This window comes from Glandiceps talaboti, chromosome 18 (genome assembly GCF_964340395.1).
Source record: "Glandiceps talaboti chromosome 18, keGlaTala1.1, whole genome shotgun sequence".
Lineage (NCBI taxonomy): Eukaryota > Metazoa > Hemichordata > Enteropneusta > Spengelidae > Glandiceps > Glandiceps talaboti.
The window spans coordinates 4,651,627-4,754,862 of NC_135566.1; the positions used below are offsets into that span (position 1 = coordinate 4,651,627).

At 35.9% G+C, this 103,236-nt stretch overlaps 4 protein-coding genes and 1 long non-coding RNA gene across 17 annotated transcripts; 2 read left to right on the forward strand and 3 right to left on the reverse strand.

The window, feature by feature from the left end:
* Positions 1–14,163: 14,163 nt before the first annotated feature.
* LOC144449000 (uncharacterized) lies at positions 14,164–32,272 on the reverse strand. The gene is made up of 35 exons (XM_078139397.1): positions 32,158–32,272; positions 31,513–31,635; positions 31,099–31,212; positions 30,464–30,583; positions 30,240–30,359; positions 29,806–29,928; positions 29,492–29,614; positions 28,665–28,787; positions 28,327–28,449; positions 28,037–28,156; positions 27,166–27,288; positions 26,826–26,939; positions 26,226–26,342; positions 26,007–26,126; positions 25,598–25,720; positions 25,252–25,374; positions 24,890–25,015; positions 24,116–24,223; positions 23,269–23,388; positions 22,813–22,935; positions 22,472–22,585; positions 21,940–22,059; positions 21,720–21,839; positions 21,256–21,378; positions 20,724–20,846; positions 20,368–20,496; positions 19,668–19,796; positions 19,173–19,295; positions 18,465–18,590; positions 17,817–17,939; positions 17,213–17,335; positions 16,514–16,645; positions 15,849–15,962; positions 15,094–15,207; positions 14,164–14,932 (listed from the first exon to the last, which is right to left on the reverse strand). The coding sequence occupies exons 7-35, from the start codon at positions 29,544–29,546 to the stop codon at positions 14,847–14,849; spliced, it is 3,417 nt and encodes a 1,138-aa protein (XP_077995523.1). The 5' UTR covers positions 29,547–29,614; positions 29,806–29,928; positions 30,240–30,359; positions 30,464–30,583; positions 31,099–31,212; positions 31,513–31,635; positions 32,158–32,272; the 3' UTR covers positions 14,164–14,846.
* Positions 32,273–35,262: 2,990 nt separating this feature from the next.
* On the reverse strand, positions 35,263–72,140 carry LOC144449097 (uncharacterized). Of its 13 annotated transcripts, XM_078139538.1 has the most exons (40): positions 71,936–72,140; positions 68,199–68,415; positions 67,398–67,462; positions 66,866–66,988; positions 66,122–66,241; positions 64,803–64,913; positions 64,051–64,161; positions 62,505–62,615; positions 61,171–61,290; positions 59,618–59,725; positions 58,845–58,961; positions 58,501–58,611; positions 57,149–57,256; positions 56,790–56,903; positions 56,086–56,193; positions 55,583–55,696; positions 54,720–54,827; positions 53,745–53,852; positions 53,034–53,141; positions 52,823–52,939; positions 51,778–51,885; positions 51,277–51,387; positions 50,404–50,514; positions 49,851–49,961; positions 49,168–49,278; positions 48,880–48,990; positions 47,911–48,021; positions 47,082–47,192; positions 45,651–45,761; positions 44,865–44,990; positions 44,246–44,356; positions 43,480–43,593; positions 43,199–43,312; positions 42,633–42,746; positions 41,357–41,479; positions 40,973–41,092; positions 40,324–40,452; positions 39,647–39,760; positions 39,139–39,249; positions 35,263–37,874 (listed from the first exon to the last, which is right to left on the reverse strand). In XM_078139538.1, exons 1-40 carry the CDS (start codon positions 72,030–72,032, stop codon positions 37,792–37,794), a joined length of 4,551 nt encoding a protein of 1,516 aa, XP_077995664.1. In that variant the 5' UTR covers positions 72,033–72,140; the 3' UTR covers positions 35,263–37,791. The 13 variants fall into 13 exon arrangements, with proteins under 13 accessions (XP_077995664.1, XP_077995654.1, XP_077995653.1 ...); XM_078139528.1 differs by lacking the exon at positions 35,263–37,874 and having other exon boundaries at positions 38,635–39,249; positions 52,829–52,939; XM_078139527.1 differs by lacking the exon at positions 35,263–37,874 and having other exon boundaries at positions 38,635–39,249.
* A 3,596-nt stretch (positions 72,141–75,736) lies between these two features.
* Positions 75,737–77,109, forward strand: LOC144448849 (uncharacterized). Its single transcript, XR_013482139.1, has 3 exons — positions 75,737–75,859; positions 76,534–76,616; positions 77,006–77,109. It is a non-coding gene; the product is annotated as an uncharacterized LOC144448849 (long non-coding RNA).
* Positions 77,110–78,201: 1,092 nt separating this feature from the next.
* LOC144449266 (uncharacterized) lies at positions 78,202–81,965 on the forward strand. Its single transcript, XM_078139780.1, has 5 exons — positions 78,202–78,313; positions 79,246–79,362; positions 79,792–79,881; positions 80,836–80,920; positions 81,404–81,965. Exons 1-5 carry the CDS (start codon positions 78,202–78,204, stop codon positions 81,861–81,863), a joined length of 864 nt encoding a protein of 287 aa, XP_077995906.1. The 3' UTR covers positions 81,864–81,965.
* A 2,366-nt stretch (positions 81,966–84,331) lies between these two features.
* On the reverse strand, positions 84,332–96,867 carry LOC144449267 (synaptic vesicle 2-related protein-like). Its single transcript, XM_078139781.1, has 12 exons — positions 96,825–96,867; positions 96,027–96,175; positions 93,712–93,810; positions 92,503–92,561; positions 91,094–91,244; positions 90,746–90,871; positions 89,870–90,007; positions 88,074–88,077; positions 87,306–87,417; positions 85,853–86,024; positions 85,360–85,473; positions 84,332–84,436 (listed from the first exon to the last, which is right to left on the reverse strand). The coding sequence occupies exons 1-12, from the start codon at positions 96,865–96,867 to the stop codon at positions 84,332–84,334; spliced, it is 1,272 nt and encodes a 423-aa protein (XP_077995907.1).
* Between the last annotated feature and the right edge of the window lie 6,369 nt (positions 96,868–103,236).

Consider the following 103,236-nt stretch of genomic DNA (forward strand, 5'->3'; position numbering starts at 1 on the left):
TTGTCTATGACAAAAAACCAAATCGTAATAAACGCTGAACACATTTACACTGTCACAACAACTTTATTGGTGTTGATTGGTGGTAAACGGGAGTGAACAGTTTCTTTTGTTGATACAGGGATGTTTGCGCCTATGGTTACTTTGGTGGGGCTGGCTTGGGACCTGGTACTAATAATTAGAGAGACGGCAAGAGTGTGTGGGCGGTACAAAGCGGGAAACCATCGAACCTAGTAGAAACTAGTAGCGTCAACTCTATGATATAAAGTTAAGACATCGGCAACAAATACTGCTCCATAGTTTACCACACTCCCGGAGTCAATGGTTACCCTCATATCGTGCTTCCGCTTACACACAGACGAGGAAGAAATCTTCATTGGCAATATCGCCTATGGGTGTACGTACGAGTACAATTACAGATGCAAATTAGTTGTATGATTGTCTTTGAAAGCTTTACTAAAGGAATCAAAGGAACTCGGACACGCAAGGTACAAACGTGCATGATTCGTCCAACAAACTTAAAGCTATGCATATATGCATTAGCCTCAGTTCCACTACTTACAGAAGGTGTGGTCAGTTTTCTGGGGTGAAGTATAGGCCCATCAACTACAGACGGTGACGTACACTAGAAGGTAAGAGAAATTGTTTTTATCGCCATTTCACAAGCAAATCTTAAAATGAAAATATATGATTTGCTAATTCTGACTGCATAACAGAAATGTAACTTTAACTAGGTAGAAACCGGTACTAATGTATATGGTAAACACAGGACATCATAGTTATTGTAATTGTTAGATACGACTGAGAGCTTATATGTATATCATCATATGCCGGTTAAACTTCTATATTCAGACTTATTTTAATTTTTATGATGGTGGGTTGGGTAAAATATACGTCGTTTTAAGTTTAATATGCAATTGATTTCAGTAATAGCAAGGTACAGTATAATCCATCCAGGTTTCTCATATCCAGCGGGCACATCACTCTTGCAAGTTGGTAGCTCGGTAAACAGAACTGGTAATTAACGAACACATAGTCTCATACAGATACACTTAACGTGGCATCGTAAATAGGTTGCAATAATTATCGGAGTTTAATTCCGGAGACCGGAGACACACAGGTAGAACTATCATAGATTGTTACCGCCATTACTTGTAAATCTGTTACATTCACAGTTGTTATTTTCGTATAAAACATAACAGCTATGGTGACGTATTGCTACATTGTAATTCTATATACCGAGTACTACTGCTAACTTTAATTGCGTTTATGATCAAGTCTTCTTATGAAAATTCCTGGCAAATAAATTTATATCAGTCTTGAAATTTGGAAAGTTGTGTTCAATACCGAAAAAAACAGTACCTCGGGACTTTGGGTCTATAAATAATCTGACGCATCGACTAGTTCTCAAAGTTTCTTTGGTTGCTCCTTGTATAAATTATACAGATGAACTTTGCATTGTAGTTCTACTTATTTGTTATTTGCGAAATCCAGAAATTCTTGTAAACTGTCATGTCAGTGCTGTTGAATGTGCTCACAAGCCGAGTTGAATTCTTGATTCCCTAAATACCAATGGATTTGTAAGCTCGATTCAGAGCAAAGCAACTGTGGTAAACCTACCGCTTAAAACGATGACTTTACATGATAATGCCTCCTGTCCACACACCAGGATTTACTACATTGTATTGTCGCAGTTCAAAGTCGGTGAAGATTTGGTTTCCATACGCTTACGTAATACTTTGTGCATATCCAAGATACTCCCTAATGAGCATAATAGTTAGGACATGCGTTGTTGAAAACAGAAAAGCCTGCCAGCAAAGAATTCATTAACATGCACGAATTGTACATGGCCAATTTTAAAACCATTTGGTGGGTGTTGTTCTACTTCCGCCGTGGTACCTGACAACACACAGCAATGACTACAATAGGGAAGAGTATAATAAAGGCAACATTAACATTCCCTTCTTTTTAAACACGTTGCGTCACAATTTTAGATATCTAGTAAACAATTGACAGAATGACGAAGGAATTTTGGTGTTATAGTTGCTCAAATCTTGTTACAATTAGAAAAGTCTAAACAATCGAAACTTTACAAACGGCCACTAACGCAAGACACAGTGTAGTGGAAAACATTGTCTGAGTAATCATATACTTGTGAATAGCTACCGAAATATTCAACAGAAAAGTACATTCAAAAGCACAGGGTAGAAAATGAAGAAAGTACACAGAGCCCAAAACGAGAGAAATGAAACCTGGAAATCATAGGTAAATGATTTAGTCCAGTCAAAATAAGGTTTGACCCGGACATAATTGCAACAGAAATTATGTTTAGAGCATCTTACTCTGAATTTTGTGCTGAACAACATAACAGACATCAAGGCAATATATTTTAGTAGTTGCATCTTGCCTGAAATAAAAACTCTATAGGCATAATGATAATTATGCATCTAACCAACAATGTTGCAAAAGTCATTATTTAGATCATTGTGTACTTCTAATTCCAATGTATCGCTGTGTACAATATGTACATATTGTTCTCAATCTTAGGAAATTACTAGTTAAAGCCAAAATCAATCAGACCACTAACCTTTCTACTACCGGACAATGTACACCATGTAATAGGTGCAAACAGTGCAAGTTCATGTTCTTCCCAGAAAACGGAATTATCATCAACAAACTAACTGATAAATCCCGTCCTATCACAGGTAATATGACAATGTTCTACACGGAACTTGATCTATGTCATCGCATGCGAGAAATATAATCAACTCTATATTGGAGAAACTAAGCGAGAACTACGCAAACGTATACACGAACTCTTGTCGTGTATATAGTATTGGGTCACATAAAGACACTTTGGTTGTTGAACACTTTAAGTTAATAGTACAGGTCACTCGTTAAGCCATTTTCAATTCACTGCTCCATACAAAGTATTTTCCAAGAAAGACTCTAATAGAAAACAAAATAATTAAACAGCTTAACACTCTCCCAACGACATCAATAAAAGAGATTGGTGATCTGTTTGCCATCTCCCCTTTCATCCTTCTTACCTTTACATTTCTAGGGAGTCTTTCCATGTAGTATTTTGCTTGTCATAAGGAGCACTTTTTACATATTATGTGTCATTCGCCCTTTGTTACCATCTGAGCGACCAGGCTTTTCTGCCCCATCAGATTTTGTAAGTTTTATTTTTTTACCGGCATCATTTTACCTTCATCTGATACATTTTTCGAAATCATCTCTTGTTTATTATGGGTTGTCATCTTATCTCATTTATCTCTTCAATTTTATGCTTTCTGCCATTATTACTAGGTTCACCTTTATTTACTTTTTACTCATACTATGTACTGCATTTTCCACTTTGATTGTAGTAGTTTTTAGCTGTTTTATCGTTCTATTTTGTACTATCACTTTGTATCCGTTTATGTTTATTTTAGACCCTGAAGAAGACCTCCTGTGTGGGGTCGAAACGTTGGGGGTTTAAAGTTTTTTAAACGTTAAAGTTTTTTAAACGTAGACAACCGGACTTGTACTTTTATCAAACCCAACCTGTTTTATTTGGTTCAAATCATGAGCAAAATATTTCGAGGCCCCCTTTCAGACCATCAGAATTTTCATGCCCCCCCCTCCATTTGAACCCTCAATTTTGTTCATGCCCCCTCCCCATTTTCTCCCCAGCCTCCCCCACCCCACCCACCCTTCTGACTCCAGCCTTTGATCAAACTTACCACTAACTGGGTTGAAATTCTATCCCTAGATACTCATAGCTATATGCGATCTCGATATCCAATTGATGTTTTAATAATCTATCTTTTCTATTAAATATTAATACCTTTGTTTTCTCTATATTGTTTAATATGCATATTTATCTAGGGAGGTATTTGATGATGAAAGGGATGTATTCAAGTACTCAAATACCTATTGACAGACATACCACTTACAGTGATATTCAAAAAAATGTATACCTATTGTACGTTACGTGTGATCTGCATTACTATTGTTTAGCTTACTTTGGAGTGGTTTGATGATCGACAAGTTCACTCAAAAGCGAGCGTCAATAACTATTTATGAACAGAAAATATGTAGGCTTACTATTATATTGCTTTACATGTTAATTTACACTGATTAACATTTGTTTAACATGCACGTTTATCTAACAAGGGAAATATTTAATGATGAAAGGAAGGTATTCAAGTACTCCAATATCTAATGATAGACATACTACTCACATGGGCGTTCACAAAAATGTATACTTATTGTACATTACATGTAATCTGTAACCTTAACTAAAGTGATTAAATTACACACATTAAGTCTGTTTAAATTCAATAGGAATGTTTTCACAGTCATATAGTGACTGAAAAGTAATTCATGACCTTCAGACCTACCCATAGACATATGTTACTTGCATTGGTTTTTGAACAAATGATATTTCGTGAATATCATTTTTTTTACGATGTTCCACCACTTAATTTTTTCTAGACTTTTGATATGTTATTCAGCATAAAATTCTGAGCAAGATGCACTACAAATTATTTCTGTTGCAATTATTTCGAGGTTCGGTCTAAATTTCCGCTAGACTGGCTGGACCTGTTCTCGAATACAGTGTTGCATGTACAATGAAAAATCATACATCTGTTTACAAGAAAACCAGTTGTAATGTGTGAATTGAACCAAACGGCAGGACTATCAATAAAGCAGTATCTATCAAAATACGAAACTGTGAAATACAGGTATAATTATTATACAAAATAACGAAAATTTCTGCATATGCATAACAGATGAGGGGTAATGCTAGATCGCTGGAAGCTCGTATTATTTTGCACAGAATACAGGTATTTGTGCAATACTTTCTTCCTATTGGCCAACGACTACGTTATACGAAAACAATAAATTGTTTTGCTTTGCAGAGAATCGTGGACAATTGTATTTATCATATATGTGATGGATTCGACCCTTGTGAGGACAAGGATTGTCATTTAGGGAAGGAATATTCGAAAAATATCATTCCAGCTACGCATTTTAATTTCGTTCTGAAATATAGATAAACGAGAACATAGAAATATAGATAAACGGAGACGACTGTCCTAACAACTCATTTTTATTTTTTTTCAGAATTCAAGATGAATCTCAGTTTACTTTTATCCACGATCACACTTTGTGTAATATTCGTAACAAGTGTAGATGCTGCTATTCAAAAACGTAAGTATTTAACAAGTGTAGTTTTTTCACGCTGACCCTAAACTTTTTTTTACGTCTTCGAGAAAAATAATAATCAAATCGCAAAAATCATAAAGTCTCGCAAGAAATAGTGGGTGCAGTAACTGACATCAACTTAAAAAGACAATATAAAACTATTCTTCCAATCTGTAATGGTTGTACATCTGATAGGAAGAAATAAACAACACAGAGACCATTTGGAAAACAATGGAAAAACTGAACTAGACACTCACACATGAAAAAAAAAATATAATAAAATAATATTTTAAAATTGATTGTAATCGGAACCACACAATTTTTACGCCTTAGTATTCACTCACTCCGTTTAATACAACAACGCAGAAGCCAATAAGAAACTGCACATTCTACACTTATTGATAGCCAGATAGAATGAACACAATTTCTTGCTACATTTTGTCGAGAATGAAATGAAGTAACATGCCATCACGCAGACATCAAAACCTTAGCATCTGCGTGTGAGTTTAGTTACAGTAGGTTTATGTGTTTTTTTTTATCAGACGAAATATACCCAGAAATTGTGATCTCGTTAGAATATATAATTTCTGATTGGTTTCTACGTCTCTATCAAATAGTGAGTGATCAATAACCTGCAACACATTATCACACACACCCACAAAAAAATGTACACTGTTGAATAAAAGCTATAGAATTCTGACATACTCGAAACCTGCACATTACAACTGATTGTCTTATTATGCTTTTGTTTGTTTGTTATTTCTTTTGTTTCTATTATTGTACTTATGGTTGGGTTTTGAATTTGTTTTCCTAGCAGCAAATGCTACTCTCTTTGTATTTTTTACCACCCACTGACCCTAAAAATCTGGAATAGAGCTGATGTATGACGTAATGACTCAACGGTGGATGTATTTATCAAACAACATAAATGAACGACTTATATATCCAAAATCTATTCTAATCAATACTTTCATATTTTCTCATAATTTTTATTTTTTATGTTACAAATTCGGAAATGTTCGTTGTCGACCAGTTTTTGTTTCTACTACTTACATGTAGTTACGTCACACTATGAGGTTATTTTTTTTTCTAAACTCCATTAGGTTATGGCTGTTGGCGCTACCAATGTGCAACTGGTGAAGTTTGTATGGAAAATCACTTTGGAACTGCATACTGTATGACTAGTAGAGGTAGGTTAACTGTACATCAAAGAAAATTGTCCCTGCGTTTATAGATTTACAGATTCAGCTAACACGAGTTTGTACACCTTGATCAATGCTTCATAATTTTATTGTCACAAAATCGGAGCAGGAAGAGAATTAAACACGCCCATTGTGTTTTATTGTCATCGAAAACAAAATAGAAAACAGTCATACATACATACATACATACATACATACATACATACATACATACAGACAGACAGACAGACAGACAGACAGACAGACAGACAGACAGACAGACAGACAGACAGACAGACAGACATACATACATACATACATACATACATACAGACAGACAGACAGACAGACAGACAGACAGACAGACATACATACATACATACATACATACATACATACATACATACATACATACATACATACATACATACATACATACATACATACATACATACATACATAGTAAATAGTATCAAACTCGTAGAATAGAGTGCTCGATGCTTGGGTAAGCAGGGCGGGAATAATCAAAGTAGGTTGGTTGGAACTTGAGGTGCTTGGTTGTAACTCCGAGTTTCACGCTCAATGCGTTCATCAGACAACTGGCAGCTACTCGTTGTGTTACTGTATTTATATGTGTAAGGTGTGAAAGAATTTATTGACAGTTAATTGTGTATTGTTTCTATGCATACAAGGGGTCCTCAGATTTGTCAGGTGATGTTACTTTTGAAGTTCGCTATGTAGAACATACATATATACATACATACATACATACATACATACATACATACATACATACATACATACATACATACATACATACATACATACATACATACATACATACACACACACATACATACACACATACATACATACATACATACATACATACATACATACATACATACATACATACATACATACATACATATATACATACATACATACATACACACATACACATACACACATACATACATACATACATACATACATACATACATACATACATACATACATACATACATACTGTTCATAAAACATACTCTTCATAACTATGACAATGGACTTTCCTTCCCCCTTCTACAGAACTTGAACTTCATGTGCTGGAAAGAACATTAGGCGCTCATGATCAGCTTTACCACCAGAAACGTAAGTTGTTCTTATTTTTCAGTAACTTACAACATCTTTTAGGATGACAGGACAGATGATTTTCTGGAGAAGGCTAATGTAGTATTACAGAGGAAACGTGATGAAAAATAAGTGCCTTCCCTAAGAATAAAGCCTTTCGATGTTTTCTCTTACATACATTAATTGTTGGAATGGAAAATTCTGAGCTAAAGCTATCATATAGATGGTAACTTTGAAGCTTGCATACTGTAGATATCGCCTAATTACCGAAAATCATTAACTGCAATTTGTCATGTGGAATGTGAAGTGTGCATTCTTGATATATAGCCTAATTACTTAAAATAAGTAATTATGCAAATGATACACCCAATATGCATTTGAAATATGACTTTCCATTTTACGGAAGGTAAAAGGACATTCAACACTAACAACATGATAAAAGCTTCTGAAAATGCAACGTTTTTGTACAGAAAGTCGGCCTACTAGTAAGTAGAAGAAATTTAGGGTTTTGATCACTCAAATATATCTAGTTGAAAGATAAGAGAATTACATGGATGCAAATCATAGGAATTATTATCATCTTTACTTCAAACAGGGTTTGGATGCGCTCGATATCACTGCCCAGGTGATCTGGTGTGTAAAGAGAACCGATGGGGAGATGCCTACTGCATGGAAGGTAAATATATTTTTATATTTTAGTTTGTAAATACACTATAGGTATTTCGCTGGCAACGACAGAAATACCCAGCTATAATAATTTGATAACTGTATATTTTAGAAATATTTGGTGTTTTTTCAAATCTGAACTGAAATGAAGTCCATCACACCCAGAGCAGTTTGACTGATTAAATCTATACATTGAAAAACAGAGTCGACAAGACAATGCCAATATGTCTGATCTGAGCTGAATATATTTCTTAAAATCTTTTCATATAGCTGAACCTGCTCGTGATATGGCATCACCTGAAGACCGTATTGCTGAGAAGGGTAGGTTTACATATTCCTTGTGTGTGTAAAATTATCATATTAGTTGATTATGACATTGTTACAATCGCAAAGTGAGATGTTCTTAGAACCAATTCACTTAATATGAAGTTCGATCGGGTATATTCATATTTTCTGATAGAACCTTCTTGCATTTTTGTTGGATATTTTTCGGATAAAAATGCAATATTTCGAACACCTTCGATAACACGTTTGATTTCAGTATTTGAAAAAAGATAACCAAAATTGTAAGATTATGATGTCAAATTTATTACATTTACTAAGCAAATAAAAACCTGGACTAGATTATCAGGTGTTCTATAAAAACACCCATCACTGAACCAGTGACGTAGATCTGATCTTACATACATACATACATACATACATACATACATACATACATACATACATACATACATACATACATACATACATACTTACTTACATTCATACTTACTTACATATACGTACATATAACATTAATGAAGCACATATGAACATAGGCAAGCATACTCTTCATAACTATGACAATGGACTTTCCTTCCCCCTTCTACAGAACTTGGACTTGATGTGCTAGGCGTTCATGATCAGCTTTACCACCAGAAACGTAAGTTGTTCTTATTTTTCTGTAACTTACAATATCTTTTAGGGTTACAGGACAGAGGATTTTCTGGAGAAGGCTAATGTAGTATTACAGAGGAAACGTGATGAAAAATAAGTGCCTTCCCTAAGAATAAAGCCTTTCGATGTTTTCTCTTACATACATTAATTGTTGGAATGGAAAATTCTGAGCTAAAGCTATCATATAGATGGTAACTTTGAAACTTGCATACTGTAGATATCGCCTAATTACCGAAAGTCATTAACTGCAATTTGTCACGTGGAATTTGAAGTGTGCATTCTTGATATATAGCCTAATTACTTAAAATAATTAATTATGCAAATGATACACCTAAAATATGACTTTCCATTTTACGGAAATTAAAAGGACATTCAACACTAACAACATGATAAAAGCTTCTGAAAATGCAACGTTTTTGTACAGAAAGTCGGCCTACTAGTAAGTAGAAGAAATTTAGGGTTTTGATCACTCAAATATATCTAGTTGAAAGATACGAGAATTACATGGATGCAAATCATAGGAACTATTATCATCTTTACTTCAAACAGGGTTTGGATGCGCTCGATATCACTGCCCAGGTGATCTGGTGTGTAAAGAGAACCGATGGGGAGATGCCTACTGCATGGAAGGTAAATATATTTTTATATGTTATTTTGTAAATACACTATTGGTATTTCGCTGGCAACGACAGAAATACCCAGCTGTAATAATTTGATAACTGTATATTTTAGAAATATTTGGTGTTTTTTCGAATCTGAACTGAAATGAAGTCCATCACACCCATAACAGTTTGACTGATTAAATCTATACATTGAAAAACAGAGTCGACAGGACAATGCCAACATGTCTGATCTGAGCTGAATATATTTCTTAAAATTTTCTCATATAGCTGAATCTACTCGTGATATGGCATCACCTGAAGATCGTATTGCTGAGAAGGGTAGGTTTACATATTCTCTGTGTGTGTAAAATTATCATATTAGTTGATTATGACATTGTTACAATCGCAAAGTGAGATATTCTTAAAACCAGTTCACTTAATATGAAGTTCGATCGGGTATATTCATATTTTCTAATAGAACCTTCTTGCATTTTTGTTGGATATTTTTCGGATAAAAATGCAACATTTCGAACACCTTCGATAACACGTTTGATTTCAGTATTTGAAAAAAGATAACCAAAATTGTAAGATTACGATGTCAAATTTATTACATTTACTAAGCAAATAAAAACCTGGACTAGATTATCAGGTGTTCTATAAAAACACCCATCACTGAACCAGTGACGTAGATCTGATCTTACATACATACATACATACATACATACATACATACATACATACATACATACATACATACATACATACATACATACATACATACATACATACATACAGACATACTTACTTACATACATACTTACTTACATATACGTACATATAACATTAATGAAGCACATATGAACATAGGCAAGCATACTCTTCATAACTATGACAATGGACTTTCCTTCCCCCTTCTACAGAACTTGGACTTGATGTGCTAGGCGTTCATGATCAGCTTTACCACCAGAAACGTAAGTTGTTCTTATTTTTCTGTAACTTACAACATCTTTTAGGATGACAGGACAGATGATTTTCTGGAGAAGGCTAATGTAGTATTACAGAGGAAACGTGATGAATATTGAGTGCCTTCCCTAAGAATAAAGCCTTTCGATGTTTTCTCTTACATACATTAATTGTTGGAATGGAAAATTCTGAGCTAAAGCTATCATATAGATGGTAACTTTGAAGCTTGCATACTGTAGATATCGCCTAATTACCGAAAGTCATTAACTGCAATTTGTCATGTGGAATGTGAAGTGTGCATTCTTGATATATAGCCTAATTACTTAAAATAAGTAATTATGCAAATGATACACCCAATATGCATTTGAAATATGACTTTCCATTTTACGGAAGGTAAAAGGACATTCAACACTAACAACATGATAAAAGCTTCTGAAAATGCAACGTTTTTGTACAGAAAGTCGGCCTACTAGTAAGTAGAAGAAATTTAGGGTTTTGATCACTCAAATATATCTAGTTGAAAGATAAGAGAATCGCATGGATGCAAATCATAGGAATTATTATCATCTTTACTTCAAACAGGGTTTGGATGCGCTCGATATCACTGCCCAGGTGATCTGGTGTGTAAAGAGAACCGATGGGGAGATGCCTACTGCATGGAAGGTAAATATATTTTTATATGTTAGTTTGTAAATACACTATTGGTATTTCGCTGGCAACGACAGAAATACCCAGATATAATAATTTGATACCTATATATTGTACAAATATTTTGGTGTTTTTTCGAATCTGAACTGAAATGAAGTCCATCACACCCAGAGCAGTTTGACTGATTAAATCTATACATTGAAAAACAGAGTCGACAAGACAATGCCAACATGTCTGATCTGAGCTGAATATATTTCTTTAAAATTTCTCATATAGCTGAATCTACTCGTGATATGGCATCACCTGAAGATCGTATTGCTGAGAAGAGTAAGTTTATATATTCCTTGTGTGTGTAAAATTATCATATTAGTTGATAATGACATTGTTACAATCGCAAAGTGAGATGTTCTGAAAACCAATTCACTTAATATGAAGTTCGATCGGGTATATTCATACTTTCTAATAGAACCTTCTGGCACTTTTTTGATATTTTGTGGATAAAAATACAACTTTTCGAACACCTTGGATAAGAGGTTTGATTTCAGTATTTTCACTTGTAAAGTGTAAGTTTCGAAAGAAATAACCAAAATTGTAAGATTATGATGTCAAATTTATTACATTTACTAAGAAATAAAAACTTGGACTAGAGTATCAGGTGTTCTATAAAAAACATTCATCACTGAACCAGTGACGTAGATGAGCGATATTGTGACGTATTACAACCAAAAAATGAATTCTGTGTTTTCTGTTCAAATGTGTACAACTTGGCTTGTGTGTGATGTTATTGTATCATCTTATGAACTGTTTCATTTTCAGGTCAAACCAAAAACCCAATTGTGAAGAGTATTTTGGAAGCACTTTATGCACAGAGACGTTTGAATGAAATGTGAAATACGTCCCAAAGAATGAACGAAGAAAATGCATGTCAAAATGTTTACCTCTAGAGTATGATTGGCAATGGCCAACTGGGTACATATTACAAATTTCAGGCTATGGTTAGGGTTAGGATGGGGGTTGGTGCTAGTAGAACGTGACACTGGCTGACTGCTTTACTTGTGTACACATTCATAAATATATGGTTACCAATTATTAATATTCATCAGTATCTTCTAGACCGTCTAATGCTTGAAAACCAGATATAGTAATTACTCCTAGATAATAACTACCCTTTTCCAATACTGTGATCCAAAATATTAAATTATTGAAGGCGTTTCAAGATCTACTAAATTTACCATTGTGATTTGAGAAATCCTGTACGAAAGTTATTATTTTTTACTTTGGTCCTCTATCGTGGCCATCTCATGCTTTCTGTGAATTACTAGTATAATGAAAATAAACAATTATCACGCATGTTTTTAGTAATTAGTTTTAATTTGTGTTGTTAGTGTGTCCTTGTATTTACATATCAGAGAGATGTGATGTCTTGTGACAAAAATGTCAAACGTCCTTGTTAGAGGGACCCTGTGTATTTGTTTCTGATTACTCTTTCATCGCAACTATGAGTTGGTTGGTCGGTTGATTTTAAAAAAAGTTTTAAAAATCACCTTCTTCATGTTTATTTGCCTCTCCTTTTCCTACTGTCTATCTTCTTTTTATTGGATTCCTTCCTCTGCTTCTCTACACAATTGGCATGTTTTCAGCTCAACTTTAATCGACGTATTTGAAAAACTTCCGTCATGAAAGAAATGCTCTGTTCGTGAACCGCCATGACTGTAGATGATGTCGACAGTCCTGACACTTGCTCATTCTTGCCAGAGAGGGTACCGTTTCAAAAAATAGGCGGGCGAAAAAAATGACGTTGGAGCCAGAAAATTTTGGTCAGTCTGATAATTAGAAACAGAAAAAATAGGACCACCCTTACCATTATAATGGTCATGAAAAAAAGTGTGGTTGAGAGGTGAACTGCTAATCTAATTAAATTCATGCTATATTCCAATAGTGTGAAAAACAAAAGAATGCATATTTTTACCATCTAATACACTTCGTTCTCCTGCTAATATCAGCACATTAAAATCCGACTGGCACTTAGATGTAAACTGATGATGCTATCATTTCTTCAAATATCATATCACTCACATAGTCCATTGCGAAATAACGATACTGACCTTTTGACGACGTGACAATTCATTCCCTTTCAAAAATTTGCCACTACCAGATTTTAGCATCTTGACAACTTGGTACTAAAATGGCCGACGCACAAATATATTGTTGTCAGTCGGGGGGGGGGGGGGGTTACGTATGCGCAACGGAATTCGGCGTACTTAACCTGAAGGGCGCCGTCATTATTGTAGACACGGGGGGGGGATCGACAAATAGTCATCAAAAATGTAAGTACGCCATCCTGCCTTGCTCACAAAAGTTTAGTCAAAAGTGAGTGCATCCCTCTCCCCGCCGAAACTCTCACATTTGTGATTAGACTTGGCATTCACTATCATGCTGCCATCAACGTCAAGAATCTGCCAATCCTTCCTACTGTGTATGTAATCCATCACATATTAACAGGTACTTCATTCAACTGGTTACTTCCTTATATGGACAGGGAATACGTTATTGTCTTCTGTATTCGTGTCATTAGCACTCGCAAGATCCACCAAGATCTTCCTTGTAAAATAGTGAACTCACATAGGCTATCAGTGTAAAACAATGGGATTTGGGGGTTTTTTTGTTTGTTATATATATTTATTTATTTTTAGTTCAGAAGAAGGAGAAGGGATAAACAAAACTTAATAGTCTATTATTTTTGGCCAAAATTGACTTTTTATTACTAAATGAAGAGACATCTAAATTGAATATAGACATCCTATGTAAAAGAAAAAAGAGAAATGTTTCTACACTCGGCAAAATATTGAATTCATGGTTACTGTTTACTAATTAGAAATTTTAGATAAAAAATTATGTGTGTAAATATTTCTGTTAGATATGGGTTGGAGAAATGTCATAACCTTTGTAAACTTTCAAATCTCACTCAAAAATTGTTTTTCTTTCTCTTAAATTTGATTATTAATTGCGTAGGATTCTTTCCTCGTTCTCTTACATATATGTAATAACTATTTTACCACCCCCCTCGAAAAAGTGTATGTAAATAAGTGTGTTTAAGCCAGGGCCAACATACAGAAAGTTCAACGGCATCAATTTGAGGGCGCTGTTACAACTGATAATGTAGTTAACGAACCAGTAACAAACAAACTCGATTGGTTACTACGTCGGTTGTAACAGGTGTCATGTCTGAAATTTACAGGTGTTCAAAGGTGTATAAATAAAGTCATTGCATGGTTCCCAACTTTGTGTTATATTAATCTACAATTATAAGTATTATTCCTAGCAATTTATAGTACTGTATTTCTGATTTGCTTATGTTATATAAATGAATCGAATCAGATATGTCTTACAAAAATAGTATGATAATATCAAAAGTGTTAAAAAATCAACGTAAATACAAATCTGAAAGAATTCCTGATCCAAATACTTTGATTTTTTGTCGATAATTAATTACTATATAATTTCAATATCCAGTACACCAAAACTAAAGAAATCTAAAAAGTTGAAACAAAAAGCTAAGAAGCAGAACTGTTACTGTAGCAACTGGACGGCTGCTGTCTGCAATGAGATCTGAAAGATAAAAAAAAATATCAAATAGAATAAATAAAGTCTTAATGATATTCATAACATTAAATACTATGCCATGCACAAGCCAAGTTATTGTTTTTGAACATAAAATATGGATTATATACCCTGGATATATGGATTATAAAACCAGTTTTTTTACTCACATTCTCCACAAAACTGGCCTTCATATCCATTTCTACATACACAGACTTCCGCATCCTGAACCACGATACATATGGCACCATTTAGACATGGACCAGGGTTACAAAGATCTAGCTCTACAAAGAACAAAATTATGACATAGACTTTTAATAACACTGCTTGCATTGTCACTGTAACTTTTCTTTACAGTGGCAGCAGGCGTCCAATCCATACACGCCGGCCTAGGGTTCCCTTACTACGAAAACCTAGCCAGTAACTAAGGACGCCCAAAGAAAATTAAATAGAAATACTGACTGACGTCATTCAAATAAGCCAAATTAAATGCAGTTATTGGAACTCTGGGTGGGTAAGTGTACAACAGGCTTGTCAACAAATATGAATTGCTACATCCAGATATTGATACTTGTAGAAATATTACGAAATAAGGTTAAAACAGTGTCAGTGACAGATGGGAATCTGGACAAAATGTATTAAAATTAGACTGATCCACCCGGGTAAGAGTCCAATGGCCCCACAACAAACATTAACAATCTAGCTAGGAGCTAGGGTAATAGTTCCACTCTCGTCTCTATGTTGGCGTACGGCGATATTGGGATTGAAATCTATTATTTTAATCGTATGTTGACTCACAGACAAATCTGTGGTTGATTGTGTGTCGTGAGTATTAAACTTATACCTCATGACATATTACCCCAACAGGAATTAACATTTCCTTTAGAAAAAATACCGAGTTTATTGAACTGCCATATATACATACTCTGTTGACAATTTTCACCGATCCAACCGTCTGGACATACGCATATGGGTCCTGTTGGCGTTTTACGACAGCTACCTCGTTCGCAGGGACCACCAGCTTCACACATATTTAGGTCTATGTAACGAGACATGATGGTTGCAGGTATCAATTCAAGTAGTAAAATATAGCTTTGTTTGAACATTTCTTAATTCTCTAAGAAACCAATGTTAAATTGATGACTTTGCAATGAAAGTAAACAATGTAATAACACATTTCCAAGGCAATTTAGCACGCTGAGACATTTGTAAACGTAAACGCCATCTTTGAGTTTTTGCAAAGTTAGAACATCTTGAATTTGGAATAATTTTACATAGGAAATGTCACATTTCCCTTTTTTCTTGTCATTTGTTATGGAACGTATTGGTACTAATAAACGTCACTGGTAGGTGTAAACAAATTGTCTGGCAGAGCTATTGGAATAAATTGGGGGAAAGGATGATCGTAATGCTGCGATTTTGTGCAATCCTTGTGGCCCCACTCGATAACACAACACTAAATTCGAAAACATGAGAATGAAACCCTGGCCTTTAGGTACAATGGCACAAGATCATTGCAATAAAACATTGTTAGAGAAAATCGTTTTAAGAAATTCAAGTTTTCAATTGAAATGACGTTGACAATCTTACCCATTCCACAGTTGACACCATCGAAGCCTTTTGGACAGGTGCACACATAACCCGGTTCGATGTTTTCATTCAGGAAACATATGCCTCCATTTTCACAGAGGTGTTTATAGATCTCTGGACAGGTTGTAGATTCTTGAAAAAATAAATAACTTGATTGTGATGAAGTATACATGGAGCTTTTACTTAGGCATTTTACAAGTGACACACAAACCGATTACGGTTTATGGATACAATGAGATTATTTTCCCTTTACATTTACTGTTATAAAGTTAGATACTTAATTTATGGTAATTACATGCTACATACAATCCTCGTGACTAGATACATAGCAGCAATTCTTTTACTCAAAGAGCTGTCACCGCATTATTCCACATGAAGTTATGAATGCTATTACTAAGAAATTAGAAAAAAACAACCCCCAGACCCACACACACATCAAAAAACAAAACCCCAGACAAACACACAGACACACACACACCCACAGAACAGACAGACAGACAGACAGACAGACAGACAGACAGACAGACAGACAGACAGACACGCAGGGTACACTTACGGTACATAAATATCGATCATTGTCAACGTTAGCTATATCAATACAAATTTGTTAGACAATTGAAAAAACAGCTTACACGTCTACCATGCATAGTGGCCTATATATTAACTTAAAAGGAAATGAATAAATGAAACCACGTTTACCACGTTCACAGTTTATGCCTTCATATCCCTGCTTACAGGAACATACATATCCATTCTCTGCATCAGTATCACCTGTGCACATACCACCATTTTGGCATGGCTGTCCGAGCTCACATGGATTAACTGGAGATGTGCAAAAATTGTTATTTGTGAGCAATCATGTTTGGTTGGCCTTAAACAATTTAGTCATACCTTTCATGAAGTTCAACGTCACACAATAGAAACATGGCATTCATTGTTGATGTCACCTGTTACGCTGGTTTATGATGAATCAAGTCCATACTACGTCAACCTGAACATTCCCCGCCAGTTTGACATGGCAGACTATAACTGAGATGATTGTCATTCAAACCAACTTTTTTACGCAATTACGGTGAATTTGTATCTTAAAAAGGACAGGAATAGTTATATCAATTATTGTACGGTACGGTGGACAATTTAGAAATGTAGTTTTTGAATCTTCAGAGCTAACAGTTTTGCTTGGAAAACGCAAATTTTGAAATGAAGTCACGCTCTGGTTTATATTATAATAAATCAAACATGGATGGATGGATGGATGGATGGATGGATGGATGGAAGAATGGATGGATGAAGAGAAACCTACCTGTGTCACAAGTTTTCCCGGTATATCCTTGTATGCAATAGCACACGAAGCCGCCAGGCTGACTTCGATCAAGAGAACAAGTACCGTCATTTTGACAGGGGCTATTGATAACACACGTGTTTGCTGTGGATTTGAATATTGGACATTGTTAATGATCGTTGATCTTAGGCGATGCATACTTCTAATTTGCATAATTTGCCATTTCTGTACGGAGTTCGATTTCATTGTAAATTCAGACATCTTTATAACCAAATCATTTACACATCATTTGCAACAAAAAATTCATTTTTTAAAAAGATAACTGGTTCTCAATTCTATAAATAACTAAATGGAATAGACGAGAGACTAGAAATATAAGATGTCATGTATTGGCCATTCAGCAGACAAAAGTTCACTGTGTGCTTGCAGTGATAGCTTAAATCAAAATATTAGCATGTATGGAATGGGTAACCTGACACTTTCATGGAAATGACAGTGAGGACTGTACATCGATGAATGTATTCAATGACGAGATAAGTCACAGAAACTATCGATTGACTGCTGGTACCTCTGTCTATCTGTGATGGATGGACTGGGAATTACTAGAGCTTGTAGTGTAGCCCACTCGATTTTGTGTCACACCTAAATCAAACAGTAACTATTACGTACCTTGTTCACAATTCTGACCAGTGTATCCCCGTGTACATGCACATCTGTAGCCTGCAGCTATGCTAGAATCAGGATAACAGTTTCCACCATTTTGACATGGAAAACTTGGGATGATGCAGGAATTTACTGAAAATGAAATAGTTATTGAAAGGATGCTGAAAGTTCTTCAGACAACATAACCACTGTATACGTATTTTTCTCGAACTCTCATAGAGTACAATATTATTATTTTCCCCATTTTCAGTTCAGTGCAGCTTTTACGGAAAATGGGAAAATATCACGTTTCTAGTATCAAATAGGACAATGCAGCCTCTAATATTTTGATAGTATTCAAAACAATATTCAAAGTATGTCGTACATATTTCCTATAAAAAGACTACTAAAGTTTAAATGTTACATTTTACCTTGAGCTGAACAATAGTCCCGTGTTAAAGAACTGGTTGAATTTCCTATGTGAACCGTCCCTGTGACAGGGATCGTGTTCTATATTTACTGTTGTTGATGGTGATTCAAGAAGATGGTTGGCTTGAAAAAGATATTGTACACAAAGATAGATTAAAGAGAAATTGTTTTGCAATGTAGTCTAAGTCTTTCTTAGAATCAATTCTTCGAATTATTATTTGATTGTACTTCGATGGTTATTCTATCGAATTTCAGAAGTTCTGTAAGATTGCTTGGAATCGAGCAAACCTCATATTTCTTACTTACCTTGATCACAGTTCTGGCCTAGGAATCCCTGATTACAGACACAGGTATATCCACTAGATTGAGACGGATCATAGGAGCATGTACCGCCATTTTTGCATGGTTGGTTGATGACACACTTGTTGACTGAAAATGTATGGAGAGGACAAGAATATTCAAAATGTGTAATTTTCATATTCATTGTTATCTCTTTATGAAATAGTGGATGGGGAACATACACATAGCCATGTAGTGTAGTTGAAATACAATGTTGTGAGTGGGCCACGAATGTGAGCAAGCCACCTTATGAAAATTCATCTATGTAGTCATAGTATTTACAATCGTATTTTTGTGTGGTAAAACTGCTTAAAGTGTGAGAAAGAATTATTTCAGAAGACGTCGGTGTATACAAATCGCTTGTCTCCAGTTTCGCAAGAAAGTATACAAATCAAAAGAGCCGCCTCGCTGCGACTCATTTCGCTATTTCTGAGATTTTTTTGAGAGGAAAGTGATTTGTACCTTGTTCGCAGTTTTGACCAGTAAATTCTTCACTGCATGCACATCGATATCCAGTCGTCCGACTGATGTCTGGTGAGCAAGTCCCACCATTCTGACATGGGCCAGGAACCGTTATCACACATGGATTCACTGAAATATAAACAAGATATGTCAAACATTTACAAATATGTCTTGTACATATGGGTATATGGCTTTCGAACAACTGCCACGGAATTCAATATTTTCAAACAGGATACTTTAAATGTTTCTTGACAATTCAATAATCTTGTGAAAATTTGTCTCAGGAATTAAAAAAATACTTCTCTAGTTATTATACGATAATATATGACTGTGTATCAACCCATCACCCCTTACCATTTTTTCATGAAAATTCTGGATATGACTAGCACAAATTGTTTTGAATAGATGATGAATAGTCCCTGTCACAGTGTTATCTATTAGCCATGACTTACTGAATTACATGAAGCTTATTGTGTATGAGTAGAAATTCTGTATTTCAAATGATTTGATGGGAGAGCTTTTTACAGTAATGCATGCAAGTACTTATAAGTTTTCCGTTAATGTGACTCCAGATAACCATGAAGGTCATTCTTGCCCACCCGGCATAGTTGTTCCCCATATATGGGATATTTTCAAATCTGTAGTTATAGCTTCGAGTTACGGAAACGTTGCCCTGTAACACTATAAATATATGCTGTACCTTGTTCACAGTTTTGTCCCTGGAATCCTTGGTAACACGAACACCTATAACCAGAGGCTTGGCTAGAGTCACGATTGCACGTCCCTCCATTTTGACAGGGTTGAGGTTGGACTATAAGGCATGGATTAGCTGTGAAGTAGGAGATTGATACATTAATTTACACTAAAAAGGTTTACATGTGTCTAATTGGGAATTACACATCGTCGTCTTGAAGTAGAGCTAGGAGAAAGCAGGTAACAGTCAAATATGTAGAATAGTTGAACAACTTCTCAAGATGTTACTAGTATTTGAATTCATTTGAATCCCCAAATTTCGTTTTATAAGCTCATGGAACAAAATATTCCTTTTTTACATACCCTGCTCACAGTTTTGACCAGTAAATCCTTGGGAACAGGTACATCGATATCCTGTAGTTTGACTAGAATCTGGATAGCAGGTTCCGCCATTTTGACAAGGATTAGTGGCGAGGCATGGGTTTGCTGTATGGGTGAATGAAACAAATGGTGTCACTTTAACTTTAGCTCTTACTGTCCAGGTCCTTTTTTTATAAGCAGAGCCAACACCATTAGGCGTTGGTGGAGTGTCATGGAATCGACAAGATACGAGCCATGTTAACTTTAAATCTAGTGAACACATCCAAGCATGCAATTGGGCATTGAGTAGTCGATGGCAATCGTCCAGGTTAAACGTTTGAGGGCAACTCTGAAATAAATATTTCAAGGGGAGAGATGAATTGTAGTTAAATTGAAACTTCTTGATTAGGCAAGATGGGTTCCAAGAAGTGCGGGTATCTTTATAGATTTGGTGCATTATATTCAGTTCATAATAAGTGATGAAAATGCTTCATCTGTTTTGATTCGCTTTTACAAGTTTGTTATATATATATACCTTCTGCACAGTTTTGCCCGGTATATCCTTCAGAACAGGAACAAATGTAACCACTGGGTTGTTGGGAATCACGTGAACAAGTTCCGCCATTTTGACATAGTTGAGTCAGAAGACACGGGTTTACTGCGAAGAGAAAACAACAATACATACATGGAGCTATCGTATTTCGCGTGAATTGATAGGTCTAAATAAGATGTTCGTCGTTAATAGTTTGGTCAACTGATAGACTGCAACTGTCAATGAGTCAGAAAGGTTACCCGTACATTTGACTGTTTATCATGTCACTGTTAGAAACCGAAGGGGCATAGCGTTCGTGACGTCATGTCCTTGGATGTCTCATGTTGTCATAAACATTACACTCATTTGTCACAAACTGAAATCAACATTTTACGATTGATAATTTCCTTGTTCAAACAGTAGTGACCATTCTAGCCAGTGTGTTAAGAATGCTTATAAAACCTTACCCTCCACACAGTTACTTCCAATAAATCCAAGGGCACACGAACAAACATATCCGCGCGATTGTGATTGGTCTCGCAAACATGTCCCGCCATTTTGACAAGGATGTGTGAAGCATGGATCGACTAAAATACAAACAACAAACGGAAGATTTAAGACTTCTTGAAAATTAAGTTCATCCAAAATAAAAATTAGCAACCGACTACAGAATTGTAGAAACCTCACCTGCATCACAAATGTCTCCTATAAACCACTGCAAGCATGCACACCGGTAGCCTCTAGGAAGAGCGATATCAGTGGTGCAAGTTCCTCCATTTTCGCAAGGTTGGCTGCGACAGGGGTTGTCTGTAAATATAAAATTAACATTAAGGTCCAGGGTAATAATGAAACTATAGTCATCAAAGTGAACGTTTCCAATGAAATTATAGATAACAGCGACAATATGAAAAAACAACCAGTCGGTCAGTCCACAAGTCAAGGGGCAGCTAAGACGGTTACACACATCCAATTTTCTATTAATGGCAAGACGTCTGTCGCGTAGTATACATCAACAAGTGTTTTCTAAACACATCACCTGGTGCATCAGTACCATAATCTGAATTCCCATATAAACCAACAAACGTACGCACGTCGACAGTTTGGTTCAAGTAATATGCATACAGTACCTAATTTAACAACTATCATATGTCATGAGCATTATAAAATCAATGTCGTACTTTTTCGTACATATCACATGAGTTGGCCGTTTCGTACTTACAGTTTTCACATAGATCTCCTTCGTAAGGTCCATTACATGCACATATTTCATAACCTCCTGATATGACACACTGCCCGCCATTTAGGCAAAGGTTTGTGGTACATAGTTCTTCACCTATTGTAACGGGACAAGAAAATGTCACTACCGAAATATAATAACTATCGTCAAGGAGTTGGTAAATCAGTTTGTATCAGATATCTTATAGGGGTAATTTTCATGCCACATACATCTACATGGAAATAGTTACAGCAAGCAACGAAGCAGCGTTTGTCATTTTCAGTATACTCGTATATCTATCTGACAAAAGTACAGTAGGACAACTACAAGTCCATAGTACCTACCTTGTTCACAATTTGTACCAGTGAAGCCTTGAACACATGAACAGGTATACTGCACCAGTGGATTTTGAACATGACTTTGACAGGTTCCTCCATTCTGACATGGGTGACTGAAGCAGGCATCGACTGTGAGCAAATTGCAGTATGATGTTATAGGGCATGCCCGTGGGGTGTGGGTGTGTGTATGTGTGCAGTCTGTTTGTCTGTCTTTCTGTGTCCAAAACCATTATGTAACTTGTCCAGATGTGCGGATAACCACATACTTGGTGACCGTGATTCTTGATCATTTTTAAAATTCAAATGCGAAAGTTTGCGTGTGAGAGGATAGTGTGGGTAGTGTGTAGGCTTTATCAAATTGTACTGAAAGTACAAACCCACTGTTTACATGTCAAAGTAATGCATTAAATATATACCCTACATACAGATACGATTTTACTTTTAACGAACTGTGAAACTGACCTTGGTCACAAGTGTCCCCAGTAAACCATTGTAAACATGTACATGTATATCCAATTTGAACGCTGGTTTCTTGGTGACACGATCCACCATTTTTACATGGTAGAGTACGACATGGGTTATCTGGAGAGAGAAAAAAACGACCATGATATTGATATATATGTCGTGATATAAGTTGGAACGGTACAGATTGCATGGCAAGTGCCAGACATGATTCAATCTCGGGCCACTACAACTTAACCCAGGTTTGTTTTGTCTTCACAACATCATTGACTCAACTGCCCATTCCTCCCTCTGAAAACACGACTCGGTATTATGGCAATTGCGCGAATGTACCTACAATATTATTTCACTAAAATGTTAACCAATCAAGGTAACCAGACACACCTCTTTCAACACCAGAAACTTTGGCTTTACCTCAGACAACAAACACAATTTCTTATATTAGGCATTATACAAAACAGTGTCCTCGGTAAACAAAACATGTATTACGTTGTCGGAGAAAACATTCATATTTTGAATTATAATTTGAACGACAAAACCCATAAAGGCAAAGGGGGCTATAAAACAACAATAATCATTGAAACATCTGTGAGTTCATTTTATGTATGTATGTATGTATGTATGTATGTATGTATGTATGTATGTATGTATGTATGTATGTATGTAATATGTATGTATGTATGTCTAGATATAAAAATTGTGGAAATCCCCAACGCAACCACACCCTCTTTTTGCCAGCCCTGTTACCATGTCTGAAGCCTGTGGACCTCCACCATCTTCGTTAATTTGTCTTTTGGTCACGTTATTTTGTTTGTGCAAATAGTAAGTTACTTCATTTGGTACTTACAGTTTTCACAGCGTAAACCTTCATACGGCCCCTGGCATATGCAGGTAGGTACGCCACCTGATACGTCACAGCCACCATTATTTTGACATGGATTGGGATTACAAAGACCTTCATAACGAAAATGGCTTGTGTTAATGACACAGGAAAGATCTTAAAAGTTTACCAGTTTTGACAAAACTGAAACTTTCCTTCCGTTTGTTTTAGAAACCTCATCTTGCACAAATAATGATGTGCACAAATGTTAAACCTGAACATAACCATTTAATCAACCTCAGATGTATCTTTGTAATTTTTTTAACATACAGTTCGCAATTTGGATATGTACGAAATGATCAACAGCCAAATGAAATTACTAGTATAACACCTTGCCAGAGACTGTACAAAGACAGAAATTACTAGTATAACACCTTGCCAGAGACTGTACAAAGACAGAAATTACTAGTATAACACCTTGCCAGAGACTGTACAAAGACAGAACTAAGACAGGGGATGTACATATAAATCATAACTATTTATTTCGAAATTAAGATGATTCGTCATTAACCAAAGCTTCGAGTGATGTTTTTGGACACCAATCGTTCATTACACTCCATTTCCTGTAGTATCCTTACACGATAATGATAAAACCAAAATATGCATGTTGATATAGTGAATAGTGCAATTCTGAAAAAAAACTTCACATTGAAGATCTATAACAAAAACAGCCAGTGTATTTATAAGTTTTTTATCTTTACATTCTGTAAACAAAAAACAAAAGTTTTCATTTGCACATACCTTGGTCACAGTTTTGACCGGTAAATCCTTGGGAACAGGAACATCGATATCCTGTAGTTTGACTAGAATCTTGATAGCAAGTTCCTCCATTTTGACAAGGAGGATTAGAGATGAGACACGGGTTTACTGGAATGAATTGTATAAAGTAATAAACCAAAACGATTTCATCTTATATACAAGTTTCGTTATTTATTAAAATATGTCTTTTTGAACTCATTTCTATTGACATTACCTAGTTCGTATCATAATAATGTTGAATTCAAACGATTCGTCAACTCCTTATACATAATTTGCACAGGACGGCTTGGGTTTATATAATGCATGTTATATCACCATTGAGCATGGTATACATTGTTACATACCTTGGTCACAGTTTTGACCGAAAAATCCCTGAGAACAGGTACATCGATATCCTCCTGTTTGACTAGAATCTGGATAGCAGGTTCCTCCATTTAAGCATGGATTAGAGATGAGGCATGGGTTTACTGTAAGAAGGAATGAGATTAATCTTAATATCAGATATTAATTTTCTCATCGCCAGATCTCAATTCACAAACAAATATGTTCTCTCCCTTTTCATATTACTAATACAATTGCTCACTTATTCACCTAAGAATGCCTGGCTATTTATTTCATCTAAACAATCACCAATATAGACCCTAGGTTTGCATTTATGGAATTTAACAAGTTACTTTATACTATCCGTACCTTCTGCACAGTTTTGACCAGTGAAACCAAGAGGACAAGTACATCTGTAACCACCAGGTTGTTGGGAGTCAAGTGAACATGTTCCGCTATTTTGACATGGCTGCGCCGTGAGACATGTGTGTACTGCAACGATAAATGCATGGTGTGGCATTTAGTTTTTACCCTTCAAATAAGTGTGTGTTGTTGGTGTGTAACCTTGAATCAGGAAAATCTAACAAGTTGATGATAGATTTGAAGTCACAGGACATTGTCACTTGTAATTCACCTGTCGTTTGTAACAAATGTCTTTGTACTTGAGGTAGTGATGTGAAATTTATGATGGTAGATGTATCATTCATCTTCATTCGTGTCTAAAATCTAATGACATTGTTTGTCTCTGTTACAACTTTGGTATCAATTAACCACCTACCATCTTCGCAGTCACTTCCAATGAATCCTACAACGCACGAACAAACATACCCTCGCGCTTGGGTCTGGTCTCGTCGACATGTGCCGCCATTTTGACAAGGCTGTGTGAAACATTGATTAACTAGAAACGAAATGGAGAATTTTGAATACTTTAATTTAGAAAAATGTTTTTGAACGTATATGAAAAATGTAATAACTGAATTAGAGAGTGAATACTCACCTTCCTCACAATTGTCTCCTGTGTACCACATTAAGCATGTACAACTATATCCACTGGTGGTAGTATCAGTCCTACAAGTTCCGCCATTTGTGCAAGGTTTGCTGCTGCATGGGTTGTCTGTAAAACAATTACATTTTGTGAACATACAACTATAAAGACTAGATAATCAAAGACGAGGCTGACAGAGCATGATTTCAAAATGTGCTCTTGTGACGCCGTTGATGTATAACTGTTCGCTAAAAGAGACAGATATATCGATAGACATACTACAACATTTTCAAAAGCGTCTCTCAGTCTGTGAAAGTCAACCTGATAAAATCATAAGCAATTGTTTCAATTACGAAAATCTCTATCTTAAAATAAAATGCATTCACATCGAATGTTTTCTGGTTCAAAGAATAAGAGAAAGACAACCCCAATGGGACTAACTAGATTCAAAGGGTTACCCCTCCATTGACCAATGTCATAAATTTTCACTAAATGTAAGTCAAACATAAATACGCTTATTTATCTTCACTTTGAGCTGCTGGAATTGTACTCAACTCATTGCTGCCAAATCATTCATGTTCAGCAACTCATCTATTTTATACTTATACTTACAATTTTCACATCGGTCTCCTTCATATGGCCCATTACATACACATATTTCGTTGCTGCCGGATATGATGCACTGTCCGCCATTTTGGCAAAGGTTTGTGGTACATTGTTGCTCACCTACAAGGATAATATAAATTATTCATGCCAGAAAGAATTAGAGTAGCCACGTGGTAGTGAATTAATGACAACGAGTGCTAGAATTACAGATAATTTTTTTATCTTCTGATTGCAAGTCTTTTTTCAAGTCACGAATGCATCAAACAACTCCCACGTTATCAAATTCACATACACGTTATAAGCCGACACATGCATGTATGCATGAGTAAATATTGGAATTACCTACCATGTTCACAATTTGTCCCAGTGAAGCCTTCAACACACGAACAAACATACGCTATTACCGGATCTTGATCATTGCTCTGACATGTTCCTCGGTTTAGACATGGCTGACTGAAGCAGGCATTTACTAAAAGGAAACATACGACATACAAATGTATTAGAGTTGGCATAGGTTTGACTGACTGACTGTCTGTCTGACTGTCTGTCCGTCTGCAGTTCTGAGTAATGTTTCCCCTTTTCAATTTGACAATCTCATGGGCCTGAATTGTATAACAAGAACTATATGTATTCATTTATTTATTCATAAATCCTGTATATGTATCTCTTTCTCTGTCTCAACCTCTTCATCCTTTTTCATATTTCAGCGATTGACAAATCAGTTTTGGAGAATGCTTGAGATATGGCATTCTATAATGGAGTGTGGTGCATGCAGATGAAGAGTATCAAACGATTTTAAATTTGGTCGATATGTAACAAATGTTGCGTCACAGATATAGATTCGATTCTACAGACAACAGACAGGGCATTCTAAAAAACAGGTCAGTTGCCTTGAATTTATAAGATTCAAATGAAATCAATTTCAATATCAGCTAAATCATTATTAAAAGAATTTTCAATGTTTTATCTGAAAAAGATGCCATACTGTTATTGTAAGCTTACTTCTCCAGTTGTTACAGAAAGTTGTATGTTTTCTTGCGATTCATGAAGAACCAATGGGGGCCTGTTGACTGGATAAATTGCATTTCCGATGTGTTGCATGGTTTCTATAAAATTTACTTGCATAGATTTAAAATACGTTGGATATAGTTCTGCATTTGAAACTATGACTATACTCGTCACGACTGAGAGATATTATACAGAGAACAGTTTCCTACCGACATCGCAAACATATCCAGTAAACCATTGCAAACATGAACACGTGTACCCAGTCTGTACAGAGCTGTCTCCTACACATGTTCCGCCATTTTGGCATGGTTTGGTACCACATGGGTTAGCTGAAATACAATGTGCGACAAAATAAAACAGTTCTACAAAAACTAGAATTGATCAGCGGTGGTGTAATTGTGTATATGACGAGGAGAAGAAGTGTGTGACTCGTATTCGATTGCTCTTCAGCTCGGAACTTGTTTGATACTTTTGCTACATAGTATTTATTGTCACATACTCTGTTCACAGTTTTGACCGGTAAATCCTTGGGTACAGGTACATCGATATCCTGTAGTCTGACTAGAATCTGGATAGCAGGTTCCTCCATTTTGACATGGACTAAAGATGAGGCATGGGTTTACTGAAAGTATCAAATGACAACAAGTTCACCTTACGTACACGTTTCATTATTGATGAAAATTCTGTCTTTTGATCTAATTTCTATTCACATTACCTAGTTCGTATCATAATAATATGTTAAATTCAAACTTCATCAACTTCTTATACATATTTTGCAGAAGCCACAACCATAATGCATTTCTATCATCCGAATGTATAGTGTTCATTTTTACATACCCTGTTCACAGTTTATACCAGCGAATCCTTGGGAACAGGAACATCGATATCCTGTAGTTTGACTAGAATCTGGATAGCAAGTTCCTCCATTTTGACATGGATCAGAGATGAGGCATGGGTTTACTGAAAGTATCAAATGATAACAAGTTCACCTTAAGTTATACGTACAGGTTTCATTATTGATGAAAATCTGTCTTTTTGCTCTAATTTCTATTCACACTACCTAGTTCATATCATAACAATGTTGAATTCAAACGATTCCTCAACTCCTTATACATATGTATTTATTGTCACATACTCTGTTCACAGTTTTGACCGGTAAATCCTTGGGTACAAGTACATCGATATCCTGTAGTCTGAGTAGAATCTGTGTAGCAGTTCCCTCCATTTTGGCATGGGTTAGTGATGAGACACGGGTTCTCTGTTTGAGCGAATGATATTAAGTTAAGCCACTGGTTTACTCTTTTATAATCAATATGGAATATATCCTTTGATGTTTTTCCAAGTTTGAATGATAGCGTTGTATTCAAGGGTTCCATCAACCCCTTACACACATTTTGTATAATTAGGACGAAGGTTTTGCATTATGTCACCCAATAAGCACTAGATTTATTTCCATATATATCCCTGTCACATCATCTATTTCATATGATAATTCTGTACGTTCAATCAAGAAAACATCATATGTTTTTTTCCCATTTTAATTGCCAAAATGGGGCGTGTATATAACTTCACTTTAGATGGATTGCAATAGTTACTGTCGCACGATAAACTATGTCGTTTCATAGCACGTCTTTCAAAAATGAGAAACCTTCATTTTCACATACCCTGGTCACAGTTTTGACCGGTAAATCCTTGAGTACATGTACATCGATATCCCATTATTTGACTAGAATCTGGATAGCAGGTTCCTCCATTATGGCATTCATTGGCGATTAGACATGGGTTTTCTGCATAAATGAAATCAATCAAACTGATAAACATGATTTTTTTTGTCATTCATCATCCAAATATAGACTAGTGCCTTCTATATGTTTCTACTTAACAAATAATTGTCTCTTCAAAAAGTGCTTCTTCCCTCAATAATTTCATATCCCATAATAAAAGAGCTCATTGTCTTTCGATTTATTATAACCTGTACCTTCTGCACAATTTTGTCCTGTGAAGCCGAGAGAACAAGTACAACGGTATCCACCGGGCTGCTGGGAGTCAGGTGAACAAGTTCCGCTATTTTGGCATGGCTGCGCTAAAAGACACGGGTTTACTGCAATAGATCCAACAGTTGCGTTTTAGTGTTCATTTTCCTTTAAATCGTTGTGTGTTTCAGACGAAATAGATAACATTATATGCGAGAAATAGTCCAACAATGAAGTCTTGAAAGAGTTACGTCATTTTGCTATCTTTAACATATTACTGGTAGACACAAGTAAAGTTAAATTCATCAGCTATATTGATATCTGCGCTAAATGGATAAGACGATTTTGAAGATAAAAAAACATCATTTTCTTCTTTTCAAACACTCAAGAAAACATTCCTGGTCCTTCATGTTTACAACAACACAAGTTATCTGCCTACCCTCTTCGCAGTAATTTCCACTGTATCCTAGAATGCACGAACATACATATCCGCGAGACTGAGACTGATCTTGTGTACACGTTCCGCCATTTTGACAAGGCCGTGTGAAGCATGGATCCACTAGAAAACACAGACAGAAACGATGATGAACGATTTATCTGTTAGATTTCTGAACATCTATTTACATTTGTACTTAATAGAGAAATACCTGAAGAATATCTCACCTTCCGCACATGTGTCTCCTGTAAACAAAATCAAGCATGTACAACGATATCCTCGGGTAAGAGTGAGATCAGTCGTGCAAGTTCCACCATTTGTGCATGGATGGCTGCCACATGGATTGTCTGTAGCACAAGTACATAATATGAACGAATTAGAATCACAGTATATGAACAGGAAAACACAGGCAGGCCAACAGGCAGACAGACAACGGCAGATAAATATATAGACAAGGCTGGCTGTACCTAGTATGACTAAGCTTTTACGAATCTGTTAAAAAATACAACGTCTCGAGGACAACAAAAAAAGAAAATTGCTGATTGACAAGTAAATACATAAAGGAACAACAAACAAACAAACAAACAAACAAACAAACAAACAAACAAAACAATCTCAAAACTGGAAAAATATAATTTGATTTAATTAATTGTCTACTTCAAGAAAATGATGATTGACACAATAGATTTGATTGACACAATAGATTTGATTGACACAATATATTTGATTGACACAATATATTTGATTGACACAATAGATTTCAGGTTGTACTTTGGAAGAAATATCAAAGTAATTGTCGACAGCACTGATTGCCTCGAAGGACACCTACACTTAAAATCGATAGCCTGCTATTTCTACTTACAAGTTTCACAAAGGTCTCCTTCATATGGTCCGTCACATACACAAATGTTGTCATTTCCTGATCTGACACACTGTCCACCATTTTGGCAAAAGTTTGTAGAACAAAATACCGCGCCTGCAGATTTGTTTTAAGATATATAGTTAATATAACGTAATTGTCGTAAATGTAAATGGATAAGTGATAGCCAAAGCTGTGTAACATCATAATATCAAATAATTGTTGAAGGGGTCATGGCAAATGTCCCTATCTGTTTTATGCAATGTCTGTCAAATCTTCTCGACTGTCATGTTTGTAAGACGCCGCCCTGACTGTATTTTCAAAATAACGCCATTCTTTGGATCCTTCTTAAATTGCTTTATATTTTATTAGCGAATCTAACTTTGACCTTTATACATGCATAAGGTTAATTTCTACCTTGTTCACAATTTGTTCCAGTGAATCCATCAATACACAAACACACATACGGTGTTGCTGGATTTGGGCTATTACTTTGGCACGTTCCTCCATTCTGGCATGGACGACTGAAGCAAGCATTCACTGAAAGGAAAGAAACACAACGTATACAGCCTTACACGTACTCAGTGATCTTACCTACACTGCGGTGTACATGTATACGTGCTTGTCTTTGTGATCGTTCCCAAACTACCTTGCACTATTTCCCATGATAATGGATTAAATAGTACAGAAAAGAGACAGCGATGTGCCAATTAACATATGTCGATATCTAAGGAATTACTTACAGATGGATGGTAAGATGCTAAGACAATTAATATCTGCATTAAGAAATGGATCAAAATTGTAGCACAGCTGTCTCTCATGTACTTGATCAGTCTGTACCAAACAGTTTGTAATTTTGATTTGCGAAAATAAATAGTGATTTGTCCGTGCTACATAATTAAATATCGGCTAGGCATAACATTTTTCGGTAATTTGACAAAATAGCACTAAATCAGGCTTAGATAGAAAACATGTTTATAGCTTAAGAAAGCATTGATCAGTATCCTACTAAAGATACATGTAAGTATCTGAACAGAATGATATTTATACTTTGACTCTAACCTTCCCCACAAGTATCACCAGTAAACCATTGTAAACATGAACACGTGTATCCTGTCTGTACGGTACTGTCTTGATGACATGTTCCGCCATTTTCACATGGTTGAACACCACATGGGTTATCTGAAATACAATGCACATATAATCAATATAAACCAGACTGTGTGTTATTGGAAACGTTTGAACTGCATTGGAAGATCTTTAACCAATACAAATAAAATGTTTACGAATTAATATGTATGAATTAATCACTGTAACAATGAATGTGACGTCAGAGTAATGACGTCAAGTTTACTCATATGAACATTAAGATAAAATTTGATAAACACAGTATGTTTCATTAAACACATGGCCTGCCATATGAAAGTGAAACGTGATCTTGAACGAACTATATTTCTGGAAGTCAGGTATATCTTGCTCAAAACCTCAGAATAATACTGATGGCATTTGCAAAAATGGTTACCGAAATAAATCTGTGACAATTTGCTTCTAACAGTTCTGCAACTGTAATACTACACAAGTCATAAGCCAACATATCCCTTTATGCCTTTCAGTGTTGTGGTTGTGAAGATTTCTAGTGAAACTAAATAATAAGTTTTCTTACCAACAATGTGCCACTGAAGCAGACATCCCTCGTGCACGAGAAAGTTCTAACTTCTAACGCATATCTACTGAACACTCTACAGCAAAGGTTACCATTTGATCCATTAAGTAGTACGGACGCATAACGGTAGGCAAAGCAGGGACAGCAACACTCAGTGATTATATTGTGAAGCGCTTTGTTGATGCATATTACTGGTTCTACAGTGAATATTTTATCCACATAATTTTGAGAGCACTGCGAGATATACGTTATACATGTTATAAGGACTTTCTTTGATTAACAATAGCAAATCACTTTGAATATGTGAATTTATTGCTGATGGTTTTAAAACGGTTATCATTTGTAAAGTCAGGCAGTTACGACAAGCCTTATATTTAACATTTTGTCGGTGCAAGAAAACGTTCCAATTTGTGAAAATTAGGAAGTGAGCAACGTATAGTTGGTCTATTCTATACGCATATGCACTTAGAGACTAATTGTTCACTTCATTACTTTATAATTGGGTTGCTTAGTGACAAGAAAGACTTCTACAAAGTGGAAGGTGCAAAATAGCATTATATAACTAATGGGTTTACATATAGTTATTCTGCAGTGCATTTATTTGTCTTGATCACTTTGGCCATTTAGACTAGGAACATTTGCAAACCTTCTTTGGCAATTGTTATAGGTAAGTAAGGATGTTATACTTATTAATGTCATTTTTGTATATATAACTTAATCAAATTATGAGGTTAGAAATAAAATATACAATCAAAATGTAACATGCAAATACTTAATAATTTGTTAACAATAGCATTAGTTAATGACAATGTTGATTATTGTTATTACATTGTTACGATTTCATGCATTAGAATGTTATTACAGTACAATACAGATCAGTATAATACAATACATCACAGCACAGAACAGTACAGTGAAGTACAGCACAATGCAATACAATACATCACAGCACAGAGCAGTACAGTGAAGTACAGGACAATGCAATACAATACATCACAGCACAACAGTACAGTGAAGTACAGGACAATGCAATACAATACATCACAGCACAACAGTACAGTGAAGTACAGGACAATACAAGACAACTCAAGGGAACAGAACAGTGAAGTACAGTACAGTACAGTACTGTAACAGTACAGTACAATTTAGTACAGCAGAATAGTACAGTACAGTACAGTACAGAATAGTACAGTACTAACAGTACAGTATAATACAGTACAATACAATACACTACAGTACAATACAAAACAACACAACACAACACAACACAACACAACACAACATAACATAACACAACACAAATACAGTATAGTACAGTACAATCAGTACAGTACATGTACAATGCATTATATTTTATATATAGAGATCCTCATATTCCTCACATTGGTATGTCGTCCAAATATATGTACAGTAATATGAAATGGATACATTTCATCAATTGGCTTGGAGGGATACGGCCGACATGAGAGGAATCACTCCTCCTCGATGACGTCGTACTCATTCAAAATACTGAGAAGTTAGTATATTTAAGTCTTGATTCCCTGTGCAATAGGTACATATAGTAAGTCAGAGTAATTTTCACTGTCTTGAAACAAGTAACATGTTCGATAGTTGTCTTTGATTATCAACATGTAACACGATCCTTAAAAGTCGGAAATAAAGGTTTTGTCCAGGTTTTGTAATAATAGCCGTTTGTACTCATTTGATTGATTGATTGATTGATTGATTGATTGATTGATTGATTGATTGATTGATTGATTGATAAGGAAGCTCAAGATGTTGTGGGAGTTCAAAGGTTATATATTTGGCTTGCTGTGGGTTTCTGTTTGGATTAAGTATTATATTATATGATAAAATATGACAAATTTATGAAAACAATTTCAAGGGTTGCTATTAAATAAATAGGATTCGCCAGTTTTGTAAACCTCTGAATATGTTGTACAAATCGGGTAATCATTTAAATCTGTACTGGCTGTGACATTAACTGGGGTATTATTTTTTCGATCAGGCAACCAACAATATATTTACTGAAAATTGTTAAAATAACAATACTTGTAAATGGTAAGAATTGAAGAAGTCGATTTTATCAACACGTAGTACAGTAACAGATTGAAGTTGTCATCGGTGGGGGGGGGGTGGATTGTGGACCCGACTATCAATTTGATTGGGTTTATTGTCCCATATTACGTGTAAGGCTACACAAATACCTTTACCAACCCGAGATTCAATAGAGTTCAGGGTGTGCTATATCTAACAAAACTGTTTCAAAAAAGGATCCAGTTGCAGCTAGTCTTGATTGAAAATAATATCCACCAAAGTTGCATTTTCAAACATTCCTTTACATTCATTCTAAACACACTTGAGACATTCACTGTGACGTAATGCTATGACGTAATGCTGTGAAGTAATGCTGTGGGACAGAGATGTAATAAGCTATTTTGAAAGTATGCAAAGAAAACTTGATACTTGTAATTGATTAAATGTTTATTTATTGTTACGTCATACTTACATGTACATTTTCTTTTAAATTCTGTAAATACAAAGTTCGTTAAAATACACGTTTTGGGTACACCAAAACTCGAATATAAAAATACATTGAAAGGTTTAATACAAGGTGATTTAGTGATGTGTCAACAGGTGACACGTCTGGAATTTTTTAGTCCATTTCCCGTGATTTCGTATCTACGTTTACTTGATTCTTGATAAACTACAATTTCTACAAAAATATAGTGACAGAAGGGGGTGAACGGTAACTTATTTGAATCTAACTTACTGATATATCTTGCAATACTTTGAAGACCTTCCGAATGAAAAAAAATAACCAACAGATTCCTCTCTTTTTCTGATATGTGATATTTTTCTTCAAGTTTATACAGTACACGATCCGGCGTAACTAAATATCTTATATTTGATAATGAATCGTTGTCATTCATTTTGCACACGACACCAATACTCATTTACATAATTTACATAAATAAATACCCTCGGATAGTGCACTAGATATACGGGATAGTTACTAAATTAAAGCATACAGTGACCTTCAATGCAAGCATTGCAATAGTCATTACATGAAACTATCAAAGGGTCATACAAGTTGAAATCGCGGGTAAATGTCAGGTGTCAAGAATTTTTCTCAAAAAATACTAAAAATGTTTATTTTGACATTGTAAAATCATTTGTACAACAGCAAGGAAATCAATGCATGTCATGAGCGTGAAAATATAGTGCGCGTGCGTAGTAATTGCGTGACAGTATTTTATGAAACTTTTTTGTTGACCTTGCAACATTTAAAGTACTTCGTACTAGATCAGGTAGTCATCAATTAAGCTGCACAAAGAAATAAGAAATGATGAATTTGCTAATAACTTTACTGATAAAGAGATTACACCGAACACTTTTGAAAGCATACAGCGTCCAAGATGGAATATATTAATTAGAAGACGTTCCCTAAATTTGATCACACATTAATTCAAAATGGCAGCTATGGTAATTCAAGATTGTCTATTTCCATGGAAACGAGATCATTACCTTTTTTTGTTTCACTTTTATTGTATTTTTAGCATAAAGAGTTCCATTTTCACCATTCACAGTTCTATTAGTGTATGTTCCTGACTCTTGTTTAACAAAGTGTTGTTTATTTTAAAAAGTTGTTGCTACATGGTGTTGTTTATCTTCAGTTGACGTTAGTGTAAACAAATGTCCCCTCCCATCCGCCTCCCCCGCCTATGTCAATAATATAATACATCTTATAAGATATCCGTACAACGTTTACTTAGATGACTGTGTACAATAATTAAATTTGTTGATCTAAAAATAGAAACTGAATTTCGTGTCGGTTTAGTTTTTTTCTATATTTCGTCTAATATTTTTATTGTTAATCCTAATGTACAACTAAAAAAGAAACGTGAGTTGAGTTAATATAAAAACAAGAAAACACTTCGTTTGCATAGCACGTGACTTCGTCCTTGAAAGTGGCCAAGCTAGCCTACTGGCGCGTTTTTCTTTTAAAAAAAAGATAAATACATATGTAACTTGCACGGTAAAAAGTCTGGTCGATTTTTTAAAAGTAAGATCATAATTAATTAGATTACTTCAGAATATCATTACTCACCTTAAAGGCACATTAAAAACACATTGTTAGATTGTCGATCGACGATTGTAAAAGATTTCTAAAAAGAGGCAAAGAAGGGACCAGATTTTTCACCGCGGTTTTAGACTTGTATGCTGTAAAGAATTTAGGATCAAGTTGTCTGGTTTGTTCAACGCGCGATGTTTAGCTTCAAAATGCGAATGCTAATGATCAACTTATTCGAACCCATATACTTGGACGGGTCGAATAATTCACGATAGTGTATAACATTCAAGGACAGGGCAAGTACACTCGATTCTTAATCTGTACATTCAATATAAAATTAAATCAATAGTTGTGTAGGCATTTTAACACCATATTCTATTCTTCCAATTTTAGTCGTCCCCCTGTATATACATTGCCTAAAATTGGTAAAATATAATTTTACCCCGTCCCCGTGTCAAAAATATACAATATATTTAGTGCACGCTGTATTAGCAACCAAAGGTCCTTCTATCCAAGTACAAGCCACCCTTTTAAAACCGTGTGGGTAATAATGGTTTAGAACACATCTACCGTGAGTATTTTAACATAAATTTGACCCCAACAAATATTTAACCACTAAAATTTAAAGGATTTGTGTGCAATGTCCCTATATATAGGTTATACAAAATATTTGAGGAATTGTATACATGTATAATATCCTGATCAACACTTCAAGCGTTGGTGGCGCTCTTTACAAACCGCTTGGAAGGTAGCGCGTCACCCACGACCGGAGTGTGATCCTGACCGTGTCATGGTCAGTGAGGAGAACATTTGATGACACTTCTAATAAGACGCTGAGCGAGGCACAAATTATTATTATAACGGAGTCTTCTATCCATTTCTACAGCTTGAGTGGCAGAGTTGCATATGAAAAATGACACTTTAAAATAGCTGTCTGGTGTCTCTGTATCTACGGTGATCAAAGCACTATGACAATAGCTAGCAAAAAGCTAATAAATAGACTCGTTCTCCAGGCTACAGCCCTGGTGCTGGCAGATACAACTACATGGGGAAAGAAGAGAGAGAGAGAGAGAGAGAAACATTGCATTGTAAGCGATTGTGTACTCAAGGCAGGGTTCGTATCATACGTGCGTGCAAGTAACATAGTTTCGTGGTTGGGGGGTAATCTGAAAGCCTGGGCCAGTTGTGTGATAATGTCTCTTTTTTGACGTATCATGCGCCTACGAATGAAATGATTTAAACTTTTGCTGCTACAGTGTTCAAGAAATTTAATGCCAACTCATTTTAAGTTAAAAATTAAGAAATAAACCAGGAGTCACCACGCAAATTTATGAAGTGATTTGAGTTCAATTTTAGAATCCGAAATGTCTGTCGAATGATTAAGAAAAATAAGTTCTTGTTGATTTCGTTGAAAACAAGATTATAAACCCCCAAACTTTTATTATTTTAAGTGGACCAGGAACAAGTTGTCATATTGCAAAGTTTTGGAAAATTCGAATAACTTCGATTTTGAATCAAATTGGCTACCAAGGCGCATATTACGTTAAAAAGAGACGTGAGTAATATTGATTTGCTGCTGCCAAGCAAGTGGTTCAAAGAACTACATGTATTAGAGACAGGAATTCTGAATGACATAAACAAAGGTTCTTCAAAAAGCTACAGTAATATGCTTAACAACAAGCATAGCATACTATTATAGGTTTTCATGAATTTTCTAAATCTCATTCAGGATTCCTATCTCAAATTCTCGTGACCTCAACAGCATATGTGCAAAGCATGTATACAAAAGGTCACACATCAACTTCATAATGTGCATTATGATTCGGATACTTGAGTTAACCATTTTGGATGTTGATTTCTTGAGAAAACATTCTACTGCCCCTCTCTGCATACATAACATACAAAGAAATCCGAAAACAAGTTTTTAAAAATAAATAAATTGAAACTTCAGAAACTCGGGGTGAAATGGTCTAATTTACTTTGCTGTCGTCATAAGCTTTCCTAAATGCTTGTACACCTTTAGCAAATATACTATGAGTGTTGACATTGATGTCATGAAACACTTGATTTATTTCAATTCACAAAATGCAAAGATCTCAGACGCAGTGTTGGTATATATAGGAGAATATCCCACGTGAAGTCCAAGAAATAACTGTATGGCTGTAGAAGTCGAAACAGTGCATACTTAAATGTTGTATACCTACCCTACCTGTAAGAGTGCATGAATCGTGACATCTGAACTGACAAGAAACGGCACTGAATCTAGAAAGTCTCACAGTGAAGTATCGCGAGATGTTATACTTACATTCTGCACAATAATCTCCTATGTAAGATGCATCACAAATACAAATTTCGTTCCCGCCTGACACGATACAAAATCCGTTCTCACAAGGACCGGGATTGCACAATGACATTTCTGTCGGAAACAAATTTTCAAATACATTATTATTTCAATGGGAATTTTTCGGGAATTTTCGAAAAAATAATCTTCTATAACATGGCTTTTTAATGATATAATTCCCCAACACAAAAACTCAAGGTTACAGAATGTCGCAAACGCTTTCATCTTATTTGTGAGCCAAATATTTTGCATTTGTTCTCAGACCAGAATCGTTTTCTTAAACCCACTCTAAAATTACATCAGAAAATTGCATGTTGGTGGAACCGATAGCACTTTGCCAAGTTTTAGTCTCCTGTACAACAATTCTTAAAGTTGGATGACGGAACTATGCTGCTAATTGTCCATCTTTTTCAGATTTACGTCAAAATCTAAAATAACAAAAACATCAAAGTTCATTGTAAAATTTACACACCTTCATCACATAGAGTGCCAGACCAACTACCTTTACAGACGCAGACAGGGCCATTGGGTGTTTTTCGACATTCTCCATTATTAGCACATGGGTATTGATTACACATTTCGTTATCTGTTATCAACAGAGAATAGAAGTTAGTCGGTAAATTACGTGTTATTCGAGGGGTCGCGAAGTCCTCGTGTGGATCCTCCTTTCAAAGCATCACTATTGCTATCGATATCCGGCGTATATGGGGGGCAGTTGTCCGGGGGGCAGTTGTCCTGTTACCGTTTCCGATGACGCAACGAGAAGCGGTACAATTATGACAAATGTCGGTTGTACAGTGCGTCTCGGACGGTGCCGTAAAGAGACAGTGGGTTTTACAACGATGGAAAGTATTTACGACATTGGATATGCAAGTATACTTTCTTTAGTACTAATACAGGCAAAAGATGTAATTCATACAATGTTTTTTCTAGCCCAATCAAAGTGAACTTGCAAATAGCTTCACGATATACTAGTATACCGAAATGAAAGGAGCGAGGGATGCAGTAACATTCTTCCAAGTGCCAGTGGTACTTTTTTCCCAGTTTTTCTCAGTGCGCCTTTAACTTCTCCAAAGATAGCACACGTATACTTTCCTTCAATCACATATTATAATGATTTTTGATATTTGATATATAATGTATACTTACCGATTTCACAATCATAGCCAGAGAATGCTGGTGGACAAGTGCAAACGTAGCCCAATGTGTCACTCTGAAAACACACTCCTCCATTTTGACACTTATCAGTAAGGTTCTGAGGACAGTTACCTTCGATAACTACGATATAAGAAAATATATAGATTATACATTTGTAATATCCGAGTCACCGTTGCTCTGTTCCCTTTGTGTCCGTGTGTTTATATTTCGTTATTATATTATGTGCAGTCTGTGATCTAATAATAACAACTTGATTTTGACATTGAAGGTAAAGGTAAAAAATCAACTAAGATAATATAAGTGTAGCTAGTATCATCAATCGCCCTGGTTTAGTAAGAAATTGCAAACATAGTCAATGTTTTCGAAAGAAATGGTTATCATATTAGTCACTAAATCTGAATGATGCGCACATAGCCGTGTGCCTCCTTCGGATAAAATAGGCCAAGAAATGGTAGGGAAACAGCTACATGTGGACATACGTCTACACAGTCAGACAGAACTCATTTAAACATCACTCCCGCCTTACGCCTCCCGTCGCCCATCCCCATTTTCCCCACGGTTTCTGGTATGATATGATTTTTGGTATGGTAGACCAGATTCCTCAATGGCCAGAAAACACGAGACTCGAAATACTTCCTACCGTTGTCACAGTCGTGTCCGTTAAAACCCTCCAAACAGTCGCACGCATATCCTCCAGGTTGAGAATCATCATTTCTACACGTGCCATCATTTTGACAAGGTTCATTACCACATGGATTTGCTGTATCAAAAATAACACACAAGATAACGTCATATTGGCAATATGATTACAAGGATTAATTTCACGATTTCGAACCCAAATAATTGTAATTTGATGACTTAAACTCGAAATTGGGTAGCACCTTAATTCATTTCATTTAGACAAAACCTCGAAAGAAACTGTAAAGTGTAGCACTGCATTTTCATATTGGTTTCTGCCTGGTTGTATTAAAAATAACCGATGAACCGGTAACTTGAAACTGACTGTATGAGCATATATACTTACGAGTTTCACAGTTGTTTCCCGCCCAGTCAACGGGACATGCGCATGTGTATCTGCTGGTGTCAGTAGACAATTGGGTACAAGTGCCGTCATTAAGACAGGGTAGGTTCAGGCATGGATTTAAAACTGTAAAATAAATACACAATACTGTACACTCTACGAAATAACGATGCTACAGTGTAATATAAATGTAATAAAAATTATTTTGCTTTTAAATCAGAGTATTGTAAAGAATACAATTTGAGATTGTACTCTGAAAACATACATCCCATCCTTCAAGTTATTGCTAACATCATGCATCAGGGGTGTTCACCAGAGTAACTGGACATTTTTTATCAAACAGGGCTTTATCATCTGAAATCTCTCGTGCGTCTTAGTGTTTAAGCAAAATTTAAAACTAAACGTGCTTCCGATGAACCCGACCGACCCTACTTAAGGCTCCGACCCTAAACATTTGAAACAAAAGATAAGAAATATTTTCTCTTCTTGACCTTCATGTACATCTGTTTTCTTTCCCCGGAGATGTCTGTACATATTTCATCAAACTATAACAGAAGGGGTATTCTGACCGACATTTCTTTTCGTTTGGGGTTGAAGCAATATTTTTTTTCAAAAGTAAAAACAATTAAGAAGATAAAATAAAATAAAATCCCGACATACCTACCCTATTTTCTGAGGCCATGTTATCGAAAACAGACAATTGATATTTTTAAAGCCATACATGCATACTACCAATGACTATCGAGTTTCAATTACTACCAAACAAGAATGACTATAGAGTTTCAATTACTACCAAGCCAGAATGACTGTAGAGTTTCAACTAGACGCACAAAGTTTTTCATCAATTTGTTACAAGTTACATAAAATCAAATACAGGGCTGGTACTGATAGCACACATGCATATAAAATGATACATTTTATCTCATTGGGAACATAAATTAACAGTTTTGTGTTTGAATCTTTCTTGTTTCATCTGACATTGATGTTGATTTGTGTTCACAGTGAGATCAAATGTATCATTTTATAGGATTGCGCGCTATAAGTGCCTGTGACAAATAAGTTGTGTGAGATGTAACTGCCTTTTAATTGAAACTCTATAGTCTTTCGGGTTTGGTAGTAATTGAAGTGTTACTGATTCTTTGTGAAATTAATTAAGCAACTAACAGTGCAAAAAAGAAATAATTAGGAAGATTCCATATGAAGGTGATCTCCCTATAGTTTACAATTACTAACATATAAGACATAGCATAAATAAGAAATTTTTAACAGAAGTATTCACCAATTTGACATGTGTCTCCACCATACCCAGTGGGACAGGTACAGTTAAAATTGTCCTCGCCATTCAAACAAGTTCCATCATTCCTACATGGGTTGCTGCTACACTCATCCAAGTCTTGATAGAGGCAAGAGGCCAGAGCAGAATCATGTTAGAAAATATTTATTAATAAAATGTTAGTACGAAAAGACATTTACATATATAGGCGTTCAATATAATCATGTACGCACACATTCATACAGGCAGACTGGCAGATACATACATACATACATACATACATACATACATACATACATACATACATACATACATACATACATACATACATACATACATAACATCGAGTAAAAGCAGTATTAACATAGTTATCAGAGTTACGGTGCCATTGCTACTATTAATTATGCTAGCTTTATTGTTTGCGATGAGAAATTAGTACATTCCATCTTTAGTGATTGTAGGAGATGACAATGTAAGATAGTCTGATATGAACAAGAAGTTTAGAACTTTATGAAAGTATTAATACCTGTTGCTATGACTCTTACATCGGAATGTATAAATCAAAGTCTTACCCTGGTCACAATTAGTTCCTGTCCAACCACTGTCACAACTGCATTCTTCGTAAGTAGTATGTGGTATACATGTCCCATGTACACATGGATTAATATCCACACATGATATCAGAGCTGAAAGCAAGTAAATAGTGTTATTTGATGATGGTTATTTACAATGCATAATTATAAAACATTTCTTATATTTGGTAGGTAGGTAGGTAGGTAGGTAATATCTCTAATAAATGCAGCAGTGCACACAAATGTCATCTAATGATTTCCATTCTAATGTCGATACTTACGGACTGTGCAGGTATTCCCACTCCATCTACCAATGCAGCTGCAACTGAATCCATCAGAAAGTTCACCACATACGCCTCCGTTCATACATGGATTAGTAGAGCAAAACAAAACGGCTGAAAATGAAAACGAGGTAAGATGAACAGAATGTCAGTTTTGTCGATGTCGTTGGATTCCAAAACTTCGTTAGTTTGACCATATATATACACTGGTAGCAATACATTTACAAAATGTACATTTGCCTTTTTTACTGTAAGTCGTTCATTTAATTTATGCCATACGTTTCTCTTGACATGTTCCAAGGAAACTATTTCCACAGCCGTCACAAGAATTAAATATGCTCCCATTATGTTGACTATTTTCTAACAGTTGCATCGTGTTTTCTGCTACGAATAATGAAAAAAAATCAATTAAATCATTATACTATTTCTGAATTTCATCGTTTAACGTTCAAACAAATCAAACCTGCAATAGTTCTGAAATTGCCTTTTCACATATTGTTTATGCATTAGGAGGGCTTTTCCTGAATACGAATGGCATGGTATTTATTTCATCTTAAACTTTTTATTATGTGAGATAGTTTTACCGTTCGTCAAGAGAGGCTGCCGTCAGCTTTCCTTCACACTTCAATGTACTGTCAAGCAATTTCATGTACAGACTATGAATCGGTACATCAAATCAAAAGTCACACTTTTGTCCTTACAGGAGCCACTCCGTTTATATGTGGTTTAAATTTGTTAAGTTTGATAGTTTAAGCTAGATACTCACGTATGGTGCACTGAGGACCTTGCCAACTGCCTGCACATGTACAGCTATAATCAAAGTCCACATTTTGACACTGTGCTCCGTTTTTGCAAGGATTTGAAAAACATGCATTTCCTACAGAAAAGGAAAGCGGAGAAAATTAGATTACCTTACTTCTATTTAAATTAAAATGGTGACAGCAAAACTACAAGGTGGTACATGGTAGTTTATGAGACAACCTTGCATCAAAACACTTCCACTGTGGATGTGACTAGAATCCATAAAACCAGTGTATTAAACTATATATGATCTCACTATGGAAATGTTTACATAGTAAAATAGGACAACGGATTGATGGGTTTGTACTCAACATACAGGATATGAGGTTCTTTATATTACCTTGTATATTTGTAAAAATGTGTTGGAGCCATTGTTTCTTTGGGGTTTTATTTCAGGTAGATTAATTTTCACTGTAAGACTGACAAGCTTATTAAGACGAATATGCTTATTACAGTATACTTCTCAGTGTGGTCTCTATGTGTACGTGTCTCCATGTGTGTGTGTGTGTGTGTGTGTGTGTGTGTGTGTGTGTGTGTGTGTGTGTGTTAGACTATATGAACGTGTGTTTTTTTGAGAAACTCACCAGTCTGACATCGATCCCCAACGAAGCCATCTAGGCAAAGACAACTCGAGACCAAGTTATTATTAGCGTCCGTTACACTGATACACTGTCCGTTGTTTAAACACGGGTTTGTCTGACACGGAATAACTAAAATTATAAACAACAATATTAGAGTCAATCTAGACTGTAGTTTCATGAACTGAAACATACATAAATTATACATCGTGCAATAACATAAAGTTGTCATGAATGTAACAAATATGTAAATGGATACGAAAATGATGTCATGGCTATTTGAGTCATGCATGAGGTCATATATAGATATATTCTGATTATTTCTATGTTATTTTCACACAACCTTTACAGGATGGGCATGTAGTTTGGATTATAAATGACATCAGGTATGAGACTGGTCACTAGGTATACATTAAGGATACTAACCAAGCATTCCTTCCAAAATGTCTGCTGTATATATGGTTAATGATGTATGCATACAACAAAGAACCAACAACAGGCAGATGGTAAATTTGGTAGATTGTACACGTTTAACATTCAAATATCCATTTTTTTTCAGTAAACCACAGAATGGAATGTATCTTTTATTGTGTTTGTCTTGGCGTGAAACCTTAACCTTGCAGCCAGTCTCAGTGAACTTGAGATCCCATCATCTCACAGCTACGGCTGTATCAGCTGTGTTATGCACTTTGTGAAGACATGGCATTCATACATTCAGGTATACTCAAACTACAAGAATATTTGCCATACCAAATAATTAAAGTGACACAATAATGCTAGTTAATTTATTACCTGATGTGCAAGTGGTGCCAAAGAAACCAGAAGCGCATGCACAGCTGAAACCTATACCGGAAATTATGCAGTTTCCACCATTAGCACAGGGGTTTGGTTGGCACGGGTCGACTGAAAGAGGTACAAATATGGAGTCATTTTTCTATATAATATTACCGTCGCATTTTTGAGCAGTGTAAAAGTGAATCTACTGTATCTAGTCACTTCACATTTTAAATGTCACCATTATATTATCTCTTTGACGCTGTAGCATTGAAAATGAATCGAACTGCAAAAACAGAAACATCACTTTGGAAACAATCACAGTCGATGAGAACCAAGTATCAAAAGTCCAAAAGAAAACATGTGTAGTTTTCACTTAGGAAGTGGTCCTAAAATATAACCAGACAACACACATGATTGATTTTGGACTCAGTACACTGTAGTGTATTGATTTGGTGGTTCTTATCAAGTATCATGTCTACTTATAAAAAAAAACATTGTTGCAACGTTTCACTTTCTGCAGCCCAATCAGTTTTCATTGTATGGTCCTGTAATGCACTCACTCAAAAGACTCTGAACGACTTATAATTTACTGGTTTGATTTTTTACAGGTTTACAAGTAACCGTTCTGAAATGTGTTCTCAAAATATTATCATGTGGAAACGAATCGAATGACTGATACTGACAATTCAGGCATTCCTCTATTGTTCTACTAGTGCATGTTATTATTATCATAATGATACCATTGCCGACGAGTACAAAGTCAGTGTTGCCACAGTGTTTTTTTCTCCACAGTCAGAATTTGCCAGTGCATGGAGCCAAATTTGATAGCAGAGAGAAGAAAGCATCATGGCACCATGCTGTACTTTGTACTTTGATCAAGGTATAATAATATCAGCCAAACAGTGGACAACAATATCACGTGACAACAACATATTTCCACTGAAGGTTGCAAGTCAAGGAATTTTGGAGTCAGTTGACAAGATCGATTTTGATTTATAGCTCAAGTGTCTAAATTTGCCATCCATCCATTCAAAATGATAATATCGCTAATATTTGTATACCGAAATGCCTCTTAGCACAGAAAATAACATACTTGTCGTATTTTGGGGTTTGAAATTAAAACTTAAACTTTATTTGGACTTACAGTCTAAAGGATCGCCATACTGGGCAGGTCTTATTACCATTAAAGGCTTGGCGGGTCTCAAGCATGCGCAGTCTGATCATCGGTATGGTGGACAACAAGGAAGTGAGTGTTGTGCGTTTCTGTAGCAGTGGCAGAACGATTACGCATTCGAACTGCGCATGATTGAGACCTACCATGCACTACTTAACTATGCAACTGAGCCCTGCCAAATGCAGCGATCCCTTAGCCTGACTTATGTGATACGTAAAATAGACAATGTCTGCTTGTGCAAAACGTAAATTGGCTTCAAGCAAGAAACATACCAAGTTCACAATTTTGGCCACGCCAGCCTGTAGCACAAGTACATTGGTAAGTGTTGCTGACTCGTGTACACGTTCCATTATTCTGACAGGGGTTGTCATAACAAGTATCCACTGAAATCAGATACATACATGCAATAGGTAAAATGTCATAAGCACATGCATACATGCAATGCAATCAGAGACGACACGCAACAATATCATGGTATGAAATCATGGCTGCATAAGGCACTGCAAGATTGGATCAAGTTCAGGGAATGCACGGGTAAGACACATAAAAATGATGGCTCAATATCAATATAAAAAAATACAAACACCAATGAAATAACATGCGGTGGCACGATATCAGGCATTACACATTGATGAGAATTAATTTCATTAAATGATCAGGAATTGGGGGGTAAAATCTAGATAAACCCAACTATACATACCATGAAAATAAATCGAGCTGCAAAAAATAGACTGTCTGTTTGTGTTTTATGCTGTCTAATTATACCTTATGAACACTCAACATTTCCATGTTTAGTGGACAATAAAAGTATGATATAACAGTAGATCACACGTGATTTAACTGTTTTTGATTCAAGTCACGGTAGGAATGTTTTGGTATATCATGGGATGTGATTATCTCCTAAGCCATCAAACAGAACATTAACTTTTTGTAGCTCAGTTAATTTTCATCGACTGAATATGGAGATGCGTGCTAAATCACCTTATCAAAAGGTAAATTGATTAAAAGCCTCCTTGTAACGGTAGATTTTCTTAGTCTTTGCATTTATAAAATATGGTGCAGAAAATTACAAGACGTGCAAAGTAACGTCATTCAACTTACCGATGTTACATGTATCGCCAATGTAGCCAGCGGCACAGGCACATGAATACACCCCAGGAGAGACAACACTGCAGGCACCCCCATTCAAGCAATATCCACCTGGACACACGACTGTGGATAACGATTACAGTGAGATTATGAGAGGTAACACGAGATGAAGATGTAAAATGGTGAGACAGTATCAAGCGTGCTGTAAACATATTCATTATAAGAACTGCCAAATCGCCTATTCTGTTTAACTAAAATTCTCATAGGACCACTTGGAAATAGGAATAAAATTTTGGTGTGATAAAAACAGCAGTCTGGTATATAGCTGTAGGAAAAGTCGGCCCTGGACATTCTTATAGCTACACCAATTGGATAGCACTAATTCATAGCCTAGGTCCTATACAGTATCGTTACAATTTACATCCCCACTCACAGTACAGTTAAAGTCGTTACTCTAGAAGTCCTGAGATGCATGAGATGCAATTTAAAATTCATCCACGGCCACTCACACAGTAAAGTTCTAACCAATGACACGGTCCCTCATAAAGTTAGTGTTTATTGGGGCAGTTATGTAATGTCCAAATATGTTATATTTGTCAGCTCAGGATGCTACTTATACATCGTTTACGTCACTATAACAGTTGGGGTTCACTGATCATGATTGGATGAACAACTTTCTTTTTGCTGATTGAGGGACTTTGACCAGATGTGATTTCTTTAAAAACCACGTTGGCATCCAGACTAACATTCAAGAACCTGGGAATAAATCCCTGGCCTTTAATAGCTCGACGTCTTCCACTGAATTTGCTTATTTTCTATGTTAATTCTATATCTACTAGTATATCCTGAAGCAAGTTGCAGTTTATTAAGTAGAACGACCAAAGTGAATGCATTCTGTTCCCTTTTGGTCAACTTTCATATTTATGTGATAGTGTTTACTAGATATGAGAACAGGATAATGGGAAACATTGGCTGTCTTACCTAGCTCGCATGTATCTCCGCTGTAACCGTTGGGACAGGCACACGAATAGACCCCAGCTGATACTACGCTGCATACACCATTATTAAGACAGTATCCGCCAGGGCATACCACTGCCAATGATTAAAAGGGGGTTTATGTTAATAAACCCTTAGTTCAAAAGTGGGGGTCAATGATAAAATTATAATTATACAAGATGAAGCTAGTATACCTAATTATACATTGGAAGATTACTTCATTTGTAATAACCATAATGAGAACAGGACAATGAGAAACATTGGTTGTCTTACCTAGCTCGCATGTATCTCCACTGAAACCGTTGGGACAGGCACACGAATAGACTCCGGCTGATACTACGCTGCATACACCATTATTAAGACAGTATCCGTCAGGGCATACAACTAGCGATGATTAAAAGGGGTTTTATGTTAATAAACCCTTAGTTCAAAAGTGGGGGTCAATGATATAAATTATAATTATACAAGATGAAGCTAGTATACCTAATTGGGGGAACACTTCATTTGTTTCAAATGTTCTATCTTAGTTCACCATAATTACATACATAAACACAGCACGAGACATCCAACCCATCCCAACCCACATGGACTACATTCGTCATCTCCGGCTTTATACAAGTGAATGTCGACTGCTTTAGTTTAGCAATGCAATGATCGATCGTTATGGACAGAACATAGTAATCTGCACATTTGTAAAATAAATCGTCTACACATTTCGGAGGAAATATAGCTCGTTTTTCTCGGTGTATTTACCATACAAGCCAATATGTACATCGTTAATGTCTTGGGAGTTTGTGCGAGAGTATTAAAGTTACAATATTTATTGCCATTATCATATTAGTAAGAGGTATAAATGATATAGATACATACATATCTACATTCGCTAAGTAGAATGCGATGTGACTAGAGTGCTCCGTTTGCTGAAACAAACAGGCAGATTTAGGTGGTCACCTTACCTTCATTTTCACACCGTGTGCCATTAAATCTAGTAGGACAATCACAGATATAACCGCCTGATCCAACAAGGCAAACACCGTCATTTAGACAAGGGTCTGTTGAACATGGAGCTGTAAAGTAGTCAAGGTATAGTTTAGCAATCAGTCTTTATTCTGCTTTATCAATACTAAGAGTTGAATGATATATTTTAGTCTGTGGTCTACGCATGTGAGTATAAACACGTCTGTTGTTAGATTGTAGATTTCAGGGACATATCTTGACTTGTAATTGATAATCGACATCCAACAGCAGCATCTAATCGACAGACAGACAGACAGACAGACAGACAGACAGACAGACAGACAGACAGACACAGACAGACAGACAGACAGACAGACATACATACATACATACAGACAGACAGACACACAGACAGACAGACATACAGACACAGACAGACAGACAGACAGACAGACAGACACAGACAGACAGACAGACAGACAGACAGACAGACAGACATCTTAAATACGGCGAACACCATCTATCATAACAACATTGCAATCGTTATCTTACTGAGTTGGCATGTATCTCCACTGAAACCATTGGGACAGGCACATGAATAGATTCCTGTTGATACTACGCTGCATACACCATTATTAAGACAGTGTCCCTCAGGGCATACAACTATGAAAAAAGGGGAAAATTTTACACGTACATATTTAATTGGGGACAAGGTTGGAGAAATTCATAGGGTCGATTCCATATCTTTAGAAAGATACAAGTTTATTGTTGTTATTTGATGCTTGGAAAATTAAAAACTTTGAAACATATTAGTTTGCATACTTTCGTCGCTAAACTCAGTTTATTTCCAGTTCAGCAACAATATAATCCCCCCCCCCATGACTTTTGATCTCTCGCGATCACTTGATAAAGGATTACATATCCACTTGTCTCTTGAATCTTCAACTACACGAAAAGTTATGAATCAATTTCAATAGAAAATGACAACCGTGTGAACAAGCTGTCGAGAAAAAGACCATCTATGGATGGATATTTACCACATATTCCTAGGTATGACACTTACCACACAACATGAAGTTTGTTTAAATTTGTTTTTATAATCTTCACAAATACAAAAAGTGTAAAGACAAAGATATTATTATGGTATTCTTGATGCCATAACCTCACGTTTTCCCACAGACCCTTGCAGGAAATCACCAAATTAGCTTACCACATAAGTTGATAGCAGTAATCAGTACATGTGTGCCAATACAAAGACAGAAATAAGCCTGACTGGACTTTTCCGTCAACATGCACAGTAACTGTAGACACACGGACATTTTCTTAAACAATGACAGAGTGATAAAAAATAATACAGTGGTGTCATCACAAATATTCACAGAGGTGCTGCAAATATATATCATGAAGTTAAGGCAGCATCATTACCTTCGAGTTCACATTGTGCTCCTATATATCCTTGCACACAATCACATATATAACCATCTGTGCCAACACGGCAAACACCGGCGCTGAGACATGGGTTTGGTGAACAAGGGGCTGTGAAGTAATAAATATGGTCAGCAATCATACATATACTAGTACTGCTATTTTATCCTTACTAAACCCAAACTTTTATTTAAAGAGTATGCAATATTTTGTGAATATCTTTAGTTGAATCCGAAATCCCACCTTACTTCTAACTTTAGTTTGGTTAATTTATTTTAATAAAGCACACTAGACCATCAACACCTTCTTACAGGACGACAGGGCGATAGAAGAATAAGCTGGCATTGTCAGCTGGACCAACCGACCGACCGACCGACCGACCGACCGACCGACCGACCGACCGACCGACGGACCGACCGACCGACCGACCGACCGACCGACCGACCGACCGACAGACCGACAGACAGATAGATAGATAGATAGAAATAAAACATGTTTCACCTATTTCACACAGTGTTCCGATATGAGTTGATGGACATTGGCAAGAAAATGAAGTTGCTGTCACAGAACACTGTCCTTCGTTGAAACAAGGATTCGGATTACACGCGTCTGTAATAGCAGAGTGTGTGTGCAGAGGGATTATTTACACGCAATTACGACAGAAGTAGTGAACAAAGCAAAGACCTCACAAAGGCCTATATATACTAAAAAGTACGCCATGAATTGGTGAAGTGTGCTATCTGTGACATTTATGGCATGGTGTGCGTGAACAAAAGGTGTAACACTCCTCTACTAGTTATGGTGTTCTTGCAGTGCTGTGATCTCATTAGACATTTTTTATAAAATTGTTATCAGTGCTAATGTGGAGTTACGCTGTGCCATGATATTAAGAAATCCCTACTCCCTGCAGTTAGAATTTACATCTTTTTATACACAAAAATATTGTATCTCGTTCATTTTTTGTCAAAATGTTTTAAATCATACATTTCCAGAAGTTGTTTTTGTCACTTATACATCTCCATATGATTTGAAATTGGAATGAAAGAAGTTAGAAAAGAAATATACTAACTTCTGAAATTGTAAATCTAATTAATGTTTTCAATCAAAATTAAAATCATATACTTTCAGAAGTTAGTATGCTTTTAAAATTAAAATCATACACTTTCAGAAGTTAGTATGCTTTTCTTAGGTCTTTAATTCCAATTCCAAAGCATATCGAGATATATTGGTAAGTGACAAAAATATTACTGGTAGAAATGATCTTCAGGCCTAGGGTTAATGTGCAGATTATGAAAAGATTAACGAGGCATTAACTATGTGAAAGGTTTTTGTGAGTTTATATAAGTGTTCATATAAGTGCAAAGCAAACACTACAATTAACATAGTTCGCAGCTTTAAGCGAGAACATTTCATCTAATTATAAAGGCGTTATTTTTGGATAATTCTCTAAGAATTTGCTTTTTAAACGATTGCATAGAAGAAGCTGAGAACATTGCTGTGCCATGTAATCTAACACCGTAAAATGACACATATATGGCAAACATACTCGTACTTGTTTGTTCACATCGGGTGCCAATGAAACCAACCAGGCATGTACATGAATATCCGTTGCTAGTAAGTACGCAAGTACCATTATTTAGGCAAGGGTCGGTTTCACATGGTGCTGTAAATTTAAAAAAGAAATTGTCAAAGCAATATGTCAAACAAAAGCGCTAAGAAATGTTGAAGTACTAAAAACAGATAGCCTTATGTCTTACTTGTTTCACAAGATTCCCCAATGTATCCATTCTTGCAGATGCATAGATATGATGAACCAGTCACAATGCATTCGCCTTCATTTTGGCAAGGGTCTGAATCACATGGAGCTGCAAATACACATATTCGAAATGTAGTCAATAAAGAAACTAAATGGCGGGAAGCACAACACATAACTCACACAACGCCTGACGACAAATATTTTTACAAAGATTTGTGCACTTATGCACTTGTGCATTTGCCTCCAGCCCTACAAGTGCATTAGGTCTTACTCTTTCTAAAACACAAAGCTGTTGACATCATCTTCAGCTTTGGGCAGGACAAGGAAGAGATATGGAACAAAAGATTGCCATGTAGATGAACCACATCTCTAAAGATGGGATTTGTGTAAAGCATCTATTCTCTTTTCATTTCTAACAATTTTCTACTTATTCGAAGTGTTCTACATCGTGTAAGCATGTGCCTATTATGACGTCATTAATTAATAAAATATGAATATTCATGACGCCATTTTGCACACAGATGCGTTGGTTAGCTTTCCTTACACCTTTGACGCAATGACTAAGCACAAGGGATCATGAGGAAAATTGAAGATGGCTGCAATCACATTTATGTAATTAAAGCAAATGCATAATAAATGTTATGATGTATAAGCGCAGAATTGAAAGTGGGACGATATGATATGTTCACGGCAATGTTGTCCCGTGTCTTACATGATCTACAGTGAATTCCAGAATATGGAAACAGGCAATAACAAGTATAGCTGGCGCCATGATATACGCAAGTCCCGCCATTTTGACATGGGCTAGGTTTGCATCGTGCTGTAGAAAATAGATGAAATACCATGTTATTAGTGATCGCAGCTGCGTCAAGAGATAGCTCGTCTTACGTTATTGATGGGCCTTTTCATGCTTTACGATGCTGAAAGCAAAAGCAACAACAGCAGCCCCACAACACCATGTCTTTACAATTGATAAAGCAACATAAATGCGCACAACATATTGGGAAATGCAATTACAGCAGCTCGCTTTAATGATGTACAAAAACTATGCACCATGCATGATATTGCATATTGAACAATTACCAGCTGGTGTTAATATAGGATCATACACATCACATGTTACATTAGACTAATGTCCTGTAGTTAGAAAACAATGAGTTTGATCACTTTACCTAGATACTCAAAAACAGCTTTTGAAACACAGTTTATCATTAATTCCTCTTTGTGCTTCTCATGCATTCATAATGTTATTAACATTCTGCCGCCATAATGGTTACATCCGTTTAACAACAGTTGAAGCTGTTTAGTAATATTTGATAATGGTTATATTTAATGATTGTTAAAGTTATTAGAGCTTACTGAATGAGCATGTAGATCCAATGTACCCTGTTACACAGGCGCACCTATAACCGGTTGTAGTTTCCACACACGTACCACTATTCATGCAAGGGTTAGGCGTACAACCAGATATAACTATAGAACAAAATACCATGCAATCTAAATCCGTAGTATCATAATTCCAACATTATAAGGTAAATTCTTTAACAAGCCATGAAATATGTTATTCGAGTATGGTGAGTATGTATGCGTTCCTTCTTATGAGCTTTTTTGTGTATGTAATGGCCATTAGCTGTTAAATGAAATGATTATGTCCATGCTTAACAGGTATTATCTCTTTGTGGTGTACCTGTTTCACAGTTGATGCCAATGTATCCACTTTTGCATGAACATGTGTAAGAGTTTTGTTGTGGATAACATGTACCGCCATTCTGACACGGATTCGGTAGACATATTGCTGTGGGGAATGAAATGGTGAAATAGTGTACATTTATATACCATAGAGGCTTGTATCTCTATATATTTGAAAACTTATTGTTTTTCTGTCAACATGCGGTAGGCTAAACGTTGGAATATATATTGCCATCTACGCAAGGGAGCAAAGGAAGATTACAAGGTACTTAATTAACAAAAAAAGCAAATAACCTAAATTTGAGACAATACATATTGCACACGATGCAGCTGAAACTAATATTATGAAACCTAAAGATAGTTCAACCCACACTGAAAACTATAAAGAAACCATAATGTTACATATTATGTTCACATTAAATATGCAAATTAAAGGAAATTATAAATTCTAGTGTAACTAACGTTTTCGATTACACCATATATAGTATATATCATGTTTAAAGTAGACACGTGGTGACACCACAGACGCTCTCGACAATAAATCAAACAGAGCGTCGTGACAAATGTAGACCTCTAATATTTCAGTCACAATGTGATGTCAAAATACCACTAATAACGAACACAAATGTTAGTTTTCTGTTTTAGATCAATAAGTACATGTACACGTTTTTCATCAAAAGAATTCGTACACATTTTTTTATAATGCCCTTTCCAAAATCACACATGACTATGTAGATGATTGCTCCTTCGATAACATCTCTTATGATTCTCATATATAACGTGAATGTTGTGATAAATGGATATGACAAAACTGAGAATTTGCTACATATAACAGTACACCGAAATGCTATAATGTCTTACGTGCAAACTCGCAGTGGTCCCCGTAATGGTTAGAATCGCATTGGCAGATATATGTATTGCTTGATGATACTACACACGTGCCGCCATTTTGACAAGGGTTTGGTGAACATATGGCTATATGGAAGTAAGGAATTGTGCCATGGAAAATAACATGCATATATTTAAAAGAGTTATTATTAAGAAAGGATAATTGGTGCCATAACCGTATAGTACAGGTAGTACATCCATTATTTATAAGATATGGAACCCCAAGAACTCAGGTTGAAGAAAATGCAACAAAATAGGAATTGTACATATATATATATATGTGATCTAAGGAGTTTGGAAGTCACAAATCGTAACTCGACGTCATTAGTCCAAAACCTGAACAGAGTACAGATGATTTGATATTAAAGTATAAAGTACTAGTTCAGTATAAGGTCAGTGCATTTATGAAATTTCATTTGAGAGGCACAAGAATACAAGAATGACAATACATAACATCGAGTGGGTGTTAGTATTACCTGTTTCACATAAGCTCCCTATATAACCAACGGGACATACGCAGAAATAGTTATCGACATTCACATAACATGTGCCGCTATTTTGACACGGATCAGGTAAGCATGGTGCTAGTGAAGATGAACGAAAGAGAAGTTATCACAAAATACAACAGAATACATCAGAAAAAGGTCGCAATTGCGTTATGGTCAAAGTCATCAAAACATAACATATCCATACTGTTATATTAAAACATAATTTTTCGTAAATATTGGCAAAATGGTAATATTTGTCCAAACGAAACTTCAGAAGTTAACAGTAATAACCATAGATTTGACCCAAGAGAATTGTACATTGTATCTATCATGTGAAATCTGCCTCATCTAACCCCCTCCCCTTATGTAAAAAGTTACCCTACATACCCTTTCCCCTCTTACAAATCCGAGATCTATGGAAACCCATGCAAATTAACTGTCCTCAAACAGTAAATGCAGCCTTAGATTGAAACTGGTATAACATATTTCTAACATTTCAGTGTTCCCTATAGCGCTGTTACACTGGACAGTTCACCGTTGTGTACATTCTGTTAATCACTCGTTACCAATGGTGACCACTGGCGCCACCAACAAAGATGAATCTTTTATAGCTATTAGAAACCATTTGCAAAGTTTTACATAGCTCATCATTTTGAAAAATTTCCATGATATCATTAAAATGAGTTTCTTACAGGGAATCTCGCAAAGAGATCCGATGAATCCATTCACACATTCGCACGTAAACGCTTCCTGAAAACCAGCATTACAAATTCCACCATTGAGACACTGACTGGGAACACATGGCGCTAGAATAGTATCAAGGAGAGATGAAGAGGTACAAGATGAAAGACTGAGATGTCAAAATGATTGGTTATATTGACAAAAAGGGTAAAGAAACAGTTCGGTTTTATCAAATGAATTATGAAATAGATTGTATATTTTGCGCTTTGTTTCTTTCAACGAGATGGTAAAATACTTTTTGCTAATGGTTGTAATAACCATAAATAAACATAGAGAATGTAGAAATGCAATAAGACAAATTGATACGTACATGTTTCACAATTAGTGCCATAGTATCCCGAGGTACACAAACATCTGTATCGAGAGGTTTCCACTATGCACATGGCGCCATGTTGACATGGATTTGACAGACATGGAGCTGAACAAAACAAACCAGTGTGTGCCATGATATAATAACATAGAATTCCCTCAATTTCGTGTAAAAAGAGAATATGGTGTTTTTTTAGATCTGGGATGAGACATGATTACGAAAGAGTGCAAAAAATGTTAAGCTGGTCATGCAAGAACAGAACAGATCGGAAGGGGTGCAAAGCAAAATGGCGGCCTATTGTTTGAGTGCAGGTCACAACAGACATTGGATTTTGAACAGCACTGGGTACCAGGATTTGGTATCACGTATGCAGCTTACATGGTAGAAAGGATTCATATTAAATAGGCACACAGGATAGGGATGGGTTGTATAGTAGGATTTTGTTCAAGGTCAAGCAGATATGCAAATTAAGTTATACCAACAGCTTGCCAATGCATATGCTAGATGCATCCAAAGCACAAAGCACTGCCTCTGCATTAAAAATACATTAATATTCGACATTATTCTGTCATCATGCCTTTTTTGTAGTGTTGAGATAGACTTGCCCAAGTCTAAATTTATGACGTAACAATCCGCGTTCTCTGGTTGCATTTTTAATGGCAGTAATGCAGGGGTATAAAATACCTACACAGCATGAGGATACCAGCAGTCCTTCAGCCAGCAGGCAGATGGGTTGTAGCAGCTCGCATAGCAGTTTTGCTGGGTTGCAAATAGAGGACGCTTAGAGTCGCACGGCATAGCAACGTTAACCTAGCAGAGTATTGACACACATTCACAATCAAGATGTATTTATAATCTTAACATTTAAATGACTATAGTGTTAGTTTTACTTATTTGCTGGAAGGAAAGAACAATAACACTCACCAAAATACAATATCACTATTTCCAAATAATAAAGTAGCTTGTGCTACTCTAATTAGCATTATGATATCTGAGACTTAACCAGCACACAATATGGTTGTTCAATATGATAAGCAACATGAATAGTTACATGTCATGTAAGAGCAGCATATAATATAAATTAATATTTTAAAGATTAATTTGAAACATACAAAACATTATATTTTCTTAGTAGATAGATGTTCAGGGTCTATCTTTTTCGCTTTATAGAACTGAAGAATTGGCATGATCATTTAAACATGTAGCTGGTGTGTTTTGTGTTTATCTTATGACTCTTGTGGAATCATTCCCTGAATTCTTTACCCCTTAAATAAATCATGCCACATGTATTGCTATAATTATTCCACTATTAAAGCTTGTGCAGAGTTTCTTTTTATTGGCATATAATTTACCTGTTTCACAGTTTGTGCCAATGAAATCCGGTAGACAACTACAAAAGTATCCACCGCTTTGGGTAATAAAGCAAGTGCCTCCATTCTGACAAGGCTCTGTAGTGCATGGATCTGTAATGAACATTGTCTATCAATGTGTGATTTTGACCGAATAAGGGTGATTTGAAATAAAACCTCATCAAAAACCTTTCGCACTCAAAGATCAATCACATTTTTATTCATGTTAGATTTGGTTTGTAGACGCCATTTTTGAATTTAAAAACGAGGATGTGCATGGACATACTAGTATATTGGCTATTTTGCCATAAAAGTGTGCACCATTTCTTCTCTAATATTCGACTTACTTGATGCTATAACATCGCAATTGATCCCCGTGTAGCCTTCAGTACACAAACACCGATAGGTACCTCCATTTACTGTACATGCTCCGCCATTTTGACATGGAGAAGGGTCACATGGCGCTTAGAATGAAGAATTGCGCAAAGATTAATGTTTAGTTGCAGTGGCTGTTGTCACAACCACTGCCATCACTGACCACCACTGATGTTTATGGTTGTTTACCCTAAACACGTAATACACTCAACCTCAGACCACTATATATATTTTGTGCAATAGTATGAGACTCCATGGATTAATACAACCTTCTCAATGCATTTCTATTTTTCCAGAGTTTTAGACATCCATCTATCACTGGATGTTTGTTGGTAAAAATGAAACTTTTAACTGTCTACAAAGTGGGTAATATTTGAAATGAGAAATGTTCGCACACCAACAATCCAGTACACATACACACACAAGTAGATTATCTATGTCATGTCCAGTCTGTGGTACATCTGTCCCCTCCCAAGAATCATTCGACATCATCTTGTATATATAGCTTGAATAAGTGTGTTTACTCGTGATAAAATGGCAACTCGAGTTTACCCGGTTTATTTATAAATCACTTGTACTTATTATTTATTTTTTTAATTGCACACAATAAGCTAGAAAGGTGTTCTAGTCTCTGCTCTTAGTTACTTCCAAGAGAAAAAATAGTTAAAGTTATATAATTGACAAAATAAATATAATTTCTTGTCCATATTACAACTTTAATCTTTGTAAGAAATGAAAAACTTACTGATTTCACAGTTTATTCCGTTGTAGCCTGTTGGACAGGTACATTGGTACGTAGAATCAACTACAGAACACACGCCTCCATGTAGACACGGATTTGGCTGACAAGGGGCTATGCAAATGATAAATCTTACACTCAGTGATATAAATTATGTACGTAATGGCTCAGACCACTAGAATTCTTCTTGTGGTCTGAGATAGTGCAGAATGAACGAGAGGCATGTGATAGTCCCTGTGCAATCTATGTATTTTGCTGTGGAGGATAGTTAATATCAATGCAATCGTGTAGATGTGCACTCGTGAAACAACGAGTTTAGAGAGTCACTTACAGTGGTGTAAACTAATGTTATCAACCATCTAGTAATTGCTATGCACACCCTTCTGTAACACATTCTGATCTATTTGGGGGGTTTATTTTCTTGACAAATGTGATAAATGTTACATCATAATCTTCGAATTGTGGTTATGTCTTTCAAAACTTACACATTATAAGTGAAAATACTGCAAAACTTGTATTTTTATCAGCAAAATATCAAAAAGTGTAAGAAAATAAAAACCCAAAATAGATCAGAAAGTGTTGTGTTCATCTGTAATTGATTTATCCACTTCATAAGTAAATGTGATATATGTAATAGTAATTTTACTAAATAGTTTCAGCTTCTAGCATTGTATAATTACTGTAAAATAACAGTGCACAGCTTCAGTTTTGCGTTCACTAATTATCAATTGTGTGTTAGTGTTTCAAAAGGTTAAGTTCTATGTTGATTCAATGCATTCGTTATCATATAAGCAAAAACCAAATACGTAATAGATAGTCAACTCGTTCGGGAGGGTTATGTGCCAATAAACGAGGGGCATAGCCCCGAGTTTTTGGCACATAACCCTACCGAATGAGTTGTCTATCTTACTTATACTACGGCGTGATTGGCTCAAACGGGTCTTTTTCATAATTTTGTGAAATTTATTGCATGCAAATTGAGTGCTGAGCGTAATATAGTCACGCCCCTAAGAAAGAGTGGGTTATAGCTCCATATAACCAACTGAAATCAAGGCCTCTGATTGGCCAAGTCGGTCTAACCCTAGTATAAATATTATGAATTCCCTATCATAGCTTTGTAACTTGCAAAAAAAGTGGTGTACATCGGTCACTTCATAGCTGTAGACATACGGGACTACAATACAGGATATTTCGTCATATTTAGCTTACTAATACTATGAAGATCAGTGAGACTGGTCGCCAGGTTTCATGTTGGGATAGACACAAACACACAGACATCCCTTATTACACAGTATCTGCTCTGTATTTTGTTAATGATGGAAAAAAAACAAATACAAATGTAACAAAACACAGAGCAGACATTGGGATGTGTTTGTGTTATCTTTATTGTGTCTATCTCAACATGAAACCTTTTGATATTGATACACCATTGAATAGCATTGGCAAGCTATACATGACGAAATCCCGAACATGATTTTTATGTATATTCGGTTAATATCAGCGTAGCGATTGGCAGTGACAGGTGGCAGCAAGCTATGTGACAACAATGCATAACTTACCAGTCTCGCATCTATCTCCGACAAAACCGTCGAGACAAAAACACAGGTACTCGAAATCGTTATGGTGTCCATTGAAACAATCACCACCGTTCAAGCAAGGCGCACTACTACATGGGTCGACTGTAGGGGAAATTTGTCAAGAATTTGTGAATTTTTCTAACAAGGTGGGTTTAGTTTTGGAGTAACACCTGAACATTTCATGAAACTGTTTAAGATATGCACTAAAAGTTCAATTAACTTTTCATAGTTAAAGTATACCAGTGGTAACAAAATTTAAAAAAATCTAAATGTATGCACCATCTTACAAAACTATATACAGGTATATAAGGAATAGTTTACTATAAGGAATGGTTTACGTGATTCACAAATTTGATTAGACCAAGTTAAAGTTACACAAGCTGTAACTGGAACTGTTTTAAACTGTTTTGTAATTACATAATGACTTGCTCATAATATCGTACATCTTGAACATTATTGAATCAACTGTAGGTAAAGATATTAGTGTAACTGTACACATAATATAGTACAATAATTCTAATCAAACTGGTCTTGGGGTTCACACCCTAAAAACGCCAAGATGATCACGATTTCGCAATACTACTTGTAGATAAAATGGACATCTACTTAACATGCGTAATGTCTATTTTAAATTTCAAAACTTAAAAATTTAAAATTTATTTGAAATTTTCAGTCCCTACTCTGATAAAAAAAATAATAACATTCCAGTTACAGTTAGAGTGGGTTTAAGAGAACTATTGTCCAAACTTTAGTTACATATTTAAAGCTCAATGAAGTCAATATCTCATTCTCTGAGAATCCAAAACATGATGAAATGTTATGCAAATTCATTCTCTCATGTATCACTCATATAACGTGCACCTCAGGGCTAGTAAAGTAATAGAAAGTTAAGGGGTTAGTAATCAAAGTATTTTGTCGATAAATCAGAAAAAAAGTTTCCGGTTATGTAGTCTGAAGGGTGAGTGCATCTACATTTATCATACATACATCATTTAGATGAATAATTCGGATCATGATCAGACTAAAAGAAATGATTGTTAAATAACTCAAAGGTTAATGGTATATCATGTACCAAGACTAACACGTAATGTATTGGTTGTTTCCGTTCTAACATTCATTAAACTAAAGTGGGAGACGATATTGCAGCATGTGTAACACCGAATCCTGCTCAACCAATGATGACACAGTGGTCACTTCAGGGTGTATGGCTTACAACAAACACACTGAAGGGAGTAAGTTATAAGTTAACAAATATAATAGTAGTTAGTATAATATTGTTAGTAATGATAACTTATCACTAAACTTGGTGGACTCACGCTTAGCACAGATGTCACCTCTATAACCAGGTTGACACTGGCAGGAGAACGCGTCTGTCGTCACACTGCAAACACCGCCATTTATACACGGATTAGGTTCGCATGGAGTATCTATAATGTTGTGGAAAGTAACATATTACGTACATGCACTAGATTATACGAAATACTGAACTAGTACTATACACAATGAGATTCTTCATATCTCTCGTCATCAATCAAAATGTGCTCGCATTTTGTCATAGCTTTGCTACGTATATTTTATACATGAGAGTATATATAATGTAAAAGATCTAATAACTTGTGACCGGAGATGTCTCAAAATGTGACAATCTATCGTTGATGACAGTGCAGATCGATAATATGTGAAAGAGGTGGAACAATACAGAGTTCTACAACCGTGTTGTTTTCTACACAGTAGAAATGTGTGCACTGATATCCCAGGTCACACGTGTAGTGTGATGCGGCTGCACGTTGCAGGTACAGTCTACTCTAATTTTAAGTGTTCATTTTATGCATCTACACATTGGACTTGTTAGGCCAATTAAAAAAATAGTGTGTTTCCGATAACACGAACGACCATTATAGTTTAAGCCCACAACCCTAAACATTTTTTTGCATGAAAAAAGTAAAATGGGAACAACTTACTTCTATTTCCGTACAAACCTTTATGTCTTTGCCTCATTTGTAGTAACTTTTTAAAAATCGTATTCCAGAGAGAAACCAAGTCTTTTTTAGACTATAACAGTACATGTCTGCATAACGTGTTCGTCTACTGAAACTTACAATTGTCTTCATTTACACCTCATCAAACTCTCTCTGAAGTATTGTGACCGACAAGTATCTTATCTTGGGTCAAAGTCATTAAAAAAAAAATTACGACCTACCTACCCTATTTTCTGTAGTCATGTTATCGGAAACAAACATCTTTTTAATTTGCCTCGTTAGTTGTTATCAAGTTTAACGATTATTGCTAAATAGTTTGCATTATGTTACTTCATACGTAAGATGTCTATGCTACATGCACTTCTTCAGCTTTGTTAGTTTCAATTATTTTCATAAAGCATCTTCTTGGCCTTTCAAAGAGCAGAAAATGGTGAAATCTTTTCATAACTAGAAGGCAAACCTGAAAATTAGTCTTCGCGGAGAACTTAAACCATGCTTTATTTGGTGATTATTAGAAGACAATCAGTGCTTTTACTTCTGTGTAGTGATTACCCCACTAACAGAGCATGCGCGTGAAAAGCGTCAGTCACCTTGCTTGCTGAACAAAGCTGAACATAAAGTCAGTGAAAGATTTGTCGTGTTACTGTTGTGGGGAACTCCGTCACAACCCTAATCGTGTTAGGAGCCCCATCAACGAGAAGCTGACCGTGCAGATCGACCTGGGTTTGTTAGTATAGACACTGTGGTATCGCATTGGCAGCTAAATACTGATCGCTGTGTGTGTATATATTGCGGCATGAGTGGCTAAAAGGATGTTAAGAGAAAGCAATATAAGTGAATGTCTGAAAAAAAATTTTTGATCAATAAAAAAGTTATGTCATACGTAAGCATGTATCGCCAATATATCCATCCACACACTGACAGTTGAAGGTTTCACCGAATGAAGTGCAGATTCCTCCATGGTTGCAAGGGTCGGGTGAACATGCATCTCTCACTAAGAAAGAAACGTTATATATGACCTAAATATGTATCAGTTTGATGAAACAAGCCAAGTGATTACACATGCAAGCCGCTCAATTGCTAGTCTTGGTTACCCAGACCCATGCAGTTGAGGACTCCACACCCCCAACTGGAGGTTATGCCCTCAAAGGCAAGACTTTGGTTAACCGAGATTATAGCGCCCTCTCACGTTGTGGGATGACAGAAACTATGTGAATTTTGCCATACTGTGTTTTTGATCTGTCAAGGGGTACGATTCTTTTCAGAGTGCCTCTGCTACAGAGGTTTAATACCCCAATACATTTTTGATGACATTCAAAATGATATGTCGTAACATTAACGGCCATGCTATGCTGTGAACGTTCGAAAATTTCCGAGCAAAACCTAAATGTTTTCAGGAAATCTCCGAAAATCATTCAAGTTCAAATGAGTGTGTTTCTCCCATTATCAGTCTGTGGTCCAGTGCTCTGGGCACTCTCTAGAACACTGGAAAAGTCTTTATGTCTCATTAACAATCGTTGAATACAATAATTTCAGAAGTGTTCACTGTTGCTTGGATTCATGATTGTCATTCTTTTAATCCAAGCTTTAAATAAGCATGTCATTATCCACAAAATACTTTAATCTCCACTTTACCTGAACAGGTCGTTCCGCCAAATCCTGGTAAACAGTTACACACGAAGTTGGAATCGTCGATTCTCACACAAGTTCCTCCCATCTGACAAGGATTTGGATCACAGATTGTACCTGTTGGAGAAATACGACAAGAAATATAATTAAGCGTTCTAGAATATATCATATACAATTAAACAATAGGAACCAGATGATACGAATCGTTGCCTGGCTCTACACAAATTTTCACAACGACTGATTGCTACATTTTATCATCGAGTGCGATGCGAATTTTTTTTTTACAAAACGCTGCATCTTTTGAACGTCCTGCGTGACAAAAAATCTTACCAACATTGCTACATTGCCTTTGTGAGTCAGCAGGATTTTTCTTCTACTCAACTGGTTTCCATTGCATATCGTTTTTAAGAATCAGTATATTCAAATTACTCTATTACAATGAAAATCATTCAATCTGAAACAAAATATCGTCTGGCTCGACACAAATCTTACCAGCAGTGCTACATTTTATCATCTGACTCAATAAATATCTTACCAACAGTGCTACAGTTTATCATCTGGCATAACAAAAATCTTACCAACAGTGCTATAGTTTATCATCTGGCATAACAAAAATCTTACCAACAGTGCTATAGTTTATCATCTGGCACGACAACAATCTTACCAGCAGTGCTTCATTTTATGGACTGACTTATCGAGCCAAACGACGTTTTGTTTCAGGTCATGTGATTTCCATCGTATTTTCCATGAAATACTAAGCTTAGCTCAACCATACTTTTACAGCTGCACTCGGTAGTCATTCAAACTTTCAAACTTACCTTTACGAAAAAAAGTTATTTTGATGGTTGACTCAGAGGTCACGAAGAGGTCAACGAATAACTTTAATTCGACGTTTGATGCACTATATTAATATCTAAGAGTGTGATTAAACCATGCAATTAACCAAGTCGAGTCCAAGTTTATCCGATGACAGATGTGAGAAAAGAAATCTTAAACCGTAGTTCAAGTGACGAAATTCGTTTATTGTGTGTGTGTGCTTCCATTAATGTTGTTTCTTGTGATAGAATCACAGGTGAGGAGTGCATGCGAAACCTGCCAAAGTGCATAATGTGCCATAAAAGCATGCATAAAAACTAAAATCCATTGGTAGGGGCTAGTGCTTAAAGTTAATTTGAACGTTTTTAAATATATCTTTGGTTCTTAAAACCACAACTATACCATTAAAATCGTGATTTTGAAGATTATTGTGGGTTTTTTTATCTATAACTTCTCGGTATATCTAAAAAATAAATTACACCCTAATCTCCCAATGAAGGTCTACACACCAACATATGTTCCACAGTTCTGACCAGTGTATCCTTGTGGACACCCACATATATAGTCACTAGTCTCCTGTCTGAATAGACAAAGACCACCATTCTGACAAGGGTCCGGAAAACATGGATCTAAGTCAACAAAATTAGTGGTTAGTCATTTATTATTAGTTAGTAAGGTTGTCAGTCATCATTCACGCATGCGTGAGTCCTGGTGACATCACAGGTCATGTGATATCCATGTAATTTAGAGAGAGACGGCAGATAAGACGAATAATAATCTGGCGGTTAGTGTTTTAGTCAGTTTTGACTTCTTTTTAAGCACTTACATCGTTCATTGTTAGCTCCTTTATTGAACAAATAAGCGAGCATAAATTCCACTGCGACTCCTGACGACCGGTATGGATACATTTTTGCACCGCTATAGTTTCTCGTTTCAAACACTGATCAGTTTGCGGTATGCATGGAAAATGAATTTGACTTTGTAGTGAACTAGTTGTTTTTTCGTATTGACAACAAATTCTGTAATAATTTATTTATTTTAAAGGAACAAACGGTTATTTAATCGTAAATTGGTTGGATAATTATCGATAATTTCAATCTTCCGTCATCGCAAATGATGCAAAATATGGCTTGATGTTTTCCCTGAATTTACAAGTTCCGTGATACCTGCATCAAAAGTGTTCGTGTCTATGTTGAACGAGAAACTTCATAAATTTCACAAACACGGATTTAGATATGAGAGGCAATACCTACCGTCAATTTCACACGTTGGTCCTGAGTACCCCGAAAGACACGTACAGGATGCAGCTGAATTCACCACACTACAAACACCACCATTTACACAGGGATTGACAGTACATGGATTGGTCGTCGTACCTGAATAATATGACATAGTTATTAACCTTACACCAACCAAACACATGTATGTTATTATATAATATTAAATATATATTATATATCCTCCCTCCCTCCCTCCCCTCTCTCTCTCTCACTCTCTCTCTTTCTCCCTGCCTCCCTATCTCTCTCACTCTCTTTCTCCCTCCCCCTCTCTCCCCCTCTCTCCCTTCCTCCCCTCTCTCTCCCCCTCTCTCTCCCCTCCCCCCCCCTCTCTCTCTCTCTCTCTCTCTCTCTCTCTCTCTCTCTCTCTCTCTCTCTCTCTCTCTCTCTCTCTCTCTCTCTCTCTCTCTCTCTCTCTCTCTCTCTCTCTCTCTCTCTCTCAAATTCAGTTGCCTCGTTTACGTTTTCGTTCTACAATGATTCAATGCCTTCATTTTATATGACCTACCAGGTGACAGTTGATTTGATTTGACGTACGTCCAATATGTACTTTGTCCTTGTGCAAGGGTTGCCCTGTAAGCAGACACAGAAAAAAGGTCTGTTTATTGTATATGTGTAACAACTACCAGTAGTGATCAGTCAATTCAAATTTGTGGTCTATCAATTTATTGCAAAAATGTCCATGCCTCACCATAATGTTTGCATTGCGAATCTTCTGAAGCATGATACGATACCACTAACCTCCCAACACCCTTCTCTAAAAAAAAATCACCCTAAGCCTTGTGCTAATATTTAGACAGAACGGGGGTTAAAACGCTGTTTGAAATGAAAAGGGACAGTAGTCTGTCATTAAACAGTAAGGCGTCTATCCCATCGTTGCCACCACACAGTGGATAATTTGAATGGCGACGTTTCCCACTACTGCCACCACAGTGAATGTATGTGAAGACACTACATTGATTAAATACATGTGCTTGGATCTAATTGTCAGAGAGCAAGGCCAAATCTCAAAGAGGAGACGGGTGATCTATCAACATTGCCTGTATGGTGTAACAAACTTCAGACTTTACCAATTGACAAATCGGAGTTTACGCGTTTTGGGGCGGTTTCTTTTCAAAGGTAGGCTTACTCACGGTATCATGTGCAATAACGCAAACCTGGCATTGATGACGTCATTTTATACGTATAAACTCATGTCGAGGAAATCCTTTCCATGTCATAGAGAATGTATGCATCGACATTTAACATAATACTAGCATTGGTTAATAAGTAAGGTTTCATGCAAATTTACGACTTCAAGTTTACTTACACAAATTCAATAGTTCCGACTGATGCACTTGGTGGTGTCCATGTGAATGATGGGTTGGGAACAAAGTCTGCAGATGTATGGGTGACGGCATCTGCCTGGGCTGAGCAATAAATTGTTTTTGTGCCGGTTGGTACTGCAATGAATGTTCCAATGATAGAATTGTCGCTGACAGCTCGTGCTTGTAGCAGTATTCCTGCTATCGGTCCATTTAATGACACTGTAAATCAATCAATCAATCAATCAATCAATCAATCAATCAATCAATAAAGATATTCAATGTACTAAACACGTGGACGGAAAAGAAAAAAATCTGAAAATATTAAAGTTAGACTTCATCCATTGGGCAGTTTACTTCTATTACAGTTCATGTATACTTATTGCGTGTTTGATTTTGTACTGTCCTCACCATGCCTACGTAGAAGAATCTATGTCGATTTAATAAGGAAATGGGGTGGAGAAGGGAAGAAGATGAAGATGGCGATAATATTTATGATTATCATAATCGTTGCAGGAAACGCGCTGTGTTGAGTATGGTACATCTAAAAAAACAAACCTCCACCAATTGCTCAAATCTACCACCGATGTTAACTGACAGACAGAACGGCATAGTATATAGTTGCACATATCTATGGAGTAATGATGGTCAAATGGTTAGAGTAGCCGGCTCTGGAATATGTAGGTTGCAGATTCGAACCCCGTTCACTGCCGTTTGTTTCTGAATGGCTAAAGTCCTTGGGCAAAATCTGAACCATGATTGTGCCTCAGTCCACCCTGCTGTATAATTTGGGACCATATGGGATAGAGGCTGCAATGTGAATACTTTAATCCTATGCGCTTATAAAGACTGCAGTGGATTGTATGCTCCCCAGGGAGTTGAGGATGTATAAAGGACCATTTTGCCCCCACTATCCACTAATCTGGGTAATTGTGAGCGCCTTGAGCTCTCAGAAGAAAAGGACGCTTTATATTCATTATTAATATTATTATCATTATGTATCATACCCTCACGGTGGGGTTGACATGCAAGTAACAATGTTTATATGTGTGCCAACTTCTCGAGACTGTATGAAAGTGGATAACCATATACTCAAACTTATTTCAGAAAATGTGAAAGCTTTCAGGTGTATATTATCGATTTTAGTTCAATTTTCATTACTACTGAGGAAGGACTCGACTTGCACACTTCAGGATCAGTTAACTCTCCATTCCCTGTAAAACGTCAATACTGGACTCCATGCGTCTATATTATGGTGTTCCAACCACAGGGAACCCAAAAACCGAGTCAAAAATTAAGAAACAGGCAAATCAGTAAGTAAATAAATAAATAAATAAGTAAAAACTAGAATTAATCTATACATGTAAATATGGGTCTGTATACTACTAAAACTATGTGTATGTACACTCAATCCATAACAAACCTAGAATATAGAAACATATAGCATATTGTGTTAGTAGTGCACAGACCCATACTTACATGTATAGATTAGCTAGCTACGCGTCTTTGTTTGCGTACATGTACTTTTTATTGAACAGTTTATTATTTAGCTTTATTTATTTATTTATGTATTTATTTATCTATATGTTTTTTTTAAAAACACGGTTCGTTGATCTGTGTTCCACCACATCCAGTCCCTGCCTTCCAGCAATAATGTTAGCCTCAGACAAAACCCGTCACATAATATTCTTAGCCACCTTTCAAGACCGTTAGCGACGACTGAGTATTTAGTTGTTGCATTAAATACCCCAGAGACAATATTGAGTGACCATTCGTTCTTTTATATGCAAATAACATTACACTTTACGTAAATCAAGGTCGCCGTAATGTACAGACACAAACTGAGTTCACTGTTCAACCAATCTCGTAAAATGCGTAAAATAGTCATGTGGGATTTATATGGGAAGGACAAACGGGGTCAGTGCCGTCATACCATGACATATTGGGCAAAATTTGCATAACAAAAGTACAAGTAGACTACATCTATTTACAACGCAGTGTGTCAGCCTGTCAATTTGACAAAACATCACAGCTTCAATGGGGATTTCGCTTCACCATAAAAAAACGTTGTATTAGAATTATATAGCTCAAGTATCGTCAAAATTGAAAGCGAGCCACTTTATATTGTTGTTGTGTCGTTATTGACGCTGTCATATTGCTGGGCGTTTTCACCATATTTACAGAAACGGCAACATAGGAAATGGGTTATAGTCTGTTCGTCGGAAGTATAACCCACTTTCATGGTCAGCCAATTGCCGAATGAAATCTAGAACGGTGTCGTCAGAAAGTGGGCAAAAGGATACATAATTTGTTATGCAATGCCTGTGTATGCCTACACAACTTTCTAGAGGCACTGAACAAAATAAAGAATTTCATCTGTACTTTGATACAGCCAATGGTCGCTGTCTAGTGCATTGTTACCTTAGTACAGTAGTGCATATGATAATTTATGCCAGCTGATACCACATACGTATCGTACTAAGCTGTCGCGCTGTGAGGACACATGAATATCAAAACATTACCACTTCATATATACAAACCTGATCAGTCTTATAATTAAAATAATTTACAGCAAATGAAATTACTTCATAAAATATTCATATTTATAATAATTCATACATTACCATATCACTAAAAATGATCTTTTTCATATTCATAATATCCTATACACAACAACTCTACCCATTTAGGAAAACAGTGACCCGAATAGCTACCAAATAGTTTTACAACACGACGTCACGAGGGCGCTTGTCATGAAGACAAGTAGGTTTTATTAGAACTGGCATCTTGTACTGTGTTAATATTTTTGGAATATTATTATTGAATAAATCTGTCCCATTTCATCGGTTATACATGTATTTTGGCCATGCCACATAATTTTGCCACATTTGGATATATTTATTTATAGAAATACAGTAATATTTTGCCCCTGTGTGATAATTGTTTTTAAATGCCCAATACTGTCAAGTGTGTTGATGATACATTCATATTTGAATGGTCACCATCTCACCGAGCAGAATGTTTAGGTTCATCAAAGTGTTATTTTACTATATAAAACATAAGATAAGATAATAGCAAATCGGTATTGCAGTGAATAACAAAACTGCTTACGTACATATCAATGTGGACATTATCAAATTTCGAGTGTAACTGCATAGTACGACTTAGACACCTACACCAAGTCATCTTAACACTATTATTAAGTGCCATCATGATGCCCGACACACCTACACAATCAAATGTGTGTGGAAAATACCATTTCTGTGATGTAGAATGTCGAATTATAAATCACGCGAAAACAAAAGAGGTGGTTAGGAAAAGAACGCAACTTGCTTTAGGGGAGTAAACGAAAAAACCACCCACACAGGCTGTACGTGTTCTCGACTCCAAGTTGGAGAAAAGAATGAATTGTCATTGGGCACAACATAATATTTTGGTTTTGACCTGGGAGTTGTTGACAATAAATTGTTGGTAATGGAACAGGTCGACCTTGTTAAGTGAAAGAAAATCTCCATGTACGGTGAAACTATTATAGTTTTTAAGAGAAGCCATTGTGATAGCTTGCTGTCGGACACATTATTTTAAGTCCGTGTCGATCAACAAGAAACAACGACAGATTAGTCAGCCCCGCTATGTCTCTGACGTCACATTACACACGAAACATGCAAGAATTATGACTGAAGATGGGTTAATAATGATGCTGGTATTTTTTTTAAATATTAAGTTCAGCTAAACTGTTTACCTGTTACAGGTGTCCCGGGTGTGTAAGTTGCACTGTTGGCCGAAATGGTGTAAGGGCACGGGGTTGTCTGCGGGCCTTGAGGATGTCCCGGCGTCATATGTTGACAGGCTGACGTTGGTGCTCCATTTGGATAAGATCGGACATCTGTGAAGGCGAAAATTGTTAAAAGAAGGCCAACGATGAGTCTGTGTCGACAACACACCGCCATCTTGATTCAGTGAGTGAATGGAACGGTAGCGTAAATCGGACACCACCCTTTATTATGTGAAAGTGTTTTGCATAGCAATGGACGACACCGTACATTGTTGAAATGAACACGTTACGCATACCTGCGCCTTATGCATAATGTATACCTGACCGTTCATAGGTCACTGTCTCAAATGAAAGTGACATGGCCGAATCAAATAGAAATTAACTATATCTATAGTAAATATGTTACTGTGATCACTTTAAAGTCATAGTTGCGACTGGATAGCAAGGTCAAGAAATATACGTTCAGGTGATTCAATTGTTGCGCATCATGAAACATAGTTTAAATAATTCGTTCAGCTTCAGTAATATGTTTTATACTGCAAACCTTTTTTTTACATATTTCAAATATTTGTACTCACTTTTGCATATACATCGTATCACCATCCATATTAACCTATCACACACACACACACACACACACACACACACACACACACACACATATATATATATATATATATATATATATATATATATATATATATATATATAGTTTTGGTAGTACTGGAACTCTTTCTTGGGTGTAACTCGGAGTTTCACGCATATTGCGATCATCAGACACTCACAAATTACAAATAAATGCTCTCTGGAACTCTCACAGAGTGTCTGATGATCGCAATATGCGTGAAACTCCGAGTTACACCCAAGAAAGAGTTCCAGTACTACCAAAACTATTACGCTCTGCCACTGCGGTATAGAGCACTGTCTTATAGCAGATTGATACTCACCGAGTTATATATATATATATATATATATATATATATATATATATATATATATATATATATATATATATATATATATATATATATATATAACTCGGTGAGTATCAATCTGCTAAGACAGTGCTCTATACCGCAGTGGCAGAGCGTAATAGTAACTATATATATATATATATATATATATATATATATATATATATATATATATATATATATATATATATATATATATAAGAAACGTGGATGGTCTCAGTAAAGCTTAAGTCAAGTATTTTCCAAAAGTTCTGACAATCTTAAGCTTTACCCTGTTAACAGAGCATCATTAGGTCTGTATAATTTGTAAGGTCATTCACATATCACATCATATGTGACTCAGACTAACGAAACTAATGTTTGTTGTTAGTGTAATAATGTCAGACTGTGACTTAATGTTAGATAATGACTGAATGATGAAAGAGATTTAGCTAGTAGAACCTGATGACAGCTATACAATGTCAACATTTGAAACATAGTGATGGAGAGTCGAATAATTCATATACTCATCATCATCATCATCATCATCACCACCACAACCGTCACATCACTACGATCATCATCATCAGCATCATCATCATCATCATCATCATCATCATCATCATCATCATCATCATCATCATCATCATCATCATCACCATCACCACCACCACCACCACCACCACCACCACCACCACCACCATATCGCCGCATCACCATCACCATCTACCCACCACCACTTCCATCTATACCATCTCATATTTGGCGTCCACTAGCATAGTCCCTAAGTCTATTTTTTTCATTTACAAATGTACAAACTTTTTAGCAAGGAAAAAGCTATTAGGAATTTTGGAGCATGGTAAGGTATTGCAAGCAATCGCATGCTCTGATTTAATATTGTTACATAACCGTTCCAGAGAGCATTTATTTGTAATTTGTGATAGAGACACAACCTAAAACCACCAATCCTGTTGGTGGAGGGTCTATGCTAAAACGGATACTTTTCATCTAAAAACCTACTGCTCGTGCATTTCACTGGACTAGTACTGTATCTATCCATGATAAACAGCGCGATTGTTGTATGGGGGAAGGGTGACATGGGCGTTATCTACACAACACCAATACCAACAACTGCTGTGGTTAGTCACTGCTTTTGTTTCTAGATAGCACTTTCCATTTGACAATTACTAGTATTCAAATTGTCGGGAAACGCCCTAAACCAGCAACGTAATACATATAGGGCTGAACTATTAACGTACGCTATATAGTTGAGCTATTAAGTACGCTATCGTTTGGATATGAGTGATCACTATATATAAACGTGTCTGATAAGTACCCACTAATCTAATGACTTGAGTTTATACACAAAATGTCTATATAATGTTAAATATAGAATTCTAATTTATAAATATGCAGATCAGGGTCATTACCATGACAATAGTTGACATTTCGAGTGAAAAGGCTATAGCTATATTGTGTGTATTGAAATACTGTACGAGGTCAGACGCACAAAATGGCGACGCCCAGCATACTTCTGTCACTTGTGTTAATGCTTGGGTGTGTTTCCGACATTACTTACACCACACAGAGTTTTAAAATACCCCATCGACTAACGATTTGCGACATTGAGTCAGATACAAAAAATGTCAACGAGAAGGGTCTGGGTTTGTCGGTCAATGAGAATGCGCACAGTGACGGTGGAATGTTAACAGGTATGTAGGCCTATAATATGTATGTATACAAGGTATGCACTTTCTACTGTATTATACTGTCCTATGATCATGATGGGCTATATACGGAAAACCATGTGACGGTTTTTGGTTCCAATTATGGTTGGTTTTATCTTTGTGCATAGTAGGAACATGCCTCCATGATTATAGAAAATCTCACAAGAATAATACTATTGAAGACATTACCATGTTACTTTCTGTCAAACAATTAAAACTAGGATGACGTTTACATCCCTTTGAAGGAGGTAGTGGTGCGTTTTTATATTGGTCTGAACCGTACATTAACCTTTGCACCAGTGTAGTGTATTTTCGGGGTCTCCTTTTGTAAGGAGAGGAAGAGCTTTGTACTGACCCAATTGTGTTATTTACTTTTGAATAGAAGTAGAAAAAATACTGTCTGAATAAACAGTACATGGCTTTCTATTGTGTACCTCTAGTTCTACTGTGCAATAGTGAATGGTAAAGCTATCGACACATATTTTATATATGCATAGTTTGGGCTAGAGGTGTTCAACTTTAAAACACCACCCTTGGCTAGTGACATGTTCTAGTACTCATGTTCAAATCTATTCCCTCATTATATAATATCTATTTTTTTTAAAAAGAAAGACAGTTTCCTTTTTCCTGTTAGATGATTAGTCTGTTAGTCAGAATGCATGAAAGCCAGTGAGTGTCATCTGAATCTGAAAACATAACAAATCCACTTTTGGCGGATGTTTCTAGATTAAACTTTATGTACAAAAATACACGAGGCTGCAGAAGTGAAAATAAACACAAAGAGCAACAACGCTTTTTAAAGTTTTCAAATCTGAAACCTCTCCCCGTCCTTCAGTATGTTGAAATAAGTTAATGCTCTTGGACATACATATACGGAGATTTTACACCCCTTATCTTAGACATAAACAAGTTGTTTTGATTTCCATATGTACTAGTCATATACCGTTTTTTCCTCTCTATATAATCTCGTTCACAGTGAAACTTAAAAAGAATGTCATTTTCGAAGACTTCACAGAAGTACAACTTAAAGCACGCCCTCTACGCCAATCCAAATCAGTGGGCCAGTGGATTTCTTCATCACGTGATGAATATATTCTATCTTGTAAATATGTGAACGACACTATTCTTCGTGCTACGCCATCTTTGGGAAATGAGACGTTGAATTTTATTTGGAAATATCACAGGCATGGAATCGGAGACATTGAGATCATGTGAGTTATCTATGACAAACTTGAATACCACTGTTTTCAATTTGTGCACAAATATGGAATGCAGTCCACTTTGATTGCTATACCCTTGCCCAAATATGGCAAGTTCACTAGCTATTAAAGGTCCACTTTTAGAAAGAATTAAATATTAGGTGTGAAAAATAGTTTTCCGGCAGAGCTACTGAAAAGGTTAGTCCAGAACAAAAGAACCCATGGCTCCACTGATAAGAAACCCTGGCCTGTGCAAAAGTATGGAATACAATCCACTTCACTTCTTCTGCTCTTGCCCAAATATGGAATATAATCTACTTCGAGTTTCTCAGACTACCTTAACATTTTCGTAGATTAATGGGATTTGCAGTTTTAGTCGATGATAGATATTGTACCAGAAACCTCGTTAGAACTGACTAATGTAACTATGGTACAAAGCAGTAAACCCAACCTTAGCACAAAATACAGAATTCGATGTCTAAACAATGTCAAAGATGAGAATGGATTCACGTTACTAAATTTAGGTTGAAACTCCTTTTGTTCATAGTACAAATTCCACAAACGTCCAAAACTATGCTGCATGTCATTTTATACTACAATAATAATATTATACTATTATGGTCTGTGACTCTATGCATTTTAAGGTTACATGATTGTATGCACACAATAACATATTTTGGTTTCAGAGCTCTGGTCAGAATGAAAGTGTTTGAGAATCAGCGGTGGTCAATACTGAAATATAAAATTGGTGGTGAAAGGAATCGAGATGGTAAGATGCTGAAGTTTTTTACATTTACAGTGTTGATGCGAAATGTATTTGATTACTACGAGTGCAAAATTGAATAACCTTATATAAATATTACAGAAAAAACAACATTTGCGATTAAAATTTCAGACTACTTTCTTGAAATCATGTCACGATTCTCAATCATGATCATCAAAATTAATGGCTACCTGCATTCTCGATATACGGTTTTTATGCTTTCACAGCGTCTAGTTATGAATGTTACATATTTTAAAATGTATATTTTTACAGAACATTTCCTGATAAAAGTTCCTTACAACACGCCTTGATACCAATCATACCACGAATAACATTATTCATGACATGTCGTGTTTTGCATTCTCTTCTTTTTTTCTCTCAAATGCAAATTAAAGTGCGGTCAACGGAAAATTGTGGTGTTCGGCCGTGCCAAAATGACGGAGCTTGTGGTCGTCGGGACAACACATATATATGCCAATGCCAAGACGGATACATCGGTTCACATTGCCAATGTAAGTCTCAATTCTAGTTCTTTACATACTGCAGAAAGTACATTTTGGTTCAATCAGTAGAGAAGATAGTTTTAATATATGATAAATCAACAGGTGGTTGAAAATCCAAATGAACAAATTTAACTATTTCTGCTTCAAGAAAATTCCCATCAAACTAAGTTTAAAATGTCTTATTGTCAAGGAGCTTCTTAACACAGATCAATTTTGATCTTAATCTGTAAGATACGACGTTTTGTACCTCCTCTACCAGTCAGATCTCAGAGAAAATTGGTTTGAACTCAGACCACCTTGGAGGTCTGAGATTAGGGCTGAACGACGCGTATCTAACGGTTGAGTTTGGTCTTAGATAATATGTGGCATTAGCCACAATCGTATTGAGTGATTTTGAACAAACGTTTTAAAACTGCAATTGGAACATTTTCTGAAACTGTTGTGTAGGATATAATGACTTAGTCGTGGTAGTGTACACCCTGAACCGTATTGAACCACCTTTGACTAAACATATGTAGCTGTACATGTAGTAGTATGTTGCAATATATCCGATCAAATTGACCTTTCTTGTCCGGACCCAAATATCAGAGCCCAATGCAATCACAATTTCAACGTATTACTGTTCTACCCATTGATAAAATCGATCACCAATTAAATTATTAATTATTTATATTTTAACAATTTTCAGTAATATATACAATTGCTGGTAGTGAAGGTTTAACATAAGTTTTGCATTTATATAACTTGTACGTTTTTTATTTAATTTTCGTGTGATCTGTCACTTTTCCAGACCAGTACTTATTCTCTGGAATGGGGTCTCGCAATCAATAAATACATGCATGTCGCTATTCCAACAAGGACAAATAAATGCACATTAAACTAAATTAGTTTTATTAAACAGAATTAAAGGTATCCTGTAGTCTAAGTGAATTCTGAAAAAAACCTAATGTTTGTTAACTCATGGATGTAATGAGTTACTAGTAAATTTGCTCACATATATCTGACAGGTGGCATAATTCAGTATTTTCTCCAAATTATTGTTTTTGAGTTTTTATTTATTTTAGTTTTTGTTTAATTTACAATTAGATATGGATCTCTGTGCAAGTACGCCCTGTCAAAATGGCGGAGTGTGTCTTCAACCAGATGAAGAGTACGCCTGTACGTGTATGTACGGATTCATAGGAATAAACTGTGAAATAGGTACGTGTGTGTTGTTTTCATAAAACGCGCCGTGGGGAATTTTGAGGACAATATTACTACTACTTGGTATCCAGGCTAGCAAAATGTCTCCTGCTTAATTTGGTATTAATATACATAATGTTGATTGAAGAGATGTGTTCGATTATGAATATTGAAAAAAAAAACATTTTGACAATCTCTTATATCTTCTAAAATGACGTGTAATTTTAACAAAAGTTGACGATTTCGAAAGAATTGTCATATCACTACTACATTACAACGAGTGCCAAAAATGCAGGGTGATATGCGTGGTGTGAGACAATCTTTGTCGGTGCTTTTGAAGTAAAATTAACGCAACAATTTAGTTACTTTTTTGATGGAAGACTTTGATCACAATGTTACTTCAGTGGCAGAGTCGTCAAAATTCCTCATTTCATTTACAGTGATCCCAAATATCATAACCTGTGCTGATGAACCTTGCAAACACGGTGGAACATGTTATCAAAGTGATGTCCATGGCTATGTATGTACCTGTGATGATGGGTATGGAGGGGTAGATTGTCAAATAGGTAAGCAACTACAAAACAGTCTCATTTTTTGTAGTAGTTAGTAGTCCCGAACTCGGAGCATAATTTAAAACTGTACTCACTGCAACTAGAAGTTTTTAAGAAAAAAAAATGTTAGATATAACGACAAACTCGTAATATCATCATACACCCCGAACAATATCAAGTTAAATCACATGTGGGTAAATGTTTTTTTACAGCTGTACACAAAGTATAGTAAAATAAATTAAATTAAATTAATTTTAGGTCCACACTCAAAATACAACGCGAGTCAACATTTAGCCATTTGTCTTTATGCAAAGGATGTATCAGTTTATAGTGACAAACTTCGGCCAAAAAGCCAGACATGTGAACGCAAACATTTGCTGTGGTTACCTCTTTTGACAGATTTAGATTCGGATAGTTGTGCGTCGAGTCCGTGTGTTTATGGTACATGTAGGAACGTTGCACGTGGATATCTGTGTACTTGTCTAACAGGATGGACCGGACAGCGGTGTCATTTAGGTAAGAAAGAACCTCAAAATACTTGAGTTAACACTGTCACTGAATACTGCACGGTAAATGTAGCTTGTCAGATATGCCGTGCCAGGGCGCCCAGGCTGGTGTGCGCATTGGTCTTCCATTGAAGTAATTTACTCTCGGTAAAAACCCAATTTCTCGTGGGGTGGGGGTATTTCCTTTTGTGAAGTCAGAAATCGAGCAAATACCTACGAATAACACTATTACTGTGTTTTGGATCGGCTTGCGATTTACTTTGAAATACGCGTTTTAGTGGTCTGAGGTTCAAGCTTGCATATCTTGTATTTCATCGCCTACACTTTTTCCACATCGTATACGAGTGAGATTGCCGACTGACACCTATACCATTCTGTTTTATGACCTATGCATCATATCGTACATATCAATTTATTAGTAATCCTTACACCCTTACAGTTACTTCTATCGGTGAAACAACACAATCCACATCAATTACTGGCAGTGGTGGTTCGCCTAATCGACAATCATCATCGAAAGAACTTAACAGTAAGTAGTATTTTACTACATCTTAGTTGCAATCACTTGATTTATTTTCGACCGGCTTATATCTTTGTTGTTTGTTTTTTAATGAAAGATCATGAATTGCGTGTAACATGAGGCCAAACCTGTTAACAAATAAAGTGAAGGCACGACGTAGTGGATAAGCATTTGTAACTGATATACAATAGGAGCCAGCTATTTAAACCAGAAAGAAACGTTATCAGATTCGATAGACAAATCCTACTAGCATTGCAACATTTCATCCTCTGGCTTGACTAACATTTGGCTAACATTGCTATACTATTACTAGTATTTCATCGTTTGGTTCGACAAAAAACTTACCAACATTGCTACAGTTTCTTCACATTAGCTATCATTAGCAGATCCTCAACATTCAAAGGATTAAAATGTAGTTACCCGACCCCCACCCTGTTTTTCATACCGATTCTGTTTTTGTTTTTTTACATATTTGAGAAAAAAATAATAAAACTGCGAAAATTGCGAAGTCTCACAAGAAACAATGGATGCGGTAACTGACAAAATAAAAATGTTCTTCCAATCTGTAATGGATGTACTTCTGATGAGAAGAAACCAATAACACAGAGACCATATGGAAAATAAAGGAAAATATAACTACCTGAACTAGACACTCACATATGATATATGTATATATATAATAACATACCTACCCACCCATTCTAAAAGTGAGCGTAATCGGAACAGTTTTTTTTTTGTTAGGCCTATCACATTATAGGCGAACTAGAAACTAGAACGAAGCAGTATATGCAAAAACAATATTGAGTCAAACGATAAAATTACAGTGTAAAATGACGGTGTTAATAAGATTTTAGTCGGGCCAGAAAACAATGTGTTTCAGTTAGCTGGATTAGTATTTTCATTTGTCATCATATTTTGAGCAAAGTGGGGGTTTTCCTCATATTTGTCTATTTCTTCCTACAGTTGGTATTATCATTGGTATCGTTGTTGCTGCAATAGTTGGTGTTGCCATAGGGATAAGTCTCACTCTCTTCATATATTGCCTAAGGTACGTCAGACTTCGAACTGAGACCCTAATGATTACCGGTAGAGGGGGGGGGGGTAATTTCGCGTGACCGGTGATTGCTACTGAATGAAAACATTGTATCCAGCTCTGAATTATTTGTTGAATGTTAGTTTGCTTGAATTCCTATCCGCGTTAAAAAGACTAAAGACGCTCAAAGGAAACATTTTCTGAGCAGAAATTTACACGATTTACCAAAAACTTTAGCTCGAAGAGAGCTCTGACGTCATGTATGCAAATAAGCCAAATCTACGTGTTGGTCTGAACTTGAGATAGGTAAGACATGAGGGCTTGTCACGGTGATGGCGACGGGATGCAACGGATTTGTCAACAAAAACATGAGTATTGAGCAACCTCAGAACTTTAATCGTATTTCATAGCATGTTACTCTGATCTTGTTATTTTAAGATGTGATTATCTTCCTTTCACTTCATTTTCACTGTATCTTCACCTTTTTTGTTCATTTAGAAGAAGAGATGATGACATTGTGATAGTTGCGACAGAGGACAAGATGGCACCTGGTCGACCCAGGGGAAGCAATGAAGGCAACGAATTCGGCATGCGATCGTATGAATCAATGTCGTCGATCGATGATGTCATACCAGATGACACTCCTCCAGTGGTACTAACAGGGGAACGTTACTATAATGAAAGTGGTGAATATGACGTCAATAATCAAACGTTGACCCAGCAAAGTCTTCAAATTCACGACCAGCGAGAGTCGAATACGCCGACAACGTCATATAGACATCAAGAGTACAATGTTGCTGCAAGCACACCTCAAAATGCAAATATAACATTGAACATTACTCAGTCAGAGCAAGGGACGGAAGACCATAACAGCAGTAACGGAGAATCAACGATTGATAACTTGGCATCGCGATCCGATACTAGAGAACCGTATAGCAATATAGGCCAACCAGACTAGTTCGTATAGGCCTTTAACACTTCCTACGAAGTTTTTAAGGAAAGTCATTTTATTTGTGGAGGGGGTGTAAACTTTTCTAAACAATGGGTAAAATGAAATGACAATCAGGTATATGGAAATCAGTTATACCACCCGTATGTACCACCACGCAGTTTACCACGCAGCTACAAACATTGAATATTATGCTCATTTTTTCAGAATCAGAAAAAAAAAATTCTGCTTTGAATGAGATCGCCAACTCAACATTTCTAGCACAATGCCGACTTTGGGGACCCTTCACTACTAATTACGAGCGGGGGCTGGAAATCAAACCCTGTCAGCTGCGTAAAATATTGGACCCTCCCCCGATTCCGTTTCCTGAAAAGTGGTCCTCCCTCAATTTCCATTTAGTCTATTTGTCTAAAACATGACCTTCCCATACTCAAATACCTTTTTTGTTTTCATAAATGGGTTAAAATGCTGTCTGAGAGTCAACCAGAATCAATGGTAAGGACTCAATCCAACAGCCACCACCACATTAATTACTGAAGGCTCCCTTAGACACAAAAGTTACGTTACTTGTGATTGTATTATGTGCTTACCTCCACAAAATGACAATACATTTGGAACCGCGAACCCTTTCACAAAATCATGGCCATCTATGACCATTCAACTCTCCATGACCTTTCAACCTCAGAATTCTCTATTTGAAAGTTGTGCCAACGCCTCCGTATTGGCCGAAAGGGGTCATCATACAGAGCCTGCAAGAGAAATGTAGCGTTTGCTCTGTGTATGTTGACACACATAATTAGAAACCATAGTTGCCCAGATAACGATTACAGCATTCCATCGTTCTCATGTCTTTGAAGTTAGCCGCATCACACAGTATTTCGTTTGTATCTCAGAGGTTTGTATACATCAGCATCTCAAATAGCACATTATTTCAGTGTACAAGCCCTGTAATGTTTCATGAACCAAAATCACCCATCAGTGGCGGTGATATCGATTATAATTTGAGCTTCACCGATCAAGAGACGAGGAAATAGAATACAGTGTTTTTTACCAGTGGCAAATTTGTTATAAATATGAACATATTAAACCATGTAGCAATTACGTTAAATTCTACCGCAGTCAAATGTAAATATGAACATATTAAACCATATAGCAATTACGTTAAATTCTACCGCAGTCAAAATGTAAATAAGTATTGTAGAACATTTTTAAATTTAATAATAACGACGTTATACTGGATTTTTAAAATATATTTTTGTACTTATGTACAGACAATAAAAGTACAATTTTATACCGCACATAATATAAGGTATGTTCATTCACTAACATAATTTCACTCAAGATTACTTTACAGTGCAATAATGTTTTAATACAATTTAACTAATAAAGTATTGTTCATACCTTTGTATACATAGTACATATGCCATGTTTTGTGTTGTTTCCATTGCCTAGGAGAGAGAGAGAGAGAGAGAGAGAGAGAGAGAGAGAGAGAGAGAGAGAGAGAGAGAGAGAGAGAGAGAGAGAGAGAGAGAGAGAGAGAGAGAAGCAGGCACAGACAGGGGAGACAGAACACACAAATAAATAAATAAATAACAAACAAACAAACAAACAGAAACTGGGATTACATATTATTTTATTCTATTTCCATCATGCACATTCTATCTGTACTATACAAATTTACAAGGATATACTTTGGGCTAAGTGTTTTACTACACAAAAAAGTTGGGCATGATGGGAAAATGACCTTTCGTTGCAAGATATTTAGTACATACATATTTTCGACTTCTCGGGAAACTCTTTTAACTGCAGATTTAAATTTGGTACACATACTCTTTAGGGTAATGTGTAATTTGTTATTAATAATTTTCAGTGATTAAGCTATACCTAAGAATGTACCCTTCAAATTCCGTATAATTTGGTACATACTAAGCACATATATCCTGGTTTTCGGTAATTGGGCAATATCCTGCATTAGCTTCTCATCAAATAGCCAAAGTGTACTGACAAGTTTAAATCTTGAGCGAAAACTTAGTTTTGAATCTGTCACCATGTTAAAACTGTACTGTGTAACTGGAGTATAATTGTTCGAACAGATAACCACAATATATTCTCTAAAAAAAAATTTAAAATACCAATAATTCGACATTGTACATGTTAATCAGTGGTCGATATTATCCATAAGCAGTACAGAAACAGTTGTAAATTGTTATCGCCATTGAGGGCGCTGATTTTGGGGTGTGGACCCAAAAATCAATTTGATATACAGCAGCTACAGAAATACGTTTATCCACAGGTAATGCAATACCGGTCACAGTGTACGATATTACAACTTTTACTAAAAAAATTTCCAGTTGCAGCATAAGTATGCAAACTTCGTATTCCATATAGTTTGGCAAAATTAATTTGTCACCAAACTGGATAGAAACGGTACCAAACTCTTTTCCCTATGGTTACATAGCGATGCGTAGTTGCCATGGTTATGTGGTTATTCTTGTAGTTATCGGGTGCTCTCCTGGAAGTGAAAATAAATAAAATCTGTGTGGTAAGTATACTCTGAGGAACAAGTCTAAACAAAGGAAGAGCTGAAAGAGAAATAATTCAGGATAATTTTAAGGACAGATTGGTTCAAATCATAGATCGTACACACGTGACACCTTCACTACACCCCGAATGTTAGTCTAGAGGCTATCCGTGACTTCGAATCTCAAGACCTCTCTTCATCCCATCTAGCTCAGTGAAAAAAAAATCATGAACCAGAAGTTGTTCATGTAACTAAGTAAACCCCCAATTGTTGGAATGATGTAAACAGTGTATGAGTAGCATACTAATATGACAAATCACCATATTTGGACATTACGTATCAGTACCCTGTTGAGCTAGGTGTGAGAAGAGATTCTAAGCCACGGATAGCCTCTAGACTACTAGAATGTAAGATATCTCCTCGTTCAAAAAAGTTATAAATGTGATCGAATAGCTTGAAACGTCGTATCTTACAGACTACCAACACCTGTGTAGCCTGTCTACATCGAGATCTTTGATTTCGCTTCACTCCTCACTAACCGCCTGTAATACTATCAACGTGAAGTCATTTTGTGGTTTGAAAAGTACGCACCCAAACTGATTGGTCACAATGGGAGTGTATAAATGATGTGTCTAATAGACTATATTAAAATGGGGTCGTTATGTAAATGTGCCCTCGTTTTGCAGATGAACACCAGAGTTAGCAGCGACGGATAATATAAGGACAGGTAATATTATGTAACTTTAAACAAACAGACAGCGATCGGGTGGGGGCGTGCCTAAAATCACGGATTGACACAGATAATATCACAAGTGGTTTAATACTGAGAAATCGAAGCAAAATACATATATTGACACCATGCGTGGTGAGACAGCGCAGCAAAATCACAGATCGCAGTGTAGGCAGGCTATACCTTACCAGATCCAGCCAACTACCCAGAACCTCAGAATAGTGGTCTGAGCAAGAACACAGTCATATACTTACCGAGAGAGGCCTATCTGTGGTATCGAAGGGTAGAGACAAGTTTAACACTGCAAGTATAATACACGAGCCACCATATATGCAGATAGCACTAACAGGAGAAAATGCCATCAATAACTGAAATATAACAAGGTTGTGACCATTTCAGAGTGTTTCAAACTTGGGTCGGGTGGGGGCATCTGTCCCACTCATCGTGAAGAAGCCCTGGGCATTAAGAGGTTTGTCGGATCGTGTCTGAGACAGATGAAGGGGGGGGGGGGTCATTGAAGATAAACAAGTATACTGAAGAGAATGCTCCATTAACTCTACGTAAATTTCCATGCAATAAACTAAACTAAAATACTGCAGCCAATACACCAGGAGAATTGCGTTTACATTACAATAATTGAACAGCCTTTAATTCCCCCAGTATCTAGAGATGAAGTCGAAGGCCTCACAGAATGAGATACCATATAATTTATACGAATAGTACACACGAGTGTATGCGAGTACTTACTTGTCCTACGAAAGGCGTTATCAAAGAACCAATTCTACCAACCGAATAACACACTAATAAGCCCGTTCCTCGTAGGGTAGTTGGGTAAAATTCAGCTGCATAGGTTATCATAATATCAAATGCTGCCCCTATCAAGCATCGGGCGAAGAATGAGATTACAACAAAGTACATTCTGGAAATACACAATAGAAAAAATTAGGTATCAAGCAAAACAAGTTTGTGAAAGCAGGGCCTTTTCAAACACAGGTAAAAATCGAACGCGGAAAAAAAATAGTTTGCCGTTTTTATGCACATTTATCAGTTCCTTTCTAAGAACATGTACATGTAACTTATTCTAACTCCTTCCTTACACCTCATAGGAGATATGTAACGAAAGATTTCTTATGGAATATATGTCACAAAGTGGTGACTTGTTTGGTAAAGTATATTGACCTGGCCATTGACTTTAGGTCGACCCCGAATAAACTTGTTTACTTTGTATGTAAACCAGTGAGTGGGTGTTTGATTTCAATGTAGCTCGGTCCGTAGTGAATAATCATATGACTACCAGATAGCCGAGTTGGTTGTAAATATTAGTAATATTGCATATACATGTACTAGAAAATGGACAATGCTACCAGTTCTTGACACTGTCTTGCATAATCTTGTCTGTGATGAACCTGAAACTCCACTGTAGTATTCTGTTGTAGTCCAGCATGGAGTGTGGAGCAGCAGATTTCATGTGTGCGACCAGTCATCAACGATATACGTTGTGTTCACAAATCTACAGGACTGGCAGTAACAAGTCCGTGCTTGGACACAAAACAATGAGACCCTTGTCCCGAATGTTTAATTTGCCACTTCCAGCCACCAATAATTATAAAGAGTAATAAAGTCTCTTGAACGTTTTCATACTTTCAATATAAACAGTATTGCTGTAGGCCTACAAAAAAACGTTACATTTAAAAAAAAAAATAGTATAAGATCAGTTTGGTTTAAACCTGTGTACTTTCTTTCTTGTTTCTCTATAACTTGTGGTCCCAACCCATTCCTGAACATCGTGAATTTTTTTCGTAAATTTCGAAAATGATTATCTACTAAAAGGGAAAGGCTAAAATGATCAAACTTAGTTCTGACTTCAGTACGCTTGGATTGACTACAGCTATCAACTTACATTTGAACAAATAAAAAATTTGTCAAGACAAAGAGACTGTGGTCAGTGTGATATCATCACAATAGGTGTTCCCATAAACCATAATTGCAGAAAATGCTCAAAATGGCTGAACACATGTCAAGTGCAGTAGTAGAGCTTCTGAACAAGATTTCAAATTTGAATAAGTTACTGAGGTGCTATATTAATCACCTCCCAAAACCATGCGTAAGTTGATAGCAGTAATCAATACAGGTGTACTATTAAAAGGTAGAAATAAGCCTGACCAGACGTTTTCTTAGATGTATTGTGTAATTTGCGAACCTGTTGACACATATTGCTAATAAGAAATAGAAGATTGCGCTTAGTATGGACAGTATTGCACTTGATAACCTGCGACCAAACTTGTAATCCACTGCAATGCTTACTGGTATACCTGTGGAATATAAAACGGCAGATGATTATAATTTGTTGAGAGAGTCCATATCATTCTTATATGCACACATATGCATTATATAGCTGACAAAACTATTTGTGGCGGTTGGTTGGTTGGTTGGTTGGTTGGTTGGTTGGTTGGTTGGTCGGTCGGCCGGCTGGGCTCACTCACTCACTCACTCACTCACTCACTCACTCAGTTGCCACGGTGGATTTGTCCTTAATTAAGTCACATGACCTTTTGGTCAGTAGAAATCAGTTGGTTCATAAGTTGATTATTATTTTAAATCATTCATTCATTCATTCATTCATTCAGATATTGTTTTACCTTCCATAAGAGAAATTATGTTACGGTTCTGTCTGTCTGTCTGTCTGTCTGTTTGTCTGTCTGTTTGTTTGTTTGTTTGTTTGTTTGTTTTTCTGCTTGTCCGACTGTGTATGGAAGTGTTTGTGTGTCTCTCTGTACATGTGGACAAGATATCACTTCATCAATTTTGATGAAACATTATACATATCTTAATGATGGGAATATCAAGAACTGATAAGGTTTATGTAAACATCCTATCAATATTGATGAATCATTTCTATAATAAGGACTTTCGGTAATCAAGCAATATTCATACAATTGTCACATACATTAATGACAAGGTAATTCACATCTCTGAAATTTGTCGAATGTTTTTAATGATCCATGTTCATGATTAATGTTTTTGTTTTTGTAATTCGGCTATAGCTTCAAAGCTTCAAATTTTACATAACTTGGTACATACATTGACGATAACAAATCGCACGTGTTCATTTAATTAAGCCTTGTTGGTCCAGTTTTTAAAATCATTTGATTTTGGTAAATAGACACTTCAAAGTTCATATACATTAGTATAGGTCTTGATGATAATAAAGCGCAAGCGACCGATATACTTTTTGGTGCAGTTTTTTTTAAATTAATGAGAATTTACCATCTATGCAGTGAAAACGATCTCAGAGGGCACGGTTGCTCAAAATTTTGCAATACTACCGTGTTGGCTGATCAAAAGGCTTACTATTTTGCCCTTACAGAAGACATTTACAGTTTACACATCTTGATATTTGTTTGTGTGACCTACTAAATAATTCTCCGACAGATGACAAAAATACGCCCAGATATCCCTCTTGTGTCATCGGCGTGCAATCACATCTTGTGTTTTGTCTTGTTTCCATGGTAACGCCTTTCAACTCGCCACACAAACCCGACGTTTGTGACAGAGTTGTCGTTGTAAAGATGATACCCTCATAGGTAGCAGAAACCAAACACCTGAAAAGATATCCATTATTTATATGTAAGGGACCAATCTCTTCTCACTGGCTTGGATGTGACATATTTAGTTGAGTGTGGGTGGGTGGGGTGGGGGTCATTTAAAAAAAACATCACCTGAAATTATTTTATCAAAAGGTACACAAAAGTTAAGGTTTTCGGGAAAACACTGTTGGTTATTGATATCTCCAGGAGAACAACAACAAAACCAGAGCATTTGTTATTTGGTGCAATGAAATGATTTTCCACATAGTCATTAAAAATCACATCCTTATTCACTCGCCAACTCTGCAGTTACATAAATGAGTGCACTTTCCTTGCATTTGGAAATAAATTGCTTAGTATGTGTAATTACAATGCAAAAGACAAAAATCGAACCTATGAACGCTTCTCGAATCATGACATATACTTACAATATCGCCATCAAGGTTAACGTTGACCGCATAAGTTCATTGCTGAACAGATCACTTATCTTCCCCAGGTCATTCTTAAATGAAAACAAACGTTAACCGTGTTATTACTCGACAACCATAAATTATTCTCGAGAAAAGAGTGATAAAATCTGCCTCATCTTTGTTCCCCTTTTAGAAGAACACATCATGTGATTTGACTTACAAAATGCATGTGGTGTGCAAACAAGCTAGCTTGAACTTAAAGGCACGACTGCCTGCGCCTGGGACCCTATTTTGCATATGAATGACTGTATGTTTGGAGGTGGAGAACTTGTGATGACTCACTGGCAAGTAATCCCCAAAAATATAAACATTCCCTATCTGGGTTGTTCACATGCAAATGCCGCATATTTGAATAATCCTGGGTGACACATAAACTAAACAGCTGTTTGCAGGGGAATTTGTCTCATTTTGAAAGTTTTTTTTATTCTACGAAACAAACAGATTGCTTTTCAACTAATTTGTGTATCAAGTTACCATCCTACGACATTCACAAACAACTTGTACATGATACATGACCTGTGTGTTTCTCGGAGAACAGAAAAATGCTGAAAACAAGACCCAGAAGCTAATGCTCTGTACAGCAGTTTGAATTTCCCGCATTTGCATAGATTAGCCATAATTCTCTTTATATAGGGCAGTTCTGTGTTTAAAGGTTGGGGTCAAGGTGAAATATCAAATTTGCATAACGATGCAAAATGCACTCTTACCCTTACTATGTCTTTGGGAGGAACAAGTCTACCAGGTGGTAAAGTTCCCCCATTCGTCTTCGCTATTTCCTCTAAAATGCGTGTCGCTTTTGCCTGGTCACCAGACACAAGTAAGTAACGTGGTGATTCTGGCAAAAACTAGAAGGTGAGGAATAAATCAAATGTATCTTGTAGTGCGTAAGGAGTTATTCAGCTTTAATAATTACCCAACCACTCACCATAAGAAACATTCTATATCTGGCGGCTAATTGATTCTTTTTATACTGTAAATCACACACACACACACACACACACACACACACACACACACACACACATACATACATACACACACACAGCCTGTGGTATGGTCCTTTCAGAGAGTCTTAAGTAATTATAGGCTTCAGATTTTACAAATTGATTACCAAGGAGGGCCACATTAATTTTAGAAAACGAAATTTGGGAAAACTATATGGCAAGCAATATTCTTTTTATGTTGGTATGTTATCGTATTTATCGATGTTACAAACTATCCATTTATTTGGATTTTGAAGGAGTACACAGTTTAATACCATGCTGATATTAATTTATTCGAAATATTTTTGTTGTTGTTGAGTTTTTGGTGATTGACGGCATTTTATTTTTCCCCTAACGGTCGGGGACGGTTGTTTTAAGTAATTCCCAATTGAAAAAGGGAAATTAGAGGGTGGTCACAATTAAAAAAAAATCCATCATGTTGTTATTGTTGTTGTTGTTGTTGTTGTTATCATCATCACCATTATTATTATTATTATTATTATTATTATTATTATTATTATTATTATTATTATTATGAAAAAGAATAATAAAGAGAGGGAAACATCTTTACATTTGATGAAGAATAAAAAGAAAACTTACATACGATCCTAGAACGAATATGATAAAAGGTGTGGTTGATATGACTACTAGCCAGCGCCATCCTAAGGTTGGTATAATAAGGTAATCGGCAAAAGATTGCACTACAGTGCCAACTGAATATGCACTCTGAAAATTGTACACATATTGTAATGTTAGTTACAGAGGGTTTCCAAAATATCCTGTCTCATGAAACCAAGGCGACTTCATTTCTCCTGTAAGACAAACTCCATAAAGATAACAGCGATTGACCTCTGACCTGTGTGATCTGTGTAAAGTTGTATGCGTGAACGTGCAAGCTACAAAGTCTATTGTGGTTGCCATAGTAACCCTTTTCTACTGTAAACTTACCCAAAATATCAATAGGATGGTTCCTCTGATTTTGGTTGGTATAAATTCTGCAACGTATGGGAATGACGTCACCATGCCACTCACGTAAAATCCAATCATGAAGCGAAAAATAATTAACCATGTATATGTGGGGGCTAGAGTGACCAGGACACTATAAAACACACAGAAGATATTGGACAGCAGTAGTATCTGAAAAAGAAATCATGGCCATTCAATCTTTAGGGAAATAATACCTACCCTGTTAAATTAGAATTAAAGTTAGAATTATTGGACAATTTCATTTAGCTCTGGAAATATGCACTCAGTTCACTCCGACACATCGTCCCATCTCCTACTGGAGTGAAGACATGTCGACGTCGGAACCCTCGAAACGCATATTTCCAGAGCTACCTTTCACTCATCTGACAGTCATATTTTTCCAGAGTTGTAATTTAAATACTTCTACTTTTTCCACTATCTCACAAAAAAAGAAAAAGTCTTAAAAATGATACTGAAACACAATTATCTAGATCTTGCAGTATTTTAAAGAAACATTGATATGTGCTGTACCCTCTAGTAGTGCCATGCAACAGAAGAAAGCTGCTTGTATAATATTTCGTGCTCTTCACCATTATAGTAATCGGTCAACAGATTTGTGTACAACCAAACGATAAGAAATACATTTCTCTTGCTGGAGAATAAAATGTAGCGAATTGAATGCAAATAAGACTTTCATCGAACCAGACGATGATTTTTTTCAATATAACTGGCTTCAATTTTATTACAGTAATACTCATATCCTTAAACAGTGAACTTTTAGTATTACGTCATACTAATATTTGTATATGCTTCTGAATCAATAATATAAACTATTCCCAAAATTTGGCGCATGAGGATAATATTACATTTTATCGTCTGGCTCAATACAAATCTTACCAACAGAGCTATTTGTTGAGCCTGACGATAAAATGTAGCACTATTATATTAAGATTTTTGTTGAGCCAGACGATAAAATGTAGCAATGCTAATAAGATCTTTGTTGAGCTTGGTGATAAAATGTAGCACTGTTGGTAAGATTTTTGTTGAGCCAGACGATAAAATGTAGCACTGTTGGTTAGATTTTTGTTGAGCCAGATGATAAAATGTAGCACTGTTGGTAAGATTTTTGTTGAGCCAGACGATAAAATGTAGCTCTGTTGTTAATAATAATTTAAGTCTGTTCAAACATTATATCATGCCTTCTGTTGAAGATTTTTATACAAATTTTGAAACAAGTCTTTGTTCTACTTTTCTCTCACATCGCAGGGCCCACATAGACAATCCGACCAGCAAGTAGACAACCCCGTATGCTCCAATCGGAAACTATGCAATTATGTATAATTGAATAAGAACAATAAACCAAACACGTATCATATATTTCATAGACTTACTGGCCATCTTCCATATGTATCCGTCGCTTTACCAACCATTGGGCCTGCAACAAATGATCCTGAAAATAGAACCTACGAGACGGGCAAAGTTTAAAGATCTCGCAAAACACGTGTTAATTAGTGATAAGCAGAGTCGACCGGCTACTCCTTATCAAATCCTGAAAGTTTTCCGGCCAATGTAATACCACAGGGGACAGCGAACATGTAATTGATTGATCGATCGATCGATCGATCGATCGATCGATCGATCGATGGATGGATGGATGGATGGATGGATGGATGGATTGGTTGGTTGGTTGGTTGGTTGGTTGGTTGGTTGGTTGGTTGGTTGGTTGGTTGGTTGGTTGGTTGGTTGGTTGGTTGGTTGGTTGGTTGGTTGGTTGGTTGGTTGGTTGATTGATTGATTGATTGATTGATTGATTGATTGATTGATTGATTGATTGATTATTTGGTTCAATGATTGATCGATTGAATGATCAATTTTTGTGGTGCAATATAACTTATTTTGTGTGTGATATTGATCAATTCACTCATTGAATTTTAAAACTATTTTTTCTATCCCTGGCTACTTTGCTGTCAGCTGTATCTCAGACCACTAAAAGTCTGGGGCTGTATGTAATTCTCTTTATTGACTAAATAAAGCTCCTCTTATCTAAATTAAAGCACCCATAATCTTATAATTGGTGAGAGATCAGTTACAACGAAAATATGTCTAATCTTCTGGGAGAATATCACACTGGACAAACATTCGATCATACATAAACTAGTGTGCGTTCTTTTTTATTTCTCCAGTGATTGTGGTCCCTTCCCCCATCCTGTACTTTAGAAAAAAATCGTCTTTATGATAATTATGTATGTTAGGTCCACAGGTCATGTATACATACATACATACATACATACATACATACATACATACATACATACGTACGTACGTACGTACGTACGTACGTACATGCATGCATGCATGCATGCATGCATGCATGCACGCACGCACGCACGCACGCACGCACGCACGCACGCACGCACGCACGCACGCACGCACGCACGCACACATACATACATACATACATACACAAACACGTATACATACACATATGTATGCAGACAGACAGACAGACAGACAGACAGACAGACAGACAGACAGACAGACAGACAGACAGACAGACAGACAGACAGACAGAATATTAGAATGTATACTTGTGTACTCACTGCTGTTAGAACGGTAACTTGTAGGTTAGTTAAATTCAGTTCACACTGAAGAGTCGAAGTCACTGCAGCTACTATTACTATCTGGAAAGCATAGGCAACCTGCAGTAATACAATGAATGGTTGGAATTTTTAACAGTAATTATGACTGGAAAATATGATTACTTTATATAAACCAATTCATTAGTAACTCTATGAGAAAGTCTTAATGTCTGTAACCTCAGCACTGACTTATTAGAACCAGCTTTTTATATCAAGGCTTTTTTACTGCTTGCTGCAGTGATTTGTATCCAATTAACTTTAGAGTATTACAAATTACTTCTGTTAATTTATTACAGCCGTTGCAACAATTGTCTAAAGATACATCTGATCAAAACATTGTTTTTAAATTCATCAGAGTGTTTAACAAGTTGATACAAAAAACAACAAGGGGTGCCTCTGATGTATGCCATAGTCTTATTAGTTTGTTTATGTCACTCTGTGAAGAGTAAACCATACAGTGGTATACCATATGACTAACTTTCACAGAAATAAACAATTTGGTAAAAATGTTGCATGAATCTACATAAGATGTATCAGCTATTGTTTTTGTATCAATGTATGACAGTTTGATAGTGTGATAAGGAAAATGAGTCAGAGTCAGTTTTAAATTGTCCACCACTGACAAAACAACGTTCTACGGCGTCTGTACATGACTGCAAGAGTTGCAGTACAGCACACCCCCTTACCCGACATACATACAAAAGAGGATACAAGCTAAGTTCAAAGAGGAATTAAAAAAATTATATGAATCAATCTCTTTTATATCTATGGACTGTGTTGCCAATAACTTTTGCACCCTTTCAATGATCAGCTTGTTTTTCGGATGCACCACGTTATTTATTTGCCCACAGTGATCAAGGATAAGATCAAGCACAATCGCAATAAATACATATACATATATAGTAAATAGTATCAAACTTGTAGAAAAGAGTGCTCGATGCTTGGGTAAGCAGGGCGGGAATAATCAAAGTAAGTTGGTTGGAACTTGAGGTGCTTAGTTGTTACTCTGAGTTTCACGCTCAATGCGATCATCAGACAACTGGCAGCTACTCGTTATGTTACTGTATTTATATGTGTAAGGTGTGGAAGAATTTATTGAAAGTTAATTGTGTATTGTTTCTATGCAGTTGTCTGATGATCGCATTGAGCGTGAAACTCGGAGTAACAACTAAGCACCTCAAGTTCCAACCAACTTACTTTGATTATATATATATATATATATATATATATATATATATATATATATATATATATATATATATATATATATATATATATATATATATATATATATATATATATATATATATATATATATATACAGGTTTTGAAAATTTGAACCAAATTATATGCTATAGACCCTACAGAACTGTTTGGTGAGGTGCGTAGTCCTCACTCATCACCCCTGATGAGTGAGGACTACGCACCTCACCAAACAGTTCTGTAGGGTCTATAGCATATAATTTGGTTCAAATTTTCAAAATGTATATGTATATAATTCGCTCTACTACCCGTATTGAGCACTTTTATGTGGTTTTATCTACATCTAGTCAATTATATATATATATATATACAGTATATATATATATATATATATATATATATATATATATATATATATATATATATATATATATATATATATATATATATATATATATATATATATATATATATATATATATATATATATAGTTTTGGTAGTACTGGAACTCTTTCTTGGGTGTAACTCGGAGTTTCACGCATATTGCGATCATCAGACACTCAGAGTGTCTGATGATCGCAATATGCGTGAAACTCCGAGTTACACCCAAGAAAGAGTTCCAGTACTACCAAAACTATTACGCTCTGCCACTGCGGTATAGAGCACTGTCTTATAGCAGATTGATACTCACCGAGTTATATATATATATATATATATATATATATATATATATATATATATATATATATATATATATATATATATATATACTCCACTCTGCGTGCAACATATACTCCGCTCTGCGTGCAGACGTATCGAGCACTGTACTACGGACAAATCTTACCACTGACTTCCTATATATATATATATATATATATATATATATATATATATATATATATATATATATATATATATATATATATATATATATATATAACTCGGTGAGTATCAATCTGCTAAGACAGTGCTCTATACCGCAGTGGCAGAGCGCAATAGTTTTGGTAGTACAGTATATATATATATATATATATATATATATATATATGTATGTAACTGAGCAATTACTTACCATCGTTAACATTAAAAAAGATAAAACGAACACCTGGAATTTCCCAAACCCAATACCTGTTATGGCGTCCTCAACGGTGTATGTCAGTTCTTCTGACTGTGTGCCGTATGACACCAAGTTGATGTTACGACGAGAACGAGCCTGGTCACCTGAAATGTAAAATGTGCCGTGAAACTAAAACTTTGGCTAAAACTTTGTCATGGTCACCAGCACGTACAAGCTACCATTGAAAGAGTACCAAGCCTTATGCTAGGCAAATATTTCAAATAATGCTAATTAATGATATACATTACATATTGATATGCTTGTAATTGGCTATTTAGTTGAAATGGTTAGTCATTAATATTCAATCAAAGTTCTAAAAAGTTGACCCCTCACCAACATGTGTAATATGTAAGGGAACGAGCAGAATTCACAGGGGGGGGGACATTTTAGTTAGAACATTTTTCACGCCCCCCCCCCCGACATTTCTATATGCAATTATATGGTAATCTTCTTCATTGTACAGTACAACAAATTCAAATTAGCAGTGGTAATCAAGATCAGAGTCCATATATCACCTGCCTCATAATAAAATATTGGTGCAATACGAAATTTTGCAAATGTACAAGGTAAGCAACAGCTTCTGTGATTTAATGTAGTTCAGATCATGAGCAAAGTATTTCATTCCACATCCCCCCCTTCCCTTCAGACCATCATAATTGTCAAGCCCCCCCCCCCTCCGTAATTCTGTTCATTCCCTAAGTTTACTCTCAACTCCATCTCCATACAAACTAGGTCTACACAACTATTACTTACCATCCACTTGTTCATATTTTCCGACCAGAAGTGTTGCCTCCATGGTAACCAGTATGTGACATAAATTTCTTGGCTGAAAAATTGTAACCAACAACATTATATAACGTAAACAGAACAATGTGTCTAACATTAGATTTGGCATCATACTACTATACATTTATACCTTTAAACCTGCACTAGCTGCAACTGAGGCAATTTTTTCATGAAATAACGAAAGATATATTAACTAATTACTAATAAACCAGACACTGTATTTGTTAATTACTATAGTATATGTAGGAAAGTGTAGTGAAAAGTTTAAAACTTGGCTGGGAAAAGCTGGGTTTTTGATCTGTCGCCATGTTAAAACATCACTAGTTCAAACTGTAGTATCATTTTTCTATCAGACAACCAAAAATACATTCATTGAAAATTGTTAAAATACCGATAATTAGATATTGTACATGTTAATCAGTGGTCGATATTATCCATAAGTAAATAGTATAGGTTGAAATCACAATTGCCGTTGAGGGCGCTAATTTTGGGTGCGGACCCCAAAATAAATTTGATTGGATTTCATACAGCTACAGTGTTTTTACGGTGTATACAGCTACAAAAATATGTTTACCACAGGTGGTGCAGTTTGTACGATATTACAAGCAAGTTATTGTAACAAAACATTTTTTTAAATCGTTCCTGTTGCAGCTAGTGAGCTTCAGAAAAATACAATGAGTCATGGGGGGGGGGGGAACTATCCTGCAAGTCTAAGTTATACTGGAATCTCTTCAAACTGTACCACATGAAAGGTCGTTCTTGTTTCTTTTGTAATGATAACATAAATCAAAGAAATCGACAATTTGTTATATTTACCCACAAAGTTATTTTCGGTGGCCCTTTTTGGCTTCTAAAAATGATTAATTTTAATACCATTTGATCTCTATTGCAAAATTTGCAGACAAATCAAAAAGAAACTGAAAATGCCACACTTTAAGATAACAAGATTGAATGAGTACAGTTTCTTACATCATTTTGTCTAAGTGAAGTTAACTACATACGCCACCATACAGCCATCCAATGAACACCACAAAAGACATGTTGCCGTGTGCTTGATACTAAGAAAATCTAAACTGATTTAAATTACTAGTATTTCATTTCTGAAGACAAAAATGTCGGGGAAAATACGATCTTGCTTTTGAAATGGGGCATATGCAGTTTCTTGTTGTTTTCTGTGTGGTTGTATCAAACAGAAAAGCCGAACAGTATTGTGAAATTCACTGTATGTGTAAGTACGTATACGTATGTACGTACGTACGTATGTACGCACGCACACACACACAACCACACACACACACACACACACACACACACACACACGCACACACACACACAGATACACACACATACATACATACATACATACATACATACATACATACATACATACATACATACATACATACATACATACATACATACACATACTCACACACACACACACACACACACACACACACACATTCGTGCCCTACATTGTTGCAAGGGTTAATTGCTAGTACCATATATAGGAAGAATGTAATTTTAAATGACATTCAAAATGAACATTATAAAGAAGCCCAATTCCGCTACTATAGTCCGTAATAGTAAGATAACAGCCCAAGCACACTGTATGTGAAACAACAGTTTACATTTGTCAATAAATCAAAGTATTGACCTGTTCAGGCACAATACAATGTAGCCCGGACATACAGCTATGTAAAATAGAAACTGTCATAAGACATATTACACTTCAGCAACACTGCAAATAATCGAGGTTCAAACTCAAACCTTGCGATAATCCTCTGACATTAAAAATACAATTGGTCAATTCTATACATTTATGATTTGGCTTACCGAGCTGGGTATTTAATGAACCACGTGTGTCAGTATCCGATTGCTTGTAGATTGTATTAAACTGTGGGATTTCCCTTTTAGCTAGTGTGTCCACGTTCAAATAGTTGTCTTTTTTCTGCTGTTGAATTTTGCCCAGTGAGACATAATACTTTAAACTTGAAGGGTGTAGTATCATCTACTGTTGTTGGAAATTTTCCATTGTGATGAGCGCTATATTGAAAGAAATCGTCTGAATAATATTGCCATTGAATATTCATATTAAACACTTTTTATAGGGAAAGGAACACACAGAATGTGTACAAACATGTTTAAGTCATTGTAATGTTGAGTGTATTGTGAAAATGGTTAGAAGTGTTATGACAAGTTATAGCATATCGTCACGTCAGTGCATGCAGTAAGGCCTGTCGTATCTGCACCTTACTGCACTGACGAAACGATATGTACAACAATGTGTTACATGCCATTGTATTGTTGGACTTCTACATGTTCCAACCTAAATTGCACGCCAGGAATTTCAAGAATTTAAACATCTGCATCAAATTATACTCCGTTGCCTCATGGGTCTTAGCAGACATGAATGTGGATTAGATGAACAATGAATATTCATGACTATTTATCTGAAGGAAATAAGCACTTAGGGCTTATGAATATTCAATGTTCACCTAACCCATATCAAGTCCCATGGGGCAACAGTGTGCCATTGCAATAATGTCACTGAAATAACAGTATTGGTGAAAGCGAAAGAGTTTGAATTGGTGTTTGGCGAAAGAGTCGAAAATTAGGTGACGTGAAATCATAACTAGAACGTAAATTTTATGAAAATACATTTATTTTCTGGAGTGTTGTTTTTTCATACAAAAAGATCACACTCTTAACTTCTTGTAGGAAAAAGTAATTATGGTAATGTTAGTGTATGTATGTGTCCGACTGTCTGTATACACGATATATTTGGATCACGTGATTTAGACACTTTTCAATGGAAAAGGATACATATTAATCAGTCCAATTAACATATCATTTGCCAGATAAATGTTTGTGTTAATAAAATAAAACTTACTACACCCATTGTTTCATGAAACAATATCTCAGACTTGTATTTATTCATCTTTCTGCCAAAACGTTGGAAAATTCAATATACATCTATGAATTTTGAGATGACACAATTACACGACCTTTCTGTGTCACCGATATACTAGTGCTCCTGGTGGCACATGCAAAACAGTCTTCAATCCAAACTAGAAGTTTAAAGTTCGTCAATATTTGAGCTCGTTATGGAAGCCAATAATATGTAAATTTTTGCTCTTGGAAGAGGTAACATGGCAATTAGGGACACAGCAATCCACAGCATGTTTACTATTCGATGTAATGTATTTGTGACATATTGGTCCATGATCACAAAAAGATCATCAAGTCGACTATATTAAATCACTCGCACACAATCCAAAATAACATGCACAGACACACATAAATATACATACACAGATACAGACATACACACACACACACACATATACATACATACATACATACATACATACATGCGTACGTGATTACGTACATACATACATACATACATACATACATACATACATACATACATACATACATACACACATACATACACAGATACATACATACACACACATACACACATACATACATACAGATACACACATACACACATACATACATTCATACATACATACATACATACATACATACACGCACACAAGCACGCACGCACACACGCACGCACACATACACACACACACACACACACACACACACATACATACATACATACATACATACATACATACATACATACATACATACATACATACATACATACATACATACATACAAGGGTATTTTTTATAAGGAAGCAACAAAGCTGATGTGTGGACACTTACACTGTATATACTGTTTATTTCTTGTAACAAAATGAAGGACAAAAAGAAGAAGTATATCAACTTGTTAGGTGTATGATACCCACACCTGTTAAATATACTTATAAAGGCAAAAAAATCAACACATAGAATTGTATATGAGAAATGTACACAATATTGCACATTATAAAATATTCATAAACTTATTCTGATTTTCTCATGGTTATCAATAATATACATTAAGGGTGGTACAAAAAAATGTTCATAATTTTGGCAAACAGAAAGTGCTTTTTGTAGAGATATGTGTGCTCATAACCATGGTAAGAAATGTGTGCTCATAACCATGGTAACAAAGACATGTTTAAATCTTAATATCTTTACAATTTCTGCATCTATTCAATGTCCTTTTGTATATTTCTTTCGTGTAGCAACTATCGTATCTCTTAGTAAAACACGTTTACAGCATCTTGTAAGGAACAGAGAGGTGGGACAAAAACAAAGAAACCTCTTGTTGAAATAAATCTAGTTTATCTTGTGGAATAAAAACAGCATCTTTCTACATAATAGGGCTGTCAATCTTTTCTAAAAATGACAAAAAATCTCAGTGCTAATAGCAACAATTTTCAGCAAACAATCTAAAGTGTAGAATAATCAGTATTTGATCAACATCGATAAAAGCAACATTTACATCAACAAAAACAGGCAATCACAGTCGATAATAAAAAACATGCATAATATTTTCACAAGCATAAACATGTTAATGTACTTAACTCTGACGTTACAAGTACATCGCTGATGACTAATAATCTTTTAATCTCTTGTTTTGGCAAGATATGTTGATTCAAATTGTAGTACTTCTTCTTAATCCTAATCCCTGATCCCAACATTGTCTTTGATATTAATTTTTGGAAACTGTTACCAGAAAATCTAAACATCAACTCTCTACTGAATATGGGCAGTCTGATTTATTTTATCACCAATATTAACTGCTACGTTTGATTTCCAAGTAAATATCAAACTTTTCTCACACGCCTCCATGAGCTCATTAATTAACCATGTCTATTTAGGTGGGGGGAATAACAGTTGACAAGTAAGCAACAGTGAAGACAAAATCTTTAAAAGAATTGTATTTAAGACAAAATTTCTGCAGGTAAATGTTGAAATTATTATATACGTATATTTGTAGACCATTCATAACAGTAATAATTGGGTAGTGTAATCATCAAAATGGTATGAATACAATGATTTTGTTGAATGCTTTGCACAACTAATGTGTTTAGTATGTGCCATACAAATACATATGCTCAAATGGAAAGCATTCTGTAACCAACTAGACTGTACATCTATCCTATCACAACAATGTGTTATAGATGATATAACCTGGATTAGGTCTTTTTCACTCACTGAGGCTAACCATATACCCATGAAGAGAGAATGAAACATCTGTGTGTTTTTTGTTTGTATATACTAACATCTCTCTAATATGTATAATCATTATTAACTCTTGGTACCCACAGTATAATTCTACCACCTAGGTCTGTCATAAACGTATCTATTATTTGATTTCTTCCATGACATTATAACTTCTACTCGGCGCTACACATGCATTACTACAGGCACACATTAGAATAAGTTGACCTTCTTGTTCTATTTTGACCCTCTCGGATGAAGTAAAATACTATTATAGGTACCAAGAATCAACATCAGAATGCTTAAAAAGTGCTTTTTTTAAAAATCCTTCTTAGTTCTTTAACTGAAAGCATTCCATAATACGAGAATTCAATACTAGGTCTTTGATTTCTAATACTATAGCACAGGCATGTCCGCCTCATTAAATTATAACAATCTTGTATATCAATTTCATTTACATATTCTACCAACATCAATTTCCTTGTAACGTTTATGGTGTTTTACTGTATGACATTTTCCATATACACTTATAACATACGATATATGGTTAACAAGACAACGCTGTCTCCTGGAATAGCATATGCATGCATGCTCCCTAAAAAAATGATCTTTTTATAAATGCATACTATGCATCTTTCTGATGAGGTCACATCTGCAACCTCTGTTTTTTTGCGAATTGTAATTCTAATATACAACATTTGAGGTTCTACACTTTAGATATAAAGACTGTAATACAAGGCTTGCCACAACTTTTTTTTTAGTAACAACGCATTTGATGTTAATTAGTATTAAAGAATACAGTTATATGTTCAGTGAAACATTTTGCCAGCAAAATGATAACAGAATTGTCACAAGTCAGTAAACACAAACGAAAACCAAGTGCCAATGGCACGGTAGTTCACCTGATTAAATCATACACAGAAGATATTTGTGTAAATAAAAGTTTTGGTAGAATGAACAATACATGTTTTCAGTTAGATAACCAAACTATTCTCCCCATTGTATCGCTGTGAGTCTTGAGGTTCATGCTGCTACTCTGCACCCAATGCAATTTCAATTAATACCCTTAAGCAATAAGATTTGATATTGAAATCCAAGCTGTTATTTTAAACAGGTCTCAATTTCAATTAATACCCATCAGCAATAACGCAGCCCTGTTTTGTAACCACTTCTTGTTAAATAGAGGTATTTTTTTTGGATTAATGCAATGACAACAAGTACTTCTTGCCCAGGAGGTAGGTTAA

Excerpts from the sequence above, each read along its gene's own strand:
- LOC144449000 (XM_078139397.1), bottom strand. The coding sequence starts at position 29,546 with ATGGGATATCGATGTACATGTACTCAAGGATTTACCGGTCAAAACTGT. Across the intron at positions 25,721-26,006 it reads TGGAAGTGACTGCGAAGATG|TACACACATGTCTCACGGCG; the intron begins GTAGGTGGTTAA and ends TTATCGTTGCAG. Across the intron at positions 16,646-17,212 it reads AGGCATAAACTGTGAACGTG|AATCTACAACCTGTCCAGAG; the intron begins GTAAACGTGGTT and ends TATTTTTTCAAG.
- LOC144449097 (XM_078139527.1), bottom strand. The coding sequence starts at position 72,032 with ATGACGCCGGGACATCCTCAAGGCCCGCAGACAACCCCGTGCCCTTAC. Across the intron at positions 56,904-57,148 it reads TGGCACTAATTGTGAAACAT|CGCCATGTGTTCCCAGTCAG; the intron begins GTACGTATCAAT and ends ATACTATTCTAG. Across the intron at positions 42,747-43,198 it reads AGGAACTAATTGTGACCAGG|ACTTGGATGAGTGTAGCAGC; the intron begins GTAAGACTTTGA and ends GCCTCTATCAAG.
- LOC144449266 (XM_078139780.1), top strand. The coding sequence starts at position 78,202 with ATGGATCTCTGTGCAAGTACGCCCTGTCAAAATGGCGGAGTGTGTCTT. Across the intron at positions 79,363-79,791 it reads CGGACAGCGGTGTCATTTAG|TTACTTCTATCGGTGAAACA; the intron begins GTAAGAAAGAAC and ends ACACCCTTACAG. Across the intron at positions 80,921-81,403 it reads CTCTTCATATATTGCCTAAG|AAGAAGAGATGATGACATTG; the intron begins GTACGTCAGACT and ends TTGTTCATTTAG.
- LOC144449267 (XM_078139781.1), bottom strand. The coding sequence starts at position 96,867 with ATGGAGGCAACACTTCTGGTCGGAAAATATGAACAAGTGGATG. Across the intron at positions 91,245-92,502 it reads ATACATATGGAAGATGGCCA|TGTCCTGGTCACTCTAGCCC; the intron begins GTAAGTCTATGA and ends TGTGTTTTATAG. Across the intron at positions 90,872-91,093 it reads CCATCCTATTGATATTTTGG|AGTGCATATTCAGTTGGCAC; the intron begins GTAAGTTTACAG and ends TACAATTTTCAG.